Source organism: Carcharhinus amblyrhynchos, chromosome 4, assembly GCF_965287045.1.
Source record: "Carcharhinus amblyrhynchos chromosome 4, sCarAmb.v2.hapA, whole genome shotgun sequence".
In the NCBI taxonomy this organism is placed as follows: domain Eukaryota; kingdom Metazoa; phylum Chordata; class Chondrichthyes; order Carcharhiniformes; family Carcharhinidae; genus Carcharhinus; species Carcharhinus amblyrhynchos.
Window position 1 is genome coordinate 133717172 of NC_137327.1, and position 144179 is coordinate 133861350.

A 144179-nucleotide genomic window follows, 5' to 3' on the forward strand; every position below is an offset into this window, starting at 1 on the left:
GGTCATCTGCAAACCCCACAGCTGCAGTGACTTCACCAGAATTTCAGGTGAAGCCCTGTTTATAATCCTGTCAAAGGACTACATCCTCTGTACAGATGATCAAATCTCTAAACTAGGCCACTCTAACTTCAGGAGGACTGAGCTTTGCCTTTCCATTAACTTCTGACTGTTTCCATTCCACATCCCTTCCAGTTAGGAATCCCAAAATCCTGATCGTTAACTCTCATCCAGGGTTTTTGTGTTGGGAATTGAGCAGACACTGAAGCAGTCCTTGTCCAAAAGCAGCAAGGCCTGGAAAACATCCAGGTTTGTGCTGACACGCGATTAATAACATTCAAGCCACACACATGCCAGGCAATGTCAGTCTCCAACAAAGAGCATCTAACCTTTGCCCTTTGACATTTCATGACATTTGCATCACCAAATTCCCCACCATCGACATCTAGGAAGGATTACCATTAATTGAACTGGACTAGCTATATAAATACTGTGGCTACCAGAGCAGGTCAGAGGCTAGGAATCTTGCTGGGAATTCTGTGACAAGTAACTCACCTGGGAATCAATTGATTCCTATGGACCTTCCAACATATTTTGTGGCTCACTTGTCTTACTTCCGAGCTTCTGGGCATTCCGTAAATGTCTGTATAAGTTGTGCATGTTTATTGATGTCTTTTCTTTTAAGCCACAGGTGATTCGGTCCGCCTTGTTGACCAACAAGGGGCATACATGCAGTGGGTCGTGCGAGGGCTGCTCTTGGACGTTGCTTCAAGAGTTGCCTAGTGCTTCACGTCGTTAGTGTACGCTTAAACTGGACCATCTGACGGGCAACACGACAGCTCAGTGACTATCACTGTTGGCTGTGCAGATACATGGATTTGGGCCGGTGTCTGTGGGAGTTTGCACATTCTCCCCATGCTTGCGTGGGCTTTCTCCGGGTGCTCCGGTTTCCTCCCACACCCCAAAGATGTGCTCTTAGGCTGATTGGTGTTAACAAATTGACCTTAATTTAGTCTTCCTTCAATCTTCCCCAATAGGCGTAGACAAAGGTCATAGGTAGAGGAGGGCACTCACAATGTTAAAATGGCGGCGTGGGCTCGTTGGGCTGAAGGGCCTGTTTCCCGTGCTGTGTTGTTCTTTGTTCTTTGTACCTCTTGACTTCCCAAAGCCTGTCCACCATCTACAAGGCACAAGTCTGAAATGTGATGGGAGACTCTCCACTTGCCTAGACAAATGCTCAAGAAGCTTAACACCATCCAGGACAAAGTAGCTCACTTGATTTCTACCTCTTCCACAAAACGTTCAATCCCTCCACCACTGACAGATAGTGGTAGCAACCTGTACCATCTGCAAGATGCAGTGCAAGAGCTCACCAAGGTTCTTTACAGAGCACCTTTCAAACCCACAATCACAGCCATCTGGAAGGACAAGGCCAGCAGAGACCTGGAAACACCACCAACTGGAGATTCCACCCCACCCCCCGCAAGTTACTCACCATCCTGACTTGGGAATATGTGGCCGTTCCTTCTCTGTCACTGGGTCACAATCCTGAAGCAGCCTCCCTAACAGCACTGTGGGTGTACCTATACCACAGGGACTGCAGCGACTCAGGAAGGCAGCTCACCACCATCTTCTCGAGGGCAAATGGGGATGGACAGTAAATGCCGGTCTAGCCAGTGACGCCCACATCCTGTAATCTAAATTTTGAAAGTCAGATCGGCTTTGGGTTTGGGTTTGGGTTTCTGGCAGTTGCCTCCAACCTCTCAAAATTTCTATCTTTACCCTTGGCAGGTTTCATGTTTAGAGTGCTGGCAGGGCAGGGCACAGGTCCAGTGTTAACCCCTTTAAAACAAAATTATAGATAGGATGAATTCCAGATCCTCCTGAATTAGAGACTAAAAGGGGTGAAAATGAGTTACCTCAGACTGGTAGTGAAAAAAGGCAGCTGACTTTTCTCTGGGCCCAGTCCCTACTGAAGTTCACAGATCAATAGTTCAAACCCACTCGGAGACTCATTTGCACACCACTTTTAAATTAAAAATCTTCATAATAATTCCCAAATCAATGGGGAATGAAAACTGGCAATGTGAACCACAATGAGGCCACATCATTTTCACCCTCAGAAATATTTATCCTGCCCAGCTGAAGTTTGTTTGCCATCGTTGAGAAAGTAGGGTGAATGGTGGTTAGGAGCAGAGCTAAGCAATGTTAGAACTTAAGGCCTCATTTGAAATCTTGTTTTTCCATCGTGACATTGCTTTGTCAACAAACAGGAAACCTCAAAAATAGTCTGATAACATTTCATTTTTGCAGTCGTGCTCAAATCTCACCACAGCTCTCGTGCACGTTATCCTAATCCCAGCAGACTGCATGAACTGGATTTCATAGACACCCTACAGTGAAGGAAGAGGGCAATCAGTCCATCTAGTCTGCACCTACTCTCCAACAGAGCCCTGTCATCCCCGTAACCCCATACATTTACCCCACTACACCCCCTAACCTATACAGCTTGGGATACAAGGGGGCAACTTAGCATGGCCAATCCACCTAACCTGTACATCTGCGGGAGTAAACCGGAGCACCCAGAGGAAACCCACGCAGACACGGGGAGAATGTGCAAACTCCATGCACTCACCCAAGGCCCGAATTGAACCCAGGTCCCTGATACTGTGAGGCAGCAGTGCTAACCACTGCGTCACCCGTTTAAAGGCTCAAGAAATGCAACGCACAGAATTAATCCTGCCACAATCTTAGATAGTTAAATGCATTGTTTCCTGCTACAGAAATACAGAAGCATAGAATTGTACCCTCAGAGCAGAGTGTAGTACATAATACTGCACTAAAAGCCTATCGCCAGAGTGTCTCTGGGACAGTGTCAGTGGCAGAATGGCATTTTCACTGGATTAGGAATCTGGAGATGCGAGGTTAGTACTCCAGGGACCCGGGTTCGAATCCCATTGCGGAAGATGGTGAAATTTGAATTCAATAGAATAAATTTGGAATTAAAAGTCTAATGGTGACCATAAAAGCATGCTCAGTTGTTGCAAAAACTCCACTCTGCTGCGCTTATCTGGTCTGGTTTGTTTAAAGATTTTCTATTAGTGTCACAAGTAGGTTCACATTAACACTGCAATGAAGTTACAGTGAAAATCCCCTCGTCACCACACTCCGGCGCCTGTTCGGGTACTCTGAGGGAGGTACTCTGCACCTAACCAGCACGTCTTTTGGACTGTGGGAAGACATCGGAGCACCCGGAGGAAACCCACGCAGACACGGGGAGAATGTGCAGATGACACACAGACATTCACCTAAGCCGAGAATCGAACCAGGATCCCTGGCGCTGAGGCAGCAGTGCCAGCCCAGTACATGTAACTCCAGACCCAGCCAATACGCCCATGAAAGAATTAAAAAAAAACACAGTTCTGAAGTATAAAACTGGGACAACAGTAAATTTCTCTCCTCCTCTGAAAATGTTGCCAGAAAATAGATCTAATTTGTAGTTGTTGCCACCTGCTGGTAAGGCAAAGAAATCACTTCCAAAAATAACGAGGTTTGGTGGTTCCAACAGGTTTAATACATTTATATAATTCAATCCCAGAATATGATTTCAGCTGTCAATTTCGAAAGGAAGTCGTCATGCATCACTGAGACAATAGTACAATCAATTCATTCCTGCATTTCGGATGGTGCTTCTAGGAATCACCTCTTCAGGACTGGCGATGGTTAGATCTGGAAACCAAATTTTAATGTAACGTGCAGACACGGGGAATAGCAGCAGGGTAATATATCAGACTTAAAAAATTATCGCTCCTTGTGCACATGATGGACTGAGTGGATTCTGCTTGAGTGACTGATATTGGGAGGAGAAAGGCAGGGACCACAGGCTCATATGATGAGGTAGGACATGGGGTTCAGGAGGTTAAACATGAGTAACAACACATTCGTGATTTCAGGTGCGGCACGGTGGCACAATGGTTAGCACAGCTGCCTCACTGCGCCAGTGACCCGGGTTCAATTCCGGCCTCGGGTCACTGTCTGTGTGGCGTTTGCACGTTCTCCCCATGTCTGCGTGGGTTTCCTCCGGGTGCTCCGGTTTCCTCCCAAAGCTGTGCGGGTTAGGCTGATTGGCCGTGCCAAATTGCCGCTTAGTATTAGGGAGATAAGCAGGGTAACTATGCGGGTTTACGGGAATAGGGTCTGGGTGGGATTGTTGTCAGTACAGGCTCAATGGACCAAATGATCTTCTTCTGCTGTAAGGGTTCTATGATTCCAGGAATCAAACTAGCTTCCCACTCACTTGGCCTTTTAAATTGAGTGCAGGTTGTCCCAAACCCCATTCCTGTAGAATTCCACCAATATTGAAAAAAGTGGGAGCTCGAAGGAGGAAACTCGACCTGAAGTGATTTCTTGGCATCAGACCTGTTTTTGAAAAGTATATAAATTGTGGGAAGGAGGAAAAGCAAGCTGAAGCAAAGAGCTCCAAAGTTTGCAGAGGGGCTGGGGAAACCTGGGGTAAGGGTGCAGGCTTGATGGGCCAAATGGCCTCCTTCTGCACTGTGGGGGTTCTAAAACAAAATGTTCTTTATCAGCTGATTGCTGACACATCTAGCTGTCATTTCGTTTCTGCAACTGTGTTTGGAAATGCCATTTGGATTAAGTGTCCAGGGATACAGGCCGGAATTGCACCGGCATTGCCCTCCCTGGAATCGGGGCGGGCGAGGCTCACAGAACGGAATCTTCCATTGGCCTCAGGCGGGATTTTACGAATCTCACCCAAGTGAGGTCGTAAAACACCGGCCTTGGGGTTCAAATCCCATCGTGGAGGTTAGGGAATTTATATTCAATTGTTTCAAAGATCCGAAATAAAATAAATAGTCTCAGTAATGGCCACAAAGCTATTGCGTAAGCCAGTGTATAGAGGACAGGGTTCCTTTATTTTAAGTTAGCTCGTTGATTTGGATGAAAATCGCTGAAATTTTAGGTAGAGAATAATCTGCTAAATGATTCGTGTTAGAGCTTACGTTTCTACACTTGCTAAATCAGAATAAGGCCCCCTTGCAGGCAGTGCCAAACATACGCAGTAGGCTTCAAGAACGCATAATTATGATTGTTGAAAGAATGCTTTTAGAATGATGCAATTTTCCTGCTGTCCCCTTTTATTCGTACAGTCGCAAAGAATTGCCCCTCTGAAGAAAGAAAGTTGAGTGACAAAGCTCCTGAACGAAATCATCCATGGAGACACGGTGAAGCAATTTCCTGGACGGGAAGCCCTCAGTTGTGAGATGTTTTCGTTATGTAGAATCTCTGTGAAAAATGGTGTGCAAAATAAATATATTTTTACAGTCAACCCACTTATTCACAAATAACAAAATTACATTTTAGTGATAATTCTGAACTTACGAGCTGGATACTCGTTAATTTGTTAACCCTCTCCTTATAGTTTATTGAGAGGACATTTAGTTTTTTTTACACACTCTATCGTCCCCTAACATTTTCATCCTTCTGAGGAATTGTGTGTAATTTGAGGGTGTGTGTAATTTACCTCGGGAACATTGTCCAGAACTGCATCAGCAGAATGTTGGCCCCAAAACCACGTGCAAATTTTTAATTCCAGCAGGAGTAGTTAGAAATGTAACAGAAAAATATATATAAAACACCTGGGAGAGGCAGAGAAAGAAATGATTCCTCTTGTACTTGCTAAACTGGTGTTTGGGTTATGTATGGTTATGCCACAGGGACTGGTAATCCAGCAACTTGGATTAATTGACCAGAGCTGTGGGTTCAAACCCCACCACAGAAGGTGCAGAATTTAAATTCAATTAATTAAATAAATTGGGAATTTAAAAAGTAGTATCATTAATAGGCATGAAGATATCAGATAGTTCTCTAATGCTCTTTAGGAACCTGTTCTACTTATCTCCTCAGGCCTACATTTAACTTCAAATCCAATGCAATGTGGTGGTCTCTGATTTGCCATTTGAAATGACCGAATTCAGTCACTTATTTTTACTAATAGTTTCTGACAAAGTATACAAAGCATCTCAAGGACTGGAGTGCTTCCCATGTAGAAGGCATAGTCGTTCGCATGATGCCTCACAGCGCCAGGGGTCTGGGTTCGATTCCTGCCTTGGGCCACTGCCTGTGTGAAGTTTACACATTCTCCCCATGTCTGTGTGGGTTTCCTCCGGGTGCTCCGGTTTCTTCCCACTGCCCAAAGATGAGCAATTTAGGGGGATTGGTCATGCTAATTTGTTCCTTAGTGCCTCGAGATGAGCAGGTTCGGGAGAATTAGTGGGGTGAATACATGGGGTCGCAGGGATGAGTAAGATTGCCCTATTGGAGAATCGGTGCAGACTCGATAGGCCAAATGGCCTCCTTCTGCACCATAGGGATCCTATGATTCTAAGAAGGCTGTTTGCCATCATCCTCTTCTCAGGTTTATTTGGGATGGACAGTAAGTGCTGGGCTTGTCACTGTCACCTATAGAAGGAGATAGTTTTTAAAAAATCAACAGTATATGTGTGGAAGTAGGAATGTTTCTGGCTGAGAAACATCCTTGTGACCTACTTTCCCAGAACATATGAACTGGGTCAACGTGACATTTTGAGAATGGATGCATTCTGACCTTGTTAATCCCGATCGATAGGCAGGATGACATTTTCTCCTCGATATTTTTGGAAATTAAGATGTCACGTGGAGCACAATTTTCTACTTTTTCCCAATTTTAGCAAAGAAATCGATGTAAGTGGAACACCCAATTCTATTGATCTCTAACCTTTTAGTAAGATAAATATAATTTCACAAAGAATCAAATAGAATAGATGGCACTGCCCATAATATGTGTTTTTTCGACAGAATGAATAGGGGGAAACTGTCTCCATTCACACAAGGATCGATAACCAAAGGGCACAATTGTAAGACCAGTGAAGAGGGCACTCAGATAGTGCACATAACTCCACCATGTTGTGCTAACTCAACATTATTACAATTACACAGCTTTCCATTGAGGTTTCTCCCTGCATTGTTGATGCACTGAAAAGAAAGCTTTTTACGAGGCACTTCCATCTCATTGAGGAGGCCTTGGGCAAATCCACGTCCAACAACCTGCTCTGAAAACTCTGCTCAGCTGTGACGAATTCCATCAAAGCAGCGGAAACAATGCATAACGCTGAGAAACAATCAATAGCGTGGGAAGATGTCCTTGCTATTGGGCAAAGGTTTACCAGGGTTATTCCTGGGATGGCAGGTCTGTCATACGAGGAGAGACTGAGTCAGTTAGGATTATATTCACTGGTGTTTAGAAGAGTGAAAGGGGATCTTACAGAAACTTATAAAATTCTAACAGGGTTAGTCAGGCTAAATTCAGAAAGAATGTTCCCAACGGTGGGGGAGTCCAGAACTAGGCATCATTGTTTGAGAATAAGGGGTAAACCTTCTAGAACTGAGGTGAGGAGAAATTTCTTCACCCAGAGGGTGGCGAATGGATGGGATTCACTACCAGCGAATGTAGTTGAAGCCAAAATGTTGACTGATTTTAAGAAGGAATTAGATATAGTTCTGTCGGGCTAAAGGGATCAAGGGATAGGGGGGATCAGGGTATTGAATTCAATGATCAAGATGAATGGAGGAGGAGGCTCGATGGCCTCCTCCTGCTTCGAGAGTTTCTATGTTTCTATTCTAAATAAAGCAACCCACAACATTCTAAAATTGTCAATTCACCCGATGTTCCAATGTTAATGGATCCTTCCAGAAACATCCAGGATCCAGATCCACATTTTTGCAAAGAGTTAACCAGTTCTTCCTTAGACCATTCCCATGTGCCAGGCTTTGCTCTAATCCGTCCATTCGGTTTTGAGATATATTGTTAACAGACTAACAAGTGGGTGAAAATGTTATCTCAGCCGTCTTTTCAGTGTTAGAGGGGAGAGGGGGAGACTGTTTTTTTCACACTGACAATCCTAATGACCTCAAGTTGCCAGAATGGGCGTTGTCATCAGATTCAGCGGCAATCTTTAAAAGGGAATTGGATAAAAGCTTGAAGGGGATTGCAGGGACGGAGCTGGGGTTTGGGACTAATTGAAAAGAGCCAGCACAGCCAGCAAACGGTCCCCTTCTTTGCTGACCGTTATAGATAGGGTGGGTTCTCGGAGGCTATTTCCCAGGGCTGAAATGGTTGCTATGAGAGGACACAGGTTTAAGGTGCTGGGGAGTAGGTACAGAGGAGATGTCAGGGGTAGGTTTTTCACTCAGAGGGTGGTGAGTGAGTGGAATCGGCTGCCGTCGGTGGTGGTAGAGGCGAACTCTCTGGGGTCTTTTAAAAGACTTCTGGATGAGTACATGGGATTTAATGGGATTGGGAGTTACAGATAGTTCTATGGCCTGGTAGGTATGGATATGATCGGCGCAACTTGTGGGCCGAAGGGCCTGTTTGTGCTGTAGTGTTCTATGTTTCACGATTCTATGAATAGTTGACCATGCTTGAGAAGACAACGGGTGGGACTGCCCCTTTCCACCCACCGTGGGAATCGTAGCGGGCAGGAGAGGACCATGCAAAGGTCGTTGACCTCAGGAGGGATTTGGGATGAGCCTGGTTAGGAACTCCCGCCCGATAGCGGGGGGGGAATTTACACGAAGGAGAACGCCTGGCTTTGACTGACAGTGAGATCTTCTGGTTCCGCCGTGGTCAATGGGGTTTCCCGTCGAACGCCTACCCTCGCTACGGTGAAACCCACGGCAGGGAAGCGCTGTCAACGGGACTGGAAGTTCCCACCTCACTGAATGGCCAGAGACTGCGTTATGTGTGTTGGAAAGAATATATGATGAAGATTTTACCTTTGAGGAGCTGCGCTGATCAACGGAGGGCGAGGTGTTCTGTAAGAAAATTTTGTCCAAACAGATGTGGTTAATAATTGCAGAGCAAAACAAAATGCACTCCTTTCATTTCACATTTGAACTTGTCAAAGATTTCTGCAAGTGCTTGTATCAAAGGCTGGGCAGTGATTAGCATATTTATTGACCACAGTACTTAGCCATTTCTCCTCGCTGTAGCATCTTGCCTTTCGAACAAGAAAAGTTCAGTGATCTGCCCGGTGAACTTTGGGTAGCGCAGTGGGTTAGCACTGCTGCCTCGCAGCGCCAGGGACCCGGGTTTGATTCCCGGCCTCGGGTCACTGTCTGTGTGGAGTTTGCACATTCTCCCCGTGCCTGCGCGGGTTCTTTCCAGATGCTGCGGTTTACCCCCCCCCCACTAGAGGGCATAGGTTTATGGTGAGAGGGAGGAGGTACAAAAGTGTCCAGAGGGGTAATTTCTTTCACACAGAGAGTAGTGAGTGTCTGGAACAGGCTGCCAGAGGCTGGTACAATTTTGTTTTTTAAAAAGCATTTAGACAGTTACATAGGTAAGATGGGTATAGAGGGATATGGGCTAAATGCAGGCAATTTGGGCTAGAACAGAATCCTACAGTGCAAAAAGAGGCCATTCGGCCCACCTAGTCTGCACCAAACACAATCCCATCCAGGCCCTAACCCCATAACCCTACAGATTTACCCACTAATCCCTCTAACCTATGCCTTCCAGGACACTAAGGGGCAATTTAGCATGGCCAATCAACTTAGTCCATTCATCTTTGGACTGTGGGAGGGAACCAGAGCACCTGGAGGAAACCCGCGCAGACACGGGGAGAATGTGCAAACTCCACACAGACAGTGACCAAGCCGGGATTCGAACCCAGATCCCTGGAGCTGTGAAACAGCAGTGCTAACCACTGTGCTACCGTGGCTAGCTTAGAGGGTTAAAAAGTTGGGACAAGTCGGCATGGACAAGTTGGGCCAAAGGGCCTGTTTCCATGCTGTAAACCTCCATGACTCGATGGTTCAGAGGGAGGACAATGAAAACTTTCGCACCAGTAATAAGGTATGTATAGATGATTAAATATGCCGAGGGCAGTACTCTTAGGAATAAACATTTTAAAAAGCAGGAAATAAATAAGAGATTGAGCAGCATAAGTAAAGACAGGTCAATATTTTGGATGAAAGAAAGAATGAAGTTGTATTTGCATCGCATCTCTCCAATCATTGTGAAATCAGCTTTTGATCATAGATCATAGATCAAAGAACAGCACAGCACAGTACAGGCCCTTCGGCCCCCTATGTTGTGCTGAGTTTTGTCTGAAACCAAGATCAAGCTATCCCACTCCCTATCATTCTGGTGTGCTCCATGTGCCTATCCAATAATCGCTTGAAAGTTCTTGAAGTATCCGACTCCACTATCACAGCAGGCAGTGCATTCCACACCCCAACCACTCTCTGGGTGAAAAACCTACCTCGGACGTCCCTCCTATATCTCCCAGCATGAACCATATAGTTAAACCCCCTAGTTACAGCTACATCCACCCAAAGAAATAGTCTCTGAACGTCCACTCTATTTATCCCCTCATCATATTCTAAACCTCTATTAAGTCGCTTCTTATCCTCCTCCACTCCAAAGAGAAAAGTCCCAGCTCCCTCAACCTTTTCTCAAACGACCTACCCTCCAAACCAGGCAGCATCCTGGTAAATCTTTTCTGCACTCTCTCCAATGCTTCCACATCCTTCTTATAATGAGGTGACCAGAACTGCACACAATATTCCAAATGTGGTCTCACCAAGGTCCTGTACAATTGCAGTGTAACCCCACGGCTCTTAAATTCAAACCCCCCGTTAATAAACGCTAACACACTATAGGCCTTCTTCACGGCTCTATCCACTTGAGTGGCAACCTTCAGAGATCTATGAACCCCAAGATCTCTCTGTTCCTCTACATTCCTCAGAACGCTGCCGTTGACCCTGTAATCCACATTCAAATTTGTCCTACCAAAATGAATCACCTCGCACTTATCAGGGTTAAACTCCATCTGCTATTTTTTGGCCCAGCTTTGCATCCTATCAATGTCTCTTTGCAGCCTATAACAGCCCTCCACCTCATCCACTACTCCACCAATCTTGGTGTCATCAGCAAATTTACTGACCCACCCTTCAGGCCCCTTCTCAAGTTATTGATAAAAATCACAAATAGCAGAGGACCCAGCACTGATCCCTGTGGTACACCACTGGTAACTGGTCTCCAGTCTGAAAATTTTCCATCCACCACCACTCTCTGCCTTCTATGAGATAGCCAGTTACTCATCCAATCAGCCAAATTTCCCTCTATCCCACACCTCTTTACTATCTTCATGAGCCTACCACGGGGAACCTTATCAAACGCCTTACTAAAATCCAAGTGTATGGCATCAACTGCTCTAGCTTCATCTGCACGTTTAGTTACCTCCTCAAAGAATTCAATCAAATTTGTGAAGCAAGACTTATCCTTCATGAATCCATGCTGACTATCCCGGATTAAGCTGCATCTTTCCAAGTGGTCAAAAATCCTACCCCTCAGGATCTTTTCCATTGACTTACCGACCACCGAAGTAAGACTAACTGGCCTACAGTTATCAGGGTCATTCCTATTTCCTTTCTTGAAGAGAGGAACAACATTCACCACTCTCCAGTCCTCTGGCACCAGCCCCATGGACAGTGAGGACCCAAAGATCAAAGACAAAGGCTCTGCAATCTCATCCCTTGCCTCTCAAAGAATCGTAGGATATATCCCATCTGGCCCAGGGGACTTATCGAACCTCAGGTTTTTCAAAATTGCTAACATATCTTCCCTCAGAACACCTACTTCTTCCAGCCTCTCAGTCTGTATCACAGTCTGCTTGGTGAGCATTGAAGAAAAGTATTCATTCATCGCCTCTCCTATCTCTTCTGACTCCATGCACAAGTTCCCACTGCTATCATTGACCAGCCCTAACCTCACCATGGTCATTCTTTTATTTCTTACATAAGAGTAAAAAGCCTTGGGGTTTTCCTTTATCCAACCCGCCAACGGCTTCTCATGCTTCCTCCTATCTCTCCTAAGCCCCTTTGTTAGCTCATTCCTTGCTACCTTGTAACCCTCAAGTGACCCAACTGAACCTTGTTTTCTCATCCTTACATACGCCTCCTTTTTCCTCTTGACAAGACATTCAACCTCTTTTGTGAAGCTTGGTTCCCTCACTCGGCCATTTCCTCCCTGCCTGATAGGGACATGCCTAGCAAGGACACGCGACATTTGTTCCTTAAACAAGTTCCTCTTTTCCTTTGTACCTGACAGTTTCTATTCCCATTTTATGCCCCTTAATTCTTGCCTAATCGCATCATAATTACCCCTCCCCCAATGAGAACCTTGCCCTGCTGTGTGACCCTATCCCTCTCCAATGCAATAATGAAAGACACCATATTGTGGTCACCATCTCCAAAGTGCTCTCCCACAAACAAATCTAACACTTGGCCCAGTTCATTGCCCAGCACCAAGTCCAATGTGGCCCCATCTCTTGTCAGCTTCTCCACGTATGGTGTCAGGAAACCCTCCTGCACACACTGTACAAAAACTGCCCCATCCAAACTATTCAACCTATAAAGTTTCCAATCAATATTTGGAAAGTTAAAGTCACCCATGACAACTACCCTGTGACCTCACACCTATCCATAATCTGCTCTGCAATTTCCTCCTCCACATCTCTATGACTATTTGGGGGCTTATAGAAAACTCCTAACAACGTGACCGCTCCTTTCCTATTTCTAACTTCAGCCCATATTACCTCAGTAGGCAGATCCCCCTCGAACTGCCTTTCAGCAGCTGTTAAACTATCCTCGATCAACAATGCTACTCCTCCACCTCTTTTACCACCTTCCCTACTCTTACTGAAACATCTACACCCTGGAACTTCCAACAACCATTCCTGTCCCTGTTCTAATCATGTCTTCGTAACGACCACAACATCGTAGTCCCAAGTACCAATCCACACCCCAAGTTCACCTACCTTACTCCAGATGCTCCTTGCATTGAAGTAGACACACTCCAACCCACCTTTCTGTCTGCCGGTACACTCCTGCGACCTTGATACCCTCCTCAGTACATCACTACACTCAACGCTGGCTTCTGGACTACATCTCATTTTCCCATCCCCCTGACAAACTAGTTTAAACCCCCCCCCGAAAAGCTGTAGCAAATTTCCCTCCCAGGATATTGGTGCCCCTCTGGTTCAGGTGCAAACTGTACAGGTCCCACCTCCCCTAGAATGTGATCCAATTATCCATGTAAATGAAACCCTCTCTCCTACACCATCCCTGCAGCCACTTGTTAATCTGTACTCTCTCCCTGTTCCTCAACTCGCTAGCACGTGGCACTGGCGACAAACCAGAGATGACAACCTGCTTTGTCCTGGCTCTCAGCTTCCACCCTAGCTCCCTAAATCCCTGTTTTAAATCCCCATCCCTTCTCTTACCTATGTCGCTGATACCGATGTGTACCGCGACTTGTGGCTGTTCCCCCTCCCCTTTAAGGATCCTGGAAACATGGTCCAAGACGTCACGGACCCTGGCACACTTTTGCTCACCTTTTACGCTTTTGCTTGCATGTCACAATTATCACAAAACACAAAAGTGGCACAATGGTCAATGATGTCAATATATAAAACGTTCTTTGTGATTTCTCTGAAAAACAAAAGAATTATCTCCATTTTTCTCTTTTCCCACTTATTTTTACGCTTTAATCCTCCAAGAAGCACTAAGGGCGGCACGGTGGTTAGCACTGCTGCCGCAAGGCGTCAGGCATTCGGGTTCGATTCCCGGCTTGGGTCACTGTCTGCGCAGAGCCTGCACATTCTCCCCATGTCTGCGTGGGTTTATGGCATCAGGCATTCGGGTTCGATTCCAAGCTTGGGTCACTGTCTGTGCAGAGCCTGCACATTCTCCCCATGTCTGCGTGGGTTTCGTCTGGGTGCTCTGGTTTCCTCCCAAAGTCCAAAAGGAGTGCTGGTTAGGTGGATTGGCCACGCTAAATTCTCTCTGTGCACCCGAACAGGTGCCGGAGTGCGGTGATTCAGGGATTTTCACAGAAATGTCATTGTAGTGTTAATTAAGCCCATTTGTGACAATAATTAACTTGAAAACATGACTTGCATTTGAGTACAATTCCCCAGAGACTGTTATTCGTGCATCGAGCAATGGGTAATTCACTTACAGGTGGGTTAACAGTCAATCCACTGACTACATTCATCCAACATCAGGGTGGGGAAACCTGTCTTGTTCCTACCCCAGAAGGATAACTTTGGCTGAGGTCAGCTAACTCAATACAGACCATGAATTCATAGCACAGAAGGAGGCCATTCGGGCCATCGAGTCTATACCGACCACTATCCCACCCACGCTCTATTCCCATAACTCTCATTTACCCTGCTAATCCCGCTGGCACTAGGGACAACTTAGTATGGCCAATCAGCTTAACCCGCACATCTTTGGAGTGTGGGCAGCACAGCACCACAGTGGGTTAGCACTGCTGCTTCACAGCTCCAGGGTCCTGGGTTCGATTCCCGGCTCGGGTCACTGTCTGTGTGGAGCTTGCACATTCTCCTCGTGTCTGCATGGGTTTCCTCCGGGTGCTCCGGTTTCCTCCCACAGTCCAGAGATGTGCGGCTTAGGTCGACTGGCTGTGCTAAGAAATTGTCCCTTAGTGTCCAGGGATGCGTAGGTTAGAGGGATTATAATATGTAGGGATAGGGGGGTAGGGTCTGGGTGGGATTGTGTTCGGTGCAGACTCGACGGGCCGAAGGGCCTCTTTCTGCACCGTAGGGGTTTCTGTGATTCTATGGAAACTGGAATACCCGAAGGATACCCAAGCGGACAAAAGAAGAATGTGCAGACTCCAGACCCGAGGCTGGAATTAAGCCCAGGTCCCTGGCACTGTGACGCAGCAGTGCTAACCACCGTGCCACCCTGCGACCCTTCTTGACCTTTTTTCTCTTGGCATCGTGGCAGAAGGTTTGCCAGTTCAAGTCGTAGAGAAAGCAACATTTTTTATTGAAGCACTGAAAATGTTTTGGCCGCTTTGTAGCGTCCAAAATCAAGTTTGTCCTTTTGACAGAGAGGAAGGGACACAGCTGTTAACAATTTGTATGTTTTTGTGCTCAGCGTGATGAAGTAGTTAAATACGTAACCAGGCTGAGTGAATGCAAACAACCACAATGGGCTGAAGGGCCTCTCCCTGTGCTGTAAAACCGACTAAACAGAACATGGAATGCCTGCAAATGGCTACAGCCAAGTGTAAGGGCCATCCTTGCCATTTCATGTTCTGTAAAGACAGCACAAATACCTCTGCAGCAGATGGTGCTATTCTGCACCTCTCCCAACTCAGATACGGCACTGGTACGCCAGGCCCTTCAGAAGTGGTGGAATTTGGCAAGTGCGACCGATCAGGCCACACTGGTTTGTGATCACCCCTCTATCACCACGTAAAATATGACATGCCCTGACTGGCCTGGAAGAATCTTTAGAAGTTAGGCTTTGACATCTCATCTTGATGTGACCTCCAACACTTCAACGGGCAGAGAATTCCAGAGATTCACCACCCCTTGAGTGAAGAAGTTCCTCCTCAACTCTGATCTAAACTGCACCCCCCCCCCATCTTGGGGCTGTGCCCTCTAGTCCTGCTATCCTTTCTAAGTGAGAAGAATCTCTCTACCTCTACCTATCCATCCCCTCCATTATCTTATACGTCTCTATAAGATCCCCCCCCTCAGCCTTCTAAACTCCAACGAGTACAGATCCAGTCTATTCAGTCTCTCTTCAGTGGGCTGGGCTTAATTTGGCAGCCAGCCTGTAGAGGGAGCTACTGTGCATGTGCAGGCTCTGATTCTACACATGCTCAATAACAACTGCAGGGGTCTGACAGACAGAGAGAGAGAGCTGTCAGGCCCCTGCTGCTGAAAGCAGTTTCAACCAACTCTCCCCATACCTAACTCGGGGTGGCGGGGGGGGGGGGGGGGTTTCCTGTCCTGCCTGCTACTGGGATCATAGTGAGTGGGGGGTAGGGGATGCAGACCATCTGTTGACATTGGGAGGGACTTCCCGTGTTTGAAGTGAACGCAGTGGGTAGTGTCCCTAACTCTGAGCCACAAGCTCCAAGTTCAAGTCCTACCACAGGGCTTGATAGCCAAGGGAGATGCATCAATAAAGTGGCCAAACAGGTTGAGTAACAACCTGCAAATCCTTCCAACATGCCAGAGGTTGGTGGTAAGAGTGGGAGAGCATCCTTGTCACTCATGCTTGATGCTGAGTGACGCTCCTCAAACTTTAAGCCTCTGGCAACAGTTCTGGGTATAACTAGCTATGGAAACAGACAAAAGTCTGCCTCAGTGCACCATTAGGTGCAGAAAGAGAATTGGAATTGGTTTGGCAAACGTACTGGTGGGAAAGAAATGAAGGAGCAGAAATAAATAAATTAACATATGTCCCAAGACTTCCGCAAAATCAAAATATCTAAGAAAGAAAAACAAGAAAAATTGACCGAGGCCTCCTCACATTTATATTTCACATCTATAAAAACCTCCTGTGTCAAGACCTGCTCTGAAACTCCCTCTAGCCGTGTGTGAGTACCCTCCTCCTTTCTTAAATAATGTTATGAAGCACCTGTTCTGCTATCGACCAGCTTCCCACGTTTCATTCCCAGAATACAGATCCAGGGCGGAATTTTACGAGATTGATTCTAAGTGTCCAGCTAGTTCGAAAATGGGAGAATTCCTGGTCCATTTTTTGAATGCGTTTTCACGCCCACTCTTACGCATTTGGTCACTGAAAATATGGTCTAGAAGGTTTCTAGCTACTAAGAACATAAGAAATAGGAGCAGGAGTAGGCCATCTAGCCCTTCGAGCCTGCCCCGCCATTCAATAAGATCATGGCTGATCTGAAGTGGCTCAGTTCCACTTTCCCACTTTCTCCCCACAACCCTTAATCCCCTTGTCTGTCAGAAACCTATCCACCCGTGACTTAAATATATTGAGCGAGGTAGCCTCCACCACTTCAACGGGCAGAGAATTCCAGAGATTCACCACCCTTTGAGTGAAGAAGTTCCTCCTCAACTCCATTCTAAACTACCCCCCCCCTTATCTTGAGGCTGTGCCCTCTAGTCCTGCTATCCTTTCTAAGTGAGAAGAATCTCTCTACCTCTACCCTATCCATCCCCTTCATTGTCTTATACGTCTCTATAAGATTCCCCCCCTCATCCTTCTAAACTCCAACGAATACAGACCCAGTCTATTCAGTCTCTCTTCAGTGGGCTGGGCTTAATTTGGTAGCCAGCCTGTAGAGGGAGCTACTGTGCATGTGCAGGCTCTGATTCTACACATGCTTATTAACAACTGCAGGGGTCTGACTGACAGAGAGAGAGAGACAGAGAGAGAGAGAGAGCTGTCAGGCCCCTGCTGCTGAAAGCAGTTTCAACCAACTCTCCCCATACCCGCAATCATGGAGACCCATAGCTGATCACGAGCCCCACAAAGCATGGGCATCTAACCTCAGTCACACATTCCCACTGTTCAGACTGATCCAATCACAATTTCAGAGCAACAGCAGTCCCCCCTGCCGCACCACCCCCCCCCCACCCCCCACCGGATCCAAACCCATTGCAGACCAGGAGCGGGCCTCCATCCCACCAAATCCTGTTGCAGAGTGTGTAACGGGCCCCCCTTCTCCCTGATCAGGTCTCCCCTTCATGCTGGACCCCCATAGGCCCCAGGCCCTGACACTGCCTGGTTGGCAGTGCCAATGTGCCTTCTGGGCATTGTCCAGGTGCCAGGCTGGCAATGCCAGGCTGGCACTGCCCAAGGAGCAACACCCCCCTCGAGCTTGGCTTCCTGGGGGTGCCTCAATGGCTGGTTCCACTGGCAGGGTGAACAGGACTGTTCCCTAAACACATGCTAATGAACATTCAAATATATTTAAGTAAATTATTCAGCTTCTCGCCCATCTCTGGCGAGAGACTGACCCTGCCAGAAATCTGGCTCTCAATTGGGACATGATCCTGATTTCTTGGCTCGCTTTGCCCATCGATGGGAGGGACGAAATGGTAAAATTCCGCCCCTAATATTGGACAGTAATCCAGTGTGACTCAGTCTGCACCCCACCTCAATCCAAAACTGGGACACACTGGGCTCTCAAATGGGCTACAAAATATCGAGGAGAAAAGATTTTCGGAAAATAGTACAACCAGTAAGTCACAAATGTCATTGGGCAACATCTTACCAAATATATTCTAACTGCCAAACGAGCATAAAAATGGGAAAGAATCACACCCATTTTCTGGGCAAGTTCCCACACGCAATTGTATGGCACTTAGCGCAAAAATGAGACAAAGGGTGGGACCTTTCGGCTGCGTCCACTCCAAATATGAAAATCCTGCCTGAGGTCAATGGACCCCTTTCCCTTACAATTCCCCTGGCATGCAACACTGGCAGATTCCCCCAAAGTGTGATTCAAGCCAGTAGAGGGAGTGGATGAAATCTATTCTCGCCAGAGAGCCAGCTGCTGTCTGTGAGTGGTGCAATTGTGCATGACCTTGGTCTCTCAGTGGACTGTGTACAAGTGTACCACCCCGGATATTTTGCTCCACCTGCTCCACCCCTTCTTAAACAGTATAAAATCCATCACATTCCTTCCTTTCTTTAGGTCAGAAGAAGTCATGTGGATTGGAAATGTTAATTCGATTTCCTTCTCCATCGGTGCTGCCGTATTTGCTGAGTTTTTCCAGCATTTTCTCCTTTTCATTATAGATACCACCAGGTTTAGATCGGCTATGGAAAAGAACAAGGAGCAACCCAGAGTAAGAATTATTAATCGGGGGGAGGGTCAGTTTCACTGGGGTGGGATGGATCAGCCCAAAAAAATTGGAATTAAAGACCGGCAGGCAAAACTGCAACTGAGCAAATGGGCTGCCTTTAAAGGAGAGATAATTCAGACACAGTCAGGATGCTTTCCATCAGGGGAAAAGGCAGGACTAACAAATCCAGAGCTTCCTGGATGGCATAAGAGATAGACAGTCAAATAGATCAGATAAAGCGTGAGAGATATCAGATTATATGGATCCTAGAATTGAAAATCAGGATCAAATTATTATGGATTTAGATCGGCTATGGAAAAGAACAAGGAGCAACCCAGAAGGCTCAAGGAGGAATCGAGGAAACGAAAAAGAGAATTTAAGGGAAACTGGGGTCTTGAATCCAGGGGAAGGTCAGCCATCAGCCTCGCAACTGCTCTGTTGGCTTGTGGTTGGCCAGGCACTCCAGAGAAGAGGCAGAAACCTTACAGTGCAGAAGGAGGCCATTCAGCCCATTGAGTGTGCATTGCCAACAATCCCACCTAGACCTTACCCCTGTAACCTCACATATTTACCCCACTAATCCCTCTAACCTACGCATCTCAGGCCACTAAGGTACAATTGAGCATGGCCAACGCAGCTAACCCACAAATCTTTGGATTGTGGGAGGGTACCAGAGCACCTGGAGGAAACCCAAGCAGGAGAACATACAAACTCCACGCAGACAGTGATCCAAGCTGGGAATCAAACCCAGCTCGCTGGAGCTGTGAGGCAGCAGAGCTAACCATTGAGTCACCGAGCTGCTCACTAGCTCTCCAACCAGCAGGCAAGAACCCCCTCAGCCCCCCCAAAGTCTCAACAAGATTCTGCCCCAGAAGCTTGCCATGTGTGGGTGACAGTCACTCAATGTAATTAAGGAAAAACTGGGCAACCCATCAGTAAATTTCCAGTCTGAAATCAGGTTGCCATGGGAAGCATATGAAGGAGAGCATGTTTCAAAATGCTGTTTAAGAAATTCAATTAATAAATGGCTTTTGCATGTAGGGTGTGGGGGAGGTGAGGGAGAGAGGGTCTGGGAGATTGCCTCTGCAGGTAAACCTTTGCTACTTCACCCAGGCAGGCAAAGAAAGCTCTAACCAACACAGAGCACTGGCCGCCCTATCTCCCATTGGAAGGCTGCTTCCAGAGAGATAAACTATTCCCCCTTGGTCTTCAGGAGCCTGGAGGTAACTGGAAAATGCAAGCTGGCCCCCGATAAGTGACAGTAAGTGGCCTATAATGAGCTTGATTGGTGATTACGCCTCCCGTTACGCCTCCCCATCCTGCCTCCATGATATGGAGCTCAGGAACTGCCATGCTGCCTGGCGTCTCTATTTTAATGCCCGTTCACCTCTCATCCTGGGGTAAGAATGTTTACAAGGAAACTTGCTCAAGTTTTAGCAGTCACTGAGCAGTTCTCAGCTGGATTGCTGTAATCAAATCTGGACACCATTAAGAAAGATGCCAACGCCTTGGTTACCAAGAAGGTTTAACATGACGCTACCCTGAATCAGAAATTACTGACACACAGCTGGAAAGGTTGGGCTTTTTCTCTTTAGAATAGAAAAGGTTAAGGAGTTATTTAGTAGAGGTATACCAAATCAGGAAGGCTTGCGATGGAGTAAAAGAGGAAGAACAGGTACCCTCTAACAGAGAGAGCATTAACCAATCGTTAAAGAAGCAATGGGGGGCACAGTAGCACAGTGATTAGCACTGCTGCCTCACATCACTTGGGACCCGAGTTCAATTCCGGTCTTGGATCATTGTCTGTGTGAAGTCTGCATGTTCTCCCAGTGTCTGCGTGGGTTCCCTCCAAGTGCCCCGGCTTCCTTCCGCAGTTAGTGTACCCAGACAGATGCTGGAGTGCGGTAACTAGGGGATTTTCACAGTAACTTCATTGTGGTGTTAATGTAAGCCTGCACTAATAAATAAACTTAATCAAAATGATTTGTCGAAGAGGAAGGGTTGAGAAAACACTGTTAGCTTTTAAGACCTGCCTAGAAGTGTGGCGAAAGCAGGCTCAGTGAAATCTTTGAAAAGAAAACTGAAGAAATCCTTGAAGGAGAAAATTGAAGGGTTCTGGGAAAGGAGTAGTCTTATGGGGACCAGTTGATTAGCTCTCTGAAAGTTCCACTACAAGCTGAGTGCTCTTCCTTTGTGTTGGAATTGTAAGAGGTCTCACAATATCACATTAAAGCCCAACAGGTTTATTTGGAATCGCGAGCTTTCAGAGCACTGCTCCTTCATCAGGCAAGCAGAGGTAGATTCACAAACATGGTATATAGATGCAAAGATACAATTGCAAGGTAATTCCAGATCAGAATGTGAAGAGACTGAAGAATATGTAATTATCTTGCAATTGTGCCTTTGTCTATATATGCCAGGTTTGTGAACCTACCTTCACTCACCTGATGAAGAAGTAGCATTCCAAAGGCTCATGATTCCAAATAAACCTATTGAACTTTAACATGATATTCTTACTGTGTCCACCCAGTCCAACAACGGCATCTCCACCTCTGTGTTGGAAGATTCCATGAGTATGTCACCAAAAAATTTTATTTACCTTTGTCATGTCTTGGCCACTCAACAGGTAAGCTCCAGTCACTCCACAGGTCAGTTGTTGCACAATACTGGTTAACCTTACTTCGCACTTGAAAGGTATAAGATTTCTCTGGATCTATACTTGCCAAAGTATATCTTACTTGCGCATTGATTGAAAATACCTGCATGAACAAAACAAAAAAAAGCGGCAGGTAATATTAATTGATGATAATATGTAAATTTCAATACTGAGGTGAACAATATTTAATGAGCTGCCTCGTCGCCCATCCCCTGCACAGTTCAGTTGTGCCACAAAGCTGATGAATCACTCTTATAATACGCTATGCTTCCTCGAGTCAATACCCAACAAATAGTACTGGTTTTGAAAATTGACTTTTCCTCTCTACCTGTTTTCCTCTCTACTGGGGCAGCAGAGTGGCACAGTGGTTAGCACTGCTGCCTCACAGCGCCAGGGACCAGGGTTCGATTCCAGCCTTGGTCTGTGTGGAGTTTGCACATTCTCCCCATCTCTGCGTGTGTTTCCTGCAGGTGCTCCAGTTTCCCCCCACAGTCCAAAGACATGTGGGTTAGGTGGACTAACCAAGCTAAATCGATGTCTGGGGATTAGCAGGGTAAATAGGTGAAGGTACGGGTGGGATTGTTGTCGCTGCAGACTCGGTTAGCCTCCTTCTGTGGGGATTCTGTGTACAACAAAGTAGCAATCAGAATTTAAACGTGATGACAAATTTACTATGTCAAAGTGCAGAGCTGTGTGAAGGGGTCAACAAGGTGTCTTCAATATTGGAAAAGGATTTGTTTTAATTGTGGTGAGTAAGGAATTCATTCTGATGCATATTTTAACAGCTCTTTTAGCAGTGAGCAAATTAGGATCTTATGTACTTGTTGTGGTCAATGAGGTTTCCCATAGAACGCACCCCTGGGAAACCCATGGAGGGAGTGTGCCATCAGCAGGACCATAAAATCTTGCTAATGTGAGCAGCAGTTAGAACTTGGCCCACATTTTTCAGGTGTTACAAAGTTAGGTGGGAAATGAAGTCGTGAGAGGCTGCAAGTGGACAAGAATTGGGCAAAATATAATGTGGGGAATTGTGAAGTTATCCACTTCGGGAGGAAAATGGTAAATGTTCATGTTTAGAGGGACCTGTTTCAAAGTTTGAAAATTTATTTATTAGTGTCACAAGTAGGCTTACATTAACACTGCAGTGAAGTTACTGTGAAAATCACCGAGTCAACACACTCCAGTGCCTGTTCGGGTACACTGAGGGAAAATTTAGCACGGCCAGTGCACCTAACCAGCACATCTTTTGGACTGTGGGAGGAAGCCAGAGCACCCGGAGGAAACCCACGCAGACACGGGGAGAACGTGCACACTCTGCACAGACAGTGACCCAAGTTGGGAATCGAGCCCTGGTCCCTGGTGCTGTGAGGCAGCAGTGCTAATGTTAAAGATGAACTTGGAAATCCTTCAAACATATGCTGGTGGCAAGAGTAGGAGAAATTCCTAGTCAGCCATTTAATGGAAAGAAATTGGAGCTTCTACCATTACTATCCATTGCTCCAGGCTGCAATATGCATGTCAAAGTGTATGTTGCTACAGCAACTTGGACCCTTTTGGAAGCCAATTGCCTCAGTTGGATGGATGGCTTGTGTGGGTCAGCTTGGTGCAAACCGCATGGAGTTTTATCCCTGTTCTGCTGGGTTGGATTCTGGACCTGCTTCTGTGCTCTATCCAGGCTAACAGAGAACAGTTCCTATCTATCCCTGCAGGTGTCGTTCGAGAATCAGCTTCATTACTCAAAGTGCCCTGAGTTAGCCTGTCCAGCAGATGCTTTGAATCTGCATTGCGTCTTCCATGAAGGAGTGGCTATGGTAATTAGAGTTGGGGGTGTGGGGCAAGGAGGCTGGGGGAAAGAAAGAGGGTTTAGATTTGATTCCTAATGGCACAGGGGGGTCAATTTAAGCTGCCTTAATTTCCCACTCTCTCACCGCCCATTTTCAGAAAGCTGCTTTTAGATTCTGGTCCCTCGCTTTATAAATGGTTGCAAATTTTTCCCAATCCATAAGTTTGGAAATATTCCAACCCTCTATTAATGCACAGATAAGATACAGACATATCCCCACACATACATACGAGATAGGGGTTTCGCAATGTCCACTGCTTTTTACACTCACAGAGTGAAGAGGGTTCAGGACATGACCACAAGGAAACCCAATTATGAGTTTTACATGAACTCAGAATCAAAAGTCAGCTGGAATGTTCCTTCTGAGGGGAAAATGGCTGATTGCAGAATTCTCCGTCTTTTCAGACTAATGGTAAGAAGTCTCACAACACCAGGTTAAAGTCCAACAGGTTTATTTGGAATCACGAGCTTTCAGAGCGCTGCTCCTTCATCAGGTGTGTGATTCTCATCAGAAGTTGTGAGACCTCTTACCATGCCCACCCCAGTCCAACGCCAACACTTCCACATCATTTTCAGAAGGCATGCAGAATGAATCAGTCAGGAGGCACGAGTTCCAAGCTTCAAGCAAATGGCTGGTTTGATTAGGGTCCGGGTTTGTTCTGCTGCCACTGGCTTGATGATAGACAGCACGGGCTGTTACCTGGAGTGATGTTCAAGTTGGATGAAATACAGCCAGTGTTGGAATTCAATTCTAACGGGTGGTATCACAATGCAGCTTGGGGGAGGCCATGTGACATGCCTCCTCAGCACTGGACACAGGATGACCGGAATGTTGAGGCTTAATCGGAATCAGGAATCCATTTGATTTTGGAGACACTGGGGTTGAATTAAATAACTGACACTCTCTTTATCGAAACCATGGTGTTAGGACTGCTAACGCTTTGGCCATTAAGACTATCACAGGAGATTATGACCTGAGAAGGTTCTCCTTTGTTTGGAGTTAGCTGGATCTGACTCCGTTTCCCTGTGGCTATTGTTACTTTGGAACCGCTGCAAGGCGTCAGGTGGAGATATGTTGTTAGTTCACCAATCTTCCATTTTTAACAGCACAGAAAAATATTGTCTTTAAAAGTAGTCCAGCAGATGAATATATATTTTCTGTCTTATCTTGAGCCTGACACTGAATTCCATTATGAGTTGTGCAGGTTTGGAGTCACCATGCCCACACAGAGACTCTGGTTACTAGCAATAGTCACTAAAAAATTGTTAGACGTACACAAGGTAGACTTGGGGTCTCCAAGTTCTAAACACCTTCTCACACATGGCACAGTGAGCAGTGCCATTCTACACAGAAAATGAGTGGGTTGCCACTGAAATGACTCCTCAAAGGCCAGTGTCCCTTCTCCAGATTACTTTTATTTACAAACTCCATTCTACTCCGAGAATGCTTCATTTACAAAATCAGAACCAGGTGTGACTGTGGACTTGACATGCCCCCATATTTATGTAAAAGTGCAGCTCCCTGATTGAGCAAACAAGTGTGACCTCAATCAGGCTCATGCTCCAAGAGGCCTTGTAAAAGAGGTGTCATTACAGACACCATGCTTCTAATTACAGAATGGGCACACATCCTATTCCATTAAATAGTGGTTTCATTAGTTGGCCACATAGCAGAAACTGTTGATTATTTGCAAGTCATGATGTGGAGATGTTGGACTGGGGTAAACACAGTAAGAAGTCTCACAACACCAGGTTAAAATCCAACAGGTTTATTTAGTAGTAAACACCACTAGCTTTCAGAGTGCTGCTCCTTCATCAGGTGAGTTGGAAGCCAATTGCCTCAGTTGGATAGATGGCTTGTGAGGGTCAGCTTGGTGCAAACAGCATGGAGTTTTACCCCTGTTCTGCTGGGTTGGATTCTGGACCTGCTTCTGTGTCCCATCCAGGCTAACAGAGAACAGTTCTGAACAGAACCTTAACCTGGTGTTGTGAGACTTCTTACTGTGATTATTTGCAAGCCAATCAAAGTAGACACCAAACCATATTTGAACATGTTAACAGCCCCAGTTAACAGCCCCAAGCAGCAGTCGTCCCAAATTTAAGAATTTTAGTCATCTATATGCCAAATATTTGTCTTTAGTCGGCTGACAGACTACAAAGGATAGATCTTCATCCAAATTCCCAGTGACAATGTGATAATGTGTTACTCTACTCAGTTTCTAAAAGTTAGTTTCTATTCTCTGTTTATAAGGGAAAACACTTGTTAGCCTTGTTGTCATTGTCACACTGTACCTGCCAATTTTTATCCTTATTACTCCGATGCCTGACTTCATACATTCGACATTTCAGTAAGTTCTTCGATACGTTCCAGCTCAAAGTGAGCCCGTTATTGTCCGTCATATTCAGTGACAGGTCTTCAGGAGGATTGAGTTTCACTGAAAGATATGAATTGAGTTTTTGTCCCGACACTAAAGAAGATCATTTCAAGAATTTCGACCAGACTGGAACATTGAATGATGTGCATTTCCCATTCATACAATAAAGTATGCTATGGATTCTTCCAGCTTGTTAAATTGCCATTGTCGATGCATAAAACAACCAACAAAATGTTTTTAAAAATTGAGCAATGAAGCATTTGATCATTGTTGATGACTATAGTGAAGTTAAACGGTAAGAAATGCACCACAAAGATGCAGCTCATGTGTTGAGGGGCATGAGCATCATATTTTGATGGTTAATCTATTAAAAATGAAATCAGTTCTTGGCCTTTTCTTGCCAACCCCACTTTCTCTTGGGGTTTGCAAAGAACGGCAACAAATCCCTACACAGCAACAAAGCCGAGAAAGGAACGTTAGGAGTATCCGAAATTGAGGGCAAATTGAGTTGGAAATGAAATCCAAGGATATATGCGCAGTGGTGGAGGGTAAGTGGACAAGAGGGGCAAATAATACACCGAAGGGCTGGAGTCAGAGGAAGGGGTGTGTTAGATAAAAACTCTGGGATACTCACAAGCTGCTGAGGTGCTTTGTTTTGCACCAGGTAACAGCTGAATAGTGATTACCCCAACCCACGACTTGTTAGTGAGAGGAATTTTCCATCCCCTACCCGATGCATAAACATCTTCACTTCACAATTGTACAGATTTCCTCAGTTGAGGTTAATTTCTCTTTTGTCATCGTTACGTTGTATGTGTGTTTGAACAAACCATTTCCATGACAGAAATTACCTTCATTTAACGTCGGAGGTTCTTTTGCCACATGCTCAATTTTCCAGCAATGTAGCATTTTAAAATGACACAGCAGCTTTAGTGCAACTGAGGTTTTGTGTTATTTTAAGTGCAGCGTTAATTCAAACAAGTGAGGGGAAAAGTACTCGCTGCTCTCCTGCACCTTTAGTCTTTAAGGTAAAGCTCTCACTGCTCCACCATACCTGCCAATCTTCCATTGACTTGTTTTATTGCACCTTCTAATCTTTAAAGGCAAATTTGTTGCCTTATACTATCTGCTGGCTAAAACTCTCAATGCTATAAGCCATTCATCTTTCCTCTGCCTCTACTCATCAGGGGCACAAGCTGCAATAAAACCCATTACTGACATGGGGATTGCAATACTCGATTACCCCACACCCGATGGAAATGATGAAGGTTGTATCATTGTGCTAACTGCTCATCTCCATGATTGTGATAGTGCTGAACACTGCCGAGTGGATACACAGGGGCCCAGGTTCATACAAGGACAGCCTGCGCTCCTTAAAACCAGCCTGCACCTGTTCAAGGGAACCTGCACAGTGGCTGCAGAAGGCACTGGAAATGGCGGTGACTTCATGGGTAAGAATGGAACCAGGTGAGTGCAGTTGCACTTAGTTGGATGTTGATGAGGAGATGTTGGAGGAGGATAAGAACTTAAGAACATAAGAAATAGGAGCAGGAGTAGGCCATCTAGCTCTTCGAGCCTGCCCCGCCATTCAATAAGATCATGGCTGATCTGAAGTGGATTTCCTGCTTTCTCCCCATAACCCTTAATTCCCCTGACTGTCAGAAACCTATCTACCCGTGACTTAAATGGACCAAGTGGTTAACTGTGCGAAGGTTTGCGAAATATAAGAAGGATTTACCTCAGAAATTCATAGAATCCCTACAGTGCAGATGGTGGGCGTTTGGCCCATCAAAACTGTACTGAATCCTATCCAGGCCCTATCCCTGTAACTCCATTTATTTACCCTGCTAATCCCCCTGACCATAAGGGGCAATTTAGCATGGCCAATCAACGTAACCCACACATCTTTGAAGTGTGGGAGGAAACTGGAGCACCTGGAGGAAACTCACGCAGACACGGGGAGAACATGCAAATTCCGCACTGACAGTGACCCAAGGCCGGAATTGAACCTGGGTCGCTAGCGCAGTGAGGCTGCTGTGCTAACCGCCGTGTCAACCTTAGTCACCCTTATGTAGGATTATTTTATTCTCAGACGTATCCTTCTATCTTGCCCGGAGATGAGGGGGTTGGACAATGAAGAGAGACTAAATAGACTGGGTCTGTACTCTTTGGAGTTTAGGAGGATGAGGGGGGATCTTATAGAGACGTATAAGATAATGAAAGGGATGGATAGAGTAGAGGTAGAGAGATTCTTCCTGCTTAGAAAGGATAGCAGGACTAGAGGGCACAGCCTCAAGATAAGGGGGGCGGTGCAGTTTAGATCAGAGTTGAGGAGAATTTCTTCACTCAAAGGGTGGTGAATCTTTGGAATTCTCTGCCCGTTGAAGTGGTGGAGGCTACCTCGCTAAATATATTTAAGTCACGGGTAGATAGGTTTCTGATAGACAAGGGAATTATGGGTTTTGGGGAGAAAGCGGGAAAGTGGAACTGATCCACTTCAGATCAGCCATGATCTTATTGAATGGCGGGGCAGGCTCGAAGGGCTAGATGGCCGACTCCTGCTCCTATTTCTTATGTTCTTATTTACAACTCGGATGAGACTTTGAGTCTCTCTTGCAGAAGCATCAGTATTAGCAAAAGGGCCTTCACTATCCTAACCCTCCCAATCAAGCAATACATTCATTAGAAACCAAACCCTGCTTCCAGCCCCATCTCTCCCAACATGAGAATATCATTCCAAGGTTCTGGTATGACTGGCTGTGTCTTGTGAATGATTCTCCTGTCCTTTTTTTTCACCTTGGTCCTGCAGCTGGAATGTTTGAATCGGTGATGACACATTTCCTGTGGATCCATTTCTGTAGACAAAAAATTCTTGAAATTGGATAATTTCACTTTTCGAGAAATTGCAACCGATGTTGTAGCCGTTCTGTTGGATGTAATTTCCACATTCCTTTACTGGAGTTTTGTAATACCTGTGGGATGAGAAATGATTGTTGTTTCATTCGTAGTACTGGTTTTATCTGCTGAAATTCAAAATCAGCTGGAAAGCTGAATACGTTTGGAAATCATTGCATGCTCAAGAATTATTTAAAGAGAAAAAAGACCTTACATAGTGCTGTTCATGTCTTCAGAAAATTGCTTTATGGCCAATTAGGTGCTTTTGAGGTGTAGCCGCTGCTGTAATGTAGGAAATACAGCAGCCAAAAACCACGCATCAAATTCTCATAAACTAGAGAATCATTATTCATAGAATCAAACAATCCCTACAGTGCAGAAGGAGGCCATTTGGCCCATTGAGCCTGCACCAACAATCCCTATCCCCATGTATTTACCCTGCCAATCCACCCCGACACTAAGGGGCAATTTAGCATGGCCAATCAACCTAATCTACACATCTTTGGAGAATGTGCAGACTCCACACAGTCACTTGAGGCCAAAATTGAACCCAGGTCCCTGGCACTGTGAGACAGCAATGCCACCACGCCGCCCTAGTGGTTATTTGCCTCAATTACTCCATGAAGTAGCAAGTTCTATATTTTGGTCATTCTCTGAGTAAATACATTTCTTATTGGATTCATGAGTGGTTATCTCATGTCTGACTGCCATGAATGGAAACATCTTTTCTATGTCTACTCTCTCAAAACCTTCACTTGAAGCACATTACCATTCATCTCTCACCGTCCAATTGGAAACTGGTCGGTATTAAAATTCCAAAGTCATCAAAATACAAACTAAATGCTTTTGCCAGAAGAATCCTTGGCATGTTTGTATGATATTCCTCCATCATGGACAATGTATTGTGATCACAGTATTTAAATGTGTGAATTCTTGTGTTTTCTTACTCTGTGGGGAGTGTACAGCCTGTTCCTGTTCCTATCTCCTTTATTATCATTATAATTTCATGCTTGTGTTTACCTTTACTTATTTGAAGCAATGATAATTCGATAAGACCCCCTCCCCATCTAGGCCCTCTAGATCACAGATAACTTTCTTCCGCTCTGCTTTTGCAAGCTCTAAAATGGCCGCTAAGACCAAGCTCTAAATTGGCTGCTAAGATCTGCAGAGTAATAAGTCTCACAACACCAGGTTAAAGTCTGACAGGTTTATTTGGTACCACAAGCTTTCAGAGTGTTGCTCCTTCTTCAGATGAGTGAGGAATTGGGTTCATAAACAGGGCATGTATAGACACAAACTCAAGTTACAAGATAATGGTTGGAATGCAAGTCTTTACAAGTAATCAAGTCTTAAATGTACAGAGAATGTGAGTGGAGAGAGGGTTAAGCACAGGTTAAAGAGGCGTGATTTGTCTCCAGCCAGGACAGTTAGTGAGATTTTGCACCTCAGGCAAGTCGTGGGGGTTACAGATAGTGTGACGTGAACCCAAGATCCTGGTTGAGGCCACAACACCACACAACACTGCCACAGCAACCTCGGCAAGACATGCCAGATCATCGACACGGATGCCATCATCTCAGTGAGAACACCATCCACCAGGTACACGGTAGCTCAGCCGACATTGTCTACCTGATACGCTGCAGGAAAGGATGTCCCGAGGTATGGTACACTGAGGAGACCATGCAGACGCTACGACAACGATGAATGAACATTCCTCGACAATCACCAGGCAAGAGTGTTCCCTTCCAGTCGGGGAACGCTTCAGCAGTCACGGACATTCAGCCTCTGATCTTCCGGTAAGCGTTCTCCAAGGCCACCTTTACAACACATCACAATGCAGAATCGCTGAGCAGAAACTGATAGCAAAGCTCTACACACAAGAGGGCGGCTTCAACTGGGATCTTGGGTTCATGTCACACTATCTGTAACCCCCATGACTTGCCTGGGCTTGCAAAATCTCACTAACTGTCCTGTCTGGAGACAATACACATCTCTTTAACCTGTGCCTAACCAGCTCTCCACTCACATTGTCTGTACCTTTAAGACTTGATTACCTGTGAAGCCTTGCATTCCAACCATTATCTTGTAAATTGAGTTTGTGTCTATATATGCCCTGTTTGTGAACACAATTCTTCACTCACCTGAAGAAGGAGTGACATTCCAAAAGCTCATGCTGCCAAATACACCTGTTGGATTTTAACCTGGTGTTGTGAGACTTCTTACTGTGCTTAGCCCAGTCCAACACCAGCCTCTTCACATCAAGATCTGCAGACTCTGTGTTGCTTGAAGTGTTAGGTAGATGAGTTATTTGGAGGCTTCAATGCCTCAACTTTGTCTCTACACAATCCTGATGAATTCTCTCAATGTGCCGGGGTGCCTTCCCTCATGAGTTTGGTTGGTCGCAAATTCGGGCCCCCCGAGTTGATGGATATGTTTGTCATCTTCAGGGATGCTTCTGAGAGCACCTTAAAACACTTCTGCTGCCCTGCTGTGGTGGAGCTCTGAGTAGGGCAGTTATTACTTTGGTGAGTACACTGCCCACTGGGATCCTGAGATGTCTGGACATAAAGGATCTCAGTCGACAATCCCTGATCTCAGTAGAAGAGAAATGGGATGGGATGTGCGGGGGGTGCGGTTTGGTTCTGGCAGTTACTTCTCAGGTTCAAGTGAGACTCTGTCATTTCACCCGCACTCTTCTCCATTTTCCTCATTGCAATTCTTTGCCTCATATCCAACAAATTAGCCATTGGCATTGAGATAACCCATAGCACAGGCGGGAATTTTTTCAATCTCCACTGCCTTCAATCCATAGCCTCAGTCTTCAGCTTCAGAATGTAGATAATGCATGTATTTATATTCACTCAGAAACTGAGTTCCAGGTCATTATCAGCACTTTCTCCAAAAGCAAATGAGCAAATTAATCTTTACTAAACATTTGGAAAACTAAGGTTCCTCTTCCAACCAGCTCCCAAAGAAAAATAGCCCCTCCCATTTCCCCTCATTGATGGACCATTTTCCATATCTCGAGTGCCTCCTGCTAATGAAGGAATGATGTGGAGATGCCGGCGTTGGACTGGGGTAAACACAGTAAGAAGCCTCACAACATCAGGTTAAAGTCCAACAGGTTTATTTGGTAGCACGAGCTTTCAGAGAGCTGCTCCTTCATCAGGTGAGCAATGAAGGAAAACATAGATGATGAAATGCGTCGTCACCTCCAAGGTGCCAACTCAGCCTTTAGCTGACTGAGGAAAAGGAGAACCAGGATCTCAAACCCAAGATTGGGAACATGTGCAGTAATCTCTGCACTCTGATCTGCCTTAGGGAAGGCACCTCAAAACATCGGCAAGTACCACCAACAGCATCTTTGTAAGATCCTCCACATCAAATGGCAAGAAATGGGGTCCAACAGCAGCATCCTCTCCCAGGCCAACCAGCCCAACATCGAGGCAGTAATCACTCAAGTCTAGGTCTACAGTCAAGCTCTTAGAGAAACTTTTTTGTTCAACTAGGTAAATGGATAGTCATGGGAGCCTTTGCTGTGGTGTAATTCTGCACCAAGTTCTATCAGGACAGACCCATGGAACTCTCCACTCTACCTGATAGCAGACTCACCAGTGATACAGAGTGTAGTTTGGTTCCCCTTCACTGTGACTCCATGTACACTCCATGAATTCCTCATTGAAAACGATGCAATTCACATCTAGAGGGAAAGGAAATCACACTGTTACAAAAGTTGAATGCTGTGATGGAAAAGTAGTTAAAAGAATGGAAAGATTGCCGCACAATGGGTTACTTAGCCAGTTTGTGGAACTTTATTAGATGAGTATGGCTCGTTTACAGTCCAGGATAAAAGGGAGGGAAAATCCCCCAAAATGCCTCTGACAAACGTCATCGTGTAATCATGTGACACAGTGCACAGTTTACAATACACAACAGGCTGAATAAACTTATTCTGCGTTGTATGATTCTATGAAGTAACACTCCAGCTCACAGATATTGAGCACACGCACAACACTAAAATTGACTTGATGACAGAAGTGGTTGTAGACGGTTGTTTTTCAAACTGGAGACCTGTGACCAGCGGTGTGCCTCAGGGATCGGTGCTGGGTCCATTGTTATTTGTCATTTATATTAATGATTTGCATGAGAATTTAGGAGGTATGGTTAGTAAGTTTGCCGATGACACCAAGATTGGTGGCATGGTGGACAGTGAAGGATTTATTAGGGATTGCAGCAGGATTTTGATCAATTGAGCCATTGGGCTGGCAAACAGCAGATGGAGTTTAATTTAGATAAATGCAAGGTGATGCATTTTGGTAGGGCAGGACTTACTCAGTTAATGGCCGGACATTGGGGAGTATTATAGAACAAAGAGATCTAGGGGTAGAGGTTTATAACTCATTAAAAGTGGATAGAGAGGTGAAGAAGGTATTCAGCATGCTTAGTTTCATTGGTCAGAACATTGAATACAGGAATTGGGATGTCTTGTTGAAGTTGTACAAGACACTGGTAAGGCCACACTTGGAATACTGTGCACAGTTCTGGTCACCCTGTTATAGAAAGAATATTATTAAACTAGAAAGAGTGCAGAAAAAATGACTAGGATACTACCAGGACTTGATGGTTTGAGTTATAAAGAGAAGCTGGATAGACAGAGACATTTTTCTCTGGAGCGCAGGAGGCTGAGGGTTGACCTTACAGAGGTCTATAAAATAATGAGGGGCATAGATCAGCTAGATGGTCAATATTTTTTCCCAAAGGTACGGGAGTCTAAAACTATAAGGCATAGGTTTAAGGTGAGAGGGAAGAGATATGAAAGGGTCCAGAGGGGCAATTTTTTCACAGAAAGTGATGAGTGTCTGGAACGAGCCACCAGGGGTTGTAGTAGAGGTGAGTATAATTTTGTCTTTTAAAAAGCACTTAGACAGTTACATGGATGAGTTGGGTAACGAGGGATATGGGCCAAATGCAGACAATTGGGATTAGCTTAGTGGTTAAAAAAAAGAGGCAAGGTGGACAAGTTGGGCCAAAGGGCCTGTTTCCATGCTGTAAACCTCTATGACTCCACACACATACAGATAGACACACACAGCTTCCGCCTCCCTTTTCATTACTGAATCACAATAATTGCTGAAGCAGTTCTGCACTGTGCAAGGATCTCTGGATCTGGGGAACCATATTTGCATTTTATTATGGATTCTGCTGCACCACAGACACCAAAGGTACAACCATGTTCACATCAATACTTTTATTTTCTAGCCTGGATCTTCCTACTAATAAGTGTTGACAGCTTTCAGTTAGAAAAGTCACGGTCAGTGCTTGGAGAGCAACCATTTATAACTTCACTATTCAAAGGCACAGAAGGCAAGTTTAGTAAAATCTTCCGCACTTGGGAGGGCCTTGGGTAAAACATAAATAAAGGAATCATAGATACAACTCCTGTTTCCTCCAAGAACTACTGTAATAGGGTTGGCCGGGGCCAGGGGAAGGGGGACATCATCAGAATAATTATGCTCCACAGTTCTATCTGAATATCCACAATGAAACAGAAACAATTTGTACTGAGACAATGATTGGAAGATGGGCTGCTGGTCCCCAGTGTAAAAACTTGGATTTTGTATTGTAGGCCAGGTTTACATCAAGGAGATAGATATTGGGACTCCATAAATACATCTCTGTAAAGGAGGGCCCAGCCCACCACATCTCCATTCAGGAAAGATGGAGAAAGAATGGAGTCAGTCCTGCTACCCTTGTAGACAGGCCTGAGGCAGCAATAGATGTGAGTGGATGGTGAGGTTGGCAAGCTAGAAGACATGCCTCCATCTATTCCAACATCGGAACAGTTGTCATCAGCCGAGCATTCATAATAAGCCCATCTAGAAAAGCAAATGTCTAGTCAGCTGTCCCAACTGCTTCACTGATACAATGTCAGATCTAAAAAGAGCCAATGGGTGCACAGCGGTTAGCACTGTTGCCTCACAGTGCTAGGACCAGTACTGGGTTCAATTCCAGCTTTAGGTGACTGTGTAGACAATCTCCCCGTGTCCGGGTTCTCTGATTTCCTTCAAAGATATGCTAAATTGCTCCTTTGTGTTCCAAGTTGTGTAGGTTAGTGTGATTAGCAGGGTAAATGCATGGGGTTACAGGGATAGGGCCTGGGTATGATGCTCTGTCAGAGAGCCAGTGCAGGCTCGATGGGCTGAATGGCCTCCTTCTGCACTGTATGATTCAAAGCTGTCATGAAGAGCTGAACTGACTTTTTCAGTAGTTGACAATTCAGTGAATATTGGGGAATGAAACTGCTATGAGTAAACTCATTTACAGTTACAGAAGGAAAACATCGGACTTTAGGCCACTTCTGGTTAAAGCAAAGTATCTTCTTCCTTTTGCATCGACTGATGTTGACATTATTGGGGAACTATTTGAAGTGAGCCAAAGGTCTCCAGGCAGCTAAATTTCTGGGAAATTTGGAGCCACTAAATTTAACACGGAGGGGAATTCTGCAATTTCAGTCTGCAGTTGTCGCCGTCCATTTCTCACTTCCTCTGCACCACCACGCACAGGATCTATAATGCTCAATTTGTCTGGGGTAAGTGTATAATACATGATGCAAATAGGATTTAGCCAGTTAACTGAGAACAGCACAGCTCAGGGGCAGGGCCCTTTGACCAACCGAGACTGCGCTGACACACAACGCATTTCGAAAGACCTCTTTTTTTGTCCCTTTCCCTCTTATTCCCTTGCCTATTCACCACTCTGACGAGGTATCTCTTAAATGTTGCTGTTGTGCCTGCTTCCGTCACCTCCTCTGGCAATGTGTTCCAGGCACCCGCCAGCCTCTGTGCAAAGCGTGACAAACATCTGAATGTTATGCTGTGAAGTAAGGCCGATAAAATAGAAAGAACGCTGTCAAAAATCATTAACGAGCGGCCGTGACTGCCATCATCCAGCAATGGTGCGAGTCCACTGCCAGCAAAGAGAATGAAAGGACACTGGAAGATGAGATATGTAAGGAGGGACAAGATTCTCCCGCCTCCCGGCCACCTGTTTCCCGCTGGCGGGAGACGGCGTTGTTTGCTAGCGATGGAATGTACTGATCCCACTGATCTCAACGGGAATCCCCGCTGGCATCACCCCACGCCGGATGGAAACCTGCAGGTGGGGGTGCGTTGCCAACCAGACCGGAGAATCCTGCTGGATGAATGGTTAGAGAATTCCAACCAATTCCTCTATTACACCAAAGGAGGCAATTTGATCCCTGCCACACCCATCGAGCAGTAGTCACTCACAGACGGCCAACACTACATGCATAAGCCAGTTCAAATCTCCAGCTAGATTCTGACCTGCGGTTTATTTTCATTCATCCATTATGTCAGAGAGGAAACAAGTGAATCAAGACTCTTATTCACGCTCGTGTCCCGATTATTTTAATCATCATCCTTCTGAACCCTGCAACTGGATAACCCCATCACTCCAGATCAGCAATACTCAAACTATTATAAGACCATAAGATATAGGAGCAGACTTAGGCCATTCAGCCCATTGTGTCTGCTCCACCATTCAATCATGGCTGATATGAGCCTCATCCCCACTCATCCGCCTTCTCCCCGTAACCTTTAATCCCCTTATTAATCAAGAACATATGTATCTCTGCCTTAAAAATACTCAGTGACCGGGCCTCCACAGCCCTCTGCGGCAATGAGTCCTACAGATTCACCACCCTCTGGCTGAAGAAATTCCTCCTCATCTCAGTTTTAGGGGCGTCCCTTCACCCTGAGATTCTGCCCTCGAGTTCTAATCTCTCCCACTAGTGGAAATATCCTCTCCACATCCACTCTTGGCTTCTCAGTATTCTGTAAGTTTCAATTAGATCCCATCTCATTCTTCTAAACTCCATTGAGTGTCGATCCAGAATCCTCAACCTCTCCTCATATGACAAACCCTTCATTCTTGGGATCATTCTTGTGAACTTCCTCTGGACCCCCTCCAAGGCCAGCACATCCTTCCTAAGGTATTGGGTCCAAACCTGCTCACAATATTCCAAATGGGGTCTGACCAGAGCCTTATACAGCCTCAGCAGTGCATCCCTGCTCTTGTATTCTAGCCCTCTAGAAATGAATGCTAACATTGAATTTGCCTTCCTAACTGCCAACTGAACTTGCATATTAACCTCAGGAGAGTCCCGAACAAGGACTCACAAGTCAGATTTCCAAAGCCTTTCGCCATTTAGAAAATATTCTACACTCCTATTCTTCCTACCAAAGAGCACAACTTTGCACTTTTCCACACTGTGTTCCGTCTGCCACTTCTTTGCCCACTCTCCTAACCTGTCCAAGTCATTCTGCAGCCTCCCCCACTTCCTCAACACTGCCCGTCCCTCAACATATTGTTGTAACCGCCGCAAATTTAGCAACCATGCCCTCAGTTCCATCTTCTGGATCATTAATGTATAATATCTTGTAAAAGTTTAATTGATACTGAATCCATGATCTTGAGGTGCTGTTACTTTTTTTCAAAGCCCTGAGATATTTTCATTACTTAAGATAATGAGATCACACAGTGATAAAGTAGGAACAGGATTGTGATAATTCATCAGCAATGAAAATCAAACAATACCTTGAAATTTCTCGGTCATTAAAGTCTAAAATGTTACTGCCGGTGATTTTGCCCAAACATTTTTTTACGACATTCCTAAGCTCATTATTTTAATACATTCGTGAACCTATTTCATTTTCAGCATCCTCTACATTAGTAGACAAAAGCCTCCCTCGAGAGACACATTACACATCATCGGTAGTCATAATTTCTGAACTATCGATCTTTTAAAAATATTGAGTGCTGCAAATCTACAACTTGTCTTTTCAGGTGACAAGTAAAATTATAAAGGATGAAAAGCAGAAATAAAGAAGAAAAATTCAACTTGGTTATTACCCAAAAGATAACGATAGGTTAATATTTTTGGGATGCACAATTCTTCATCAGAGCTTCCCCAATGGTACAAGTTATTAAGTAGCACAGTATGTGTGTGTATGTGTCTGTGTGCATGTGTGTGTGTGTGTCTGCGTGTGTGTATGTATGTGTATGTGTGTGTCTGTGTGTTTGTGTGTGTGCATATCTGCATGTGCGTGTGTTCATGTGTGTGTTTATGTCTGTGCGTGTGCGTGTGTGTTTGTGTGTGTGTGTGTTTGTGTGTGTATGTGTATGTGTGTGTGTGTGTGTGTGTGTTTGTGTGTATGTGTGTGTGTGTGTGTGTGTGTTTGTGTGTATGTGTGTGTGTGTGTGTGTGTGTTTGTGTGCATGTGTGTGTGTGTGTGTGTGTCTGGGTGTGTGAGTGTGTATTGCTCATGCCAAATTAGTTTTTTCTCATCAGGCTACCCACAAAATCCCTACAGTGCTGAAAGAGACCATTCTGCCCATCGGGTCTGCACTGACTCTCCGCTAGAGCATCTCAGCCAGGCCGATCCCCACAACCCCACACATTTACCATGGCCAATCCATCTAACCGGTTTCCTCCCACAGTCCTAATCCTTGGACTGTGGGAGGAAACTGGAGCACCCGGAGGAAACCTACACAGGCACGGCGAGAATGTGCAAATTCCACAGCCACCTAAGATGGAATTGAACCCAGAATCGCAGAATCTCAGAATCCCGACAGTGCAGAAGGAGGCCATTCGGCCCATCGAATCTGCACTGACCACAATCACCACGCATTTACCCTGCCAATCCTCTGATACTAGGGTCGATGTAGCATGGCCAGTCAACCTGACCCGCACCCGGAGGAAACCCACGCAGACTCGGGGAGAACATGCATACTCCGCGCAGTCACCCGAGGCTGGAATCGAATGCAGACTCCTGGCGCTGTGAGGCAACAGTGCTTTGGGGGCCATGGGGTGGTGGGGGGTGGGGGGGGGGGATGTGGCGGGGTGGGGGGGGTGGTTAAAAATTAAAACAGCAAGAAGAAAATTTCAAGTTGCTTACCATTTAACTTTGTACCTGCTTCCCCGCTGCTAAATACCATGAGGCAGCAGAGGTAAATAGGCTGCAGGAGTGCTGATGTTCTCAGGATATGTTTCCCAGCCATTTTAACACACAGATCTTTTGAATGCGATCTTTATATACAGTCACCTTCCTCTTTCATTATATATCACACTTACCTTTGCTGCTTTAGGAAGATTTGTTCCTAGTTCTGCTTAATGTGCTCCCCAGCAGGCATTATCATGTGTCTGTTGGAATTTGTTTCATTCTTGTTCATCAGATGACTTCCACTAGCTGAGCCAGCATTTTCTGCCCACTCCAAGTTCCCCCTGAGAAGGAGCTGCCTTCTTCAATTAGAACATAGAAACATGAAAACATTAGATAGGAGCAGAAGGAGGCCATTTGGCCCTTCGAGCCAGCTCCACCATTCAGCTGATCACCCAACTCAACAGCCTAATCTGCTTTCTCTCCAGCACCTTTGATCCCATTCGTCCCAAGTGCTATTTCCAGCTGCCTCTTGAATACATTCAATGTTTTGGCATCAACTACTTCCTGTGGTAATGAATTCCGCAGACTCACCACTCTTTGGGCAAAGAAATGTCTCCTCATCTCCATCCTAAACAGTCTACCCTGAATCCTCAGACTGTGACCCTCGGTTCTGGAATCACCCACCATTTGGAATATCCTCCCTGCATCTACCCTGCCTAGTCCTCTTAGAATTTTATAAGTCTCTATGAGATCCCCCCCTCCAGCGAAAACAATCTTAACCTAGCCACTCTCTCCTCATATATCAGTCCTGCCAGCCAGGAATCAGCCTGGTAAGCCTAATGTAGTCTATAGGAGGGATTTTCCGTCCCCTCTTCCCCACTGCAACGTGTTTTCCAGCAGCGGAAGCAGTTTGCCATTGACCGCTGGTGGGACTGGAAAGTCCTAGCAGTGACTGTGGCATTTTGCATGAATCCACCCCTCCTGTCCCTAGGGAACCCATGCGGGGTGGGTCACCTTCGGCAGGACCGGAAGATCCCACCATTGCAAAGAGCCAGAGATCCCTGGCCAATCTATTGTAGATACGCCAACAGTGCTGTCAGCGAGGCCTTGTTCTTCCCAGTGTAAAATTATTGTACGGTCAGAGTGTGTTAGAACTCAGGCTGAAGCCTATTCCTCCAATTCACCCCGTCCCCCCGTTTCCCCTCCCACCAGCGGAGTATTGTGAAATTCTCACCATGCAGTATAAAATCGGATATTAAGAATTTGATGAACATGAAATACAAAGGAACAGCTTCTGATCCCCTTGAAGAGTTGATTGCCTGTCACAGACATGACCTGAATTCCAGCAATGTAACAACAAACATGTTCCCCATGTCCTAAGGCTGTCCTAGAGTAAATGTGTGGGATTTCAGCGATAGGGTGGGGAAGAGGACCTGGGTAAAGTTTATTCATTTATTAGTCACAAGTAGGATTAACACTGCAATGAAGTTACTGTGAAATTCCCCTAGTCGTCACAGTTGAGCGCCTGTTTGGGTCAATGTGCCTAACGCACTCTGTCAGAGAGTCCATGCAGACTCAATGGGCCAAATGGCCTCTCCTGCACTCTAGGGATTCCATGGTTCTATGATATCCAATTCTACAACTTGACCGACCCATTCATTGCCCTTTAGATTTCACAGTTCAGAGACACAGGGGAAGTATCAGTGGCAATTCTGGGATTTCGAACGGAGGAGAGAGGGTCATAACTTCCACCCCTTTCAGAGGTTACACTGCAATTTAGCTCCCAAAACCCCTTGCTGGGAAGACACCCAGATTACACAGAGGAATGTTAAAACTCAGTCATGTCATCCAATGATGGGAAGTAAAGGTTCTGCAACATATGGGGCAGGATTTTACAGCCTTGTTCGAGTGAGACCAGAAATTCCCGCCCGAGGTCAATGGAGATTTCCATTGCTGGACCCTTGCCTTGCTCTGATTCTGTAGTGGGTGAGGTTCTGGCCATGAACTTTATAGAGGATTGTACTATTTCTGTTTGAGGAAGTGATCGTGCTGACTGTTGCTTTGGCAAACATGAAAACCGTAATTCTCTGATGTCATACGCCTTGCTACCACTGCCACTGAGAATATGCTCAGCCCAATCTCCATCCATAGCAGCGGGACTCATCCCCGCCACAGGTGAGGTTGGAGAATCCCGGCCGAAGTGGAGGTTGGGAAAAGTTGGGATTGGGTTAACTGTATTAAGGAAAGAACTGTGATGTATATTCAGTTCGCAGTGCAGAAGGAGGCCATTTGGCCCATCGAGTCTGCACCAACCCTCCAATAAAGCATCTTACCCAGGATCTATCCCTGTAACCCCATATATTTAGCCCCAGTAATCCCCTTAATCTACACATCTTGGGGCAGTAAGGGGCAATTCAGCATGGTCAATCCCCCACCTAACCTGAACGTCTTTGGATAGCGGGAGGAAATCAGAGCAGCTGAAGGAAACACACGCAGATACAGGAAGAGCGTGCAAACCGCACACAATCAATCAAGCCCAGGTCCCTGGAGCTATGAGGCAGCAGTGCTAACCACTGTGCCACCATGTTGCCCTCTGATCGAAATTGTTAGTGGGGCTTTTAGCAGTGCTTTCATACCTTAATGTTATTTTGAGTTGGGGCACTGTAATCTGACAGTAGTTTTTTTATTCTGAAAACTCAGAAACTCTCGTTTCAAAATGTGTCCAGAAAACCCATCATGACATGGGCGTGTGTCCTTAGCATTACTCACGAGTTTTTCTTGATCCTCCACTGCTACCGAAAAAAAGGAAAATTTGCCTCACACTTTTTCTTGAATTGTTCACTAACATTACATCCCCTCATTATTTTAGTTTAATTTTAAGTGGCGCAAAGAAAACTCTTCTTGGTATTAGGAGTGGCAGTGGATATTATCCATTGTCAGTCAGCTGTGGAGAAAGAGAGGAATGGATAATTATTCCAGCGTAGCCACCAGGCTGTGCTATTTTGGGAACCTAATCTCGCTTCAACATTGTGTCTTACCTCACGACAGATGAATGCCAGTGACGTCAGCCAGCCTGTGATGTCCTTCATGGTTGAATGACATGCGGCACTGACCACTCTCATGAATTTGTAATGATGGCTTCGGCAAGAAGCTGGAGAGCTGCCAATGCCATCCCAAAGAAACTTCGAAAGAGGAGGCAAGAAGGAAGAGGGATTGGATAAGGAAAAACCGAACATTAAGGTGATGTGGCACAAATCGATTTTGTGAATTTGTAGACGATAAGAAGTCTTTCCAAGCTGCCCGGGTGTGAACGCGTGGGCTATTTAATTGCTTGATTAAGATCATCCATTCATCGGGTGTCACTGTGATCATTAAGTGAGATTTGATGTTCAGCACCTGTTATTATTTAGCAGCTGAGCAAAAGGAAGAGTAAACACACTCTGCTGTGTGACCACACTAAAGTATAATGTAAACGTTGTCTTGTCTAACATGTCTAATTTTGAGGCCAAACTATTTAAGTCCAGTTATTCTTTAATGGCGATTTAATTGAAGTCACTGTCATGTTGTGAATAGGTTTTACCGGCTGAATTTAAAGCTTAAGTTTATTTATTAGTGTTGCAAGTGGGCTTACATTAATGTTGCAATGAAGATATTCTGAAAATCCCCTAGTCACTACATTCTGTTTGGGATACACTGAGGGAGAATTTAGCATAGCCAATGCACCTAACTAGTACATCTTCAGACTGCGGGAGGAAACTGGAGCATCCCTCCCTCAATCTGGCACACATATAATTCTCTAAATGTGCACACCTTTATTGTGGAGTCCTAGAGGCGTAGGCAAAAGTCATAGGTAGAAGGATTGGAATGAGGCGTTCACTGAATGTTAAAATGGCGGCGCGGGCTTGTTGGGCCGAAGGGCCTGTTTCCTGTGCTGTGTTGTTCTTTGTTCATCTGGAGCAAACCCACGCTTACACGGGGAGAAACTTTGTACAGGCAGTGACCCAAGCTGGGAATCGAACACAGGTCCCTGGCACTGTGAGGCAGCAGTGCTTACCACTGTGCCCCCCAGGACAGGATCAATGATTGCTGTCATTTTTCACCCCTTTGACCCGTTTTCCAATTAGCAAAACGTTTACATTTTTGAAAATGCTGTGAAATAAACGTTAAAAAAATCTTGAATTTTTGTAATGCCTCACACAGCTTCCAGGCAGTCTGGACACTCAGGAAGCACGCTTTAGACCTGGTATGGAGTAGGAACATTGTCCTAAAGGGGCCCAGGAGATTTCTTTTCCATTGGTGTGATTTGGAAAGTGGGGTTTTGAATACAAGTCGGGTTCATTGCCGATGGAATGTGTGCGAAGGCTGCTGGGGATGGAGACAAGCCGGACAGAAATTTACTTTAAGTTTACTTGTTAGTGTCAGGAGTAGACGAGGAAGTTACTGTGCATATCCCCGAGTCACCACACTCCAGTGCCTGTTCGGGTACACTGAGGGAGAATTCAGCATGGCCAATGCACCTAACCAGCATGCCCTTTGGACTGTGGGAGGGAACCAAAGCATTCGGAAGAAACCCACTCAGACACGGGGAGAACATGCAGACTCCTCACTGACAGTGACCCAAACAGAGAATTGAATTTGTGTCCATGGTGCAGTGAGGCAGCAGTGCTAACCACTGTGCTACAATGGCCGACTCTGTGCTCTGGTACTTGGTTCAATTTTCAAAATATTAATAAAGCAAAAACAGGGTTAGACAGGGTAGGTTCAGAAAGAATGTTCCCAATGGTGGGGCGTCCAGAACTAGGGGACAAGGGGAAAGCCTTTTAGAACTGAGGTGAAGAGAAATTTCTTAACTCAGAGAGTTGTGAATATATAGAATTCATTTCCACAAAAGTAGTTGTCTGATTTTGAGACAAAATTAGGTATAGCTCTTGGAGCTAAAGGGATCAAGGGATATGAAGGGAAGGGGGATCAGGATATTGGATTTGATGATCAGCTCTGATCAACATAAATGGTGGAGCAGCCTCGAAGGGCCAAATGGCCTACACTTGCTTCTGTTTCTATGTTTCTATGTTAACCCTTGCCACCTGCGCTGCTCTACTCAGCCCCATGTCCCCCTCATACCTTCTATACCAACCTATACCTCTACCCACCACAATCCAAGCTGATAGGATAGATTGGCCACGTCCTGTGTTGGGCTTGATCTACATGATCCAAGTTGACTGGAGCAGGCACCGCACGTTCTCCAAGGCTTGATCTAATTTGCATCTTAGCCAAAAGGCTGAGATACCACTTTAAAAAAAATGCTTCAAATGAAGCCTCAGTGTCGGTCCGCCTTGTTGTCCAACAAGGGGCATACATGCAGTGGGTCGTGCGAGGGCTGCTCTTGGATGTTGCTTCGAGAGTTGCCTAGTGCTTCACGTCGTTAGTGTACGCTCAAACTGGACCATCTGATGGGCAACACGACAGCTCAGTGGCTATCACTGTTTGCTGTGCAGATACATGGATTTGGGCCGGTGTCTGTGGGAGTTTGCACATTCTCCCCGTGCTTGCGTGGGTTTTCTCCGGGTGCTCCGGTTTCCTCCCACACCCCAAAAACGTGCTCTTAGGCTGATTGGTGTTAACAAATTGTCCTTAAATTAGGCGTCCCTGAATCTGGTTATAATTCCTTTATTGTGGAGTCCAATAGGCGCAGACAAAGGTCATAGGTAGAAGAGGGCGCTCACAGTGTTAAAATGGCGGCGTGGGCCTGTTGGGCCGAAGGGCCTGTTTCCTGTGCTGTGTTGTTCTTTGTTCTTTGTAACCTCATGACTTCAACCAAATGCAGGTTGCCAAAGCAACGTTTGATTTTAGCCAAAAGGCCTACTTGTGACACTAATTTTTATTTTTGGATGATAAATCAACTTAAATCTTAAATGTAACTTAGATTGACCTGACGCAAAGGCCAGGGTGGTCCAAGGAAGGACTGAATGCGCCCATTGTGTTGTGCTCGACCTGCTGAGTCTTTCCAGTGTCATAATGTTGCTATTGCTTACTATATTAGTGCTGAGATAATTATTTGATTCTATATGCTTGGAGTCCCACAGAAAGCGTTTGAGAGAACTCTTGCACGTTCTTGCTCTTAGTTCTTATCCAACTTGTTAAAATTATATTTTTCTTATCCAATGACTTCATCAGGCTCCTTGATGTCACAAAAGCTCTTGATGTCAGATTAACACAGGGAAGGAAACAGAAATTCGATCCAGCAGAGGAGACTTGGCAAGAGGATATGTTCATCTACATCAAGTATGGGGGTGAGCTGATCTTGCATTGTCCATGTCTGTGGAAAGGAAAAATATCATTTACATTTCAAATGACAAGCACACCACTGCTTAATGTGACAAATAAAGCAGGGCATTGCAGATGCTTAACACACAATAAAAGCTTTGACAAGTGTTCAGAAGCTTAGGATAAATTAATAAGTAACCGCAGGGGGCAACTAGCTGGCCCATCTACACATGGCTGTTTTTGACAGGAGAATACAAAATTATAATGATTCTGATTTTGACAAAGAATTCATTCTTTGTCAAAATTACTGTCTTTCCGTGTCTAATCAGTCACTGCTTGTTAATCGCTGAACGTGTTACTGTATTAAAATATAAAATTAGACTTTGGAAATAATGCTCAGCATAGCAACGTGCAGAGGAGTCCGATAAAGTTGGTCACACAGGAGGTAATGTTCTCCTTTAAGACACCAGAATTTGGAAGTAACACACTGAGGCTCTTTAGACAGCACCTTCCAAACCCATGACAGCCACCATGTAGAAAGACAAAGGTAGCAGACACATGGGAATACCACTGCCTGGAAGTTTTCCTCAAGCCATTCACCATCCTGATTTGGAAAATATAGCGCCCATCCTTCACTGTCACTGGCTCAAAACCTAGGAACCCTCAGCCTGATGGCACTGTGGGTTTATTTACACCACATGGATTGCAGTGGTTCAAGAAGGCAGCTCACCACCACCTTTTCAAGGGCAATGCATGTTGGCCTAGCCACGGAAACCCATATCCTTTGAATGAATTAAAAGCACAGATGCGCAATAATTCCTGCATATAACCAACCCCCTCTTCCTCTAAATAAACAGAGCGTTCAGGGGTTGGTGGGGATGGGGTGGTGGTGGTACTTGTAAGAGGAATGGTTTCCGTTGGGTCTATTATTCCTCCAAGATATAAACAAATGGTTCATTTTGGTCATGGACAAGATCAGCCAGTGACAAACCAGGAACACCATGATAAGTTCAACTGGGAATGGGACTGACCATCCAGTCAGGTAGGGAGGTGCAGGATCTCACAGACAGACACAAATAGAAGTTTAGGTACTGTGTTTCGCTGAAGGATTAAATAGGTTGTAGATAAGCTTTGGAGTAAAGAGAACAAAAATTTCTTGGACAACTGTTGGTATCAACCATGCTAGCCAGTGCGAGACCCAATTCATTGCCATCTCTGGGCCAGCACAATATCGAGTCACTCCAACAGCAAGACAACTGGCAGGAAACTAAGTCAAGGAAAGGCCATTGAGTTGAGGGTAGGGATTGTCCAGAATTGTAGTATTATTTATCTGGAGTCCAGCGGAGTATTGCTCCCCTCCAGGAATTTGGAAACTGCCATAAACTGACCGCTTCAGGAACAGAGATCCTATATCATTTTGTGGCCTCTGCCACAATGCCATCCATGGCTCCCAAGCTAAGCTTTTGCAGTGCAGGTTCTGCCCACCAGACACTCAAAATTGTATCAGAGGACTCCAAATTTGCAAAGCTGCCGGTAAGGTTGTAATGATTGAAGAAAGCTCTTGCTTTGCATAGTAATTCAATTCAGTTCATGGGAACAAAGTTTAAACTGGCTAGAGCTACCACAGAGCTAATGTATATTGCTCGCAATACGGCATTGCCTGTACCAAATAATAGCACAACAAATGCCAAAGGTGTGCAAAAATGCCAGCAAAACAAAAAGCAAGAAATAATTGGGGCATTATATGGCTACTTTGTCAGAGAGATTGGATTAGATCAGGTTCAAGCTTTTTGCTCTAATGATCATAAAGAGCATTATTGGTGACTAGTCATAGCAAAGTGCCTGTTTGCAGTGAAGTTATATGATCAGCTCGGGTGAATGGGCCTTGGGAAGAGGGGAGAAGAGTGGATTGAATAAAAGGAAAGATTTGCTATGACTTGGAGAAGCTATTTTGTGATGTTGTAATTTTTTTTTGAAAGGTTATGGGACAATTCACTGGCAGCAACATCCAGCAGGATAACACACTCAAGGCTGAAGTGTGGGGCTTGGCGAACAATTAAAGTAATAGTGAGGGAGACGTTCTTATTATGATAAGGCCACGCTGCGGGCTTAGTGTAGGACAGGTACCTGGAGGAGGAGGAGGCAGAGGGGCTCTGTTAGTTCGTAATGGGTTGGAACGAATGGTTAGGAAATGGGAGTGGAGTCATCCCTGGTGCTCTCCAACAGAAAATGTATGGTTCAAGTCACAGATTAGCCAGAGGATGATGTACCATGTGTTGGGGTAATCCAACTGCCTACCATGGAAGGGAAGGTGTGTTGTGATATGAGGGATTAGACTTCTTTTTGGTGGGGTGGATTACAGATAAAATCCTGAGCAAACAAGACACAGGAACCAAATGGTGCTTTGCCTCCAGGGTTGTGGACCTGACATCTTTGACAGAATGCTGTAATATGGGAAACAGCAGTTATTTTGCACGTAGGAACCTCCCAACCGGAGTATTGCATTCAGTTCTGGGCATCATACTTCATGAAGGCTTTAGCAAGGGTTTTAGAAAAAATTCACAAGAATGATTCCAGGGCCGAGGAACTACAGTTATGAGGATAGATTGGGGAAGCTAAGGCATATCTCCCTGGAGAAGAGAAGATTGAAAGGAGATTTGAAGGAGGTGTCTGGACAGAGTAGATCGGAAGAAAGTGTTCCCATTGGTGGAAGGATCAAGAACCAGAAGACATTGAGTTGAGGTGGTTGGCAAAAGAAGCAACAACAACTGTGTTTTACACAGAGAGTCATTAGGATTCACTGCCTGCGATCCTAGGGGGGATAGATTCAATCAAAGCCTTCAAAACGTAATTGGATAATTAACTGAAGAAAGAAAATTTTGCAGGGCTACATGGAAAAAGTGAGGGGGTGGGACTGGGTGGGGGGGAGGGGTTCCTCTTGCAGAAGGCTGGCATGGACATGATGGCCAGAATGGCCTCCTTTTATACATTCCACGACTCTATGACCAGGTGACCTGTTTTGTGAGCTTCAGTTCAATACCTTATTTGAAAGGCAGTACTGGGACGTCAACTCTAACTCTTGTGCTCAGGTCTTGAAGTGGGACTTGGACCCACAACTTTCTGAGGTGAAATTGCTACCAACTGATGTCTGCTGACATCTACAAAACAACACTAATAGGAAGTGACCAAACGTCCATCGTGCTAAATGTAGGCAATCTAAGGGAAGGACCGGAACTGCAGCATTTTTTTGAAGTCCAAGCCATACATTCCAAAACGGAAAATGCTGGAATAACTCAGTAAGTCTGTTGAGAAAAACAGAGTTATATTTCAAGTCTGTCTGGCTCTTCTTCAGAGTTAAAGCGAGGGAGCAATGTGATGGATTATACATTGTATAAAAGGGGGTGGAGGCGACGGAGCAGAGTAAAAGGTCAGAGATTTGTCAGAGCTCAGAGTGAATGCAACAAAGATGTGTAAGGTATGAGATTGAGGAAGTGTTAGTGGCAGGAGAAGGTGCTATTGGTTGCATAAAGGTAAAATCCCAGAATGAGTTAATAGGAGACAAAAGGTCGGCGCCCAGTGAAAGCAAAATGTCAGAATAAGTGACAGATAGTCCGACGGGGTAGGAAGCGGGGGAGGAGGGGGTTGGTATGTTAGTTAGGAGCAACAGAATGTGGTGTGTGGCTAAACACTTGTTGTAGAAATCAGTGTTCAGTTCCTTGAACGGAGACGTGCTAATTGAGAATTCTGTAACTTAAACCACCACCAAACAGGAAAACAGAACCCGAAAATCATCTTGCACTCAGGTCGCTGGTGCTTGCATGGTTTCTCCAACTGCTTGTGTCATCGTTTTGTATCCAGAAACCTCAATTCCTCCTCACTGACTGATCCCTCTTGCTCTCTTCCCTGGCAACCCGCTCCCCCTGCTCGCTTTCTCTTCCCTTCATCATTTCACTCTGGTTTAGTGCAGGCAGCTGCCTTCGACGTCATGCCAGTAACTTCACTGGCACAGATGCTGCGTCTGCACATGTGCAGGGAGTGCTTCCCCTGCTGTTACAACACAATGGGGTGTCAGTGCCATCATTGTAAATGTCACTGAAGTCATAATCCAGAGATCCGGGCTCACACCCTCAGAGAGTGGGGTTCAAATCCCACCATGGGCACCCGAGGAAATTCTAAATTCAATCAATAAAACCTGGACTACAATGACATGACAGCTATCATTAATTGTTGTGACAATTAACCTGCCTCTTAACTGCTGTCTGAGATGACCTAGCAGACGATTCAGGTTAAGGGCAATTAGAGACAGGCCCACATCTCTTGAAAGAATATCAGGAAAAAAAACAAATAAAAGTAGCCATTTGGAAAGTCTGGACTTTATAGACCTCATTGACCACAGCTAAACAAGAAGCTGGTGGATGTGTTAGCAAGGTGAATAGATTGTAACTGAGGAAAAATTACATTAGATGTGGAGAGATTACAGAGCGTGAAAGAGAAAACATGCAAATTATAGAAACCCTACAGTGCAGAAGGAGGCCATTTGGCCCATCAAGTCTGCACCGACCATAAACCCACCCAGGCCCTTCCTCCATATCCCTACATATTTACCCGCTAATCCCTCTAACCTACACATCTCATGATTCTAAGGGACAATTTTTAGCATGGCCAATCAACCTAACCCGCACATCTTTGGACTGTGGGACAAAACCGGAGCACCCGGAGGAAACCCACGCAGACACGAGGAGAATGTGCAAACTCCACACAGACAGTGACCCAAGCCAGGAATCGAACCCAGGTCCCTGGAGCTGTGATGCAGCAGTGCTAACCACTGTGCTACCGTGCTTTCCTGCGCTGTATAAATGCAAATCGGTGTTCCAGTGAGAACAAACTAAGTTTCTCCAACCTCTCCTCATAGCTAATGCCCTCCATACCAGACAACATCCTGGTAAACCTCTTCTGTACCTTCTCCAAAGCATCCACATCCTTCTTGTAGTGTGGCGACCAGAATTGTATACAATATGCTCAAGGATATTTTGGCCTTGGAGGGAGTACAGAGGAGGTTTACTAGGCTGATGCCGGAGTTGAGGGGGTTGAGCTATGAGGAGAGGCTGAATAAACTAGGCTTGTACTCGTTAGAGTTTAGAAGGATGAGGGGAGATCTCATTGAGACATATAAGATGATGAATGGGATGGATAGGGTAGAGGTGGAGAGGTTCTTCCCGCTCAGAAAGGACAGCAGGACTAGAGGGCACAGCCTCAAGATAAGGGGGGTGCAGTTTAGAACGGAGTTGAGGAGGAACTTCTTCACTCAAAGGGTGGTGAACCTCTGGAATTCTCTGCCCATTGAAGTGGTGGAGGCTGCCTCGCTAAATATATTTAAGACGCGGGTCCATAGGTTTTTGGTAGGCAAGGGGATTAAGGGTTATGGGGAGAAAGTGGGAAAGTGGAACTGATCCACTTCAGATCAGCCATGATCTTATTGAATGGCGGGGCAGGCTCGAAGGGCTAGATGGCCTACTCCTGCTCCTATTTCTTACGTTCTTATGTTCTTATATTCCAGATGAGGCCTAACTAAGGTCTGTACAGCTGCAGCATGACCCGACTGATGAAGGCAAGCATGCCATATGCTTTTTTGACTATCTTATCCACCCGTGTTGTCACTTTCAGTAATTGGGGGACATGTGCACCCAGATCTCTCTGCCTGTCAATACTCCTAAGGCTTCTACCATTTACTGTATAATTCCTACATGCATTGGACCTTCCAAAATGCATTACCTCACATTTATCAGGATTAAACTCCATCTGCCATTTCTTCACCCAAGTCCCCAACCGGTCTATATCTTGCTGCCCACGCAGTTTCTGCCCAGATTTTAAAACAGAGCTTTTGCAATTGAATTTCAACTTACCGGAGGACATTATTGCTGGTGTGTGGTCATGCATTTATTTTGACTTGTTTTTATTTTTCTGATTCCAGATGATCAGCATTTTCTTGCTAACCCTAACTGTAGTCTCATAATTTTCCGGAATTACTTGGAGGAAAAACTGAACATTCAGCATCCAGGTAATTAATTTGACCTTCTAAGAGGAATTACGCAAAGATTGCCAAGACTTACCATTAATGTATGATCCACATTTGCTCCCGATATGTTAAGGGATACTTTAGTGGTGCTGATGTACACTGGGATGTGACAAGGTGACTGAAGCAGCAACACCTTCCCATAGACACTGTGGTAGATGAAGGCAATGTTATCCCTAATCACCTCTGGTGAGCTGCATCTCATTCAATCATCCCATCGAGTTTGCGCCTATCCTATCCCCAGCCCCATTAATGTAAACCTACAAACGTAGAACAGGAACGGATTTAAGGCTCCATTCAAAATTCTAAGCCTTAAGACCCTTGCTTTAGAAGTATTTATCTGGGGGAAGGCTATCCATGACAGCACTAAGCAGGAGCTGGGGAATGTAGACTGGGAGTGGCTGTTTGAAGGTATATCCATATCCAATATCCAAGAGTCTTTTAAAAGTTAACAATCCCAGACAAGTTTGTTCCTGCAAAAATGAAGGATAATGATGGCAAGGTTCAGGAACCCTGGATGACAAGAGCTTAGTGAAAAAGAAGAAGGGGGCGTACATAAATTTCAGGAAATTGAGAAGTTCTTGAGGAATACAAAGATAGGAGGAAAGAATTTAACAGGGACTTAGAAGGGCAAAAAGGGGAGCGTTTAAAGAGAATCTTAAGGCTTTTTATGTGTATAAGGAGGAAGAGGGTAGCTAAGGAAAGGGTATTTCCACTCAGGGACAGTGGAGGGAATTTGTGTGGGTGAGGTCCTTAAAGAGTACTTTGCATCAGTATTTACAAAGGAGAATGATGTGCTGGATGGTGAATGTAGAAAGGAGGAAGTTGGTGTTCTAGGACATGATGAGATAAAAAGAGAGGTTTTATTAGAGGTTTGAACAACATTAAGATGGACAAGTCCCCAGGGCCAGAATACTGAGAGAGGTGAGGGAAGAAATCGTTGAAGCCTTGGCCAAAATTTTTGTATCCTCTTTAATAACAGGCAACGTACCAGAGGATTAGAGAGTAATTAACATTGTTCCTCTGTTTAAGAAGGGCGGAAGAGACAATCTGGGAAAATACAGCCTGTGAACCTTACACCAGTAGTGGGGAAATTATTGGAGAAGATTCTTAGGGACAGGATGTCTTCACATCTGGAAGTGAAATAGGCTTATTAGTGATAGGCAGCATGGTTTTGTGAAGGGGAGGTTGTGGCTCACAAACTTGATTGGGTTCTTTGAGGAAGTGACAAAAAAATTGACCAGGGCAGGGCGGTGGATGTTGTATACATGGACTTTAGTAAAGCCTTTGATAAGGTTCCTCGTGGCAGCCTGATACAGAAGGTGAAGTCATTTGGGATCCGAGGTGAGCTGGTAAGATGGATACAAAACTGGCTTGGGCATAGAAAGCAGAGAGGAGCAGTGTAAGGGTACTTTTCTAACAGGAGGTCTGTGACAAGCGGTGTTCCACAAGGATCAGTACTGGGGCCTCTGTTGTTACATATAATAAATAATCTGGAGGAAAATGTAGGTGATCTGATTAGTAAATTTGCAGATGATACAAAAATCGGATAGTGAGGAGGGTTGTCAGAGGATACGAATCATCTGAAGACCTGGGCTGAAGGATGGCAGATAGAAATCAACCCAAACAAATGTGAAGTGATGCCATTTGGAAGGTCTACTGCAGAAGGGAAGGATTCGGTCAATGGTACAGCCCTTAGAAATATTAGCATACAGAGGGATCTGGGCGTGCAGATCCACAGTTCCTTAAAGGTGGCAACCCAGGTGGACAAGGTTGTCAAGAAGGTGCACGGAATACTGACCTTCATCAACTGGGGCATTGTGTATAGGAATTGGAAAATCATGTTGCAGCTGTATAAGACTTTGGTTAGATCACATTATGCATAGTTTTAGTCGCCACACTACCGGAAGGACATTGATGCATTGGAAAGGGTGCAGAAGAGATTTACCGGGATATTTTCCAGGTTTGGAGGATAAAGATTGTGAACAAAGGTTGAACAAACTTGGATTGTTTTCATTGGAGTGCTGGAGGATGAGAGGGGACCTGGTAGAGGTTTACAAGATTATGACAGGCTTGAATAGAGTTTCTTTTACCATTTGAAAGCGAGAGGGGGAAAGTTGGTAAGAGACGTAAGGGACAAGTTTTTCACACAGGGTGGAACACACTGATGGAGGAGGTGGTGGAAACAGATTCTATAACAATATCCAAGAGGCTTCTGGATAGGTACACAAATAGGCAGGGAATAGAGGGATGTGGACCATGTAGAGGCAAGAAAATATTAGATTAGAGAGGTATCAGTGTCGGCACAGACTTGGTGGGCCGAAGGGCCTGTTCCTGTTGTACTGTTCTTTAATCTTTGTTTTTTGCTTAACAATAATCTAGCAATCTCCGTTTTAAAATGTTCAACTGACCCAGCCACAGCAGCTTTTTAGGGAGAGAGAGTTACAGATTTCCACCACCCTTTTGAGCAGGATTTTATAGCCTCGCTCACCTGAAATCGTAAAATAATCCATCCCGAGGTCAACTGACCTTCCCGTTGTCCACCCCTCGCCCGCTCCAATTCCAGCGGCAGGTGGGGCGGTAAAATTCTGGTCGTTGTGTGAGAACGGCTTTCTCACCTCATGACACAGGCTCTCATTTTAAAGTTCGGTGTCCACGTTCTGGTTTCCTCCCTCCCCTTCCCCCCACCCCACAGAGGAAACAGTTGCAATCTACTCCACCAAATCCTTCAGCTATCTTGAGCATCCCAATGAGGTCGCCCTTTAATCTTGTGTGGCACCCGGACTGTGCAGCCTGGCTTCAGAATCAAACCTGGTTAAAACCCACCGCAAATCCATGGAGAAAACAGCTTTGGGACAAAAGTATGTGGGAACTAACGATGTACAACTTCTGTCCAATATCTGGAAAATGTCAAGTGGTTTAGACCAACTTCTTGGAAGCCCCTTCAAGGGAATCACTTCATATCACCAACTCCTGGCCTTGGCCCACAGGAAAGTTGAAATGGAGGCAAAGATGGCATGATAGCAACCCAGCTGAAAGGATGCTCGGATTACTGTGTTCGGGGATGGGTGGCTAAACTGATTGAATTTAGAGAGGATATGGGCTAAATGCGAGCGAATGGAACTAGCTTGATGGTAAAAACTGGGCGGCATGGACAAGTTGGGCCAAAGGGCCATGCTGTAAACCTCTATATCTCTGAGATTAGCTCAGGCATATCATGGGATGAATTCCCTTTATGTTTGTCACAAGGCAGAATCCATTGTAATTGCTGGAGCGCAGGTGGACAGGGATTTCTCTCTCTCAAGAGTTGCTACTCCTGCTTCACACCAACTGTGTGGTATTGGCTCCAGGAAAGCAAACAATTCAACGTTGGAAGTTGGGCAGTGAAATGTCTGGACCATTTGAATGAAGCAAACTTGGATGCTGTGTTGGAAGAGCTGTGGCCGAGGAGGAAAGCTGCAGGGAGCCCCCTCTGCATCACTGTGTACATTAAGCTCGGTAGGAGATATCTTATCAAGTCAGCACTGTTCCCAAGAAAGACGCTGGGCACCAAGAAGAGACTCCCTGCTTGTCAAAATACATACAGCAGTGTGCTTGTCTGCTTTGAAAAGAAGAATCTATTCTGAACTATAAGTATACTGCGAGGTTAGACAGTGACCTTGCCAACCCAATTTCACTGTTTGTAACGTGAGTAACTAACCCTGAGAAAAATAGTAATAGAGGTTACTGAGGATAAAGAAGAACTTCATGCAAACCTAACAGATGAATGTTCATGTTAACTCTTAGGTTGTTTCTACATTTATAAACCCATTTCTATTTATAAACTGGAGCAAAAAGATTTGAATTTAAGCATGGAGCTGCTGCTATAATATGTCAACCTCATTTCCCAATGGTGGCACTGTACTCAATGGTGGCATTACACAACGTATCAGGAGCCCTGGCACAAATCCAAGCAAGTTCACTTTGCAGTTGAGGCCTACGTTCGGAGGCTTCAAGCTTCGTGGTGCCAGAGGCTGGCTACATGGTGAGGAGCTGCGGGCATTTCACAGAGTTGTTATCACCTGGTGGCCTGGTGATCACCACGATCTGTTTGTTGTCAGCAGTGGGAGGAAGGCTACAGCGTTAGAAGACATCCTGGAACAATGGCGGGCAGCTCGGGGGGGGGGCCACATTTTGATTTGATTTGATTTATTATTGTTACATGCATTGGTATAGAGTGAAAAGTATTGTTTCTTGCACGCTACACAGATACCGTACATAGAGTACGTGGAGGAGAAGGAAAGGAGAGGGCGCAGAAATCAGTGTTACTGTCACAGATAGGGTGAAGAGAATGATCAGCTTAATGTGTGATAGAACCATTCAAAAGTCTGATGGCAGCAGGGAAGAAGTGGTCTTTGAGTCGGTTGGTATGTGACCTCAGGTCTTTGTAACGTGTGGGTTCTGAGTGCGGCCCGCGAGACTTTTTGTTGACCATTGCCCACAGGAAGGGCTGCCACCGGAGAGGTTTCTAAACCAATTATCAGTCCAGATTGGTTTACATGTAACAAAAATAACAACTCAGGAATTTCACGCTAAATCTCTTGATTTTTCAGGGTTTGTCTGATTTAGAAGCTGGCAGTATAGCTGCAATGGCCAAGAAATTTGACCAGACAAAAACGGGCGCTGAAGTGCCCAGAATAAGGTGCAGCTTACAAACACACACTTCGTACTAAATCTGAACTACACACCCGATTGTCAGGGTAAATTGTTGTCATCCACGGTTCCTACCTGGAGCCAGCATCAGGTCAAACGGCAATGGGAGTTTCTCAGATGTTTCATGGGATGTACTGTTAGATGTCGCCAGGAGAAATCTGATGATACATGTTTACATATAGAATGTGAAGCCCAACAGGAGTAAGAGTGCTTTACCTAACTTGGCTTTAAAACTGTGGATCACCGCTGATCAGGTTCCCATTTCAACTCTTTCCCCATTCACCCACTGAACTCAAAGTCGACCCAAAGCCAGCGTTTATCCTGGCGTGTCTTCAACTTCCTGCACCTGATACACGAGCCCCTAATTTAACATTTTCATTCTAAGCCCTGGGCAGACTTGAAACTGGGAGTGTTTTAGATCTGACTTTTCGACCAGTCTCGGGTGCACCCATTCGCACTCTGCCTGGAAAAGTAGCAGCGATTCTGAATTGCACTCCATCAGCCTGTGGGTGGGGTTTATCCCACCTGAAATCTTGCAGCTCCGATCAGCACCCCCAACTGCGCAGGCACAGTAAAAAAAACATAGTAAAATGCTCCCCTTCCACATCGCCCCCCCCCCCCCCCCCCCCCCAGGCTAGAAAATGCCTCCTCCAGCCCACACAGACATTACCCCACTCCCACAATATTTATGACCCCATTATCCCCCCACTATCCAGATCAACTGCAGCCCCCTGCCCCCCCTTCCTCCCCACCAATCTGAGTCAGAGAGTCATCTGATCACCCCCCCCCACCCCCACACTGATCTGAGTGGAGGAACCTGACCCACCTTCCCCCTCCCAACAATCCGAGTGGAACCATCTGACCCACCTCCCTCCCCACAACTACCCACCGATCCTAGTGGAGTCATCTGACCCATCTCCCCCCCCCCACCACAGGCCCCTGCCTGCCTCCCTCGCTCCCCTCCATCTCCACCCCCTGCCCCCCCACCACCGATCTAAGTGGAGTCATCTGATCCAGTTTCTCAAAGTTGGGTTTTTGCCAAGGAGATGAAGATTGGAAACCTTGTGATCCCAATTCTGCCCTGGAGGAATCTGCATATCTAATTTTTGTGTTGGGGAGGTGGGGACGGAATGGAGTCAACCTTGCTGCCTCCTGAGGCAAGCACAAAGCAGCAAGGGAAGCAGGCAGGCCGTGAGTCTGACAGGTTAGATTGCACACTTCTACTCACTGGGATCTCAGCCTAGTTGTATTCATGTCTACAGACTTTCTAACCTTCATAACTCATACCACCAACTCCATGCCCCCTCCATGCTCTGCTTATATCCTAACTCCACGTCAATTTCCATATCTACTCTAATAACTCATCATGTAGAGAACAAATAGGCCATTGACAACTTTAGCAAGTCTTTATAATGTTCCTGAAACTGAAGTCATAAATAAAGAGACTTTGAAGATTTTTGAAAAAAAATGCTCATCCTACCCCCTCATAAAAGTATTCATTACACACAACCACTCATAGTATCAGTGATAACACACTTTAACCCACTATATACCCCTTAGTTCATGTAATTAATGCCTCTTTCAAAATCATTTCAAGAAATATCAGGTTATTACAGGGCAATAAAGATGTCAATCAAACAACTAGTACAAGCTGTGTCAACAATGTCCACAGGGCTGTGTCCATATGACCATTCTTGGAGCTCAGCCAAGCATTCACAATGAGGTAATCTGGCAACTCTATCAGAAGATCCCACAACGGCAGGCCACCTACGCTGCAGTGAAACATGCAGGAAAATCCTGCCTGTTGGCTCTGTTACTCTCCACAGCCGCTTGCTTCTGGACCAGCTGAGTTTCTCCGACACTTTCTGTTTTTATTTCAGATTTCCAGCATCTGCAGTATTTCACTATTATTACCCAGTCATTACCACATCATCTGCTTTTTGTGCAAATCGGCTGCCGCCTTTCCTGCGTAACATCAGTGACCGCGCTTCAACAGTACTTAATTGGCCGTAGACCATTCTGGCGTCTCCTGAGAGCTTGAAAGGTGCTATGAAAATGCAAGCCTTTCTTCATTCTTAGAGTGGAATTATTGGAGCTTGGGTCTTCCAGGTTCATAATACAAACCTTCTGTCTCTGTAGACACAGTGGACTTGTACGACGACCAGGGGAATATGAAGTTGCTGTTCCGAATGAAGGATCAATTTGAAAATCTTGAAAACCTGTTTGAGCCAAGAGGAACCTACTATGCATGCATGATCAAAAGTAAGGATTTAAATGTTTCATTACAGCTTTTATTTGGAGAGCTTTCTCTTACTCAGTATGGAGATAGGGAATGTTGCTGGTTAATAGAACACTTTTGATGCCTGCTGTCAATATTACAATTGTGTGTTCTATGCAAGATAAAGCTTTTTCCCATCTACTCCAATGATGTATCTTGGTTCGGGTATCACTATTTCCCACATCAGCCATCCTTGTATTTGCCCCGAGGAGCCTGGCCAGTTTCTTTCTGAATGGTGAAGGGTTGTTTTTCATCCTTAACAACCTGTAGTTAGCAGCGAGAGATATCATCCTCTTAATCTAAAATGGCCCGAGAGGTGCAGAAGTATCTTTTTGGGGCGATTTTCATTACTTTCAACTGATGGGAAGATGGTGGTAAGTGCTATGAGAAAGGACTGCAACATTCTGGACCCGATTATCACCATTTCCACCCAGTCCTGGAAATGGGCAGCAGGGATATTTCCAGTCAGTCTACGTCAGTGCTGGGGAAGGGTCCAGCCTCAAGAATTTCACAGCTCAGCATTTGGAAAGCAATGGCATAATCAGACAAAGAAATTCGTCTGATTGGATTGGAAAAGTAACTGGCTGTATCATAGAATTCAGAGGGTGGTGGTGGAGGGAAAATGTTCAGACTGGAGGGCAGTTACCAGCGGTGTACCACAGGGGGCAGTGCTGGGTCCTCTGCTATTTGTGATTTTTTTATCAATGACTTGGAAGAGGGGGCTGAAGGATGGGTCAGTAAATTTGCTGACAACACCAAGATTGGTGGAGTAGTGGATGAGGTGGAGGGCTCTTACAGGCTGCAAACAGACATTGATAGGATGCAGAGCTGGGCCGAAAAGTGGCAGATAGAGTTTAACCCTGATAAGTGCAAGGTGACTCATTTTGGTAGGACAAACTTGAATGCAGATTACAGGGCAGGGTTCTAAGGAATGTGGAGGAACAGAGAGATCTTAAGAACATAAGAACATAAGAAATAGGAGCAGGAGTAGGCCATCTAGCCCTTCGAGCCTGCCCCGCCATTCAATAAGATCATGGCTGATCTGTCGTGGCTCAGTTCCACTTTCCCGCCCTCTCCCCATAACCCTTAATCCCCTCTCTTATCAAAAACCCATCAACCCGCGTCTTAAAAATATTTAGCGAGGTAGCCTCCACCACTTCAACGGGCAGAGAATTCCAGAGATTCACCACCCTTTGAGTGAAGAAGTTCCTCCTCAACTCTGTTCTAAACCGCCCCCCCTTTATCTTGAGGCTGTGCCCCCTAGTCCTACTGTCCTTTCTGAGCGGGAAGAGTCTCTCCACCTCTATCCTATCCATCCCATTCATCATCTTATATGTCTCAATGAGATCTCCCCTCATTCTTCTAAACTCTAACGAGTACAACCCTAGTTTATTCAGCCTCTCCTCATAGCTCAACCCCCTCAACTCCGGCATCAGCCTAGTAAACCTCCTCTGCACTCCCTCCAAGGCCAAAATATCCTTGCGTAAGTGCGGCACCCAAAACTGCACACAGTACTCTAGCTGCGGCCTCACCAATGCCCTATACAGCCGCAGCAAGACCTCCCTACTTTTATATTCAATCCCCCTCGCTATGAAGGCCAGCATCCCATTCGCCTTCCTGACCACCTGCTGCACCTGCAAGCTGGGTTTTTGCGACTCATGCACAAGGACCCCGAGGTCCCTCTGCACTGTCGCCTGCTGCAGTTATTCGCCACGTAAGTAATAGTCCTTCCTACCATTATTCCTACCAAAGTGGACCACCTCGCACTTGCCAACATTAAGTTCCATTTGCCAGTTCCTGGCCCATTCGCCCAGCCTATCTAGATCCTTCTGCAGACTCTCCACACCCTCCGCGCAATTTGCCGTTCCACCAATCTTGGTGCCATCAGCAAATTTCAACAGCATACACTCGGTTCCCTCCTCCAGATCATCTATATAAATGGTAAAAAGCTGAGGCCCCAGCACCGACCCCTGGGGCACTCCACTAGTCACCATCCGCCAATCCGAATAGCACCCATTGACCCCCACTCTCTGCCTCCTATTTGACAGCCAATCCTCTATCCACGCCAACACCCTACCCCCAACTCCATGCCCCCTTACCATCTGCAATAACCTCTTGTGAGGTACCTTGTCAAACGCCTTCTGAAAATCAAGAAACACCACATCCGCCGGCTCTCCTCTATCCACCGCCCTAGACACATCCTCATAGAACTCCAATAAATTTGTCAGACACGACTTCCCCTTAACGAAACCGTGCTGTGTCTGCTCTATCAAGCAATTCCCCTCAAGATGCCTCGATATTTCCTCCTTGATGACGGATTCTAACATTTTACCTACAACAGACGTTAAACTAACCGGCCTATAATTCCCTGCCTTTTGCCTGCCACCCTTCTTAAACAACGGCGTAACATTAGCTGTTTTCCAATCTTCCTGCACTTCCCCGGAATCCAGCGACGTTTGGAAAATAACCACCAAGGCATCCACTATCACCTCCGCCATTTCTTTCAGAACCCTTGGATGCATTCCATCTGGTCCTGGGGACTTGTCCACAATCAGTCCCTCCAGTCTGTCGAGCACCGCCTCTCTAGTAACAATAATGTCATTGAGACCTTCCTTTCCTACCATCTTTCCATCGCTAATCTTGGGGTTCATATCCACAGATCTCTGAAGGTTGCCACTCAAGTGGATAGCGCCGTGAAGAAGGCTTATAGTGTGTTAGCATTTATTAACAGGGGGTTTGAATTTAAGAGCCATGGGGTTATGCTGCAACTATACCGGACATTGGTGAAACCACATTTGGAATATTGTGTTCAGTTCTGGTCACCTCATTACAAGAAGGATGTGGAAGCATTGGAGAGAGTGCAGAGGAGATTTACCAGGATGCTGCCTGGTTTGGAGGGTATGAGGAAAGGTTGAGGAAGCTGGGGCTTTTCTCTTTGGCGCAGAGGAGGATGAGAGGTGACTTAATAGAGGTTTATAAGATGATGAGAGGGATTGATAGAGTGGATGTGCAAAGACTATTTCCTCGGGTGGATGTAGCTGTTACTAGGGGACATAACTATAAGGTTCATGGTGGGAGATATAGGAGGGATGCCCGAGGTAGGCTCTTTACTCAGAGAGTGGTTGGGGTGTGGAATGGACTGCCTGCTGTGATAGTGGAGTCGGACACTTTGGGAACTTTCAAGCGGTTATTGGATAGATACATGGAGCAAACCAGAATGATAGGGAAGGGATAGCTTCATCTTGGGATTGGACATAGCTCGGCACAACATTGAGGGCCGAAGGGCCTGTACCATGCTGTAATGTTCTGTGTTCTATGTTCTAAAGACAACATGGATTTATAAAGGGGAAACCATGTTTGACGAATCCATTGGAATTCTTTGAGGATGTAATTAGTAGAGCTGACCAAGGAGAACCAGTGGATGTGGTCTATTTAGACTTTCAGAAGGCTTCTTAACAGAATGTTCCCGATGGTGGGGGATGGAGGGGAACTTCTAACATAGAACTAGGGATTACATTATGCCTTTTAGAACTGAGTTGAGGAGAAATTTCTTCCCCCAGAGAGTGATGAATCTGTAGAATTCACTCCCACAGAAAGTAGTTGAAGCCAAAACATTGTCTGATTACAAGAAGAAATTAGATATAGCTCTTGGGGCTAAAGGGATCAAGGGATATGGGGGAAGGGGGGATCAGGATATTGAGTTTGATGATCGGCCATGATTAAATAAATGGCGGAGCAAGTTTGAAGGGCTGAATGGCCTATTTTGCTTCTAATTTCTATGCTTCTATATCCTACAAGAATTCTCTGGCTTGCTGCTCCACCCTAATCTACCAAAGCCTTCATCAAGTTGTGACTTTTGGCTTGGCTCCATGGAAGTGTTACCAGATTTCCAGGGCCTTACTGCTCACCTTGTCCCGACCTGATCAATAAACTTTGTGCGAGCTCTGGTCCAGCACTTGTAGCTCATCCATCAAACGTGAATGAGGTCCTGCTTGTCACTGAGGGCAGCTTTCACAATGTCCCTTTCCCTTGGCCTGGCCGGCTACGTGTACCAAAAATGACAATCAGTTCCATTATACTGAGCCATTATTATTGCATTCGAAAGGATCGGGAAACATTTATTTCTCTCAGTTCTTTGCAAACTTGCTTCGATTTCCCAAGACCGAAAGGCATCCAACTCCCTTGATATCTTGGTAACACACGCAGTGCCCAGTGTGATACTAAACCATAGAGATTAGAAAAGTCCCCATGTTCAACTCCAGAATGGTGGCTTTCATAGTCAGTCCCAGCAGCCCTGTGGTACAGAGCATAAACTCTCTGAGTGAACACACCCCCTGTTAAATAGCAGCTTGCACATTTGTGCCAAGTGAGGACAACATTGTACTTGCCTGTGTGGTCTTGCACAGTCACATGTTGTCACATTTGCTAACCTCACGTCTGAGAATAATGACAAGTAGGATGAGATTATTGAACTCGTGGAAGTAAATAAAATTCAGCACCTTCAGTAAAAGAGTAAATGGGTAAAAAATAAAATGAATTTTGTCTGTCTTGTTACAGGAAATCCAGCGGACAATTCCTTTAAATCGGTTGTTGCACTTGACAACAATGCAAAAGCAGATTTGATAGGTACCATAATCATTATCTTCTAACAAAGGATCAAAGATTGTGACATAAATCAAACTTTTTTGAGCAGACCCAGGTAGGGTTACCAAGTTTGGCGAGATGCATCACTGGAAGGTTCATCACATGACCCCCCATCGGCAGCTGTTCCACCCCACTCCTCTATGACTGACCACCCATCGCATCCAGCCACTAAACACCCTGCCTTCCCTGTCCAATTGGAAAGTGAAAATACCCTTCATTATCCAACTGGATTTTCAAAAGCTGTATTCTTTTGCAGGATGTGGGCAAGATTGGCAAGGCCAATATTGTTGTCCATCCCTAATTGCCCTTGAGAAGGTGGTAGTGAGCTGTCTATTGAACCACTGCAGTCCATGTGTGTAGTAAGACTTACAGTATTGTAAAGGAGAGAGTTTCAGGACTTTGACCCAACAACAATGAGGGAACGGTGATATAATTTCAAGTCAGGCTGGTGTCTGACTTGGAGGGGAACACGCAGATGTTGGTGTTCTCAAGATTCTGCCGCCCTTGTCCTTTAAGATGGTAAAAATTGGGGGTCAGGTTGTTGATGGAGCCTTGGCGAGTTGCTGCAGTGCATCTTGAATATGATACACTCTGTTGCCCTGGTGTGTTGGTAATGGAAGGGGTGAATGTTTAAGCTGCTGGATGTGGTGCTGGTCAAGCGGGCAGCTTTGAATGATAAGAATATAAGAAATAGGAGCAGGAGTAGGCCATCTAGCACTTCGAGCCTGCCCCGCCATTCAATAAGATCATGGCTGATCTGAAGTGGATCAGTTCCACTTTCCCACTTTCTTCCCATAACCCTTAATTCCTTAATTCCCTTGTCTATCAAGGGAATTATTTATTATCTATGATCCTTGACAATAGTGAAACAGTCTATTATTCCCACCCTCAATGTTTCTGTAACTAACTGACTGAAGTGTTGAATTTTGTTTTAATGCCAAGTTGACTAGGGTTGCTCCAGTGCCTGGAGGTTAAATCTTCAAATCCTGGAGTGTCCAGATCAGTCCTGGAGGATTGGTAACACTAGGCTTAGGCCTGAATTCTCCTCTCCTAGGCCCTTGGCTCCTAGGCCCTTAGAACCACTCTGCAATTAGCACGTGGAGACTGTTTGGCCCAGTCAGTCCACGCTTTTTGAAAAATAAATTCCAAAAATATCCTTTGTTCCTAAAGTTTAATACATTACGTAACAGTTCAAAGTTGACATTTCATAATGGGGAATCTGTTTCTTTCAATATGATATATAGAGACACATTAGATTAAAGCTTACTTCACAAAATTCATTGCATGCCAAATATCTAGCCCAAGGGATCTTGCAGCTTACTATCTCTATGGTGTACTGTGGCACTTAGTTAGTTCCCTTTCCCCATTGAGAATTTGCAGCAGTTGCCCCAAGTTTTGTTGCATCCCCAAGTGCATAGTGCTGGGCTTTGGAAAATGAACAATCTCACATTTTCCTACGTTGAATTCCATTTGCCAATTTTCTACCCACCCACCTAATCTGTCAATATCCCTCTGCAAACTATCTATATTCCCCTTAAATCCCACCTTCCCTCCCAGCCTTGTGTCTTCTGCACATTTGGCCAAAGTACACTCTGTTCCTTCCTCCAAATCATTAATGTGTATTGCGAAGAGCTGCCAGCCCTGATGCTTGTTGCACTCCACTGGTTACTGCTTCCAACCTGAGAAAGACCCCTTTATCACTACTCACAGCTTCCTGTTGGTTAGCCAATCCTCTATCAATGCCAGAATATTACCTCCAACGAGATCCTAGCTTGTGTAGTATCCTTTTGTGTGGCACCTTAACAAATGCCTTTTGAAAATCCAAATATACAACACTGACTAGTTCTCCTCTATTGAGTCTGGCTGATACTTCCTCAAAGAACTCCAGTAAAGTTGTCAACATGATTTCCTTTTCATGAAACCATGCTGACTCTGCTTGATAAGATTATGACTTTCCAAATGCACTGCTATTCTCTCCTTAACAGTCAATTCTAAAATTTTTCCAATAGCTGTAATTAGATTAACTGCCTTGTAGTTTCCTGCATTTTGTCTCCTTTCCTTTTGTAACAAGGGTACCACACTGGCAGCTTTCCAAACCTTTGGCTCAGTTCCAGAGTGAAAGGATTTTTGGAAAATGGCTACCAATGCATCCAAAACCTCTGGAGCTAAATCCTTGATGATCCTGGGATGCAAACCATCAGGTCCAGAAGATTTGTCAGCCTTTAACCCCATTAGTTTGTCTAAACCTAATTTCTCCCCCTGTATTTTTTTTTACCAATTTTGGGATATATGTAGTATCTTCTGCAGTAAAAGCTGATGCAAAACATTTATTCAGCCTCTGTCATTTCCTTGTTCCCCATAATTACTTCTGTAGTTTTGTTATTAAGGGTGCAATGCTTTCTTTTACTTCCTCCTTCTGTTTCACACAATTAAAAAATCTTTTATTGCCTGTTTTTATGTTTCTCTCTAACTTGCCTTCATTGTTCATTTTCTCCTTTCTGATTTTTTTTTTAGTCTGCATTCTGAATCTATCACACTCTTCTGACCAACCGCAACTTTTGCCTCAGTAGGGCCTACCATTTCATCTCCAGATACACAACCTCAACTTCACACCCTTACCAGAGCTGCCTGTCCTGTACCCATCTCTCTCACAGCTGCCGCACACCTCCAGCTGTTCAGCTATGTTAGCTACGTCACCCACACAATCGCCAACATTCATTTGATGTCTGCTGCAGGACAAGGCAATAGAAAGTAGCAGCATGGAGATGCGTGGCACGGTGGCCCAGCAGTTAGCACTGCTGCCTCACAGAGCTAGGGACCTGGGTTCGATTCCAGACTTGTCCTGTCTAGAGTGTGCGCGTTCTCCCCAAGTCTGTGTGGGTTTCCTCCGGGTGCTCCAGTTCCCTCCCACAGTCCAAAGATGTGCCGGTTAGGTGGATTGGCCACGCTAAATTGCCCTTTAGCATCACAAGATGTGTAGCCATGGTAATTGTGTGAGGCTGCAGGGATAGAGTGGGGGAGAAGGCCTGGGTAAGACTTCTGTTAGAATGTCGGTGTGGACCCGATGGGCTGAATGGCTTCTGCACTGTAGGGACTCTATGTACTGCTGGGGACAAGGATGACAGCATCTGAATATATCATGCCAGCAGCATCAGAACCTGTGACATCCGACTTGGCTCAGAGCAGTGCGAATCTCAGCGTAGTCCTGTCCTGTGCCCTTACCCCATTATGTATCATGATGAACAAGATGCAGGTGGTGTGACCATATGTTATGAATATATGGTCCCAGCACTGACCCCTGTGGCACCCCACTCCTCATTGCCTGCCATTCAGAAAAAAAACATTTATTTCTACTCTTTGTTTCCTGCCTGCCCACCAGTTTTCTCATCCATCTCCATACACTATCCCCGATCCCATGCACTTTAATTTTGTACTCGTATCTCTTAATGTGGAACACTGTTGAAAGCCTTCTGAAAGTCCAGATAAACCACATCCACTGACCCTCCCACATCATCCCTACGAGTTACATCCTTGAAGAATTCCAGAAGATTTGTCAAGTTCAATGACCTTCTCCTGCTCCTATTTCTTATGTTGTTATGATGTGAAGATGCTGGGATTGGACTGGGGTTGGACAAGGTGAGAGGTCACACCACACCAGGTCATAGTCCAAAAGATTTATATGAAATCATAAGCTTTCAGAGTGCTGCTCCTTCATGTAATACTGTTAACTGTGTATTGTCCTTTTTTTAACAGATACTCTTCAGGTTCAGTGTGTCACTTTGGAACATCCAAAACATAAAAAGACCGCCAGGAAGTCGAGTTTGACACCTGTAATAATGACATTTTTTAATCTATTTTTTATTGTTTTCTTTTCTCTTTTTCCTTTCCTGAAGCGAATCTAATCATGCGAACCTAGTAGCTATTCAAATAGCCAGTCTTTATTTCAGTTTCTTAATAGCGAGTGTTGACAAGACACTTTACCTCAGGGGGCTTCAAATACAAAGGACCATCGGAACAGGAGATCATTCAGCCCATCACACTTTGATATCTATTGTACCCACTATTCCCAGAACCCTTTACACTATTGTTGATCAAAATTTATCAATCTCTGTTTTGAACATACTCAAAGATGAACTTCCACAGCCCCCTGGGGTAGAGAATTCTGAAGATTCACAACCCTCTGTGTAAAGAAATTTCTCCCCATCTCAATCCCAAGTGGCATCCTCCTTATTTTGAAATTGTGCCCCCTGGTTCTAGAGAAACATCTTACCAGCATCCAGCTTGGCTATTCCTTTAAGTATTGGTAATACAAGCCCAGTTCCCTCCTTATCTAGGGCATAGTTTTCCTGACCCGCTGCACTGCCCGAGTACCGCAGCGTGCTGGGAAATACCAGCAGGGGGGCTGTAGCGGGATTCGCTACAGGCGTTCAGCCAATCACAATTTTCCTGAGTCACTTTTTATGGTGAAATTAGCCTCATGTCAGGGATGGTATCGTCCAAGCTCAAAGACACGTTGAAACATAGAAGATAGGAGCAGGACGAGGCGATTTGCCCCTTCGAGCCTGCTCCGCCATTCATTACGATCATGGCTGATCATCCAACTCAATAGCCTAATCCTGCTTTCTCCCCATAATCTTTGATTACACTTGCTCCAAGCGCTATATCTCGCCACCTTTTGAATACATTCCATATTTTGGCATCAATTACTTCCTGTGTTAATTCCACAGGCTCACCACTATTGGGGTGAGGAAATTTCTCCTGTCCTTTTCCACCTCGCCAGGGGAGGTTCCCACCAGCAGGGATGAAAGCTGGTGCCCATCAACAGGGACCAGGCATGCTGGGGGCAGAGGCCATTGAGGCTCCCCCTGCGAGGTCAAGGGCAGAGGGGGCGTCCCTTGGACAATGCCAGCCTGGTGACCTGATCTTGCCAGCCTGGCACCCTGGCAATGCTAGCCTGGCATTCTGGTGATGCCCACCAGTCACCCTGGCACTGCCCACTGGGCAATGCCAGGGGGTGGAGCCTGAGGGGAAGGTGCAGTCTGGGAGCAGGGCCAGATGGGTGGTGGGGGGTGGGTAGAACCGCTATGCACTCTGCACTTGATGTCGATTTTTTTATTTCTGCTCTCATTTTATTTTTTTTTCAGGGTGCCACGATCTTTCAGAATCATAGAATCCCTACAGTACAGAAGGAGGCTATTTGGCCCATTGAATCTACATAGGCAACAATCCCATCTGGGCACTATCCCTGTAACCTCACATATTTCCCCTGCTAATCCTTCTGATGCTAAGAGCAATTTAGCACGGCCAATCCACCCAACCTGCTCTTTTTTTGAGTGTGGGAGGAAACTGGAGCTCCCAGAGGAAAGCCGCACAGACAAAGGGAGAACGTGCAAACTCCACACAGTCACCCGAGCTGGGAATCGAAGCAGGGGCCCCTGGCACCGTGAGGCAGGAGTGCTAACCACTGTGCTGTCAATCAGAGGTCGAGATTGCTGCTGCCCCTTCCGTTTCCTTTTTAAAAGTGTTTGGAAATGTGGGCAAGAAATGCCTATTGGGTAACTGGAGGGCTGCCCTCGGCTTTTCCGATGTGGGACACTTTGAAAAACCAGTCGGAGTAACCCTTTCAGATCAAAGATCTTCTGCCTGATGAAAGATCATTGATCTGAAAAGATCTGTTCAGCCTTTCACCAAAGCTGCCAGATCTGCTGTGCGTTTTCACCATTCTCCAGCCGTGATTTTCCCGCCCTAGTCGCCGGTGGGATCTCCTGGGTCCACCAACGGTGACCGTGCACGGTTTGGTCCCCGGACGCGGGCCGAACGAGCCGTGCAAAAAGCCATAAATTCGCCATGAGCGGAGGATCCCACGGAGAACACCATGAGCCAATTCCACCTTGGGAAAAACACACGGGGGGGGGGGGGGCTGGGGGAGGAGCCAGAGGCTAGGGAGGTGGGATGTTGGTAGGCTTGGCGGAGAGTGGGGGGTCGGGAAGGACGTTTGGGGGTGGGAGTTGTCGAGTTTTTATTTCAGTTTTCCGGCACCTGCAGAATTTTTCTTTCCTTCTGAAGAAATGGTTTGGAGATGCCGACGTTGGACTGGGGTGGGCAGAATAATAATAAGTCTCACCACACCACTCGCCTGATGAAGGAGCAGTGCTCCGAAAGCTCGTGATTCCACATAAACCTGTTGGACTTCAACCTGGCGTTGCGGGACTCCTTTCTATAGAGAAATGGTTAGGCTGTGCAGGTGAGGGAGAGAGGGTTGTTTTAGTGGCTGGGGAGTCTAGTAAATGATTTCAATGCAGAAATAAGAAGCCTAAACTATTTAATTCTCCTTGTCCAGCAAATGAAGAAGGGGAAAGGAAGTGTGAAAGTTACACTGGAGGACACATCTCCATCAGCTTCTGGGAAAAGCAAGACGGATGTGGGAAAGAAGTCCGGCAAAGGTTAAACATCGACAATACTATTTTCTAGTACTTTTGGGCTGAATGGTGAAAAATGGTGGCGGGGATTTGGATTTTCCTGTACCACGGGAATCATAGCGGACAGTGAGGGGGAGGGAGGAGGAGGGGGGGGGTGGGGGGGGTGCAGACCATACAAAGGTGCGTTGACCTCAGGTGAGATTTGCCGGTTTTGGGATGAGCGTGACCAGGAAATTCCGCCCAGGGCCACAATTCAGAAATGACAAGTCCACGCGTGAAGAAAACCATGGCCGGGATTCTCCAGCCTCGCTGTCACTGCCGGCGAGAATGGAGAACTTGGCGCTCAGCCGAATCTCTGTTTGCTGCGGCGGGACTGGATAATCCGAGCCACAGGTGAGGTCAGAGGATCATGGACCATATTTTACTGTATCGCTGGGGTAAAATAATGTGCTGGGGTTTATATAATCCCTTTCCACATCCTCAGTACAGCTCCAAATATAAACGATGCCCAATCACACTGTTACAAGGTAGAGAAAGTTAACAAAGTATCGGACTGCCCCATTGCAGTACAGCCTTTAACCATGAACCAGCGACACAATGGGGTGGGAAAGAGAGGTTGTTTTAACCCCCAGAAAACCTTTGCGTGAAAATCTTTATATATTAATGCAGCAAATGAGCAGGTTTGAGTCAAGAGGGAGATTAAAGCTTTAGACAGAATAGATTGGAGAAGTTACAAGTGTTTTCCTTTGAGAAAGAGGGCTGATGGAAGAGATCTGAATGAGGCATCCAAATTGATGAGGGATTCCGACAGGGCGTGCATGGAAAAGCTCGCCCCACCCGTGAAAGACTAAAGAAGGAGCGGGCATAGATTTGAAGTGATTGTTAAAAGAAGCGAATGAGACATGAGGGAAATCTTTTTCACACAGCGAGTATTTGGTGTCCTGAATGCCTGCTGGAGGCAGGTTCGCTCAAAAGGGAATTTAGACTGTTACCTGAAAAGGAAGATTGTGCAGGGTTAGGAGGGGGAGGGAGGGAATTGCTCATTCGGGGAGCTGGTGCAGGCATGATGGGCTCCTCTCTTTGCTGTAAAAACTCTGTGATTCTATGAAATCTGAATTACAACACTAACCTACCTGCCACCATTTCTTAAAGAGGTGGGGGGAGGGGCTGCTTGGGAAGTCAGCCCTTTCCCAGTGTAAATAATTTAATGGTGGTGATCTTACCAAAAAAATTCGAAGTGCCGAACGAGTGTGGAAATGGGAGAGTCGCGCCCAATTTTTGAGCCAGCTCCCAGACGCAATCATATGAGAAACAAATGAGGCCAAGTGTGATTCTCGCCAGTAGGGGGAGTGGACAGAGCCTATTCACACTGGGATGTTGGCTGCTGAGCTGTGGGGCTGCTATCGCGCATTCTCCCCAATCTCGCAATGCACTCTTTGTGGGCGCGAGGCTGCTTACGCTGGCAGAATACAGCCACTAACATTGCCAGAGGTGAGAAACTGTGCACAAACCCAATTTCCCACCTCTCGTCCGATCGTACTGGCTTGCCACGCTAATCGATCAAGACCAGCCAGTATGACCACCTCCAATGAGTCTACATACCTCATACTTATGGATTGCCTTAAATTCAATCCTTCATAGCTTGATTTCCCCAGTCTTGAGAACAGTTACTTGGAGCCAAGGACTGCAGAATTCATGAGTTAAACTCCTTTCCTATTGGATCCAATGTATCTGCTTCATTATCCTTTGTGACTGGAAGCCCCCTCCCAATCTCCTTTCCAGCCTCTCGCCCTCCACCAAGCCCTCCAGCATCCCACCTCCCCAATCCAATGGTATCCAATCCCCCACCTCAAAGCTTCCGAATCTCCCCTCCAGGATGGATAGCTTTATGGTCACCATTATCGAAATGAACTTGTTCAGTTCCAGATTATTTCTAGTTATTAATTGAATTTGGACTGTACCAGTTGCTCTGGTGGGATTTGAACCTGTTTCCCTAAGCATTAGATTGTCCAATGACATTACCACTTACACCATCATCTGCTCAAATGCCACTTCCCCCCTTTTCTCCATGACCCTGCACCTCTTTCCTCTGCATATTATGGCCCAATTTGCTTTGGAAAACCATGAATGAATCTCACTCTCAGGCCATGTATTAGAGGTCAGAAACACTCGCTGCGTAAAAATAGCTTTTTTGCAGTTTTCTTTGTCAATCCCCTTAAATCTAATAATCTATTAACTCTTGTGAATTCATTGTGAATACAGCTATTAAATGATTTCTAATAGATTCTTAGCTTTGTGAAGATTTATGGAACTAAGACTTTATTTTTGAGAGGTTGGTAAAAAAAGATAACTAGTTGTGTGCAAAGTTCAAAAAAATTGATCTCTTAAGGGCAGAATAATCTCTTAAGGTCTGAATAAAATTAATTCTCCAACACTCCCAAATTAACCAGTTGATTAGTGCAGAGGAAGAGTAATGATATCATATTTTAATTTCTATCTATTCATCAACCCCACTCACTTGTTTGTTTTTTTTCCCCTGTAATAATTGTTAGAAAAACAGAAAATGCTGGAAAATCTCAGCAAGTCTGACAACATCTGTGGAGAGAGAGAATAGAGCCAATGTTTCGAGTCTAGATGACCCTTCATCAGAGCTAAGAGCCAAGAGAATGAGGTTTATTCTATGAGGGTGGTGGGGGGAGCTGGCAGGGTGGGGGAAGGGGGCTGGAATTGGACAAAGGGAATGTAAATGAGGATACAGAAAGCTGAGAACAGTGCTAAAAATGTTCATTACATGATCAGAATGTGTGAATGGCAGAATAGAGGTACAGAGAGTTAAGGGACTGCCTGAGGAATGTGGCAGTGGCCCTGAAGGTGGGGTGAAGTGGGGGGGAGAGGATGCAGTGTGTGGGCGGGGGGGTGGGGTGGAGAAGGAGAGCTGGAATGGAGAAGTGGAAAAATAGAAGTGAGAAAGGTGGATGATAAAATGGGTGAATGAGATGAAAAGAAGAAGCATGTTGGCTCTATTCTCTCCCGATGTGGAGATGCTGGCGTTGGACTCACCTGACGAAGGGGCAAACCCCGAAAGCTTGTGAGTTTACTATCAAATAAATTGGTTGGACTTAAACCTGGTGTTGTCAGACTTCTTACTCTTTCCTGTCCCCACAGAAGCTATCAGACCCACTGAGATTTTCCAGCATTTTCTGTTTTTGTTTCAGATTCCAGCATCTGCAATACATTGCTTTAAATAATTGTTAATAAGTAATTTATTTGGAATGAACAATTTTAATGTCTCTGTCTGGGTTAAATAATGTTCAGTGTTTGTTTCTCCCCTTAACTATTTGAACAGACTATTCGAAAAACATTTCCCAATAGGATTCGCTCTGGAAGTGACCAACACATTTCCTTTTATTTACAGGAGGGCGGTAACACACAGTTAACATCTTTTGACCTGGAGCTGTCAGTTTACCTGCACAGAGTAAATGATATCCTGTGAGTGTCTGGTATTCTTTTTCTCTTCCATTCCTCTCTCTTTTTCAGTCTACAGAATCTTAACCAGACTTATTCCCAACACACAAACAACTAATGTTCCACTCTCTCTTCCCCCATCTTATGTCAGATCCCAGAACATGATGAGTAACTAATCTGATTGCTACTTTTCACTGCCCAATTAGGATAGAAACCCCATTGTAATCAAACAAAATTAAAAGAGCTTCACATTATTTCCCTCTTTCTAAAGGGGAGCAAACAATAAGCACCTAGATTATTCAAGAGAAAGAAAACTCAAAATTAAATGAGAATATTGTCTTTTCTATTACACTTGGACGCATGGTGGCACAGTGGTTAGCACTGCTGCTTCAACAGTGTAAGGGACCCGGGTTCGAGTCACTGTCTGTGTGGAGTTTGCGCATTCTCCTTGTGTCTGCATGGGTTTCCTCTGGGTAATCCCACAATCCAAAGATGTGTAGGATAGGTGCATTGGCCATGCTAAATTACCCCTTAGTCCAAGATGTTCAGTTTAAGAGGATAAGTCATGGTAAACGTGTGGGGTTATGGGGATAGGGTGAGGCAGAAGCCTTGTGTAAGACACTCTGTCAGACAGTCAGTGCAGACAGAATGGGCCAAATGGTTTCTTCTGCACTGTAGGATGCTACGATTTTAAATCCTGCAATGACCTCCCCTGTCCCTCTAGTGTTGACAGCTGTGGAAGGTCTTAGTCATACTAGCAAAGACTGTGTGCTCCTTCATCAGGATCTTCTGGGCATGGACAAAGCCAAAGAAGACTGACAACCGGAATAAACACCCCCGCCATTTGCATCTAATCTGGATCTGGATAGACAACTTGGAACAGAGTCAGAAGGAGGACTAAAGCTGATTTCTAAAGCCGAGGAAGTGTGCTTGCACTTGCAGGGCAGTTACTGCCAATATTTAGGCTTGCCAGATGTTGTCCCCCTGCAAACCGCAACTATTTAGCAAAAGTCTTTTGCAATTCCACAGCTGGTACTGATATGAAGGGTGCCAGAGAAATCTTGAGGAGTGAAAGGTACAGGGGTTCAGATTTCAAACTTTCTAGATAATGTTGACTTTGTACTCATGTCTTGGCACAGATCCTGTTGCTAAAACTTCAAGCAGCGAGAATGATGGGGAGGAAACCCCTACCCACTGCGCCTTCCCCCATCCTTATCATCGCCACATCCTCAACCATATCAAAACAGATGCAAGATGGTGGACTTTTCAGTGGGTTTCAGGACCATAAAGTAAGGACATTGTTCAGAGGCCCCAAACTCACACTTAACAGGTCTGGGACAGGCTTGCACTTTTACCAGAGGCAGCCTCTTAAATGGCCATCTGTGGGCATGTCACCTGACTAAGGTTAGTGGGCTGCTGGCTCAATTAGTGGGCCACAGGCCCTTCTGGGAGAAGTGGTCACTGCTGACGTATGGAGCCTCTTTGGGGCATGGAGCTCCCAGTTCAAATGACCTCCCATGCCCCCTACTGGATGACAGCAGGAAGGCTTCCTCCATGAAGCTCCCTTCACCCCCACGTGGTGGGGTGTGCTGCACCACCAGCTAAATGTTAGTGAGCTCAAAGGATCGATCCTACTAGATGGCTCAAGTATTCAAATCGAACGCTAGGCAAATGCAGAAGAGTGGCTGTTCTACATCTGGTCTCACCGCTGGCAAACCTCCCCGCTGACAGGACCACATTGGACAGTCATTCCAATGTGCCTCCCTGCTATTTACCTACACCATCACCCACCATCCCTCCCCCTCAGCGGGGCTGTGCAACCCCTGCCCATTACGTATGGGGAGGCAGCTTGCAAGGGTGCAGAATTTGGTTGCAAATGTGCAAGATGTCTTGAAGGAGGGAGGGGGTCAGACACTGAGCGGAAGATACAGAAGAACCAGGTGAGGTAGTCTGTAGATAAGAAATGCAATGAAATGATAAGGTCTATTGGGTTGGGAAGAGCGTGAATTACAAGATATCAGCAAAGTTGATGTGCTGTGACCCCACTGCAGGACTAATCATCTCCCGGGCATTGTAGAGACAATGTGAGGGAAAGTTCAAACAGGAAGTGAGTGGTGTGTTTTGTCAAGATAACCCTCAACGCTAATTTAACAAGAACAGTTGGCATAAATCTTTCCCCTCAAGCTCACATGAGATACACTGAGGAGGAACATTATATTGCAGTCAAGATAAATCACAGATCTGTGGAACATTACACATCATTCACAGGATTTTAATGCATTTTTATTGACTATTATGTACAAATAATGAACATTTTGTTAACCAATTGTGATAATGTGCCATAACACTAGGGGACAGTAAAAGGAAAGAAAAGGATTTCTTTTGCAAGGTCCGTCCTTTTTGTTGAGCAGTTTGTACAGCAGTTGAAATTGTGCGTTGGTTTTAATTTTTGTTTTAACTTTTGTTATGATGGCCATGGTGGGAGTGGGGGTCGTCAATAAGATCTCTCCTGGCAGAGTACAAACTTGCCTGGTAAGCAAGTGGCAGTTTGCCCAACAGGGAATGGGCAGTCGGGGGAGGGTTTAAAACCAGCTGGCTCTACTCAGGCCGGCCGTCGAAGGACTCCACGATGTGAAGATGCCAGCGCTGGACTGGGGTGGGCCACAGTGAGAAGTCTCACAACACCAGGGTAAAGTCCAACAGGTTTTATTTGGTAGCACGAGCTTTTGGGGCACTGCTCCTTCATCAGGTGAGGAATCCAGGATTTGACCTATGCACTGCAGCCCGGGAAGGAGGACTTTGAGCCCGTTGTAAATAAAGGGTGATGGTGACGGAAGACTGGCCTCGGTAAGACTCGGTAAAATTATTACATTGGCGACAAGAAGTAAAATAAGTTTTTTTTCCCTCTGAACAACCTTTCCTGTTGAGATCAGGCATCCTCTGGTCAGAAAAATGCTTCTTTTAGATAAACTTGAAGCCTATGATGCAAGCATTGAAGACTGGGCCCAATATGCAGAGCCCATCCATTATTTTTTCGGGCTAGCAATATTGAAGGGGATGTGAAGCAGGAAGTGATCCTATTGACTGCATGCATGGTCCCTGCCTTCAGAGTAATAAAAAGCCTGATCTGCCCAAATACACCTGACCACAAAATCTTAACTGAATTGGTGGACTTGGTTAAAGGGTGACCCGAAACCTTCAAAATACCCCAACGATATCACTTTAATGAACTGCTGGGGAATCTGTCACCAAATTTCTGACCAAGCTATGAAAATTGGCAGAAAATTGTGAATTCGGGCCAGCCCTGAACGATATGTTGTGAGACAGACTAGTCTGTGGAATTAACAACGTGACTGTACAAAAAGAATGATTGTCAGAATCCAATTTGGATCCAAAAGTCTTTAGGTCCAAATCGAATTCTGACAACAATCCATTGAGAAAATTCTTTTTGTTGAAGAATGCAAAGAAAGGAACTTAGGAACTACAGAGGATGTCAGACAGGCTCACTCAACAGGGAAGGAGCGAAAGGGGGTTTAAAACTAGTTGGCTCCACTCATGCTGGCATTTGAAAGACTCCAGGGCTTGGACCATATACTATAGCCTCAGAAACAGTACTTCATACACATTGTAAATAAAAGGCGGTTCTGATATTACTTACGGGGCAAAAAACTGCAGCATGCGCCGGTGCAGAGGGACCTCGGGGTCCTTGTGCATGAGTCGCAAAAACCCAGCTTGCAGGTGCAGCAGGTGGTCAGGAAGGCGAATGGGATGCTGGCCTTCACCGCGAGGGGGATTGAATATAAAGGTAGGGAGGTCTTGCTACAGCTGTATAGGGCACTGGTGAGGCCGCAGCTGGAGTACTGTGTGCAGTTTTGGTCGCCGCACTTACGCAAGGATATTTTGGCCTTGGAGGGAGTGCAGAGGAGGTTTACTAGGCTGATTCCGGAGTTGAGGGGGTTGAACTATGAGGAGAGGCTGAATAAACTAGGCTTGTACTCATTAGAGTTTAGAAGAATGAGGGGAGATCTCATTGAGACGAATAAGATGTTGAATGGGATGGATAGGATAGAGGTGGAGAGGCTCTTCCCGCTCAGAAAGGACAGTAGGACTAGAGGGCACAGCCTCAGGATAAAGGGGGGGCGGTTTAGAACAGAGTTGAGGAGGAACTTCTTCACTCAAAGGGTGGTGAATCTCTGGAATTCTCTGCCCGTTGAAGTGGTGGAGGCTGCCTCGCTAAATATTTTTAAGACGCAGGTTGATAGGTTTTTGATAGGCAAGGGGATTAAGGGTTATGGGGAGAGGGCGGGAATGTGGAACTGAGCCACTACAGATCAGCCATGATCTTATTGAATGGCGGGGCAGGCTCGAGGGGCTGGATGGCCTACTCCTGCTCCTATTTCTTATGTTCTTATGTTCTTATAATAGAAGATTGGCCTCAGAGAGATTTGTTGCAATTTTGTTCACAGTTGTGAATAAATATAAGATAATTAAAAAGTTAGAAAAATTCAAACTATAAGATCAAAAAAGTGAGAAAGATCAGGGGACAGTAATAGAAGAGAAGAACAGTGAGTTATATTCTTTCAACTTGATTCTTAAAAAAGATTTGATGGTCTAACTCCCTTTATAGAAAAGTGTCTTCTATATTTCTAGCTGACTTGCACCATCTGCACTGTGAAATTCTGATGATGGTTGATGAGAGTTTTGCACAGTAGGGATCTCATGAATGCCTGTAATTTATTCTGTGGACATCTGTTTATTTTTTGTAAGACAAAGTACTTTTCTCTCTCTCATAATAAACAGCTGGAATCGAGTCAAAACACACATGTACCTGGAAGACAATGCTGAGGTTGTTTTACTGTCTGGATGCAATTATTTTGCAGGGCAAAAGAGAATGTGAAAGTGTCAAGTACCTGACTGAAACTGGTTTATTCTGGTTTGCTTATATACATACATTCACACACAAATGGCCACAAGAAGATAAAGTGAAATGATGTAGAGAATGTCAAACATAGAAAAGAAGTTGCTCTCAGTACCCATTGCAATGATGCCAGCTAGGTTGTGACAAAGGCTGCACTTAGATTTTGCAGAATTTGAAGGACAGCATTGTGATAGACAGCCATTCAAAGTGGGCTGAGGTGTTTCCAATAAATCAACTGAAAGCTAGTAAACCTCTTCGTATTTTGTTTGCTGCATATAAAACTGGATGGGATTCTCTTGCCGCGGACGCAAATCCCGTTATGCCCACTAACTCTTGTGAGAGGACCATAATGGGTTTTGCAGTTTGGGATCTTCCTTGCCCGCCCCCTCCCCTGCTGGCAAGATGGTCAGGTTCACGTCCAAAAGGGGAAGCGGTGACATAGTGGTATTGTCGATGGACAAGTAATCCAGAGACCCAGGGTAATACCCTGGGTTCCCAGGTTCAAATCCCATCATGACAGATGTTGAAGTTTGAATTCATTAAAAATCTGGAATTAAAAGTCTAATGATGACCATGAAACCATTGTTGTAAAAATTTGTGTCATTGATTTCCTTTAGGGAAAGGAATCCGCTGTCCTTACCTGGTCTGGCCTATATGTGACTCCAGACCTATGGCAAGGTGTTTGACTCTTAAATGTCCTCAGGGACGGGCAATACACCCACATCCCCCGAACAAATTTTGTTTAAGAAATTAATTTCCATGAGAATGGCTGCATTTAGATATTAAACGGCCATTGCCTCTGGGAGAATTGAATGCTCTCTTCTGGCAGCGAGGTATCACACCAGCAGGAATCATTACTGAATTTCAAAAAAATGCAAACCAATTCTGATGACCACACAGGAGGTAAGTGTAATCCCTGGGTGGTGAGGGAGATGCCAGTGCCCTTCCTAGATTGGGTTTCTTCTCCTGACTGTGCTCAAATGTGACTTCAGAAAGGAAAATCTCGTTCATTGTCTCCTCAGAAACAATTCAGCTGATGTCACCAGTGTGAGGTGTGTTACGGTCAACAAAAAAATGCCAGTCCGTGATGCACCGAAATCTGACGTTTCCTCCATTTTGTTTCTGACATTTTCTTACCAAGAGTCCGATGAACAATTTGCACTGTGAGTTCTGCCGTTCTGGGAAATCAAAAGCAAGAAACAAGCTACACAAAAGATCGAGGCTGTTACTCATTACTCCTCAATTCATTCGAAACTCCGCAGGGTTTTGAATCATTTCACGTTTGTGTGGCTTCGCCCTCGTGCAATGCTTTTGTGAATGTTGAACCACCTTTTCCAGTCTCTCATCATGGGTCTGCCTGTTTGGAGCCAAAATAACCAAACCGCACAATTTGGTTCCTTACCCTTGGAAAGTTACAAGGGCTGAAGAAATGCCAAATGGCGGCCTACGAAACTGAAAACATCCCATGAGTGCATCAATGTGACTTAGACTCATTGGGCAGGATTTTCTTCCTGCGTTCTCCCCGAAGCCGGAAAATCCCCTGGGATGTCAACGGATCTTTGCATGGTCCGTGTCCCGCCCACTATGATTCCTGTGGCAGCTGGGACGCGAAAATTCCACCCATTTTCGAACTCAAGTTGCAGATAGGCCTAACTTAGAAAATGTACGGCCTCCCGAAACAATAGTGTGCTGAGCCTCCATGTTTAACAAAGTATCAGGTGGATTACATTCTAGGTTTCATGGTCATCATATACTCTCCACGTATTCTTACACTGTCATCTGATTTTGTAATACCTCTCTGGGAGTAGCTCAATTATTCAGTTCTACATAACAGATAAAATATTCTTAATCTCAAATCTTTTCATCTCTTACTCTGCTTCCTCCCTTCAAATATCGGCTACCGGACAAAACCTGTGGTAAACCTGGGTTTCTCTGAACCCCATTGGCCTTATATCCTTGAATTGTGTTGTTGGTTTCAATTAACATATGAGGATATTTGGTGATCACATTGTTCTGCATTGTGCTTCCATCCAGAAAAAAATTTGTTCTATTTGTTGACTTGATTTGATTTATTATTGTCACATATATTACCGTACAGTGAAAAGTATTGTTTTTTGCGCGCTATATAGACAAAGAATACCATTCATAGAGAAGGAAAGGAGAGAGTGCAGGATATAGTGTTACTGTCATAGCGAGGGTGTAGAGAAAGATCAACTCAATGCGAGATAGGTCCATTCAAAAGTCTGATGGCAGCAGGGAAGAAGCTGTTCTTGCCTCGGTTGATACTTGACAAATTTCTGTATCTTTCTCCCGCTGAAAGAAGGTGGAAGAGAGAGTGTCCTGGATGCATGGGGTCCTTAATTATGCTGGTTGCTTTGCTGAGGCAGCGGGAAGTGCAGACAGAGTCAATGGATGACAAGCTGGTTTGCCTGATGGATTGGGCTACATTCACAACACTTTGCAATTTCTTGTGGTCTTGGGCAGAGCAGGAGCCCATACCAAGCTGTGATACAACCAGAAAGAATGCTTTCTATGGTGCATCTGTAAACGTTGATGAGAGTTGTAGTTGGCATGCCAAATTTCCTTTCAACTTTTAGCTTAAGTGCTGTTAACCAATTTCTTCCTAACGAGGCTTCAACACAATGATGGTGATTTTTGCACATTGCTCTTTTCATGAGACTGGAACCAACATACTTCACATGATGGGAACATTCCCTCTTCCATAACTTCACAATTCTACGTGCGATTTTTCCAGTTAATGTTGACTCAACTTTCCAGAGATATAGCAATTCAGAAATTATGCTAACTGATGCTCCATGTCAATCTCCATATTTACCAGCACTGCATCCAACACTACTTGGATTACAGTGCCCTGAGAATTTCCACTGGGCAGCCTTGTCTTTGGATCACATGGTTCTCAACTGGAACCTCCAAAGTGTGCAGATTAGGCTTGTTAAGAACAGGTTTGAACTTGATGGATTCATTTGGATGGCCAGGTTATCCCTTCGGAGAGGTAAGGCACCCCTTTGGCTATGGTTCTAGGATACATTGCGGGAGGTAAGATGCTCTTTGAAAATGTGAAAAGTAAAAAGTGCATAAATTCATTACTGTCTATTATTAGAACTGTCGATAGACCAAAATGAATTGTCAAAACCTGTCAGATGCACCGGTCAAAACAGTTGTCAAATGGTCAGCGCATTTAAAATTCCTGTGTAGAGTTTAAAAAGCAGATTGTTTGTTATTTTAGTTTGTCTGTTGACAGAAACATGAAACCATTACTCATTACTGCTGCATGAGTTATTTCACAACCACCCATTATCAAAGCAGGGTGCTGTTATTTTACAGTTGACAGCTACAAGTTGCTACAGATTCCCCTATGTGGGACTATGAATTCCAATACTTGTTGTTACAAGGGATTGCGCATTTGAATGAAATGTTTTTGTTCTTAAGCTTCAATAGAATATATCTGGAATTAAGAATCTACTAATGACCATGAAACCATTGTCAATTGTCAGAAAAACCCATCTGGTTCACTAAATCACCTGTAGGGAAAGAAATCTGCCGTCCTTACCTTGTCTGGCCCACATGTTACTCCAGAGCCACAGCAATATGGTTGACTCTCAACTGCCCTCTGAAATGGCCTAGCAATCCACTCAGTTATTAGCACCACCTTCTCAAAGGCAATAAATACTGGCCAGCCAGCAACGCCCATGTCCCATGAATGAATAAATAATAAGTTGGCACCGAGGCTGTGGGGGGGGCCATTGGATGGGTGGAGGGGCATGAATAGCATGGGTTGTAACAGAAGGGACATGGAAGCTGTGTGTCGGGTGGTGGTGAGGAATGAGGCCAGATTGGGATGCCTCATGTTTTGTTCCTTATTTTTAACATTTGGACACAGTGCTAGACTCGATATGGGCCTTGTGTCCAGGCTGCTTTGGCATCATCCTCAGTTCTTCCCAGGTCACCCACCCTGAATTCTAACCCACAGTAACACTTTTTTTTCATTCATTCGTGGGCCATGAACCTCACTGTTGCTGGGCCATCATGTATTGCCCATCCCTAGTTGCCCTTGTTTGGAGGGTAGTTGAGAGTCAACCACATTGCTGGGGCTCTGGAGTCACGAGTAGGCCAGACCAGGTAAGGATGGCAGATTTCCTTCCCTAAAGGACATCAGTGAACCAGATGGGTTTTTCCAATCAACAATAGTTAAATGATCATCAGTAGATTCTTAATTCCAGATATTTTTTATTGAATTTAAATTCTACCATCTGCCATAGCAGGATTTGAACCCAGATTCCCAGAGCAATAACTGAGTCTCGGGATTAACAGTCTAGTGATAATGCCACTAGGCCATAGCCTCCCCTGTCATACAGTGTGCTGTCATTTAAGGGTATGTGACACAGAAAGTATTTTCATAGAAACATAGAATTCCTACGGTGCAGAAGGAAGCCCATTCAACCCATTGAGTCTGCACCTATCACAATCCCACCCAAACCTTATTCCTGTAACCCCACATCTTTACCCTGCTTTACCCTGACACTAAAGGGTAATTCAGCACGGCCAATCAACCTAACCCACACATCTTTGGACTTGTGGGAGGAAACTAGAACACCCAGAGGAAACCCACGCAGACATGGGGGCATTGTGCAAACTCTACACGGACAGTGCCTGAGGCTGGAATCAAACCTGGATCCCTGGCGCTGTGAGACAGCGGTGCTAACCACTGTGCCACCGTGCCACCCCCTTTTCTGCTGAAGCGGTGTAATTGTTGCCAGGTAAGCCAACATCATTAAGGTGAATGGATTTGGTTTCTGATAATAGATAGTGCCAAAACGAGTGATGTTAAATCACCGGGATGGTTTATATTCTGTCCGATTTTCATTGAAGTCGACGGAAGCCTTTTCCAAGACCAATTATCAGATCAATATTTCATTAAGTTTGCAAAGCAGTAATGAAAATGAAAGGAGAGATTAGGAAATATTTATACTGAATGTAGTCAGAATGTGTAATTCTCTGCCATAAAACTGTTGTTGAAATAAATTCTCTTGAAAGGAATTTGCTTGAAAGGGGATTAGCAGGGTAAAGATGCGGGTAAGTGGGATTAGTTTAGGGGTTTTAAAAATAAGGGGCAGGATGGACAAGTTGGGCCGAAGGGCCTGTTTCCATGCTGTAAACCTCTATGACTCTAAAGGCTGTGGTGGGAGAATAGAAGTATGAAACTAGGTTGGACAGCTGCTATCCAGGACACTGACCAGAATTTGTACTGTAACACTCTATATAAATGGGGGATATAGCAATCAGTGTATAAATCGTTATAGGGATTACAGAATCTTTTGTGTGAAGTTAACACTGAATGTGTATTACCATACAAAGATATGGTACTAAACATACAATAATGGGAGACATAGCACAAAATGTTGGGTATAAGTCTATAATGTAGGAATGTTTAACACATGAAGTATGGAAATGTATGCATTGAAACATGGCTAACAGTACTGTGTATATTGTGATACGTAGGTGCAAGATAATCAGTGAGGTATCTCTTTCAATTGTGGCACAAGTTCCCAAAGGACTCCGCAGATTTAGCAGAGCTGAGTTTGCCATTGTCATTCCAAATGCCTAGGTTGATCCATCTGGTTCCAGTCCTTTTGTTTTATTATTTTGTTGTCGCTGGAATATTAATTCAGAATATTCAGCTAATGTCCTGGGGACCCAGGGTCAAATCGCACAGATGGTGGAATTTGAATTCAATTTAAAAAATCTGGAATTAGGAATGTACTAACGGCCATGAAACCATTGTTGATTTTTTTTTAAACTTATTTATTAGTCACTAGTAAGGCTTGCATTAACACTGCAATGAAGTTACTGTGAAATTGCCCTAGCCACCACACTCCGGTACCTGTTCGGGTCAATGCATCTAACCAGCACATCTTTCAGAATGTGGGAGGAAACCAGAGCACCCGGAGGAAACCCACACAGACACGGGGAGAATGTGCAACTCCGAGATGGTGACCCAAACCAGGAATCGGATCCTTGTCCCTGGCACTGTGAAGCAGCAGTTTAACCACTGTGCTACCATGCCATCCGTAAAAACCCACCCGGGTCACTAATGACCTTTAGGAAAGGAAATCTGTAATCCTCACCTGGTCTGGGCTACATGTGACTCCAGAGTCACAGCAAGATGGTTGACTCTCAACTGTCCTCTGAAATGACCAATCAAGCCATTCAGTTGTCGAGAAGGCAGCTCATTCTCAAGGGCAACTAGGGATAGGCAATAAATGCTGGCCAGCCAGCTATGCCCATGTCCCACAAATTCATAAAAATACTTTTTTGCGGATTGATACAACTGAGTGTCTTGTTCAGCCATTTCAGAGGGTGCCTTAGATTTAATTACACAGCTGTAGATCCGGCATTACATGTAGGCCAGACCTTGTAAGGATGGCAGATTTTCTTCCCCAAAAGGCCAGGTGGATTTTTACAAAAAAAAATCAATGATGGTTTCATGGTTTTCATTAGACTTTCTGATTCCAGATATTCATTGAATTAAATTTCACCATCTGTCAACCCCAGAACATTACCCGAAGTTCCTGGATTACTTGTCCTGCGGTGGTACCACTGCACCACTAACCCTCCCCCCCGCCCCCCACACCCCCACCCCCCACCCCCAACCAAAGGTTATCAGGTTATGTTTGAGCTGTAATCACTAGATGTTGAAGAGTACACATGGACTTGTTTAGTTTTCTGTACACAGAATAATATACATTATTCTGCATACCCACAAAGAACAGCACAACCCCTATGCTTTCAGTGTCATCAGAAATGGCCAGCACTCATTTGCGCCATTCAAACATCCATAGGGTAATTTTAAGTTCATTAGACTTCTAGGATTTAGAGTATTTCATTTTTACATTGGGTAGTTCAAACCTGTTTTGTGGTTAAATGGGGAAATAATGAAACCGGGACATCAGTTCAAATCCACCTTAAAGTGACGAAATTAAATTCCCAATGTTTGCTGGGTGAAAGGGTCATATATGAGATTAAATTAACTGAGTTCAGTGGTTTTAGCTGAACTCTGTGATCAACAGCACAAATCAACCAGCGATTTTTTTGAGCAGGTTACAGGATGGTTAGTGTAGAAGGGGCAAAGATTTCACACTGGTATACCCCCAGGACTTGTTCTCTGGAAGTTTCAACTGCTGCACATTGTTGGGAAAGAATAAAATCTTTACTCTGGATACTCTTTGTGAGGACTTCCCACTGGGTCCACACATTCACTAAACCAGCTTAAAGAAGGGAAGGCTTGACAATGGCATTGGATGTTTAAACTGAAGTCTGCCATCTCACTGTTTTAATATTCTCCACCATAATGAACAGAAAGAAAGTGGAGAAAATAGTTAAAATAACACAGCTCTTTATTCTTTAAAATCAAAGTGAGGCTGTAACTTGGATCACTGTCTATGCAGAGTCCGCACATTTCCTTTAAGTGCTCCGGTTTCTTCCCACAGTCCGAAAGACGTGCTGGTTAGGTGTAATGGCCATGCTAAATTCTCCCTCAGTGTACCCAAACAGGCGCTAGAGTGTGCCAATTAGGAGATCTTAACAGTAACTTTATTACAGCCTTAGTCTAAGCCTACTTGAGACACTAATAAATAAACTTTAAACTTTATTTTCTGATCTTCTCAGGAAACAGAAGTATGTTTAGGTAATTTATATGTATATTTGTGAGTATTAAAAATAAGGCATAACTTTAAGTAAGTTTAATTTTGTGTTTCTGTGTGAGAAACGGTTGAAACTTCAGTTAGTTTCATGTAAAACAAAGGTGCCTGCATGTCTGATGTCATCACTTTAAACCACGTCGGCATTGTAATTAAAGGATTTATGATGTGAAAGTAAGCATGGTTTAAAGGAAACCTAAGTTGTTGCATAGCAACCAGGGGCCACCCTAGATTAGAAATAACTTTTGAGTTTAGTTTTAAGTTAGAACCAGGGCATGCCGGACCGGACAAAAAGGAAACTGAAGGGAGCAGACATCCCAAAGAAACAAAAGAAAGCCCAAAAATCAGGGAGTTGAGACTAAAATAATGGGTAGGATTTTACAGCCTCACCCAACACAAGACCTGAAAATCCTGCCCGAGGTCAATAACTATTTCTGTTGTCCACCCCTTGCCCGCTCCAATTCTGTGGAGGACAAGGCAAGTAGAATTCCAGCGAATGTCTCAGGAAGGCAGTGAAGTTAAAGGAACAAAGGACATGAGGTTGTACAAGTTCCTGTTGGATGAAGTTAAAGTAAACGGCAAAGAAAGTGTTCTGAGTTAAGGAGACACAGCAAGAACCAAATTTAAAATGGGAAGCCAGACATCTGAAGTAAATCAAAAATCTGCTGAAATCTGCCTGTAAAGCAGCAGTGTTCTGTTGGCCTGGCTGTATACCTGAGAAATTGTGTGGAAGCTTGAATGTGTGTGGTAATCCAAGGCAGAGGAATACTGAAAGGAAAGATTGAAAATCTGGATATGGATCCTTGTTAAAGGTATCCACAAGAAAACAAAATTTGAGAGAAGATTCTAAAGCATGTTTTTTCAAGGGTGGAATTTGGAAAAACTGATGTGGAAGTCAGAGTTCTGTTGAGATCAGTTGGCTCACAGTGCGATAAGCATCTAAGAGGATTTGATGTGAAATTCCCAGAGATTGTATTGAGTGACATTTGCCACTTGGTTTCAGAGTGGGTGTGTCTGACCACATTTCACCAATCAGTTTACATGGACTGTGTACTTACTGTGCATTTACTGAGAACATTCAAATTTTGTAACTTGCATCATCTTATAAACCTGTGTATATCTGTAAAGATGTAGTCAGAATGAGGAAGTGGTGTATTACAGGTCATCTTTTCTTGTTTAATAAATGCTTTATTCTGCTGTTAAATTTTAATCAACAGTCCTGTGACTCTGTTCATCCAGGTCTCTAAACAACAAAATAAATGTTCTGGTTTATTGAACCAAGGCTCCGTTCTATGACCTCACTGCCCAGTAGTAACATCAACTGGCATCATAACAGAAGTGTTGCAAATAAAGTAGTACCAGAAAGCCATATGTTGGGGCCTTTTTTCAGAGACTAAGTAACGCTGAAACTTCAGCCAATACAAAGACTCACAAAGTCAGTATCCTGGTTAAATATGGATCTTTATTTGATCAACGATTGCTTGGAGAGGTAGCATTGGGCAGTCCAACACCACTCTGAGGAGAAGGCCCTGAGTATTCCAATACCACTCTGAGGTTACAATACATCAGACAGAACAATTATACATTTTCAAGTTCGCTTTTCCTGCCTTCCTGTTAGTTGTAAACCAGCCATTGTTAGTACAAATCAATCATTGTTAACAGTTGTCATACACCTTAGCCTATTACATTCTACCCTCTGACATCATGGGATTTCATTGGTTCATAGAATCCACATGCTACTTCCCCATGTCGCTTAGCAACCCCTGACACTTATTTGTAGAGGTCAAAGGCTCTGTTCTCACCAACTCTCAATTCATCCACTGTCCAGTCAGATAGTTGATATTGCCATGTCGGAGAAGCACTGTCTTATCAGCACTACTTAAACAGCTCTATTCATTCTGTGGCTTTGGGAACCCATACTGTCCATAACTTACGCTGATAAGAATATACAGACTCTGTGGTTTCGTTGTTCCAAAGAATGTGGTTCGTTTCACTAAGTCTTCATCCCATCATGCTGTTGGACAGCCTGCTTTTGGCTAAAGAGCACAGACCACTTTAAAAATATATCTGAAGTACATTTTAAATTTCAAAATACATATTTAAATCAGGAATATTTGTTCAAATTTCTCACTGTGATTACATGTGTCTTTATGTAGACTTCCCCTGTGACTCTGTAAGTCTGATCTTAGGTCACTTTATTTCAGTGGAAGTAGTTTTATTAGTGTCTTAAATTCCTGATTATTTGAAGTTTCTCTAACACTATATAAGGCTCCTCAGGCCAACTGCCATATTCCTCAGGTTGTCCTTTGACACTCTATACCTTTCTCTGCCATTCACACATTCCGATTTCTTAATGGATGTTTCTCAGTCTTTATCATCACCATTTATATTCCCTTTGTCTTTTCATCTGTGCCAGTCCTACCAATTACAGCTACCCCACCCCCTCCCCACTCTCATAGTATCAATCTTGTCCAATTTTCCTTCTCTTTAGCTCTGGCGAAGGGTCACCCAGACTTGAAACGTTGGCTGTCTTCTCTCTCAACAGATGCTGTCAGGCCTGCTGAGATTTTCCAGCATTTTCTGTTTCTCTTTCCTCGGAAATAACATTCAATTAAGGACCAGCCGCAAAACACTTTCAATGTCAGCGCTCATTTTGCTTCCAGCCAGATTTATTAATCCAAGGTCCACCCTGTGCAGACACTTAAAGATTTAGAAGTGGATCAGCGGTGTAATTAGCCAGAGGAAGATCTCTGCACTCACAGCATGCCAAAAGTTGGATTCTTAAAATAAACAATCTTTTTGAGAAATAACAAGTGGTTGGGGTGTGGAATAGACTGCCTGCTGTGATCGTGGAGTCGGACACTTTAGGAACTTTCAAGCAGTTATTGGATAGGCACATGGAGCACACCAGAATGATAGGGAGTGGGATAGCTTGATCTTGGGATTGGACATAGCTCAGCACAACATTGAGGGCCAAAGGGCCTGTACTGTGCTGTAATGTTCTATGTTTCTAAATCATAAGAACACAAGAACATAAGAAATAGGAGCAGGTGTAGGCCATCTAGCCCTTCGAGCCTGCCCCGCCATTCAATAAGATCATGGCTGATCTGAAGTGGATCAGTTCCACTTTCCCGCTTTCTCCTTAATTCCCCTGTCTATCAGAAACCTATCTACCCGTGACTTAAATATATTCAGCGAGGCAGCCTCCACCACTTCAACGGGCAGAGAATTCCAGAGATTCACCACCCTTTGAGTGAAGAAGTTCCTCCTCAACTCCGTTCTAAACTGCACCCCCCCTTATCTTGAGGCTGTGTCCTCTAATCCTGCTATCCTTTCTGAGCGGGAAGAATCTCTCTACCTCTACCCTATCCATCCCCTCCATTATCTTATACGTCTCTATAAGATCCCCCCCTTATCCTTCTAAACTCCAATGAGTACAGACCCAGCCTACTTAGTCTCTCTTCATAGGCTAACCCCCTCATCTCCGGTATCAGCCGAGTGAACCGAGTGAACCAAGGAAGGATATGCCGATTACGGACAATTAATTGAAGCAGCCAGTAAGAATCTATTTTTCCCAAAGTGGAGAGACATACTGCATGGCAAATGTTGTGGATCATTTCATTTCTTTGTGACAAGGATTACTAATACTTGGGAACAATGGTGGGATTTTCCAGCAGCCCTCATCCCGAAATTGGAAGATCCCGCTTGAGGTCAATGGACCTTTCCATGGTACCCCACCCCCAGCCCCCAGCACCGTGTCTCCCCCCCCCCCCCCACCCCAAACCCCACCTGCGCCATTTCCTGTGGCAGGTGGAATAAGAAAATTTGCCTCAGTGTGTGTTTTTGGGTTTTTCCAGATTTAATTGAATTTTTGGAATTTAACCTTCAAAGAACAAAGAACAACACAGCACGGGAAACAGGCCCTTCGGCCCAATGAGCCCGCGCCGCCATTTTAACATTGTGAGTGCCCTCTTCCACCCATGATCTTTGTCTACGTTTATGGCACTCCACATTGGAAACCAGATTGAGGGAAGACTAATTTAGGGACAATTTGTTACACCAATCAGCCTAAGAGCATGTTTTTGGAGTGTGGGAGGAAACCGGAGCACCCGGAGGAAACCCACGCAAGCATGGGGAGAATGCGCAAACTCCCACAGACACTGGCCCAAATCCATGTGTCTGCACAGCAAACAGTGATAGTCACTGAGCTGTCGTGTTGCCCAGCATCTGGTCCAGTTTAAGTGTACACTAATGACGTGAAGACCTAGGCAACTCTCGAAACATCCAAGAGCAGCCCTTGCACGACCCACTGCGTGTATGTCCCTTGTTGGACAACAAGGCGGACCGAATCACTTGTGGATTAAAAGAGAAAAACATCAATAACATGCACATCTTACGCAAACATTCAAGGGAATCCCCAGAAGCTCAAAAGTAAAACAAGTGAGCCAGAAAATATGTTGGAAGGTCCATGGGAATCGATTGATTCCCAGGGACGACCCAAGGCACTTGATCCTTATTTAAAACAGTCTCCTATATCCCTCCATCTCTATTCCGCTCATGTGCTTACCTAAGAATCCCTTAAACAACTCCAGCCTGCCTGCCTCCACCACCTTACTTGGCAATGCATTCCGTAAGACTGTATTGGTGCAAACCATAAATATGTGGCTCTGCTTCCGTGAGGATGTTGTCAGCATCCCAAATGACCACAGCCGAGAGCTCTCGTCGTTCGTTACAACACTGCTCATAACATCAATCGGTCTTGGCAGGGGTAAACAAAGCTAAAACTGAGAGGTTTTTCTTTTCATCTTCGCATGCAATGTTTATACAATCAGGGTGATATTAGGGGATAAAACATGCAGCCCGAGGCTGCAGCTGAGGAATACAAACACTTCTCTCACCTCCTAACTCTGGCCAGAAGTTCAGTTTCCTGTCAAGGAATGAGCTTGAAACGTGGGGTCCATCTGTGTGCACTCAGCTGGTTGCTAAGCCTCTGAGAACCAGACTAGGATTTCATTATTGCATCCAAACACAACACACAAAGAGAATCTTGTCTGCCAGAGAGGTAGTTCTTGGGTCATTGTTTTGGAACAGCATGAGATTCATCTGCTGAAGGGACAAATTCAGTTCAATGTGAATAACAGAGTAGTTCAGTCTGGTTGCCACCTATTTATCAGTTCAAACAGGGGGAACAGCGTAGAGTTTGAACTGACGACTAATCGTGGCCAATTCTTCAACGCGTTAGCTCAGGTTTTGACAGCCCATTGGAGACGGGCTGGGAGGCAGGACGGGTGGTAAAATGGCAGAAGAAGGCGCCAGAAGTGGAGCCCGGCATGTTTCCCTCATGATTGGGCTGCTGGGAGGATTGAGCTGGGCCACAGTGGGAAGGTAAATGTGATAGCTTGGCCAGAAAAACTTGAAGGACTGAACGTACCGTTAAAACAAGGTAGCATTCATGTTCTAACTCCCTCTGCTGGCACATTGCTGGTACACCGTCAGGTAAGTACGGTGGCCTCAAACGAACAATATGAACAATACGTCGCAACTTACATCTCCCTGGTGCATGGGAGACCTAGATTCTTTTCCTTAAATGAATGGAATACTCATTCTTTCAAAACGGACTACTTGTTTCACAATGTCTTTCACTGTTTTCAAAAGTGCAATGTTAAACATCACTTGAACCTTTAACTTCACCAGTAATGGTGGCATGGTGGACAGCACTGCTGTCTCGCAGCGCCAGGGACCCGGGTTCGCTTCTGGCCTTAGTGTCTGTGTGGAGTTTGTATGTTTTCCTTGTGTCTGCACGGGTTTCCTCCAGGTGCCCTGGCTTCCTCCCACAGTCCAAAGATATGTAGTTAGGTGGATTGGCCATGCTAAGTTGCCCCTTAGTGTCAGGGACTAGCAGGGTAAATACATTGGGTAACGGGGATAGGGCCTGGGTGAGATTGTTGTCAGTGCAGGCTCAGTGGGCTAAATGGCTTCCTTCTACACTATAGAGATTCTATAATTCTTATTACAACAATAATCTTTTCCACCTCTTCCATGGGCTTTGACAAAGGGTCATCTGGACTCAAAACGTCGGCTCTTTTCTCTCCTTACAGATGCTGCCAGACTTTCTGAGATTTTCCAGCATTTTTTCTTTCCAGCATCAGTATATCTACCTCTTCCATTGCTGGTTAAGTCAGAATTGTGCAGACGTTCACTATTACAGATGCAAATGTTTGCTCTAATTTGGTAAAGTGGTGCACAATGAGATGAAAGATTTGTTAAGCAAGCTTTCCTTCGTGATTAGTAGAAGTCAGCGATTGTTGGTATTGGATGGTGCAAGAGATAGTCTGCTGGGTTGAACTCATACTCTTACAGTTTGCGTACCTAACAATCTATTCAAGCTGGTGGCTTGTTATGTGGGTTTATGATCAGTGGTCACTTCAAACACAGGTCCCCATAAGTAGAAACGAAAGTGCAAAGTGGGCTATGAAATGGAGAGTGCTTCCCTGCTTCACTGGTTTTAGCAATCTGTTCACCATCGCAACTGTTGGGTTACCTGCCTTGTCTTTCTGCATGAGATCTGCACCTAAGTATCCATGACTAGCTGGGTGGTTTGCTTGGGGTCACAGTATGTATTTGTGCAACTTACCAGTGCTTGTTCTGGTGTACAGCCTGTTTGTGTGATTTAACCCACTCCCAGTTTGGTACTCACTCCAGAGCTGCTGTACGTACAGATCCTACTGGCTGTCATTTAAAGATGGCCACAGCATTGCCTGAACTGGAACATACACCTGCCCAGGACATCTAACTAATTGGCTCTCCACTGACTGGCCATTAATTGGCCAGCTCCAAAAATTTTCAATTCACACTTGGCCCCACGCTGCACACCATGCCATCCACTTTCAGTTCGCACACCAGGACTGAGTTGCTTCTGGTAAAATCCTGGTTTTTGTGTTTTTCTTATTGTCCAAAAACAAAAAAAAGGTTCCATCTTTGATCTTTCTTATGGCTATTTTCTCTGATTTTAAAAGAAACGCTCATATTTCCTCCTTTACGAAAGATCGGGGTGGCATCATGGCACAGTGGTTAGCACTGCTGCCTCACAGCGCTAGGGACCCAGGTTCAATTCCAACCTCAGATCACTGCGTGGAATTTGGATAAAGATAGCTTCCCGTGAGTGTGGCACTGATGAGGAATATCAATTTATACCATCTCGTTCTCCCTGTGTCTGCTCCAGTTTCTTCCCAGAGTCCAAAGATGTGCTGGTTAGGTTGATTGGCCATGCTAAATTGACCCTATTCTCAGGGGGACTAGCATATGTGGGGCTGCGGTCAAAGAACCTGGGTGGGATTGTGGTTGGTGCAGACTCAATGGGCTGAATGGCCTCCTTCCACACTGTAGGGATTCTATGATGCCTCTACAAGCTTCAGTATCATTCTTTCATACTCAGTATGTCTTTCCCCCTCAACAACTCTTCACTCTCAAGTCCGTCCAGGACATAAATATATCCATGGAGACACTTCTAGTACCTTATTTGCACCCATTTTTAAAGTTTATTTATTAGTGTCACAAGTAGACTTCTATTAACACTGCAATGAAGTTACTGTGAAAATCCCCGAGCTGCCACCTGTTTGGGGACACTGAGGGAGAATTTAGGATGGCCAATGCACCTAACCAACACATGTTTCAGAGGAAACTGGACCCCTCGGAGGCAACCCACACAGACATGGGGAGAACATGCAGACTCCACACAGACAGTGACCCAAGCCAAGAATCGAACCTGGGTCCCTGGCACCGTGAGGCAGCAATGCTGACCATTGTGCTACCATGCCACCTGAATAGGATGCAGCAAAATTTCCTGTTTGTCATGTGAGCTTACTCCTCTATTGACATCTGTCTTTCTTCCCTCTATTTTATTGGTATTGCTGTAGTCCTTTCTCTTCTGATCTTTTTCTCTCTTCTCCTCCCTGAGCTAACATGTGGGTCTCCACATTCTTCCTTCCATTTTCGTTCTCTCTGTTGAAGTCAAAACCTGTCACATCTTCCACCAATCAAATTCATTATTTTCCAGAACCGCACTGCGTTAATATTGTCCACAACTTGACTGCAGACCACAGCACCACTGGCATCACGCTGAGTAACTTCTAATGGCAAACCGCTAGCATGTTTTCTATGGATAAAGGGATTGAAGGAGGGTTATCACAGGACGAAACCTGGTGGCGATCAGGATAACATAAAATTTAAGATAGCTTCCCGTGAGTGTGGCGTTGGTGAGGAATGTCAATTTATACCAGCTCACTTTCCAGAATTGTATGATTGCCGCTAGCTAGTGGAGAATGTTATTAAGCTGAGTGAGTGAACCACTCACTTGACTTTTACCATTCTTGTCCTGAGAGATATGGTGAATAATATTTTCCACATGACTAGTGATTATTGCAGTCTTAATATTACAATAAGAATATTCTCAAATCTCAGTCTCCTGACCATCATGGGCCAAGAAAACGTAAAGCAGAAAATATCCAATTTTCCACCATAATGCTCTTTTGACCATCTTTTTGACCCCTTCCTTTGTCTACTCAATGTTTGGACTCCTTTTTGTCATGCGTTCTTCGTTTTGCGCTCTGTGTTGTCTCAAATCTCACTCTTTCACACTTTGACCTTGCACCTTGTCTTATCCGCTATCATTATGAACCACTGTCATTCCTGCCTTTGCTGCTGCTACATTCAGTATTTCACACCTCACTTCAGCGCACCTCGCTTGTAAACTGCTGATTACACACTCAACATTTGCCGTTTTCATTCCTTTTTTTTGTTCTGTTTCCCTCCCCTTCTCCCGTACCTGATTTGACCACATTTGAAATTCAGAGCATTGTAAACGATGCCCCTAATTGGGGTGACCTTAATATTAATTTAAAATTTCAGCTCAGATATAGCACAAAGGCCGATATTGTTCATCGGAGAATAGGGACAGAGGTTTAAGTGACTAAGCCTTTTCTTCTGCTGGGAGGATTAAACAAGGCGGTTGTGTGGCTGCATTATAGAAAACTGATTGGAAATCTGCTTACTGTACTGTAAAATCACTTGGCTAGAATGTGTCACAGTGTTGCGCTCAAATAAGACAGGATATGTGGCAGAGGCTCCCGCTGAGGGGAACTGCTAATATGCATCTAGACAGCTGGAAGAACAACAAAAGAAAATGTAACCTTTTGTTGACCGTGTATTTTCCCGGTTTGCACTGGAGTTTCATGTTTATGGATATTGTTAGCAAAATAAATTGGGTGAAACGCAGACTGGATAGAAACACGCTTTCGCCCAGGCTCAGCTTCACCTTCTGTGCATGTGTCTTACCTGCTACCGTGTGACGTTTGCATGTCTCCTTTGTTGTGCTGTCACGTCTCTGGGATATTAATGTCTCTGGGGAACAGGGACAAAGTGTGACAATATGAAAGGGAGTGAAAGAGCTGTTGTTCAGTTGTCTTTAATTTCGGTTAAGTTACACTCAATGTCTAAGCCTCCCGCACTAAAACTGTGTGCCTTGTTAGCTTAGAACTGTACACATTACCAGACAAAGGGAGTCAGACTTATGCCAACAAGTGAACCATCAGGGTGTCAGATTATTGCCTGCTACTGGCTGATAATAAGGCCTGGGCCACAGGGTACAACAAAGGCCGACATTTGAAGTAAACAACATTACAGTCTCACAGAATATATCATTCCTCTTGACTTGTTTTTAATGAACCCTTTGAGCAAGAATGAGTGGTTCCAATTTTTTCTCCAACTGTGCGCATGTAGGTCCCATTCAGACCGTACTAGGTTTGGCACACATCCCTTCCTCAGGGCAGGGTTCGAGAATTGAGAGAGAGAAAGAGAGAGAGATCGGTGGATTAAAACGGACTATCTCACATGGAGCAGGGTCACTGAGGAGAGAATGGTTAACCAGGAGCAGCCTATAAAACAAGGTTAGCAATTCTCAGGCCCTGACATGGAGGTTTGGAACTTTAAAAACTGCATTGGTGTCCAGTGGGAAACTCATGTCCAGTGAAAGCAAAGTGCACCCCCCCCTCCCCCATCCCTACTGCCCCCGCCCCCCCCCAACCCCCTCCCCTCATCACAATGGTTAGCGCTGCTGTCTCACAGTGCCAGGGACACAGATTCAATCCCTGGCTTGGGACACTGTCTGTGCAGAGTTTGCACGTCCTCCCTTGGTTTCCTCCAGGTGCTCCGGTTTCCTCCCACTGTCCGAAAAACGTGCTGGTTAGGCGCATTGGCCGTGCTAAATTCTCCTTCAGTCTCCCCGAACAAGCACCAGAGTGTAACGACGAGAGGGTTTCCCACAGTAACTTCATTGTAGTGTTAATATAAGCCTCCCTGTGACACTAATAAATGAACTCTTGAAAACAAACATTGTAGTTCTAACGCGTAGGGCGCCAGTGACCCAGCCTCTGAACTTTGGGTTGATATGCAGCAGGCCCCTCGTCCATGACGTGGGTGGGAGTGGCAGTTCTGCCCCCATCCCACCTCCCCATCCCCATCAATCAATCTAGAGGTAAGTTTGCTCAGATAGTCACATGAGCTCACTCTCCAGGGGGTTGTAAGTGTGATAGGATTCCCTGTTATACATGTAGCATAGAAATACTATACCCACAACATAAAATGAGGATATGAAAGGTTAGCCAAACCTGTATTCACTGAGTTGAGGCGCATGTCTTTCCTGAATTAATGGCTTTTCCAGTGTCAATTACTCAAAGTGTTCAGGATTCCCAATTATTTTCCCATCATCTACTTGATATAATATTTACATACAACGCAATGGTGATTGAACTGTGAGGCAAGGCTTTTAAAAAATGCCACCTGTTTGTCAATTGTATTGTATATAGGAGCAAGAGGGGAACTGCTTCTCCCTGCAACTTAAACAAGAAGCGTTTGGTCCACCTAGATAGTGAATTGCTTTAGTGAGTGCAATGTCATAAAAACCATCTGTATAAGGGTAGCAATAAAGATTTTTATCAGTCAGTACACAGATGCTGAAGTGCTATACTTGTGTAAATAAAGCAAAGACCTTTGACTTGAATTAGAAGTCCAATATCCATTGAATGCCGAGAGGCCCAGAGAAGAGAATGGCAGTGTTGAAAAGAATTACCAGTCCACGTCTTACTTAAAGAGGCATTCTCTTCATGAGAAAGAGAATTTAGGAAAGGATATTTTTTGTTTGTTTGGGAAGGGAAGGCAGCCAGAATAATTGGCAGCTGTAAGGGACTCATTGAATTTAGTGAGACAAGCCCTCTCTCTTAATTTCCGTGTGTTCCCTGCAGGCAAGGCAAGTTTGCAGAGGGGTCAGCTGGTGGCTGGGGGAATTCAGCAGCTCTTGTAGGGCAACAGTTGAGTGAACATAGATCACTAATCCTTTTCCTGCTCTGTGCAATGGTAGCAGTGAGGGAGATGCTGGTCTTCAGCTTTAATTCCTTGGAGATTCTGCCGCAGATTACATACCTTTTACAGCAGAGCTCCAAGCCGTGAGTGTGGAGATTTTGGGATGGGTAAGTGCATTTTCTGAGGGCCAGAGCGTTTGCCCGTCCCAGAGAACAGCTGAGATAACCGTACCCTCCTTTGTACACGTGCAGAGTCTCGCTCTATAGAAAACAATATTCCGCATCCCAAGAGAGATAACATCCAGAGAACAATTCTTTCTTCTCGTAGCTTTCATTCAAAAGGGTGATGAAGGTCAAAATTTTAGTAATACCTTGCACATAGCCGCAAGCGCTCGCAAAATTAGAAGCAGAAAAACTGCGAGGACCATCCCATCTAACGAGAAAAGTGATTACCACGGGGAGCGGGGAGTAATCAAAACATGGGGGCCCTGGGGAGGGAGGGAATGATCGAAACATAGAGATGCTGGGGAGGGGGGAATGATCGAAACGTTGGGGTGTTGGGGGAGGGAAGGAGGGAGATTGCAAGGTCGGGGTCATGGGGAATGGGAATCAGCAGCAAGAGCAGTGGAGCTGGCTCTTAGTGGGCACCCCACTTCCTGATGCTGCGTCCCTCGATCAGGGACCGAGTGCCTTTAACCGGAGGACTAGCCCCAGATGTCGGCGAGCAACCCTGACTGAGTCTTCTTATCAGGTTTCCCACATGGCGAGCACCCACCTGCCATTGGGTGGATATCAGTGGTGGCAGGGTGAATCCCTTAAGTGGTCATTAAAAGCCCACTCAAGAGTATCAATTGGCAGTGGTGTAGGAAGGCTGTCCACGAGCCTTTCACCATGGACTTAAACAGGGCAGTAATAGAAAGGTGGCGTGGTCCCCGTTCCCCCCACCCAGTTAAACTCCCTTAACTACAAGCCTACCACGAGTAGAGCATTAAGTTCGGTCCAAGGTGAGAGGAGATGAATCCCAAGACTCTGACCCATCACAGTACACAGATCCTCCAGGATGTCTTTATTCCAAAGTAGCCTGTGGTTCCTGCATTATTTAAAGGTTCCAAGGGAACAAACAGCTGGAGGATAATGGAAGAAAGACCTGCATTTATGTTCAGGACATCTCAAATGTTTTATATTGATGAATACATTTGAAATGTTGTATTATAGGAAACACAGGACCCAATTAGCACGCAGCAATGAGATAGTGACCAGTCTGTTTGTAATGCTGGGCTGAGAGATAATTAGTGACAAAACTCCACGGCTCTTCTTCAACATACTGTCATAGGATCTTTTTACAGGCATCTGGAAGGACAGATCGGGTCATGGTGTAACTTCTCAACCAAAATGCATTACCAGCTCATGGTGGTACAGTGGTTAGCACTGCTGCCAGGGACTTGGGTTTGATTCCCGGCTTGGGTCACTGTCTGTGCGGAGTCTGCATGTTCTCCCCACGTCTGAGGTTTCTGGCATTTCCTCCGGACGCTCAGGTTTCCTCCCACAGTCTGAAAAACACGCTGGTTAAGTGCATTGGCAATGCTAAATTCTCCCCCCTGTGCACCTGAACAAGCACCAGAGTGTGGCCACTAGGGGATTTTCATGGTAACTTCATTGCAGTGTTAATGTGAGCCTACGTGCAACGCTAATGAATAAACTTTAAACTTTTAATCTTACCTTTCTCACTGCAGTGGTTTTGCACTGGGGCATGAGTCCAGATTACGTGCTCAAGTCTCCAGAGAGAGGCTTGAACCCACAACCATCTGACTCTGAGCTGCCACTGAGAGCTCAAAGACAAGGTTCCAATGATGCAGAAGGATCCTCATGGAGACGTCTATCCAATCTTCCAGCACCTTCACATAATTGTGAGACCCTTAACTGCCACAAAACAAAGGCTCTTTAGCAGGGTTTTAGTGCATGTTCACGCACACACACAATTTTTTGCCTACGGTAACAAATAATATGGCACTTATTTCCATTAAGAAAATGATGGAATTGAGGGATGCAGATGTGCCATGTCTTTCACTTTGGGGAAATCTGCAATATCTGCAGTGAACTTTGTCTTTCCATGGGGAAATGCATGAATGAGTATTTCCGGGCCAACAAGGCAGCTGTCAAACGCTTGATGTATCAGTGCACTATCAGTTGCAAAAGTTTGACGTGTATCCCCTGCTGCTAGATCCAGTAAGGCGTGTAGCAAATGGTCACATTCTCAGAATGTCACAAAGCACCTTCCTCTTTGGACATTCAGCCCAGTGACACACAGCCCCAGTGGGCACACGGCAAGATCTACATACAGCGAGTGATTAAATAATCTTCTCAACTTTGGTCACATTAGTGAGGGAGCCGTGCTGACACAGACATTGAAAACACTAATGCACGGGAGCCAGGTTTCAGCTGCACTATTCTCTGCGTTTTTCTAAATCAGGGTCATTTCTGTGGTCTCTGCCCGGCAATTTCCTGGCATACCTCTGTACCATTTGTTTTGAGAAGAGATTTCGCATTCGCCAACTGGCAACACTCTCATTCCATTTTCCTGTCCACTAAAGTTTGAAAAGTTACACTTGTGTTAGTTTCTTTCTCCAGCTTCCCTCAGGACCCTCTGCTTTGTCTACATTCTATCTGAATGACCTATTTCATATCATCTCTTTTTGAATAATAGCCTCCAGTATTACTGAGGAAGTAATAAATCGAGAATACTGTCTCCAACTAAATCTTCACTGGTGAACTGAAGATGATGCTTGATGTGGGGAGGGGGGGTTTGGTAGAATGGGGTAGGGACAAGCTCAAAGTAGTGAAAGAAAATGTAGAATTGATATCAAGAACTTCTTCACAAAAAGGGTGATTAATATGTGGGTAACAACGTTGGTTTTTATTTCAGCTGAGGGGCTGGGATGTGATAAGATATTGATTTATGTCCATTTTGTGAACATGATCCTGTGAAACGCTCAAGCCAATATGGTGGGGACAAAGTAATTTTGATTTTATGACCAGCCAGTATCGAATCTTAGATTCTCACCACGGAGGGGCATTTTTGGGCAAATCCAGGTGTTTTGCTTGGGGCTGTTGCTAATAGTGTGCACCCATGCAGAAATGCAAATACTAGCAAATATAAACACAAGTACCATCAAACAGGAGCTCGGCTTTTTTGCTCTTGCAGAAAGTACTTGCCTGGCTGACACATAAACAAATACTGTGGAGATATACTGCATACAAATAGAACTAAATGCAGTCAGAGGCATATGTGCACACACACACTCACATACCTATACATTCACACACTCTCACGCACTCACATACCTACACACTCAGGCACTCTCACGCACTCACACACACACACACTCACATACCTACACACTCAGGCACTCACATGCACTCACACACACACACACTCACATACCTACACACTCAGGCACTCACACGCACTCACACACACACACACTCACATACCTACACACTCAGGCACTCACATGCACTCACACACACACACACTCACATACCTACACACTCAGGCACTCACACGCACTCACACACACACACACTCACATACCTACACACTCAGGCACTCACACGCACTCACACACACACACACACACACTCACATACCTACACACTCAGGCGCTCACACGCACTCACACACACACACACTCACATACCTACACACTCAGGCACTCACACGCACACACACACACACACACACACACACTCACATACCTACACACTCAGGCACTCACACGCACTCACACACACACACTCACATACCTACACACTCAGGCACTCACACGCACTCACACACACACACTCTCACATACCTACACACTCAGGCACTCACACGCACTCACACACACACACACACTCACATACCTACACACTCAGGCACTCACACGCACTCACACACACACACACACACTCACATACCTACACACTCAGGCACTCACACGCACTCAGATGCCTACACACTCAGGCACTCACACGCACTCACACACACACACACTCACATACCTACACACTCAGGCACTCACACGCACTCACACACACACACACACACTCACATACCTACACACTCAGGCACTCTCACGCACTCAGATGCCTACACACTCAGGCACTCACACGCACTCACACACACACACACTCACATACCTACACACTCAGGCACTCACACGCACTCACACACACACACACTCACATACCTACACACTCAGGCACTCACATGCACTCACACACACACACACTCACATACCTACACACTCAGGCGCTCACACGCACTCACACACACACACACTCACATACCTACACACTCAGGCACTCACACGCACTCACACACACACACACACACACTCACATACCTACACACTCAGGCACTCACACGCACTCACACACACACACTCACATACCTACACACTCAGGCACTCACACGCACTCACACACACACACACACTCTCACATACCTACACACTCAGGCACTCACACGCACTCACACACACACACACACTCACATACCTACACACTCAGGCACTCACACGCACTCACACACACACACACACACTCACATACCTACACACTCAGGCACTCACACGCACTCACACACACACACACTCACATACCTACACACTCAGGCACTCACACGCACTCACACACACACACACACTCACATACCTACACACTCAGGCACTCACACGCACTCACACACACACACACACTCACATACCTACACACTCAGGCACTCACACGCACTCACACACACACACACACTCACATACCTACACACTCAGGCACTCACACGCACTCACACACACACACACACTCACATACCTACACACTCAGACACTCACACGCACTCACACACACACACACACTCACATACCTGCACACTCAGGCACTCACACACACTCACACACACACACACACACACACTCACATACCTACACACTCAGGCACTCACACACACTCACACACACACACACACACACTCACATACCTACACACTCAGGCACTCACACGCACTCACACACACTCACACACACACTCACATACCTACACACTCAGGCACTCACACGCACTCACACACACACACACTCTCACATACCTACACACTCAGGCACTCACATGCACTCACACACACACACACTCACATACCTACACACTCAGGCACTCACACGCACTCACACACACACACACACACTCACATACCTACACACTCAGGCGCTCACACGCACTCACACACACACACACACACACTCACATACCTACACACTCAGGCACTCACACGCACTCACACACACACACACTCTCACATACCTACACACTCAGGCACTCACATGCACTCACACACACACACACTCACATACCTACACACTCAGGCACTCACACGCACTCACACACTCACACGCACTCACACACACACACTCACGCACTCACACACCTACACATTCACACACTTACACACACACACACTCATGCACACACACACTCACACACACACCCATGTCTGTATATACATACATATGTTCAGCAACAAAAAGAACAAAAAATGAAGAGAAGTACAGTACAGGAACTTATCCTTTGGCCCTCCAAGCCCATGCTGATCATAATGCCCGAACTAACCTGAAAAAAAAACCTCCTGCCCTTACTTGAGCCATGTCCCTCCATTCCCTCCCTATTTATGTACCCGTTTGGATGCCCCTTAAATTCTGTTAACGTGCCTGTTTCCACCATCTCCTCTGGCAACGCGTTCCAACCACCCACTGCTCTCTGCATGAAAAATGTCCCCTGCACACCCCCCTTAAACTCTCCCTGTCTCACCTTGAACCTGTGCCCCCTTGTAATTGACATTTCCACCCTTGGAGAAAGTCTCTGATTATCCACAATTATGCCTCTCATAATTTTGTAGACCTCTATCAGGTCACCTCCGTTGTTCCAGTGAAAACAAGCCTAGTTTTTTCAACCTCTCCTCATATGCAACACCCTCAAGACCAGGCAATCTTCTTTGCACTCTCTCCAAAGCTTCCACATCCTTCAGGACTGCACACAGTACTCCACATGGGGCCTAACCAAGGTTTTATAAAACTGCAACATGATTTCCCAACTCTTTTGCTCAGTGCCATGGCTGATGAAGGTAAGCAGGCCATTTGCCTTCTTAATCACCTTGGCCACCTGTGTTGCTACTTTTAGGGAACGGTGGACTTGTATGCCCAGATCCCTCTGTATGTTAATGTTCCTAAGGATTCTGCCATTTACTGTACATAAATTTGATCCTCCAAAATGCATCACCTTACATGGATTAAACTCCATCTGCTACATATGTGCCCAACTCGCCAATCTAAATATATCCTGTAATATCTTCTGACAATCCCCGGCACTATCAGCAACTCCCCCAATCTTTGTGTCATCTGCAAACTTACTAACCAGATCATCCACGTTTTCCTCCATACCATTTATATAGACTACAAACAACAGAGGTCCCAGCACTGATCCCTGCAGAATTAATCTCCATTCTGATAAACACCCTTCCACCGCTACTCTCTGTCTTCTAGAGCCAAGCCAAATAACCAAATAAATATGCTTTGGATATATACAGATCCACGAGGGAAGAAATCAGACAGAGAGTGGGCGGCTGTGAGCGTGTAACTCCTGTTAGAATTCCTAATGTTGATGGGGGGAGAAAGCCACAGTGTTGCTCAGCCATTATGAACCATTGTTGACAAGTTCAGATACACTAGAGGTGGCGATGGCAGAGATTGCAACGTGAGGCACTATCTCACTCCTCCTATGATGGGTGCAAGACACACCTTCCAAATCCATGACCTTCTAGCAGGACAAGGACAGCAGACACATGGGCTTAAAGTCCCCAGCCCTTCTTGCAAGTGGGAACTCTTGGTCCCACAATGGTGATTCCCTGCTTCCTGCTACCTCGGCATGGGTTCTGCTGCGGTGGAGGGTGTGAGCAACAGGAAAAGTATCAGCAGGACCAGAAAATCCTGTCACTGGCCAACCCTCCAAGTCACATATTATCCTGACTTGGAAATATATCATTCTTTCCTTCACAGCAGTCGGGTGAAAGCCCTGGAACTCCCTCCCTAACAGCGCTGTAGGAATACCTCCAGCAGGTGCACAGCGGCAGTTCAACAAGGCAGCTCCCACCTTTCTCGAGGGCAATTAGAGATGGAGAATAAATGCTGGCCTAGCCAGTGATATCCACATCCCGTGAATAGAAACCATAGAAAATTACAGCTCAGAAACAGGCCTTTTGGCCCTTCTTGTCTGTGCTGAACCATTTTTTGCCTAGTCCCACTGACCTGCACTTGGACCATATCCCTCCACACCCCTCTCATCCATGAACCCGTCCAAGTTTTTCTTAAATGTTAAAAGCATTTACCACTTTATCCGGCAGCTCATTCCATACTCTCACCACTCTCTGCGTGAAGAAGCCCCCCCACCAATGAATGAAAATAACCCACGGACACTCTGCCTAACTCAGGCTGACAACCTGGATCCCTCCCAAGAATACATCACTACTTACTCCATTTGCAAACCAACACTGCCAAAATGCAATAGATTTCTGGGTCTCTCTAAGATTCAATCCACCCCAAATGGGGAGCATCAATAGCCACAGTGTTTGAGAAGTTACTTTACCGGGCATCACGCCTTTAAGAGTTTGTGCTTCATATATGGGAATGGATTTGTTTTTCAAATTAAGATACAGTGAACCAGATCAAAGAACAAAGTAAAATTTCACTGGTGGTTATGTACTAGATCTCCACTGTGCAGCCAGCTGTACGTAAAGGAAACACAAGGTCATGGGATCATCAGATAATAAGTGAGAAACAGTCAAAGTTAAAGCTCCCTTTGTTTTCAGTGGGAGTGAGTTTGAACTTTGGCCTTTCCTTGTGCTGGAAAGTTCCCAGACCTTTAGGCTGTCTCTTATTTTCATTGATGCTTGCCAAGATTCTTGAAAAACAACTCACCTGTTTGCGCGTGTCAGCACTTTTCTTTGTGCCTGACTAAGTTTCTCCCTACTGTCAATCTACCCCATACCCAACTCACATACCTAACCCCCACCCACTGCTCCCACCTCCCCTGCCATCCCATGCCACCCTCTCTCAAACCTCCCTCCTTTCCTGAAGGTACTTGAGTTTGGTTAACTCAATCCTGCCTTCCAACGATTTGTTCAACTGTGATCAGGAATCGTTGGACAATGAATAGTCTCGCCTTTAACTGGGGAGGGTGAGGGGAGGGAGGCTATTGCATGACTGGCACTCTGCTGAACACAACATAAACTAAGGATTGAACATGAGACCAACTATTTGGCTGAGTTCTGCACTGTGTTGTGCCCTGGACATCTGCATCATTGGGAGGCCTGCCAGAGTTTTGCCTCCGATAGATAAAGGAAGGGACGGTTTGGGACTTGTGCGCCGCAATGCAGTGAAGGAGAAATGTGGGTATGAAAGTGAGCTGCTTAGAGGGCCCCCCTCAGATTGTAGGGACAGCAGCACAGGTCCTAATACTGTTCTTATGCCTCCAAACCCTCAATCTTCATCCATATACACCCCTCATTCTCCCTTTTCCACCGTCATATCTGCATGATACCCTATGCTCCCTCCATGCCCCCTCATGTCCCCCATGCTTTTGCATGCCCACTAATAGTCCCCAAGCCGCCCATACTCGCCATGTATCTATGATAGCCACTCACTCAGTATCAACAATGGGGAGACCTTAGAGTGTCTTTGCAATGGACATTAAAAATTAAACTTCCCTCAATCTAATGGAGCTGTCATTGAAACACACTTCGTACTGAAAGAACATTCAAAATCCCCTCAAGTGATCAATCCGCCAAGCATTTATTTGCTTACCACATTGAAGAAAGACAATTCTTTCATAATGCCTTAAAACTATTAGTCAGAACGTAAACACAGCAAGCTACTGAGATTAATCATTCTTAAAATCATAGAATATACAGCATGGTAACAGGCCCTTTGGCTCAAACTGGTCCATGCCGACAAAAAACCCCATCTAAACTAACCCCATTTGCCTCCATTTGGCCCATATCCTTCTTAACCTTTCCTATCCATGTATCTGTCCAAATGCCATTTAATTTGTTGTCAATGTCCCTGCTTCAACCACTTCCTCTGGCAGCTCATTCCACACATGTACCACCTCCTGTGTACAAAAGTTGCTCCTCGGGTTCCCAATAATTCTTTCCCCTCTTAACTTAAACCTACGCCTTCTAGCTCTCGATTCCCCAACTCTGAGAGAAAGACTGAGTGTATTCACCCTATCCATGCCTCTCATGATCTTATACACTTCTATGGGATCAACCCTCTGCCTCCTACCCTCCAAAGAGAAAAGTCCTGGCCTGTCCAATCTCTCCCTATAACCCAGTCCCTTAAGTCCTGGCAACAGTCTTGTAAATCGCTTTTACATTCCCTAGTTTAATAACATCCTTCATGTAGCAAGGTGACCAAAACTGAACACAATACTCCAGGTGCGGCCTCACTAACATCCCGTACAACTGCAATATAACTTCCCAACTTCTATACTCAATGCCCTGACTGATGAAGGCCAGCATGAGAAAAGCCTTTTTCACCACCCTATCTACCTGTGACTCTACCTTTAGAGAACTGTGCACCTGAACTCCAAGGTCTCTCAGTTCCATGATACTCACTAAGGTCCATTCACTGTGAAAGTCCTACCTTGATTTGACTTTCCAAAATGCAACATCTCACACTTAGTTATTGAACTCCGTTTGCCATTTCTTGGCCCACTTCCCCAGCTGATCAAGATCCTGCTGCAATTTTTTGGTAACTTTCTACAATACCATCTGTTTTAGTATCATCTGCAAACTTGCTGATCATGCCTTGTACAGTCTCATCCAAATCATTGATATAGGTTCCATAGCTTTTGAAACATAGCCAAGCATTTAAAACATTATCAAAACAAACCATTGCAGCTCACAGACAATGAAACTAAAAGACCAGGAGAGGTTTCATTCCCATTTCAAAATGAGTTTGTTAACTTATGGAATGAAAATCCTGATGTTTACATCCCAATCCAAAAGATGATAGTTTTCCCAGCACATATTCTGCCAGTTTTATATACATCATGACACTTTCTCCATAAGGAAAAGTACTCTAATGCATCTTAAACAATGGTAATCAATGTAAAGGGCAACTTAGTTTTCGGGACGCAGCCCAATGATGATTCACTGCAGTTCAAATAGATACACATTAGAATACAACCCTGAATAGTGTCATTTGAAGTTATCAAAACATTTAACCCTTATCAGTCAGAATGTCCTCAACTCCTCGGTTTGCTGTCTCCAGTGGTCAGAAACAGTCCAAGGGGTGAATGCTTTTAAGGTCTATGCACAAAATAGTGGAGTGGAGGAAATGTAAATTTTAGCTTGGCAGTGCAGAACTTGAGTATTGCTGAAAATGGAGGCATGCTGTTGAATTTTGTATGCCTTGCATTCATCAAGAATGATGCACGATTACCAGTTACGGAGGAAGTAATAATTTACACTACATGAGAAATGGGTGCTGATCGATTGGCCAGTTCACTCTGATTGGATGAGGTATCGCTATGGAGAATGAAGCTGAGAGCTATTGGTCCCTGTGCTTTTGTTTAATTAAAAAAGGCACAAAGCCTGGTCACACTCTTTTTGTTTAGAATGAGTTAACATATGCAACACTCAGAACACACTGTCTAATGTTCGATGTGATACCATGATTGGACAGCACTTGCCGAACAATCTCAAATATGCTAAGAATTACATCGACAACAAATTTAAGATTATCAATCAGGCTTGTAATGGATGCTAGAAGCTACATACATATGCACCTCTGTAAGTGCAATGTCAGGAAGGCACTACAAATTTGTAATTCCACCTCCATCCACCAGATGAAAATCTTGTGCCTGGTAACCAAAACAACCCCTTCATGTTAATGCATGCTTGCACTCCCTGACCTGCCTCAGCATTGCCCATCTCTCCCAATGGGGCTGCCAAGGTTTAATTGGACAATGAACCCAGAGGGGGCTAATCAGGATGCCACCTCCAGGAATATCACAGAGCCTGTTCACAGCCATCAAGGGTAGAGAGGGAGGCCTCCCATTTGGTCCTGATATGAGGGTTTCAAACCCTACAACAAAGTCAAGCCCCTAGGATCAGTAACTCTGATTATGAGTGGCTGATAGCAATATGAAATGGAGCACCGAAACCCGAGGGAGCTCAGTATCCACTTTAAATTCTGTTGGACAAAGAAACAATAAAGGGAAACGATGGCATCTTTCCAACGGGGAAAGTAGAAGGTTCAGGCAGAGTCCATTCCAGTTAGCTGTTACTGAACATACTGTCCCTGCATGACCACCTTACAACTAAAATACCACGAGGAGAAAGTACTGACAGACTCAGCTTTACAGCACTGAAAGAGGCCCTTCAGTCCATAGTGCATTATTAAAAAGTTTAATCAGGGCATGGGAGTGTTGCTTGTTAAACCAACTTTGTTTGCTTATCCCCTATTGCTCGCAATAAATTAGTGATGAACCATCTCCCTGAATGCAACTGAATGACTGCCTGTGACACTTCCGCAGGCAATTAAGAATCAATCACATTGCTGTAGGCCCTGGACTCACATATAGACCAGACTGAGTAACATTGGCAAATTTCCTTCCCTAAAAGACATTAGTGAATCACAAACCAATTGTTCCACAGTCCAACTTCCTTCCAGTGGCTGGTACAGGGGAGGGTATTCCCATGTACTCAGCCTCTTAATGGCAAGATGTCAGGCTAATGAGTGAAAGAAATTATAAATAGAGTTAACAAATACGGGGAAAAGGGGGACAAAACATCCCCCATCTCTTGCAAGCAAATTCTGATCAAAAGCAATGCAGCAAATGTGAGGGTTAGGTTGATTGGCCATGATAAATTGCCCCTCAATGTCAGGGGGATTAGGAGGCTGAGTACATGGGATTACGGGGATAGGGCAGGTCCTGGGTGGGATTGTTGTCGCTGCAGTGGACCAAATGGCTTCCTTCTATGAAACACTATGAGCAGAGATTTCCCATCTCGCCTGAATCGAAAGCGGAGAATCGAGCAGCGGACAGAAAGTTAGAAACTGACCTGCGTAATAACAGTTTGCATTTCTCCTGATGGTGAGTTAAATTTCATGAATGTTCATTAAAACAACCACTTACCAGAATTTCCTCATCGCTTCCAATCTTGTATCAGCCCAGTGGGATATTACATCGGCCTCAAAGCCATGTGAAAACTGTAACATGCACATGTTGGACCGCAATTCAGTCGTGACTTCGAGGTAAGTGCAACATACACAGCCTACCTGCCCAATCCTGTTACAATGAATGGCTACACAGTTTGGGCTGTAGGGTAGGTCTACTCCTGCTTTGTGTCAAGCTCACCGCTATGCTGCGATACCCATGCAGGACTCTATTTTGTACAAGCAAACATTTGAACCAGATGAATACAAAGGGGGTGACGGGGAAGGAAGGCTGTGTGGGGAAAGGGCAAACACCAAGAGGGGGCAATGTGGGAGAGGAAGGCTGTGCATGGAGAAGGTGTTGGGGGAACGGGCGTGGGGGGAGGGGCAGGGGATCATCGTGGAGGGCCGAGGGCAAGGAAACTGAGGCACAATGGAAGGCAGAGAGAAGATTTGGGGGCAGCAGTGGTGGGGGGAGACAGAGCCCAATAGGGTACAGGAAATGCTGACAAATAAGGAGGTCAAAGGGATGCCACATCTCTGACTGGAAGAGGATACACACAGATTCTGGAACAGGAGGGGGTGTTTGTGTGGCACAATAGGAATGTTTCGCACAGACACTCAGAAGGGTGGGGGTGTGGGTGGGGGGGTGGAGCTGGTTTGGGAATTCTGAGAAAGGCAAAGCCTTTGGTCTACAGCTTGCAGTCAGGTTGCAGCAGCCCCTAATATCTAAAAACCACAAGGGCTACCATTCTATCAACGTACCACGGGTGTATGACCATCTACAGTACGCCCCGCATGTGTGTGCCTGATACCTTGGGAGTTGCCATGACTCCTGCGTCTTCAGTCACTCCCAGGTTCCTGGGATTGTCAAGGGGCCACAACATTTACGGGGGTGGCTGCTTGGAACAAGTGGTACACACTGAAACATTGCCTGGTGACTCTGGTGTGTCACCCTCACAGTCGTGCCGAGGAGATACACAGTGCTGCTCACATTCCCTTATGCAGCAGTGCAGAGACCTTCTGAAGATGCAGCTCAGGTGCTTGGATGACTCAGCTGGCTCACTGCAATACACTCCCAATATGGTTTCCAACATCATCACGGTGTGTTGTGTCCAATCTGCAAAGAAGTGATCCTTTGCCAGAGGGTGAACTGGAGGAGGATCAGGACTGTAAGACCCAGGACACTGTGAAGGTCAGTAGGAGCACAATGGAGGAAGGAGGATGGAGGAGATGACCCCATGATACTTTAATTGCTGACAGGGTCTAAAAAGAGTAAGGCCAATTGAGGGCATATGGCCACATCTCTCCTCGCCCTCAATGCCATTCCCTTTCATGTCAGGGAAGGTTCAACCACTCACAGTGAGAATGACCCCTACATTTCCTCTGGGTGCTCCAGTTTCCTCCCACAGTCCAAAGATGTGCAGATTAGGTGGAATGGCCATGCTAAATTGTCCCTTGTTGTACAGATTAGGGGGATTAGGGGTTATGGGATTCAGATTGGGGGGTGGATGTGTGGAGGAGTGGGCCTGGGCAAGATTCTGAGTCATGTAGACTTGATGGGCTGAATGGCCTTCTTCTACATTTGTAGGGATTGTACAATTCTGTGATTTTCACTTGCACATTCTGGCCTCATGAATCACAAGGCCATGATCTCAGCTTTGGGTTGCGATGCTCGGTGAATACACTCACCCTGGGAACTGAGAGACCACCGAGGAACAAAAGTGATGCGAGCGAAGACTTCCTCTGCCATCTAATGATACAAACACGGCTTCAACTGAGATGAAGACAGGCCTAGGGATCTCCTCCTCCCCTGAATGTCTTCTGTTCTACCACTACCACTAAAAGGATACACAAACACCACTAGAATAATGATGAGATGCCCTCACTCAATGGTGTTCCTTGAAGATGGATGGTTAGAAACGTACACTGCTAATAATGATTTAAACATATCTCCCTGACATCACACAAAGATGTGAAGACTAGTTCAACTGGGGTTGACATCACAGGAATGTTAATCTTACACTAAGACGCTATTACCGAGTGAGAGGATAATTAAACCATGATTCCAACATACAACCTCATAATGCCTTTAGTTGACCAAAACATCGAGACCAACATCTGCAGCAGAGGTGGAGGCGACCTGCTTATTGCTACATCTGATGTCTGTGATGACCTTAGTAGACATTCCCTGATAACCAAGATGGACGCCAGCCTGATAAGACTCTCCCGCTCAGGGACAGAAGAACTCTGAGCAGCCTGCCCTGCTGGAATGGCAGTCACAGGCAGAGGAAACTGGAGGGGCTACACACCATTCAAGTTCCCTGAAAGGAATCCCCCGGGGTGTCCTGCTGATGCTCAAGCTGATGCCAAGGGCCCCAGCTTGACTACTGCAGGAGATGGGGTGTAGGCTGGGTGCATATGACTCTGCCATCTTTTGCTCAAGTCTACTGAGCGCCTGCTGAATTACTGCCTGATGTTCTGCCGTCAGTCATTGCATCTTAAGCATTGAGTGGCCATTTCCTGAGGCTTATTATCTGGCTGGGACTGAGTGAGTGGCTGTTCTCCAGTAGCTGTCCAAGTGCTGGAGACCTGGGCGGTCTCTGTCTCCAACTGTTGCAGGGAAATGTCAGTGAGATGTTTCCCAGAAAGTAAACCTGAACCTAATCTGGAGCTCTGTCCCATGGAGGTGTATGTCTCTGCACTGATGGAGGGTGCAGGTGAACGCTGTGACAGTTCTTTCTGAGCTTCCTCTCAAGGCTTGAGCTACTGCTTGGCTGCCTTATGGGTCTTGAAGTGCTGTTGCTTAGTGTAATAACCCAGGAAGACCAACTGGAAAGGAATAGTGTTTATTACAGAATATAAAGTGAAACCACTGTCATGGTGTACACACACTACTCCCTGCCTAGGACTGCAGATCAGCAGGCCCAGTCCGGGCCTGGCTTATAAAAGGCCCAGGTAATGAGTTCCAGTTGGGCAGGCCATTGCCTGTTACCAGGGGAACTCACACTTGACAAGCCCCACAGAGAAATCAATCAGTGATTCCCCATAGACCTCATGGGAATTGTCATATCCAGAAAATAGGGAATAGAATTTCAGTTGATGAGCGTGGGTTATCTAAGATTGTATGGGCTCACAGTAATTGTCAGGATTTGGTGAGTGACGGAGCTGTGATCTGTACCAGGTTGTTGCGAGGAGCCGATCTCCCCTTCCTCACAGGAGCGATCATTGTCCTCCCTGGCCAGCTCCCTCAAACTCAGTGAGGCCGTCTCCACCCCAGTCTAGGCTTCTCTGAACTTGTTGTGTGCTTGCTTGGCCTCTACGAAGATGATGGAAAGGTTGATAACCAGAGGGCCAGAGCGGAGGTTGGGTGAGATGCATCCCCCTGTGTGGGGTGGGCCCTCTCCAGAATGACAGGGGATGGAGTGTTACTTGTGGCTAATAAATAAACTTTAAATGTGACCCCCTGTTCTAAATGCTCCCACTCCCCAGCCAGAGGGGACAACATCTTTGTTTCCAGTTTGTCCAGTGCTGTCAGATTTTATATGTTTCAATTAGATTCTTCTACATGCCAGTGAATACAGGCCTAGTCAATCTTTCCTCTTACGATCATCCTGCCATGCCAGGGATCAGTCTGGTAAACATTTGCTGTAGTCCAAATATATCCTCCTTAGACACGGAGACCAAAACTACACAAAGCACTCTAGGTGTGGTCTCACCAAGACTCGATGCAGCTGCTGAAAGACAACCTTGCTCTTAAACTCAAGTCCCCTTGCAATAGGAGCCAACATACCATTTGCCTTCCTAACTGCTTGCTGTACGTGCAAACTTGCTTTCAGTGATACCTCCGACCGATTCCACCATCCACTAACATCACGACCCAATTCCATCTACTCACCTTTGCCCCTTATCCCTCAATACCTTCGATTAACACCAAACTTCACAAGTGACTCAACACCAACAATAGCTCATGGAAGAGAGTTTTAAACTGACCTGATGAAGGAGCAGCACTCTGAAAGCTCGTGATACCAAATAAATCTTTAACCTGGTGTTGTGAGACTTCTCCCTGTGCCCACCCCAGTCCAATACCAGCATCTCCACATCAGTTCTAAACTTTGACCACCCTTTGCACGCAGACTTTTTCCTGACTCCACTCCAGCAAGGCCTGACTATAATTTTTTGACAATTAAATTTTTAATTTTTATATCCAAGTTAGGTGGATTGGCCATGCTAAATTGCCCCTTAGTGTCAGGAGGGTTGGCAAGGTTAAATGCATGGGGTCATGGGGATAGGGCCTGGGTGGGATTGTGGTTAGAACAGACTTGATGGGCCGAATGGCCACCTTCTGCGCCGTAGGGATTTTATGATTCTATCCTAGATTATCCAACCAGTGGACATGGTTTTTCTCTCTCTCTCAACCTTTTTCCAAAATTTGCTGATGACACGAAGATGAGTGGAAAAGCGAATTGCGTGGAGGATGCGGAAAGTCTGCAGAGGGATCTGGACAGGCTGAGTGAATGGGCGAGGACCTGGCAGATGGAGTATAACGTTAGCAAATGTGAGGTTATCCACTTTGGTAGAAATAATAGTAGGAAGGAATATTATTTTAAGGGTGAAAAGCTGCAGCATATTACTGTGCAGAGGGACCTGGGGGTCCTTGTGCACGAATCGCAAAAACCCAGTCTGCAGGTGCAGCAGGTGATCAAGAAGGCGAATGGAATGTTGGCCTTTATCACGAGGGGGATAGAATATAAAAGCAGGGAGGTCTTGCTGCAACTGTACAGGGTACTGGTGAGGCCGCAACTGGAGGACTGTGTACAGTTTTGGTCGCCTTATTTGCGTAAGGATATATTGGCCTTGGACGGAGTACAGAGAAGGTTCACCAGGCTGATACTGGAGATGAGGGGGTTGGCTTATGAGGAGAGATTAAATAGACTGGGCCTGTACTTGTTGGAGTTTAGAAGGCTGAGGGGGGATCTTATGGAGACTTACAAGACAATGAAGGGGCTAGATAGGGTAGAGATAGAGAGATTATTCCTGCTTAGAAAGGAAAAGAGAACTAGAGGGCACAGCCTCAAAATGGGGGGGGGGGGGGGAGAGAGCGGTGGGGGGGGGGGGAGAGAGCGGTGGGGGGGGGATGCAGTTTAGATCAGAGTTGAGGAGGAACTTCTTCACACGAAGGGTGGTGAATCTCTGGAATTCTCTGCCCATTGAAGTGGTGGAGGCTACCTTGCTAAATATATTTAAGTCACGGGTAGATAGATTTCTGATAGACAGGGGAATTAAGGGTTATGGGAAGAAAGTGGGAAAATGGAACTGATCCACTTCAGATCAGCCATGATCTTATTGGATGGCGGGGCAGGTTCGAGGGGCTAGATGGCCTACTCCTGCTCCTATTTCTTAAGTTCAAAACAGCTACATTTTTATTACGAGGCAAGTGGAAGCAAGCCTAGCCTGATATTAGCTGATGCCTAGGCCAGGATGTTTATTTTTCATAGGATGATTATGTTAGTCTCTTCAATTGTCCATTAGTGTATTTATTGTTTTTGGTGTGAGGCCAGTTTTTTTTAATTTAAAGCTGCTGAAGGACAGTGTGGTGAAAGAGTAATTTCTTGTGAGACCCTTCAGTACGTTTGTAAACAGCTGTTGTATGGCAAATGGACTACCATGGCCTCACTGATTGTTTCTGGGATTGGATTTTATTTTTAACATGACTTGGCCAAAAGAATTGGCAACTGATTCTCGAAAAAAAGCTTCTCTGGGGCTCCAGTAACTGAGTTCACACAGTCCAAAGATGCACCTTATCTCCAAAGAACCAGAGGTTTGCCAAACGACGACACAGGTCTCTATTTTCACTCTGCCTTCCCACTGCTCTTCCGAAGGGGCTGGCAGCTTTCATAAGGCAGTTCTTGCGGTGTTGGCACGCCGGTAAAGTTGGCAAAAGAACTCATTGGCAGAGCTGACAGGAAGGGAACATGATAATGTCCCCCTTCACATTCAAAGCAAAAAAAAAGGGTTGATTTCAGGAGAAGCAGTCACTGGAACACAAGTCGACGCCAGCAAGATCCAGCCTGCTGAATACGGTGGAGGAAACAGCTGCCTGCTGATTAATAGTACGTGGGTGATGAAGGGAACTAAGTGTGAGAGTGTGTGCGCTACCAGTCAGTGAGCATCTGTTTCCTAATATAGGCCTTGATAGTGACACAGAATGAACCCAGTCCACAACAATTCTCTTTGGGACAGAGCTAAGGGCAGCAGGGGCTGTCACTGCATGGATGGTGTGCCTCCCCATCCAGCTGCAAACATAACTCGTTCTCTGTACACTGGTTGATTAATACAGGCAGGCGTTTCCCTCTAAAGAGGTGGTCTTCTGAGACTGATTTCACCACACCCCACTCCAGGAAGAAGGTAGACTCTTTCTGGCTACTCTCTTTTTCATACAATTAAATTTTGGACATAAGAAGAGGACAAAAATTGTAACTGAGGACAATTCCCTTCTGGCCACTTCGACGTATCGCTGGCTAGTTACAGAGTGGTGTTTGGCTGGGTTTATATTGCCAATTGCTCCTTCACCGCAACAGGAACCTGACAAGTCACTTTTCTTTTGTACCAGATCCTTGGTAGCACACCCGGATACAGTGCATGCTGGTTGGTATAGAAATCAGAAGATGTTTTTCTTTCTCTCTGCCACACTTCTCTCTCTCTCTCACATAACACCCACCAGGATATTAATTAGCCTCAGGTAGTAGATAGTGTAAAATGAATGATAGTGAAATGGTTGCATGTTTTGTGCTCCACCCAAATCAATGGATAAAGAAATAAGCGTTTATGCCCATTGTTACTAACCCTTTGTTAAAGCTTCTTTAGATATTCTCCCTCTAACTAGGCGGCACTGTGGCACTGCTGCCTCACAGCGCCTGGGTTTAATTCCTGGCTTAGGTCATTGTCTGTGCAGAGTGTGCACATTCTCCCCATATCTGCATGGGTTCCTCCGAGTGCTCTGGTTATCTCCCGCAGTCCGAAAGACATGCTATTAGGTGCATTGGCCATGCTAACTTCTCCCCCAGTGCACCCGAACAGGTGCTGAAGAATGGCAACTAGGGGATTTTCACAGTAACTTCATTGCAATGTTAATGTGAGTCTATTTGTAAGACTTCAAACTTTAGACTGAACACATTCCTCAATATATCATAATATGACATAATGTTCATTCTTGCTGCATATTACATTCGCACTGCATGTTACTACATCATTCATGCACAAAATAAATAAAACTCTAAATAATACAACCCTCATTGGGATATTCGACTGTATTATATTCACTTGGAGTAGCCTTTCTGATACAGAAACAGATCAGATGTTCGTCATTATAATCTATAAACTTAACAAATCTTTGATAGAGAACGGTCTGTTTTTACAGAAGAAGTACTACCAGGATTGTGTTAAACATCGAGAGAATAATTGCATTCACATTTTTCATGTTATGACTGAATGACGTTCGTGAAAATTGAATATTAGTGATCCTTTTAAAAATCGCAAACTGTAGAGGGGCCGGAGGAGGCAGGAGGAAAGCTGGCTGGGTTAGAAGCCAACTTTTCAACTCTAGGTTTACAAGCCAGCTCATGGTAATTCTCCACCATGTGTTGGCTGCAGGGCCTTTAGTTGAAGTTTACTTATTATTGTCACAAGTCAGATTATATTAACACTGCAATGAAAATCCCTTAGTCACCACACACTAGTGTCTGTACACTGAGGGGGAATTTACAGTGGCCAATGCACCCAACCACCAATGCACCAAATGTACCTTGGGGTCTTTTAAGAGACTTCTGGATGAGTACATGGGATTTAATGGGTTTGAGGGTTATAGATAGGCCTGGTGGGTAGGGATATCATCGGCGCAACTTGTGGGAGATTCTGAGATTGGGACTGACTCGCGGGAGCTTTATTCTAGCTTCACTTTGTCCTAGGGAATGTTACCATTCCGCTCGAACCCTGAATTAGAAAGTATTCCAGTCCTCACTAACATTCTTGACCTCAATTTGTTTTTAAATCAAAGAGTTTGGAATAGCTCGCCCATCTTTTTGGTAGCCAAGTTATAGAAGTGACTGAGACTGCAATGAGAAATATGTACTGATCCTCCACATCCAGGGCTCAAGTCCGGATTCAGCCTAAAGAAATGGGATGAAAATCTCCCCAGTCTGCTGAGTGAAATTGCTGACGAGCCAATTCCACTCTGGCACTGCAGTGTAGGTTATTACCAATTTTTAAGGTAAGATAAAAATGCTCATTCCAATCACCAGTGAAGTGCTGGAAGACTTTAAAGGTATTAAAGAATTTCCCTCTTTAACTGCGCACATAAACACACACACGAGTGGACGCACTCGCATCTGATTCATAAATTCTTAGACTAAAGCCCCACTCTGGAGAGGCAAAGCAAAAATTTATTGCCGCTATTTCTGCACAGGCTGAGAGAGTGCTGTTTTTTTCAGATGAGATGTGATATTCAATCCTGCCTATCCCCTCAGGTTTTCTTTCTATTCATTCATGGGACATGGGCGTCGCTGTGGGCCAGCATTTATTGCCCATCCCTAGTTGCCCGAGGGCAGTTGAGAGTCAACATCGTTGCTGTGGCTCTGGAGTCACATGTAGGCCAGACCGGGTAAGGACGGCAGATTTCCTTCCCTAAAGGACATTAGTGAACCAGATGGGTTTTCCCGACCATCGACAACGGTTTCATGGTCATCAGTAGATAATTAATTCCAGATTTTATTTTATTGAATTCAAATTCCACCACCTGCTGTGGTGGGATTCGAACCTGGGTCCCCAGAACATTAGCTGAGTTTCTGGATTAACAATCTGGCGATAATACCACTAGGTCATCGCCTCCATATATCCACTAGAAGAGGTTTGGGTCAGTTCTCACAATATTTTCTCCTGCACCTATTCCTCAACTAACACTACAGAAGCAGTTGAGTTGGTGATTTATGCCAACTGTTATTTGTGGGATCTTGCTGTGCAGAAATCCCTGTACTGCATTTTCCTACATTATAACAGTGTCTGCACTTCAAAGTTATATTTTTTTAAAATTCATTCGTGGGATGTGGGCTGGGCCAGTATTTGTTACCCAGCCCTAATTGCCTTTTGACTGAGTTGCTTGCTAGGATTTGGAGTCATGCATAGGCCAGATCAGGTAAGATTTTGTTTTTGTTTAGGACAATGGCTTCGTGGACAGCACTAGACTTTTAATTGATTTCAAATTAGGGCAGTACGGTGGCACAGTGGTTATCACTGCTGTCTCACAGCGCCAGGGACCTGGGTTCAATTCCGGTCTCGGATCACAGTTGGTGTGGAGTTCGACCCGTGTCTGCACGGGTTTCCTCCGGGTGCTCCGGTTTCCTCCCACAATCCAAAGATGTGCGGGTTAGGTTGATTGGCCATATTAAATAGATCCTAGTGTCAGGGGGTTAGCAGGGTAAAAATGTGGGGCTACGGGAATAGGGCCTGGGTGGGATTGTGGTTGGTGCAGACTCGATGGGCCAAATGGCCTCCTTCTGCACTGTGGTGATTCTATGAAAAGCAGCCAGCATAATCAAGGATCCCACACACCCTGTACATTCTCTCTTCCACCTTCAGGAAAATGATACAAAAGTCAGAAATCACGTACCAACCGACTCAAGAACAGCTTCTTCCCTGCTGCCATCAGACTTTTGAATGGAGCTACCTCATATTAAGTTGATCTTTCTCTACGCCCTAGCTATGACTGTAACACTGTATTCTGCACCCTCTCCTTTCCTTCTCCCCTATGTACTCTATGAATAGTATGCTTTGTCTGTGTAGTGTGCAAGAAACAATGTGCAGGTTAGGTGGATTGTCCATATTAAATTGCCCCTCAGTGACAGGGTGACAAACTAGGATAAATGCATTGGGTTATGGGGATAGAGCCTGGGTGGGATTGTGGTCGGTGCAGACATGATGGGTCGAATGGCCTCTTTCTGCACAGTAGGATTCTATGATTCTATGATTCTTTTCACTGTAGACTAACTAATTCATCTGATAATAATAAATTAATTCAACTCAAATCAAATCAAATCAAATCATTGGCTATGTTCACCGTTGGTTTGATTCTTTGATTTTATTGCATTGTTTTTGCTAGTTCACTGTGAATTTTATCACTAAGTGTGATACTCTCCTTCCCTGGTGTGTTTCTCAAGCCTTCAAATATATCAACACGCTTTCATTAAAAACAGAAAATGCTGGAAAATGCAGCAAGTTTGGCAGCATCTGTGGAAGAAACCGGGGTTAATGTTTCACATTCACATGACTCTTCATAAGATTTTGTTTTTATCGCATTCTTTTGAGGCTATTTTTAGGAATTTGTGAATCAGTAACTGCATTGATTCCTTTGATCAATCCCGAGCGTCTGCAAGGATTTCGGCACAAGGGCTCTGGCTAAACCCATGCTTCCAAAATTTGAGAATCTAGCCTTTGGCATTTACACTGCATTGCATGTTTCTATCAGCTCTATGCGATGTTCAGTGTACGTAGCCAACTTTGCAGTCGACTTGTTATTGAACGCCATCCAGGAAACATCACTCTCACTCTCATAGTTACATTATGTTGCCACCCTATAAATTTGCCTATTTATTCTTTGCTTGCTTGAGAATGATAGTTCTGCTTTGGATTTGCATACTTCAACAAAAGAGTACTTTTTCGCATCACACACCTGTTTGACTCCATACTGGACAATTAACTCTCATGCTGTTTACCACAATATGCACAATCCATGCTCTGCTACTGACCAACTTGATCTGATTTACTTTTTACAACGAAGTGATAACTGCTCCTTTTACGGCACGGTAGCACTGTAGTCAGAGGTGGCACCGTCGCACTGTGGTCAGGGTTGGCACCATCGCACTGTGGTTAGAGTTGGCACCGTCACACTGTGGTCAGGGGTGGCACCATCGCACTTAGTATTCAAAGATCGGTCGCATTGCGGTTAGCACTGCTGGCTCACAGCGCCAGAGACCAGGGTTCGATTCCCGGCTTGGGTCACTGTCTCTGTGGAGTCTGCACATTCGCCCCATGTCTGCATGGGTTTCCTCCAGGTGCTCTGGTTTGCTCCCACTTTCTAGAAGACAAACTGGTTAGATGCATTGACCTGAACAGGCGTCGGACTGTGGCGACTGGGGGAATTTCACAGTAACTTCACTGCAGTGTACGCCTGTTTGTGGCAGTAATAAATTAACTTCAACTTTATCTCAGTCATGCCAGTGTGGGCTCTAGCTGAGTTTTGTAACTCCAACTCACTTTTGTCAGCCTGTACCCTATCTCCAACTTGATCATCTATTAAACAAATAACAGTTCTTTCTTTAATGAGGTTACGAGAAGGGTTCATACTCAGGCCTGTTATTTTTTCTTCCATATCTATTAAATATTGATAATATTTTCTCCTTAAATTTGGAATCTGATATTAAAATGGCATCTTTCAAATATTATACTTTTCAGAGGGGGTGAAATTGTTTCCAAACTTGTTCCATTAATAAATTTGAGCTCCATTTTACCTGACCCCTGCCATACATAAGTATGTTGTAAGTTCTATCATTTCCTCACCTATGACTTAAAATGAAGTTTTGGTCTGCATTTTGTCTGGCTTCCCAGTTGCAATCACAGAATCATACAGTGCAGAAGACGAACGTTGGCCCAGTGAGTCTGCACTGATGCATTTGAGGGTTAACCACATTGCTGTAGCTCTGGAGTCACATGGAGGTCAGACCAGGTAAGGACAGCAGATTTCCTTCTCTAAAGGGCATTAGTGAACCAGATGGGTTTTTCTGACAATCAGCAATGGTTTTATGATCATTAGTAGATTTTTAATTCCAGATATTTTTCACTGAATTCAAATTCCACCATCCGCTATGGCAGGAATTGAATTCAGGTCTCCAAAACATTCGCTGAGTTTCTGGATTCACAGTCTCGCAATAAGACCACTTGGTCTCTGCAGGCATTGGAAGAAAAGTGCTTTTCCACCATCTCCATGCTTCTGAACCATTTCCTTCCAGTCTGAATCATAGCATCATAAAATCCCTACGGTGCAGAGTTCTGCACCAGCTCTCCAGAAAAGCATCTTACCCAGGCCTACCCATGCATTTACCATAGCTAATCATCCTAATCTACACATCTTTGAATACTAAGAGGCAATTCACCTAACCTGCACACCTTTAGACTAACCTGAAATCTTTAAACAGAATATAATTATCCAGGTTTTGACTCCGTGTAAAGATTTATAGCCGGTGTGTACAATAGCTTTCAGAAGACTATCTGTAGCATATCTCAAGTTTAAATGTCTGACTGTTACTTTCTCTGAACGCATGGGTGCTCATAATCAACAGTGGAAATAATGATGCGAATGGGTATTAGACTGAGACCCGGGTGTTTCTGGTCTCTGCCATCCACTGGAGTTTCCAGAGAGACCTGCCAGAAGCAGGACCTCAGCCTGACCTCTCAAAGCCACTGACTTGCGAGGGAGTTTGATTTAATTTATTGCTGTCACATGTGTACAGTGAAAAGTATTGTTCCTTGCATGCTACACAGACAAAGCATACCGTACATAGGGAAGGAAAGGAGAGAGTGCAGAATGTTGTGTTACAGTCAGCGCCAGGGTGTAAAAAGAAAGATCAACTTAATGTGAGGTAGGACCATTTAAAAACCTGATGGCAGCAGGGAAAAAGCTGTTCTTTGAGTCAGTTGGTACGTGACCTCAGACTTTTGTATTCTTTTCCCAACGGAGGAAGGTGGAAGAGAGAATGTCCGAGGTGTGTGGGGTCAATTATGCTGGCTGCTTTTCTGAGGCAGTGGGAAGTGTAGACAGAGTCACTGGATGAGAGGCTGGTTTGAGTGATGGACTGGGCTTCGTTCATGACCCTTTGTAGTTTCTTGCGGGTCTTGGACAGAGCAGGAGCCATACCAAGCCGCGATACAACCAGGAAGTAAGCATGAGGCTTGGAGAAAATGCCTAATTGTGTTCTTCTATCCTAAGCGTGCAATAAAATTGGGAGGAAGGAAAAAGTATAATTCAGATTATCAAGCCAGTTCAATCAAACATTCGTATCTGATGATTCTGTCATAGTTATCTCCCCAACACTGACCACACTTCTCTTTAACACTCATATTGAAGCACAAAAAAGCTGGGAATATGTAGCAGGGATTGAAATGTGAGCTTGGTTTCCAGACTATATCTCGTCTGTTAAAATTACTATGAGTAAAGATGCCCTTAGACAGCATCTTGTGTGAGACAGAGCATGCTAAAGGCTGAGACCAGCGCGACACAATCTTTCCCAACCCTATCAGAATTCTTCATCTCACCCAAAAGATGTTGCTTGTGGCTGTGCAGCTGTCCCTCAGCACTGCACTGTCAGCATGGATTCTGTGAGATAGAAGTTGACGGCTCTCCAAATGTGTTGTCCCACCTGCAGTGATGTCTGGTGGGCCTGGAAAATCATGGCCAGCTTTTCAGGGTTCTGATAAAGGGTCCATGCCTGAAACGTTAACTCTTGTTTTCCTTGCACAGATACTTCCTGATGTGTTCCTGATGCTTCCTAAGCATTTCCAGCACTTTCTGCCTTTATCACATAGAACATTACAGCACAGTACAGGCCCTTCGGCCCTCGATGTTGCGCCGACCAGTGGAACCAATCTAATGACCCTCTAACCTAAACTATTCCAATATTATCCGTATGTTTATCCAATGACCATTTGAACGCCCTTAAAGTTGGCAAGTCCACAACTGCTACAGGCAGGGCATTCCACGCCCTTACTACGTGGGTACCATAAGCATAGACATGGGTCAAGGGTGGAGGAGGAAAAACACATTGTTAAGATGGCAGCACAGGCTCGTTGGGCCGAAGGGCCTGTTTCCTGTGCTGTGTGTTGTCCTTTGTTCTTTGTTCTACCCTCTGAGTACGTTAAACAGCTTTTTAATTACACCTACCTCACAGCCTTCTCGTTACCAGATGTTAAGTGGCAGTTAACATCTGTCGGTGTTGGGTCGGTGTCTGTGGGAGTTTGCACATTCTCCCCGTGCTTGCGTGGGTTTTCTCCGGGCGCTCCGGTTTCCTCCCACACCCCAAAAACGTGCTTTCAACCTGATTGGTGTTAACAAATTGTCCCTGAATTAGGCCTCCCTTAATCTGGCGCACATATAATTCTCTAAATTTTGTTGTTCTTTGTTCTTAACGAATCCAAATGAAGTTCTATTAAACGTAAATGAAACACCAACAGCTCCTTTGTTACCCAATGTATCTTAAATCCATGACCTCTGACTCAACGGGAGACTGCTATGCCTCCACTGTGGCCACAGCAGTATTGTCCCCACCGTACCCCCGTGCTGATAGCTCTGCCTCACCAGCATCCTCCCCCCACTCCCACCAGCCTAAGGCGTAGCTGTCTAACTGGCCAGGTTATTACTGTCTTGGCCCAGGAACAACACACAGCCACAGGATGTCCATTTAGGTTGGGCTGTTTGCCAGCAGCATCCTCATGGGGAGCAGCAGTGAGTAGGTGTCCGTCCACCACATGCCCATTCCTTGCCTGGAGATAAAAATCTAATGTCACAATGTTCAAACGGAAATAGAGTTTGAAGGCTGCCACCCACATTGACCTTGAAACTGCAAAGCTGAGCATCCAGGAAGTACACATAAGTGATTTGCATCAGGTTGTGACATGCAACATGCAAATCCACTGGTGAATCCGACTGGTAGAGGGCAGGTATCCAGCAAGTTATTTACAGTCTACTTTCCCTCTACTTGTAGCACATGCAATTTTAACTTCATTGTCAAGCTGATTCTGGTAAGTGGCCATGTGAATGTACAAATGTACGAAATAGGTGCAGAAATAGGCCACTCGGCCCCTTGAGTTGGCTCCACCATTCGTTAAGATCATGGACGGTCACCTTTGTTTCAATTTGTACATTCCCTGTTTTGTAGCATGTTCATGGCTACTCAGCATGATATTGGTACCCTCCTGCACCAGTCCCTGAATGTAAGTGCACAGGTACAGTAGGCAGTAAAGTAGGTATGTTGACCTTCATGGCAAGAGATTTGACTATACAAATAGGGATCTTTTACTGCAATTCAACAGGGCGTTGGTGAGGCCACACCTGGAGTAGTGTGTACAGTTTTGGTGTCCTTATCTGAGGATGAATGCCCTTGTTATAGAGAGACTACAGTGACAGTTTGCCAGGCTGATTCCTGGGATGGCAGGACTGTCACTGGGGAGAGAGTAAGTTGGTTCAGGTTATATTAATTGGAGTTTAGAAGAGTGAGAGGGGATCTCCAAAAAACTGAGAAAATCCCAACAGGATTAGACAGGGTAGATTCCGAAAGATTGTTCCCAGTGAGGAGGGGGGAGTCCAGAATTAGGGGTCATAGTTTGGGGATAAGAGGTAAACCTTTTGGAACTGAGGTGAGGAGAAATTTCTTCACCCAGGAGGTAGTGAATATTTGGAGTTCACTACCACAGGAAGTAGTTGAGACCAAAACATTGTATGATTTCAAGAATAAATTCGATAAAGCTCTTGGGGTTAAAGGGATCAATGGATATGAGGGGAAGGGGGGGGGTTCAGGATATTGAATTTTATGATCAGCCATGATCAAAATGAATGGCGGGGCAGGCTCGAAGGGCTGGATGGGCTACTACTGCTTCTAGTTGCGATGTTTCAATGGAAGTATAAGATGGGCACTAATTGATCCACTGGGGAATTCAGGAGAAACTCTTTACCCCAGGGATTCCCAACCCAGAGCCCATGATGGGCATCCAGAGGATCTGTGGAGCTGGTGGTCACCGGCAAACACCAGGTCAAAAGGAGCAACCAACCAATCTCAAAAATAAATCCAGCAATGAAACAGGCCAATCACTAGGCTAGTCGGCCTATCAGCATCCAGTGATCCTAGAGGCTTTTTTCCGATTGGCCCATTTGAATTTTTCCATCTCACCGGTGCTGGGGCTGAAAAACCCAAGGCAAACAGTTAGGATTGACCCTGTGGCAGGGGCCCAGCGGCAAGAAGAGGCGGTGGCAGGGACAACCAGCTGTGGTAGTATGGAGAGGCAGCGGCAGCATGGAGAAGTAGGGGCACGGCCTACGGGTGACAGCAGGGCCTTGGGTAAGGAAGAGGAGGTGGGTGAGTGTGAGAATTGATGTGTGAGAGAGGAATGTGTGTGAGTGAGAGAGGGATGGGAGTGTGTGTATGAGAGAGGGGTGGGAGTGTGTGAGTGAGAGAGGGATGGGAGTGTGTGAGTGAGAGAGAAGTGTGAGTGTGTGAGTGAGAGAGGGATGGGAGTGTGTGAGAGAGAGAGAGGGGTGGGAGTGTGTGAGAGAGAGAGAGGGTGGGAGCGTGTGAGAGAGAGGGGGATGGGAGTGTGTGAGTGAGAGGGGGGTGGGAGTGTGTGAGTGAGAGAGAGGGGTGGGAGTGTGTGAGAGAGAGAGAGGGGTGGGAGCGTGTGAGAGAGAGGGGGATGGGAGTGTGTGAGTGAGAGAGGGGTGGGAGTGTGTGAGTGAGAGAGAGGGGTGGGAGTGTGTGAGAGAGGGGTGGGAGTGTGTGAGTGAGAGAGGGGTGGGAGTGTGTGAGTGAGAGAGAGGGGTGGGAGTGTGTGAGAGAGGGGTGGGAGTGTGTGAGTGAGACAGAGGGGTGGGAGTGTGTGAGAGAGAGAGAGGGGTGGGAGTGTGTGAGTGAGAGAGGGGTGGGAGTGTGTGAGAGAGAGAGAGGGGTGGGAGCGTGTGAGAGAGAGGGGGATGGGAGTGTGTGAGTTAGAGAGGGGTGGGAGTGTGTGAGAGAGAGAGAGGGGTGGGAGCGTGTGAGAGAGAGGGGGATGGGAGTGTGTGAGTGAGAGAGGGGTGGGAGTGTGTGAGTGAGAGAGAGGGGTGGGAGTGTGTGAGAGAGGGGTGGGAGTGTGTGAGTGAGACAGAGGGGTGGGAGTGTGTGAGAGGGAGAGAGCGGGGTGGGAGTGTGAGAGAGAGAGAGGGGGTGGGAGTGTGTGAGTGAGAGAGAGAGGGGTGGGAGTGTGTGAGAGAGACAGAGGGGTGGGAGTGTGTGAGAGAGGGGTGGGAGTGTGTGAGAGAGAGAGAGAGGGGTGGGAGTGTATGAGAGAGAGAGGGGTTGGGGAGTGTGTGAGAGAGAGAGGTGTGAGTGTGTGTGCATGAGTGAGAGAGATGAGTGTGAGAGGGAAGAGTGAGTGTGTTTGTGAGAGAGAGGTGTGAGTGTGTGTGCGTGTGATTGAGAGGGTTGAGTGTGTAAGAGGGAGTGAGAGGTATGCATTTCCAATATAAGAATCTGTTTTCCAGCATCATTCCTCCCATTAAGAATGACAAAAGGTCCAACTTAAGTATTTTTAAATAAGAGAGCTTATTTAATTATTACCAAATGATTCACTTCTAAACTGTGCCTTACTGCCAGGGGTTAATGTTAGGGACCATGGGAGGATGGCTTGGCCAGGGTCTAATGTGAGGGGCCATGTAGATGGTGAATGTATTTGTCACTATATGCCTCTTCCTAATTCCTAATATATACATAAATATAGCTAGAAATTTCTGTGTTTGCACCTATTTTGCAGCAAGATAGTTCCCTCGACATTATGAGAATGCTTGGAGTTCACCGATGCTCTTTGGAGGTCAATAGAGAGTTCACGACTCAGGGGTTTGGGAAGTCCTGCTTTATCCAGAGAGTGGTCAGAATGTGGATCTCATTGCCACAGGGAGTAATTTAAGTTAAAAGAAAAATCGTAGCTGCATTCAAAGGGAAGCTGGGTAAGCAAATATAAAAGAAAATATAAGTAAGATTACAAGAATGAGAAGAAGTGGGCTGGGAGGATAAATTCCAGCACTGAACTGTTGAGCCAAATGGCCTTTTTCCCATTCTTCAAATGATTAATATTTTTGCTTTTCACAACTAGGAGAGGAGGCCACTTTGCTGGACCTCCTTCAGTTCCCAAGTTAATACATACTTTCATCTACAAAAGTAGATGCATGAAGACCTTGGTTGACACAAACATGTACACACGCATGCACACTAACATGCACATATGTACACATACACATGCATGTGCCCACACATGCAGATGCACACACATGCACAATAACATGCACACACACACGTGCTCACACCCGCACACACATGTAGATGCATATACACTCAAATGCACACTGCACACATACATGCACATGCATGCACGTACACACACACACGTGCACACACACATGCACACACACACATGCATACACACGCATGCATGTACATACACACACACATGCATACAGGCGCACACACACACGCACACAGGCACACACACACATGCACACATACACGCTCACATGCACACACACACACACACCCCCTATGAATCAAGGTTCTTATTAGGAAAATAGACAAATGCAGCATGCAGTTTAACATGCAGCTTACATGTAGAAAGAATCAGCAAGTAATTCTGTAATTCAGACTGCTGGTGAAGAATGCAATTCTAGACACCGAAGATACTATGAAGTTTCAACGTAGTTTAATGAATCACCATGGGAAATTATGAAAAAATCGTGGAACGAATTTGTAAGAGAGAACTCATTGTGCGGATAGATGCTGGCCTGAGTGTCTCATTGCAGTCCCTAGACATGTCATTCCTGGTGAAATGAGAAAAGAAAGTGTACATTTATATTGGATCTTTCGTGGCTTCAAGGCATCTGAAAGCACTTTAAAATCAATTACATGCTTTTAAAATGTATACAGTATAGGAAATGCTGCAGCCAATTTGCAGGTCCCACAAACAGCAGTGAAATAATGAACAGGTAATCTGTTATAGTGACGTTGGTTGTGGGATAAATATTTGCCAGAACATTGAGGAGAATTGTCAGCTCTTCTTTAAATAGTACCCTAAGATCTTTTACATCCGTCTGAGAAAACAGGCTTTTTAATGTCTCGTCCTAAGGATGTCTCCTCCATCAATGTCGCACTCCCTCGGTACTGTATTGAAGCATCGGCCTGAGTACTCGTAAAATCACAGAATTTCAACAGTGCAGGAAGTGGCCATTCGGCCCGTCAAGCCTGCACCAGCAGCAATCCAACCCAGACCCTATTCCTGTTACCCGACATATTTACCCTGCTGGCACTAACGGTAAAGCAACCTAACTCTTACATCTTTGGACTGTGGGAGGAAACCGGAGCACCCGGAGGAAACCCATGCAGACACGAGGAGAATGTGCAAACTCCACACAGACAGTGACCCGAGACCAGAATCAAACCCAGGTCCCTGGCGCTATGAGACAGCAGTGCTAACCGCTATGCCACAGTGCCAAGCGGTTAACACCGCTGTGATATTGTGCTTGAGTCTCCAGAATCTCAAACACAACAATCTTCTCACATGTGGGTCAGCTATCATGAGTTAATTCATTCTTCTTTTAATCTGTAAACTCCAACTACTTTCCACCACTCATTCAGAATCTTTGTGATTGCAAGCAAGTGATAATGTTTGCAAGTTTGCAGACTAGGAGATGTAGCAAATTCAGTGGCTGACTCATCAGAGGACACTCTTGAGAGGATGACGGTTAATGTTCCAAGCTTAATACTTGTGACATAAATGCATTTTAGAACAAAGGCGATTTCATATCTCTGTGCAGTAACTTCAATTCTTTTGCAGCAATTGCAGTGGGACACAAATATTGTCCATCAACATACAAAAAAATTACATTAAAATGTTTCTGAAAACTCTTTCTCCAAAAGTCTTAAAGATGGTCAGACTCCTAAGTATTTTCTAAATGAAATATTTTATGCTCTTGTGCTGTGATTCCATCCTTCTTCTAAATTTTCTAATATCCAATCCATTAGTATCGTCATATTCTGCTTCTGTATAATTGTTGTGTTTATAAATCTATTAAGTTTCACCCTGAATATAATAGACAAGCAGAAAATGTGTATTAGCGTCACAAGTAGGCTTAAATTAACACTGCAATGAAGTTACTGTGAAAATCCCCTAGTCACTACACACCGGCGCCTGTTCGGATACACCAAGGGAGAATTTAGCCAATGCTGGCCACGGCCAGCACATCTTTCGGACTGTGGGAGGAAACCAGAGCACCTGGAAGAAACCCACACTGACATGAGGAGAATGTGCAGACAGTGCATAGACAGTGACCCAAGCTGAGTTTTGAACCTGGGTGCCTGGCACTGTGAGGCAGTAATGCTAACCACTGTGCCACCGTGCCGCCCCTCAGTGCCCATCTTATACTATTATTGAAGGATGATTGTTAGTTCTGAGGCACATTATCCCCATTTATGAAATGATGGCAGGAGTTTCAATTCACAGGAGAATTTCCTTGTGGGTAAATCTGCCTTCTTGCTGTGTTGAACGGGATGATATCCTGGATAATAATCAAAACCATCAGGAGACTATTTGGAATCAGTCCCTAGCTTCCTAGCTGAAGCAGGATGCACTAAAATCAGTATGGAAACAGTCATGAACACAGGACTCTGGATGAGAAAGGCAACTGAGCCCAACAGACAGATGGATTAACATCGGTAAAGGTACAGCTGTTAACACAGGCTGTTGGACTGCGATTAAAACACAGTGTGAGCTGGAAGGAGTTACTGAATATAAACATATGAGAGGATGGATTACTATCAGTGGAGGTCCTTTTGGTATCTCACCAAGCCTCTTTATTTCAACTTTATAGAATAAAACTCCTGCGGGTGGGGGAATATTATGCCGGTCCAAAGTTTTTTAGAACATTGAACACTACAACACAAACAGGCCCTTCGGCCCACAAGTTGCGCCAATCACATCTATACCTACCAAGCCATAGAACTATATGTAACTCCCAATGCCATTAGATCCCATGTACTCATCCAGAAGTCTTTTAAAAGACCCCAGCGAGTTCGCCTCTACCACCACCGACGGCAGCTGATTCCATTCACTCACCACCCTCTGAGTGAAAAACTTTCCCCTGACATCTCCTCTGTACTTGCTCCCCAGCACCTTAAACCTGTGTCCTCTCATAGTGACCATTTCAGCCCTGGGAAATAGCCTCTGAGAATCATAGAACATAGAACATTACAGCGCAGAACAGGCCCTTCGGCCCACGATGTTGCACCGACCAGTTAAAAAACAATGACCCTCTAACCTAAACCAATCCCTTTTCATCCATAAACCTATCCACGGAATCGGACTGGAATCCACCCTATCTATACCTCTCAACATCTTATAAACCTCTATCAGGTCGCCTCTCAATCTTCATCTCTCCAGGGAGAAGAGTCCCAGCTCCCTCAACCTATCTTCATAAGGCATGCCTCCCAATCCAGGCAACATCCTTGTAAATCTCCTCTGCACCCTCTCAATAGTTTCCACATCCTTCCTGTAGTGAGGTGACCAGAACTGCGCACAGTACTCCAAGTGGGGTCTGACAAGGGTCTTATAAAGACCCTTGCCTCCCGACCATTACCTCCCGACTCCTAAACTCAATCCCTCGATTAATGAAGGCCGGTACACCATACGCTTTCTTGACCACATTCTCCACCTGCGAGGCCGATTTAAGAGTCCTATAGACCCGGACCCCAAGATCCTTCTGCTCTTCAACCCAGCTAAGACTCCTACCCTTGATATTGTACTCCTGCATCCCGTTGGTCCTGCCAAAGTGGACCACTACACATTTATCTGCGTTGAAGTCCATCTGCCACTTCTCCGCCCAGTCTTGCATCCTATCTATGTCACGCTGCAACTTCTGACATCCTTAAGAGGTTTTCTTAACCTCTTCATATAACTGAGGTTCCTGATGGCTAGACCATCTTCATTTCTCTTCTTTTTTTCAATGACAATGTAACTAGAACTGTACCAAGCAAGACACATAACAACTTTTATTTGCTTGGTAACCATGAATGCAATATTTGTATGTCCCATATATTAATTAGAACTTCTCTGGCTCTCGTGTTCAACAAAACATTCTAACGTGCGTACAAATTAATGCTTCTACTCACTCGTGATGGGACCTGTCTGTTATTCACATAAATAGATACTTCACAAGTTGATAAAAGCAAATTACTGCGGATACTGGAATCTGAAACCAAAAGAGAAAATGCTGCAAAGTCTCAGCAAGTACGACAGCACCTGTATGGAGAGAAAAGAAGTGATGTTTCAGGTCCAGATGACCCTGACATGAGCACTTAACAGAGCTTCCACAGAATACCTGTGCTTGTCTCGAAACCATAAAATCCTGCCCAGGGTCAACAGACCGTTCCATGGTCCGACCCTCACCAGTTCCGATTCCCTGTGGCAGGTGGGGCAGTAAAATCCCTGCTGCCATCCCTGGGGACTGCATGGAATCCCAGCAATGGCCACCAAATATAAGCGAATGGAGAGGGACTGGTTCCTCTCATGGGGAAGACCAAAACTCGGGGTCGCCAATAAGACATCATCACCAAGAAAATCCAATAGGGAATTCAGAGAAGATTCCTTTACCCAAAGAATGTGGAACTTGCTGTCACAAGGAATGGTTGAAGCGAATGGCATGGATGCTTTTAAAGGAAGCCAAATAGAGATGAGACCCGCTAAATTTTGATGAAGGAAGATGGAAGATGACTCAAGTCAAGCATAGGTAATCGGAGGGTGAAGACAGACAGGGAGAGATAGTTCATTCTGATCTAGATTTGAAACTTCAGTTTCCTGTTGGAAAAAAATAAGGGCTGAATATTTATCATTGGCACTGCCAAAACCTGATGGCACAAGGAGGAGATGGGGTGGGCAGACCAGCTTGAAATACAGTTGGGATCCAATAGTTAGGAAGATTGGCAAGTTTGTTTACAATCCAAACCAACAACCTTGAATGTTTCAGGTGCTGCTAAGAAATATTGCACAGACTGATAAAGATTGTGCTAAGCAAACGGGAGAAACCAGTTATTGCCGTCCAGCGAGGCAAACTTAAAGGATTAAGAAGCACATTTGGGAGCACGGCTTCATGGCAAGTAATCTCAGGATTACTTCCTTAGCCACACACAAGTTAGGAACATACAGGAAGATTAAGCAAATCAACGCATGACTAAAGGTTGATCTCAGGAAGAGGAATTCCACATTGTTGACAATAATCTGCAATACTGGGCTACATCTGAGCAGGAAATGTGTTCATATATTGAGGTATGATTAATTAGGGAAATGGTGATAATGTTATGATATGGGGAATATTGGAAAATAAAACCAAACCGAGTCAGCTAGTAATGAATGAAGATATGGATCAATGTAATAATATGGACCAAAACAATTTAGGAAGAAGGAATAGTGAAATACAATTCAGTATATCAATTGTAAATGGGGAGGAGACTGACAGAAAGGATAAGGGATTGTTGAGACAAAGAATCATAGAATCCTACAGTGCAGAAAGAGGCCCTTCAGCCCATCGAGTCTGCACCGAACACAATCCCACCCAGGCCCTACCCCCATATCCCTACATATTATACCCACTAATCCCTCTAACCTACGCTTCCCTGGACACTAAGGGGCAATTTCTTAGCACGGCCAATCAACCTAACCCACACATCTTTAGACTGTGGGAGGAAACCAGAGTACCCGGAGGAAACTCACGCAGACACAAGGAGAATGTGCAAACTCCACACAGACAGTGACCCGAGCCGGGAATTGAACCCAGGACCCTGGAGCTGTGAAACAGCAGTGCTAACCACTGTGCTACCGTGCCGCCCACGGCAGAAAGATCCACTTCTTAAAAAAATAATTTACGAGATGTGAGTGTCACTAGCTGGGACAATCTCTGTTGCCCATCCCTAATTGCTCTTGAACTGAATGGCTTGTTTGGTCATTTCAGAGTGCATTTCTTTTAAAAGTCAACCACACTGGTTTGGAGTCACATGTAGACCAGACCAGGTAAAGGTGGCAAATTTCCTCCTCTAAAGGGCATTAGTGAACCAGCTGGGTTTTTATGACCATCAACAATGATTTTAGGATCATCATTTGATTTTTAATTCCAGATTTCTATTGAATTTAAAGTTCACCATCTGCTGTGGTGGGATTTGAACCTAGGTCCCCAGCACCTTAGGATTACGAGTCTGACAACAATACCACTACGCCCCTGCCTCCCCTGTTGATTGGGACATGAAGGGCACTCTGTTTATTGCATTCCTTTGCCAGGCTGTGTTCATTCAGCATTATTGTATTTACAAAGCTATTCCTTGAGCCTTTTTCCTGCCTAGTTGGTGCCCTAAACTAAAGCTGAAAAAGGATGTGTTTTTATTAAGAGCTTCTGTGATTGATGATCCTTTGAGGGCCACGTGACCATGTGAATGAGCCAGAACCAATGGAGTATGAACATCGGCCAATTGGGAGTGAGGCTGTGTATCTCTGGGGCTGGAAATTGGTTGTTGAAGTCAGGGTGTTGTTGGGAGTAGGTTTATATGGCTGTGCTGTTAAACCTATCACTGTAAATCACTCTTTGTATGCAATAAATCTTCATGGCTATTAATTGGCACATTCTCGGGTTATTACAGCTTCCATCCCTAATGCATGGCAGCAGGATGAGCTTGCATGAATTTAGTCTGAGCATTGGGTGCTTTTGCACCAGGGAAGTTGAGGGATCAGCTGCATCATGTTGGGTCCACAGGTTCTCATGGAGTTAGAACATAGAACATTACATCTCAGCACAGGCCCTTTGACCCTCTATGTTGTGCCGACCTGTGAATCCAATCTAAAGCCCATCTAACCTACACTATTCCAATATCATCCATATGTTTATCCAATGACCATTTAAATGCCCTTAATGTTGGCAAATCCACTACTGTTGCAGGCAGGGCATTCCACACCCTTACAACACAGTTAGTCACCACTTTCATCCTGGAAAGCATGAGCTCCGAGCTCGGCACACATCCCTGTTAAAAGTTGGTTCTTACAAAATCTTGGAGCCCATTCTCTTCTGTGTTGTGCTATTCTTGGATCTTTCCCAGGTCAACCCCACTTTTAAACTGACTTCAAGAACCTAGTGAAAATGCACCTCCCCTTTAAGAGATGCAGTCAGGTTTTAAGCAGTGCAGGCTAGTCTTAGAACTTGTGCTGGTCTCTCATATTTCTATAGTCCATATTCCTACAGGCTGGCCCTCAGCAGTGCACTTAGCACTGCACGCTATAATTTATTTTATCAGTAGACATCACACTGAAATGCAATGCGCAGGTTAATCACACGTCACAATTCCTATGCGCATAGAATCATACAGTGCAGAAGAGGACCCTCAGTGCAGAGAGTCTGTACTGACATACGAGGAATAACTGACCTCCCAGCTAATCCCATTTACCAGCACTTAATCCATAGCCTTGAATGTTATAATGTCCCAGCTGTTCATCCTACTACCCTCCCAGACAGCACATTCCAGACCGTCACCACCCTCTGGGTAAAAAGAGTTTTCCTCACATTCCCCCTAAACCTGCTGTCCCTCACCTTGAACCTCCTGTCACCTTGTGACCCTTCAGCTAAGAGGAACAGCTGCTCTCTATCCACCCTGTCCATGCCCCTCATAATCTTGAACACCTCAATCAGGTTGTCCCTCAGTCTTCTCAGCTCCAATGAAAAAGGAACCCAAGCCTATCCCAACATTTTGAGCATAATCCAACTTGATGGTCATAGACTTTAAGAAAGTCTTTATTAAACAGGAGATTATTATTGGTAGAGTTCACAAGTTTAGAGGTGCTATCAAAGGCACCTTCTCAACTTGGTGCACTGCATCTTGTATATGGTGCATACTGTTGCCACTGTGCATCAGTGGTCGAGGGAATTCAGCTTTATGTTGAATTCTGCTCTGATGTCTTATGGTCTTGTGATTAATAAGGGGCTCAGGGGTTATGGGGAAAAGGCAGGAGAATGGGGATGAGAAAAATATCAGCCATGACTGAATGGCAGATCAGCCTCAATGGGCCAAGTGACCTAATTCTGCTCCTATGTCTTACGGTCTTATGAATGTTTGAGGTGATGAAGCAGTTGCTGATTAAGAAGGCTGCTCAGTCCTGGATTGCTTTGAGCTTCTTGTGAGTTGTTGGAGCTGCACTCATCCAGCTAAGTGGAGACTATTCAGTCAGGCTGCCGAATTGTGGCTTGTAGATGGTAGAATGAGGGGAATGTGTAAAAATTTAGCTTTATGCTACAGGCAGTCAAGATGTTTGGAAGGAATGCAAGTCTTGCGCTGGGACTGCAGGATAATTACTCATTTTAGCATTGCAAGTGATTATGTTAAGTAGAGTTATTAAGAGACATTTGTTCACTTAAGTTCCCCTGAGATTTCTGATTTATAAAATAATTGTAGTGTGTGATGCTCTACAGAGTCAGATGCTTTACAGATGAATTAATTGTGAAATTCCTAGTCTCTGCTCTTGTAGCTATATTATTTGTCTGGCTGGTCCTGTTAAGTTTCAATTCAATGGTAACCCCAGGGTGTTGATGACGGGAGATTCAATGATTATATTGCTGTTGAATGTCAAGGGCAGTTGATTAGTGAAGTGATAATATTGTACTGACTGTCTTGAGACTTGGTTAAACTCAGTGAAGACAATCTACAACCAAATGTTAGTGTCACAACCAAGAAACTGAGATTCAGAGCTGGGCTACTTCACTGAGTATATCAATGATTTGAATATTAGCTTAGAGGGAAGAATATTAACATTCTTAGACCATGCCAAAATAGGAGGTGGACTTATTTCTTCAGGAAAACAAAGTAAGTTACAAAGGGCTATTGATAAGATAGGGGAATGGACGGAAGTCAATGTCAGCAATACATTTTGGTTAAGAAAACAACAGGCGTAATTATATTCTGAATGTTACTTGGTTTCCTGCTGTGAAGGAGCAAAGGGATTTAAGAGTACAGGATAGAAGCAAAGGCTGTGAAACACAACATATCAGGGTCATAAGGCCATAAAAAGAAAACTAATAATGTTCAAGGCTTTATCACAGCAGGAGTACAATATAACAAGTAAGAGCTAGTATGAGCCTTTATAAAGCTTTAATAAGAAAATAGTTAGAGGATTTTATACAGTATTGGGCCCTACATTATGAAAAGGACTAGACAGGGTAGAAGCAGGGAAGATGTTCCCAATGGTGGGTGAGTCCTGAACCAAGGGTCTGAGGATTAGCAGTAGACCGTGTAGGAAGGAGATGAGGAGGCATTCCTTCACCCAAAGAGTGGTGAGTCTGTGGAATTCCTTACCACAGGAAATAGTTAATGCCAAATAGTTATTGCGACTTTAGGTAAGGTATAATCGAGATACAGCCTGGTATAAGGAAATATAAATACGAAGAAAGATTTGAAAGCAACTAAGTGGTTGGGCCAAATGGTTTGCTTCCATGCAGTAACTTCTCACTATTTCTGTAGCAACAGGGACTCAATATGATTTTTTTCTCCTCCTTAGTCCAGTTGTTCTCTATGTCTCCTTCCAAGTATTAAAAATGAAAGTGTTCAAACAGGTTCCAATTGTACACTCCAGTCTGTAGGCTGGATGTTAAGAGTGTACACCAGAAGGGAATTGTTTCTAACTTGCGAGCAATAGAATAAATATTTATGACCAGGCAGTGGGCCATTTGGCTCCGTAGGTCACTTGTTGACAGCCTGTCCCCTATTCTGCTCAGAGACCTCCTCACTCTGCAGCACCAAGGCTGCTCAAACAGTAGGCACTAGAAAGCACATATATGTGGGTCCTGTGTACACAGGAGATATGCAGAAGGAGCCATTAACATAGAGAAAAATAAAATAATTCATGCAAGACTGAGGGCGGCACAGTAGTTAAGCACTGCTGCGTCACAGTGCTTGGTTCAATTCCCAGCTGGGGTCACTGTCCGTGCACAGCTTACACGTCCTCACTATGTCAATTTGAAAAAGACCCATAAAACAAATAACAGGGATTAATGGGTCCTTTTCAAATTGGCAGGCAGTAACTAGTGGGGATCCACAGGGACTGGTGCTGGGACCCCAGCTATTCACAATATATATTAATGATTTGGATGAGGGGCCAAAAATGTAACATCTCAAAGTTTACAGATGATACCAAGTTGGATGGGAGGGTGAACTGTAATGTGGATGCAGAGATTCTTCAGCCTGATCGGGACAGGTTGGGTGAGTGGGCAAATCAATGGTAAATGCAGTATAATTTGGATAAATGTGAGGTTATTCACTTTGGAGGCAAAAACAAGAAGGCAGATTACTACTTGAATGGCTGGAAATTGGGAGAGGGAAATGTGCAGAGGGACCTGGGCGTCCTTATGTACCAGTCACTGAAGGTAAACATGCAGATGCAGCAGGCGATAAAGAAGGCAAGTGGTTTGTTGACCTTCATTGGGTGAGGTTTCGAGTACAGGTGCAGGGATGTGTTGTTGCAATTGTACAGGGCCTTGGTGAGGTCACACCCAGAATATTGTGTGCAGTTTTGATCTCCTTTTGTGAGGAAGGACATTCTTGCTCTCGAGGGAGTGCAGCGAAGGTTTACCAGGCTGATTCTGGGGATGGCAGGACTGATGTATGAGGAGAGATTGACTCGGTTAGGATTGTTTTCACTGGAATTCAGATGAATGAGCAGGGTTCTTATAAAAACTTATAAAATTCTAACAGGACTAGACAGGATAGATGCAGGGAAAATGTTCCCGATGGTGGGTGAGTCCTGAACCAGGGGTCTAAGGATTCACAGTAGACCATGTAGGAGGGAGATGAGGAGGTGTTTCTTCACCCAAAGAGTGGTGAGACTGTGGGATTCATTACCACAGGAAATAGTTATTGCCAAAACATTGAATGTATTCAAGAGGTGGCTGGATATCGCACTTGGGGGGCGAATGGGATCAATGGTTATGGAGAAAGAGCAGGATTAGGCTACTGATGATTAGCTATGAACGTGATGAATGGCAGAGCAGATTCAAAGGGCCAAATGGTCTCCTCCTGCTCCTATCTTCTATGTTTCTATGTTTATGTTTCTACGTCTGCGTGGGTTTCCTCTGGTTGCAGTAACTTCATTGCAGTGTTAATGTGAGCCTACTTGTGATGCTAATAAATAAACTGTTTGTACCATGGGAAATAGTTGCTCGTGGGTTCTGGTGGCCGTGAGTTGGATATTTTTGATAATTAATATTCCCTGTAGCACATTTGTCTGCTTTTCCTGTTTGTAAACTTTGTGCTCATGAAACTGATGGGCAGCAGGGAAAAGCAGTGGAGGAAAATCCACGAGTATCCATTCCCTGTCACCAAAACTAACTCTTGAGTATATTCTCCACCAATATGCCCATAATTAGGGCACACAGTTTAAAAATAAGGGATTGCCCATTTAAGATAGAAATTAGCGGAGTTCTTTCTCTCAGGGGGTCGTTACTCTTTGGAACTCTCTTCCCCAGCGAATGTTGGAGACATAATTTTAAGGCAGCAACAGATAGATTCTTGATCAACAAGGTAGTCAAAGGTTATGGCAGGTTTAAGTTTAAAGTTTATTTATTAGTGTCAAAAGTAGGCTTACATTAACACTGCAATGAAGTTATTGGGAAAATCCCCTAGTGGCCACACTCCGGTGCCTGTTCGGGTACACTGAGCAGGAACTTAGCATGGCCAATGCATCTGATCAGCACATTTTTTTGGGAGGGAACCCGTGCAGATGTGGGAGAATGGCAGACTCCACACAGACAGCACCCTCCCTGATGAGCTTAATGCATTCTACGCTTATTTTGAGCAAGAGTTCAGTGAGAGCATGCCCTCCACCCTGGATAAACCTATACCTGGGGTCACTATTGCAAATGCTAGAGCAGCTTTCTTGAAGGTCAACCCACAGAAAGCGACTGGCCCAGATGAGGTACCCGGACATGCACTCAGATCCTACGCAGATCAGCTGGCAGGAGGTATTCACAGACATCTCCAACCTCTCTTTTCTGAGGCCCTTATCAGCTTCGAGAAGACGACCATCATCGCAATACCTAAGAAAAACCAGGCAGTGTGGCCTTAGTGACTATCGGCCAATGGCTCAGACATCCATCATTATGAAGTGCTTTAAAAAATTAGCCATGGCACGAATCAGTTCCAGCCTCCCGGATAACCTGGATCCACTACAGTTTGCCTACCGCCGCAACAGGTCCACAACAGACACCATTTCCCTGGCCCTGCACTCAACCCTGGAACACCTAGATAACAAGGACACCTACGTCAGACTCCTATTTATTGACTACAGCTCAGCCTTCAACACTATTATTCCCATGAAACTCATCTCCGAACTCCGTGGCCTGGGCCTCGGCACCTCCCTCTGCAACTGGGTCCTGAACTTCCTAACTCACAGACCACAATCAGTAAGGATAGGCAATAACATCTCCTCCACGATAATCCTCCACACCAGTGCCCCACAAGACTGTGTTCTCAGCCCTCTACTATACTCCTTGTACATCTATGACTGTATGGCCAAATTCCCCTCCAATCTGATTTTCAAGTTTGCTGACGACACCACCGTAGTGGGTCGGATCTCAAACAATAATGAGACAGAGTACAGGCATGAGATAGAGAACCTGGTGAACTGGTGCGGCAACAATAATCTCCCTTGTAATGTCAACAAAATGAAGGAGACTTCAGGAAGCATAAAGGAGAACATGTCCCTGTCTACATCAATGGGGATGAAGTCGAAAGGGTCAAAAGCTTCAAGTTTTTAGGTGTTCAGAATGCCAACAACCTGTCCTTGTCCCACCATGCTGACACTATAGTTAAGAAAGCCTACCAATGCCTCTGCTTTCTCAGAAGACTAAGGAAGTTTATCACGTCAACCACAACTCTCACCAACTTTTACAGATGCCCCATAGAAAGCATTCTTTCTGATTGTATCACAGCTTGGTCTGGGCTCCTGCTCTGCCCAAGACCACAAGGAACTACAAAAGGTGGTGAATGTAGCTCAATCCATCACGCAAACCAGCCTCCCATCCACTGACTCTGTCTACACTTCCTGCTGCCTCAGTAGAGCAGCCAGCATGATCAAGGACCCCATTCACGCCGGACATTCTCCCTCCCACCTTCTTCCTTCGGGAAAAAGATACAGAAGTCTGAGGTCATGTACCAACCAACTTAAGAACAGCTTCTTCCCTGCTGCTGTCAGACTTTTGAATGAACTTACCTTGCATTAAGTTGATCTTTCTCTACACCCTAGCTATGACTGTAACACTACATTCTGCACCCTCTTGTTTCCTTCTCTATGAATGGTATGCATTGTATACCATTCATAGTATGAATGGTATGCTTCATCAGAAAAACAATACTTTTCATTGTATGTTAATACATGTGACAATAATAAATCAAATCAAATCAAAGCCAGTGACCCAAGCTGGGAATCGAACCACCAGGCCGGCAGGCTGTGGAGTTGAGGTTACTATCAGATCAGCCACAACCTCGTTAAACGATGGAACAGGCTCAAACAGCCAAATGGCCTCCTCCTAATCAGGGGAGGCAGTCATTGGACTGTTAATCCAGAGACCCAGTGCAAGATCTGGGGCCCAGGTTCAAATCCCACAATGGCACAAAACTTTAATTCAATAAAAATCTGGAATTAAAAGTCTAATGATGACCATGAAACCATTGTTGATTGTCTTAAAAAAACCATCATGTTCAGTAATTACCTGTGGGGAAGGAAATCTGCCGTCCTTACCTGGTCTGGCTTATATATGACTGTAGATCCATAGCAATGTGATTGACTCACAAGTGTCTTCTGAAATGGAGAACAACTGTAACTTCCAGCTTATAAAGTACAATGGTTACTTAGGAAATTACAGGCTGCAATAATAATGCAGGGAGACACAGTGACACAATGGTCAGCACTGCTGCCTCACAGCTCCAGGGATCTGGATTCAATCCAGCCTTGGGTGACTGTGGGTGTCTGTCTCTGCATGGCTTTCCTCCCCGTGCTCCAGTTTCCTCCCACAGACCGAAGGTGTGCAGGTTAGGTGGATTGGCCAAGCCAAATTGCCCCTTAATATCTTGAGAAGTGTAGGTTAGATGGACTAGCCGTGGGAAATGTGTGGGACTACAGGGATAGGGCGAGGGAGAGGGCCTATATAAGATACTTTGTTAGAGAGCCAGTGCGGACTCGATGAACTGAATGGTGCCTTCTGCATGGTAGGGATTCTATGATTGTATGAGAACTGCAGATACAAGAGAAAAAGATGTGTCTGAACTCTAAGGGACAGGATCAAATAATTAATGTAAAAATTAATGGAATACTTTACAAGCTAGAATTAAATACATAAGTTCAACTCTTTTTATGCAGAGAATAAGGGAGTTGTGAAATGAGTTATAGGCTGGAACTATTTGAAGTATTCCGATAGTTTACATTGAGAACAATAGTAACCAACAAGAGTTCCAGGTTTAATGGATGGATTCAGATGATTTACGTGGAAAATAACATTTACTCTACAATTCGCAGTATCCAAACAGTTTGCCCATTTCCCATTGCCTGTGAACAGCCTTTATCTGTGATCAAGTATTCTACCTAAGCACAGGCCTGCATGTAAACACTTATCTTTTTCCTGTGTCTGGAAGCAGGCTTCAAGATGACCTGTTTATATGTAGCGAAGTGCACTTAGTCCTGGAGGTAGAACCCATTGGCCTCCTTGTTATCCAAGCAAGTTCGCTGATGGAACATGAAAACAAGTTCTTGAGATGGATTTGGGAGAATGACAATAGTGATGGATTAGGCTGCGCTTTGTAGCTTTTGTGAAAAACCTCTTGTTTATGAGAAGAACCTTCCTTTTGCGTCATACATACAGTTAACCTTTTCTGCATTGCAGCTACACAATGCGGCATGAGTTGAACTTTTCAAGTCTTGAGTGCGTAAATATTGCAGTGTGCATCATAACACAAAAGGGACAATTCTCAGAAAAGTACTCACCACAATGGAATTCTCCATAATTGATCTACACATCGGCAATCTGTGTGTACAAACATTCTTGCAAGCAGAAGAGAGAACATGTTGAAATTATTTCTTCCAGGCTACAAGACCTGGACAACTTTCAGGCTTGGGCTGAGAAGTGGTGGGTTACATTTGTGCGCACAAGTGCAGGGCAATGACCATCTTCAAAAAGAGATAATCCACCTCCCTGCCTTTGTTATTCAATAGTATTATCATCACTGAATACCCCACCATCATCCTGGAGGTCACTTTTGAACAGAAGCTGAGCTGGGCCAGTCAAATAAATACTGTGGCTTCAAGAACAGGCCAGAGGCTGGGAATACCGCAGTGAGTAACTCACCCCCCGACTCCTCAAAGCCTCCCTGCATCCCCCCGCGGCCCCCCCCGCCCATTTACAAGGCACAAATCAGGAGTGTGATAGAGCACTCTTCACACAGCTGGATGAGTGTAGTACCAACAACACTCAAGAAGCTTGACAAAGCAGTCTGCTTCCTTGCTACCCCTTCCACAAACGTTCAATCCCTCCAGCTCCAAAGTACCATGGCTGGAGGCTGTATCAGCTATAACATTCACTGCAGTAACTTGCCAAAGCTTTTCAGTACTTTTCAAACTCATGTCCTTTGCCACTGAGAAAAATAAGATCAGCAAACACAAAGGAACAGCAACATCGAAACACAGAATGGCTGTAACAGAGAAGGAGGCCATTTAGTCATCGTGTCTGTGCCAGCTCTCTGCAAGACCAACTCACCAATCTCACTTCCCTGTCTTTTCCACATTGCCTTGTAATTTTCTTTCTCTTCAGATAATTTTCCAATGCCCTTTTTAAAGCCAAGGTTGAATCTATTTCCACCTCGTTCTTACACAGTGCATTCCAGATCCTAACCCTTCAGTGCGTAATAAAACTTTTCTGAGCCATCTTTGGTTTTTTTTGCCATTTACCTAAATCGGTACCATCTGGTTCGCAAACCTTCCATCAGTGGAAATAGTGCAATACAGAGACCGTAATGTGATTCCCACCAGCACAGGGGTGGGCAGAGCCTATTCATGCCAGGAAGCCAGCTGCAGACTGCTAGGGGCACCATTACGCAGGCACCCCAATTTCCACCCCCACCCGAACATCAGCCTGACTTTTCACCTCTCACTCATACATCCTGCATTGTTATGCTACTTGACCAGCACAGCTGGGCAGGAAAATCTCACTCATAGTATAGACACTAATAGAAAGTATCTGTACCACATAGCCAGCAGCGGTTCAAGATGCCATCTCAGCACTGCCTTCTCAAGGGCCATTAGAGATGGGCAAAACTCTGCCTTTGCCAGTGACACTCACATCTCATGAAAGAGTTGAAAATATGCAACCAGTGCGAGAGTGTGGGACTGAACTGTGATGATAAAGCCAGACAATGGGGTTTGGTGGGACAGTTCCATAATGCTCTGGCCCCCTGCTGTTCTGTGCTGTTTTGTCAGTAATGGGTAGGCCCAAAGCCTCAATTCCTCATGCGGAGCATCTCAAATCTCATTGATGCATAAGTGGTCATCAAGGACGGCCTCTTGGAAGGCAACGGAAAACAAATTGCTCCCTTTAGCATCAGAGGATGAGCCCGGGGGGGGCTGATGGAGGTTTACAACATTGTGACAGGCTTGGGTGGAGTGGATAATCAGAGGCTTTTTTCCAGGGTCAAAGACTCAATTGCTTGAGGTCATAGGTTGAAAGTGGGAGGCGGGAGTGTTTAAAGGAGATGTAAGGGGCAAGTCTTTCACACAGAGGGTGGTGAATAGCTGGAATGTGCTGCCAGAGGGGGTGGTGGAAGACAATACTATAACAACATTCAAGAGGAATCTGGATAGATACATGAACAGACAGGGAATAGAGAGATATAGGCCACATCGAGGCAAGAAAATGCCAAATTAGAGAGGCATCCGTGCCCACTCAGACTTGGTTTCTTCAGTGCAACTTTAAACCTGAATCCCCGTTATCTGTGCACTGCAAAGATCCCAATCATGAATATCATTAAAAACTTGGGGTAAGGAGGGGGGGGGGTGCCTATTCACACCAGAGCCTGACAGTTCTGGAATTCTGCACATGCGCAGTGGTCCCGATCTATCAGCCAATCGCTGGCCAGCCCAAGACCCCCACAGTGCTGCCCCTCCAGCCCCCCCATGGCCCGATCGCAGCCCCCACAACAATTCCCAGGCCAGCCCCAACCTGCCCCCCCCCCACCATGCCAGAGCACCCTGATGTCTAGCCCATCTACGCCCAGCAGTGGCAAGTCTCCCCCCCCCCCTCACCCTGGCAGACCCCCCCCTCCCTCAGCTGACCCACCCCCAGGGCCTGACCACCCCTCCTCCGGCAGACCACCAGCACCCCCCAGCCTGTCCCCATCACTAGCCTCCCTCCAGCCCAGACCAATCCCCATGCAGAGTGGCAGCAAGACCCCCCCCAATCCCATCAATCGCCCCTAGACCCCACCCACAATAGGCCCCAGCCCCTTGGCACTGCCCAATGCCCCTTCCATCAGTGGAAATAGTGCAACACAGAGACCGTAATTTGATTCCCACCAGCACAGGGGTGGGCAGAGCCTATTCATGCCAGGAAGCCAGCTGCAGACTGCTAGGGGCACCATTGCGCAGGCACCCCAATCTCCACCCCCTACACCAACGTGAGCTGATTTTTCACCTCTCACTCCTATTTCCTGCACTGTTATGCTACTTGACCAGCACAGCTGGGCAGAAAAATCTCACTCATAGT

General features: G+C 45.2%; 2 protein-coding genes across 2 annotated transcripts; one reads left to right on the plus strand and one right to left on the minus strand.

Annotated features, from left to right (window-relative positions):
• Positions 1-3570: 3570 nt before the first annotated feature.
• Positions 3571-41530, minus strand: LOC145342477 (cytokine receptor common subunit gamma-like). The gene is made up of 8 exons (XM_080188040.1): positions 41480-41530; positions 35153-35318; positions 32092-32179; positions 28381-28556; positions 25502-25644; positions 21310-21469; positions 8830-8868; positions 3571-5301 (listed from the first exon to the last, which is right to left on the minus strand). The coding sequence occupies exons 1-7, from the start codon at positions 41528-41530 to the stop codon at positions 8849-8851; spliced, it is 804 nt and encodes a 267-aa protein (XP_080044166.1). The 3' UTR covers positions 3571-5301; positions 8830-8848.
• Positions 41531-44706: 3176 nt separating this feature from the next.
• Positions 44707-72248, plus strand: c4hxorf65 (chromosome 4 CXorf65 homolog). The gene is made up of 7 exons (XM_080188273.1): positions 44707-44731; positions 50677-50763; positions 57610-57732; positions 62306-62374; positions 66146-66222; positions 68733-68824; positions 72227-72248. The coding sequence occupies exons 1-7, from the start codon at positions 44707-44709 to the stop codon at positions 72246-72248; spliced, it is 495 nt and encodes a 164-aa protein (XP_080044399.1).
• Positions 72249-144179: the final 71931 nt, after the last annotated feature.

Coding starts and splice junctions, on each gene's coding strand:
- LOC145342477 (XM_080188040.1), bottom strand. CDS start 41,530: ATGAAGGACATCACAGGCTGGCTGACGTCACTGGCATTCATCTGTCGT. Junction 32,180..35,152: donor TGTGTGTCAGCGCAGTCTCG/GTTGGTCAAAGG, acceptor CTTTCCCTCTAG/ATGTGAATTGCATCGTTTTC. Junction 21,470..25,501: donor ATAAGGATAAAAATTGGCAG/GTACAGTGTGAC, acceptor TTGTTCATGCAG/GTATTTTCAATCAATGCGCA.
- c4hxorf65 (XM_080188273.1), top strand. CDS start 44,707: ATGTTCATCTACATCAAGTATGGGG. Junction 50,764..57,609: donor ACTGAACATTCAGCATCCAG/GTAATTAATTTG, acceptor CTGTCTCTGTAG/ACACAGTGGACTTGTACGAC. Junction 62,375..66,145: donor TGCAAAAGCAGATTTGATAG/GTACCATAATCA, acceptor TTTTTTTAACAG/ATACTCTTCAGGTTCAGTGT.